This window comes from Ranitomeya variabilis, chromosome 2, assembly GCF_051348905.1.
Source record: "Ranitomeya variabilis isolate aRanVar5 chromosome 2, aRanVar5.hap1, whole genome shotgun sequence".
NCBI lineage: Eukaryota > Metazoa > Chordata > Amphibia > Anura > Dendrobatidae > Ranitomeya > Ranitomeya variabilis.
In genome coordinates this window covers 468,286,272-468,430,450 of record NC_135233.1, presented here as the reverse complement: position 1 = coordinate 468,430,450, position 144,179 = coordinate 468,286,272, and the positions used below count along the sequence as shown (strand labels likewise).

At 46.4% G+C, this 144,179-nt stretch overlaps 1 protein-coding gene across 1 annotated transcript; it reads left to right on the top strand.

Annotated features, from left to right (window-relative positions):
- Window positions 1-24,177: 24,177 nt before the first annotated feature.
- Window positions 24,178-137,815, top strand: LOC143806773 (phospholipase A and acyltransferase 3-like). The gene is made up of 5 exons (XM_077287671.1): window positions 24,178-24,240; window positions 54,673-54,727; window positions 55,598-55,697; window positions 79,187-79,440; window positions 137,500-137,815. Exons 2-5 carry the CDS (start codon window positions 54,716-54,718, stop codon window positions 137,590-137,592), a joined length of 459 nt encoding a protein of 152 aa, XP_077143786.1. The 5' UTR covers window positions 24,178-24,240; window positions 54,673-54,715; the 3' UTR covers window positions 137,593-137,815.
- The last annotated feature ends 6,364 nt before the right edge of the window (window positions 137,816-144,179 follow it).

Genomic DNA, 144,179 nt, shown 5'->3' with positions numbered 1-144,179 from the left:
TACTGAGGATTTTACAGGATAGGATTGACTCAAAATTTTCGTTGGTGTGAATTGATACATAGTTTAGCAAATTTTGTGTTGATGCATATTTAATACATTATTTAGTAATTATATAATTTTATAGTAATTTAGAAGATGTGTTTCTCCTTTAAAAAAAAAAAAATGATGATGTATAAATATGTATCAATTTACACCAATGAGATGGGTTCTTATAGAACGTTTTGAGTCAATCCTATCCTATGAAATCCTCAGTAGAAAAACAAAAATGATTGGATCTTTTTTTGTGGGAACCTGCACCCAAAAATAATGAAGTTAGGTATAAATAGTTTGTATGAAGCCATATGTCTTTAGGCACCTGACAAAGACATATATAGTTGAAACACGTAGCGCAAAGGTTTTTTTAACCAGTTCTATTTTAGTATGTTTATGTCCAGCCAGGACTCGTCTCTGCAGAAAATAACACAGTTATCTAGAGCACATTCCTCAATTTTTCCACAACCTCTATACTACACCAGATGAAGAAAAAAAGCCACCGTGTCACCCTGCACAGTAACAGAACCTCTCCTCCCCCACATTGAAAACAGTATCCACAAAAATAATATATTTTAATTACCCCCTACAGTAATAATATCCCACATTCTGGACCCCACGTGTCCTTATATTCTGGACCCCATGTGTCCTCCCATTCTGGAATCCACATGTCCTCCCATTCTTCCTCATGTCTCTCTATACTGTCCCCATGTCTCTCCATATTGCCCCCATAGTCATACATAATAGTATAATGCATCCCAAAGTCATATATAATAGTATAATGCACCCCATAGTAGTATAATGCACCCTTAGCCATATATAGTATAATGCACCCCATAGCACAGTATAATGCACTCCATAGCAGTATAATTAACCCCATAGTAGTATATTGCACCCCCATAGTCATATATAGCATAATGCACCCCTATAGAAGTATAATTAATCCCCATAGCAGTATAATATAACCCAATAGCAGTATAATGCAACCCATAGCAGTATAATGCACCCCCATAGTAGTATAATGCACCCCATAATCATATAGTATAATGCACCCCTATAGAAGTATAATTAAGCCCCATAGCAGTATAATACAGCCCAATAGCAGTATAATGCATCCCCATAGTAGTATAATGCACCCCCATAGTAGTATAACACAGCCCCATAGTGCGACTTTACAACAACAAAAAAAAGTTTCTCCTTACCTGGTTGAGATCCAGCGGTATCCTCTGCTAGGATTCATCTGAGGTGCGGACCATCGTCTCTGCGTATGAAAGTGACGTGATACGTCGGCGATGTGCACGCTGACGTCATCTGCTGACCTGTTATTGGCTGGTGGCCAACTGTTGCCGTACAGGAGGAATCTCCTGCACGCTACAGATTTTAACTGAATGTGCGTCTGCCTTACGTGGGGGAACCACATTACTTTAATAGTTCCTGACCACATAGATTGATTATATGCATTTTGAATATCTGGCTAAGAGTTCAATATAAACTTGTCATTGTCACCCACAAAACCCTCCACGCTTCAGCACCACCCTACATCTCCTCTCTTGTCTCAGTCTACCACCTTAACAACAGTTAACGACTACATGAATGGAATTAATGCAGATGGGAGAACCCTGTGAAAGGAGTTTGCAGGGCCTAATCATTGATAACCTATCCTCATAATAGCTGAGTAATATGAGATCAATGTGGATCCAACACTAAGCACACCCATCGATCAGCTGTCCGCCAAGTAATATATGGGGCTGCCTGATTCAGTTTATACAACGCTTAGTTTGGGCAGCTGGTAGAGCAGTTTTCAAATGATTGTGGGGTGGTCAGGCCCTCACCAATCTCATATTCATATGATTCATCAATTGTTAGGTGTCGGACCACCCACTTAATAATTTATTAGGCACGTTTCTCCAGAAGCACAGGCTGGGCACTATGTATTGGGTACTAAAATGGCAAGTTCCACAGTGCACTAATTTCTGGGAGACATCAGTGCGGTCAAAATAGTCACTAGAACATTTTCCTGAGTGTAATCAGAATTTTATTATAGCAACAGGGTCACAAAAGGGGACAGATCAAATAATATTGTTTGGGGGTCACTGTTACTATGGGAGGAACAAAAGGGATGTACTATTACTGTGCAGGGCACCAGGGTGGTACTATCGCATTTTTCTTCTTCATCTGGCACAAGGAAGAAGTGGAGGAAAAAAAGTGTAGAGGTTGCTGTATAAGCGATCAGTCATAGATACAGTATGTGTGTTACTTTCAGAAGAGAATAAATCAGAGCTGGAAGAAATCATAGCGGTCTGCACCGGATGAAGAAGGAAAGGAAAATTGAATAACTTTAATTGCAGATGTCAGCGGTAATACATTGGATTTCCCTGTACTATATAAACTTCTACAATTTACAGAGCTCCTGTGTATAAAGATACTGGTGGTAAAATTAGTGCTAGTACTCCATTTTGTCATAATGAACAGTATGGTGGTACTATTTGGTCATTATGTGGTGGTAATATGTGGTCCAGTCATGGTGTGACGGTATTTATCCCTTAAACTGTATGTGATATTATTGGTATACGGGTCTTTTATGGCAGATTTTGTTCAGTAAAAGGATGTTGGTTATATTCAGACTCTAAGTGGTGATAATATAAGGTCATGGTGAGGTGGTATTTATCCCCATTATATGGATTATTATTGGTATGTTAGCTTTGGTATAGCGGACTTGTTCAGTAATAATTTGGTGATACTTGTTATTTGGTAACTGTATGACTACTATTTAGAAGTATTACTTTGGCTAGTTTCACATTTGCGTTAGAATCCGCAGTGTTTAATCCGCATGCGCAAGTGCAGGAAAAAACGCATAGAAACACGTCCAAACATGGCGTTTTTTAGACGCATGCGGGAACGAAAGCGGTTAAAAAAATGACACGTTTGTACGCTTCTCAATGCGTTTTTTCCTGCGTTTGCATTTTTCGTGTGCATGGTGACAAATTTTACAGGCGGAAAATCTAGATAACCAGACACCGCCAAAGGGACTACAGAGGGCGTGTAATATTGGATATCTTTATATAGACCCTTGAACAGCTGAAATCTTCAGATTTTGCTCCTGTATCCTGTGTCATGATGGATCTTCGCATGGAGAGCTTTTATTTCAATCTGGATTTAAGCATCAAGCTGTTTCTTGCCTGTGCGTTTGCTTCGGAGCAAGAAAGAAATTGCGAAAGATGGAGAAGGAGACGTCGTAGGCGTTTTTGGAGACACCCCATTATTGAATTACGTGAGAGCCGTGGAGCCTATCACACGCAGTATGGCGAGCTTAATGACAACCCGGACAAATTCCCGGAATATACAAGGATGTCGCAAGACTCGTTCTGGGATTTGCTTGCTCGTGTCCAAGGAGCCATACATATGCAGCGCCCCAGAGTCCTGGTCGTTGCAGTAGCATGGTTCAGCCACTAAGGGGGGCCATGCTGCGTTCGATGGCACTGAAGGAGTTCTCTGAGCAGGTATCACAGTCACCAATACATTTCACAGCTGGGCCTCCGGGGGGAGCTAAGGGTGCTATTCATTAGGCCACTCCCCACCATAGTGGGTAAACTGGGGGTCAGGCAGGAAGTTAGTGAGAACGCTGATGGGATTGAACGGAGCAACACCCTGTGGCAGGGGGTGTTGTGAAGGGAGAGACTGTAGGGTCTCTGCCAGGGGTGGGATCCTGGCAGAGGCTTGGCATTGAAAGAACGTAACGGGTCCGCGCAGGCTCCTGGAAGCGGCGGGACTCAAGAAAGGACTAGAAGCGAGATAGATTGTGCTGAGTGAGAAACGAAATCAAGCGAAAGGAGATACCAGTGAGGGTTGTGCTGAAAGAGGCAGCACCTTACTGAGGCGCACTACCGGTGGCCGGAACGCCGAGGAGGTAAAGAGTTTCAAGCCATACCTCAGACCTACGGCAGGGCAGTTAGCTTTAGGCGGACTGTCTCACGCATCACCCAGGAAGGCAAAGGGGGGTACCAACAGGAGAGGGGCGCAGATAGAGTCCCGGAAGATCTCCGAGCCTCCCCGTCATACGGGTGCGTTCCTACCATAGTATCTGGAGGGACGAGGAAGATCATTGCGAATTAAGTTGTTGTGAGGGAACACGAGAAACAGACACAACAGTTGTGGGGTACTTTCCGTAAGCACAGCAGGGAAGGACTGCAACACATAGCGCTAGAAGGAAGGCACCGATTTCCACCTGCAAGGAGAGCTCTGGAAGTGCCATTGGACCGGCCGGACTTGCGCAGCCTGGTGAACCGTATTCTGGACTGAGGACCCAGAGAGCTTCAGTAAAGAGGTAAAGAGACTGCAACCTGGTGTCCTCGTTATTTACCACGACCTGCACCCCACAACTGCACCGCTACACCGTTACTACATCACTTATTGCACCGGACGTCCCCCACTGACAGACAGGGCCACGGACCGGGTCTAGCCACCGTGACAACCCCAGGACTGAGACCTAGAGGTCCGGCTCCGGGTACCCCTCGGCCCTGCGGCGGTGTGGGGGCGCTCCAAACTTGGCGTCACGAACAGGATCTACTTAAGCCTGAAGAATCAGGTCATGTGTGCCTAGAGACTGTGATTTACTGTGCTTGGACTGTACTTTATTGCAAGACTGTGTGCTGCGCCATTAGCCGCCAAAAGTTCCCGCCAAAAGGCGCCGCCATTGCTACACCCCAGGAGGAGGAGGGTGTGTTATGGGCGGAGACTCCCAGTGTGGCGCGAGAAATGGCTACCGCCCCCTGCACTTCTGGCTGCAAAGAGATGACCTGCCCCAAAACAGAAGAGAAACACCCCTTGAGATGCAACGGCGGGAAGCGGGTGATGGAGAAGCCCGACCTCAGAGAAATGGCGGAGTCAGGTGCATGCACTGCCACCGACTATCAGGCAGCGATGATGAACGGCGAGTGCCTGAGCGAGGAAGAAGTGGTTCAGGCCTGCCCTTCTTCACCGGAGATGGACCGGAAGCCTGCGGATCCGACAGCGGAGCTATGTCCACCAATCCCGACCTTGGAGTTAGAGGAGGAGGAACCACTGCAGGCGGAGCGGAATCCGAGCATCCCATTGGCGGGGCCCCGGTCCGGGCTGCAGCCGATTCCAGCGTCCTTGTTAACGGACCGGAGCGACACCGATGGAACCACATTAGACGCAGGTATGGCCGACGCCCCTGCTCCCCTTCACGAGCCCGCTTCCATGACCCACCTCTATCGCAGTAGGGAGCGACTTATCTCGGCAGGGCTAATGGTGCTATCCCCCGATGACCTGGGAAGGATGGTGCCACCGCTGTCGACTGGAGTGGGGGAGCCTGTGGATGTGAGCTTAGATGGAGTAGTTCTTCGGTGGGACACCCCCTGGTTTAGAGCAGATGGATCCCGGGAGAACGGGTCCACTCTTGCGGTGCTTACATGGGAACAATATAGACAGTGCTTGATTCTACAGTGGAAAGGCCGGAAAGAGGCCGAGTCGATGGGCCCATCGAAAGTACAACAACCCCCTCCGGCATGGGATGACAGAGATGTGACAAGGCGGGGCACTGTGTTGGCCTACCATGCAAGAAGAGGGTGGGGCCTCATACACGAGCCAGGATTGGATACTGACGTTTTTGTTGCGCATTGTAACGTGAGGGCTCCCTGCTGTGGCCGAAGTGGAGAACCATTGAAAAAGGGGGATTCGGTGACCTACAGCCGCCACCAGAACCCGCTCGGGTGGTATGCGCGGAATGTTCGGCGGTGTATGTCTGGAGCCGCGACCCTTACCGCCTTGGACCTGGTCCCAGGAGCACCCGATCTTGTCACCATCGCAACGGTGCGCCTGGTTGCGGCCACCGAGTTGGCCAGTCGAGTTCATCTTCACGTTCGAACCGCGGACGCTGGCACCACGGTGGCTGGGGGGCAGGAGCCCAAGCCACCAGAAAAAGAATAAACCTCGATACCATGGAAAATGTAAATAGTTACTGTTTGTCTTTTATTCCTTTAAGTTGCTGCTAAACCCGCCCAGGGTTAATGGATCCCTCTGTTCACCCGGGATCCTCTTTGTTTGTTTTCCTTTCCTAAAAGTTTTGCACAAGTTTAAAGAACTGCAGAAATCATGGACTGTGCATGATTCGAACTTCCCTTGTAAATAGTTTGCACCTTCTTAAAGGTGCTCCCTACTGGCTTTAGCTAAAGACACTTTGCGAAGATATTTGCCCTATTTGTTTGAAAGACACTTTGCGAAGATACCTTTCCTACCGGTTCTAGTTAAAGACACTTTGCGAAGATACCATGCCGGAACCTTTGCATGGGCTGGTAGGCTGAGAAGACGAGCTACCTCAGAGAGACTTGGTCCCCTCTTAAAGGGGATGTGACGAAGTAAATTTGAAAGAGATACTGTTACCGAACAGTAATGTGATAATGATGCCTTGAAAAAGAAAATGTAACTGTTTTACATGCCGAGTTATATGTGTTGAAGTTGTTGAAATGTGAAATCTGAATAATGTTTGGTAGAAAGGAAAGATGCAGAGAGCCCGTAGGGGTAGATGTAGAAGCCTGCATAGTTGAAAGTAAAAGAAGTAATAATGAAGGTGAGGATAGAAGGTAAACCCCGCGTCCCCATTGAAAAGTTACTTTGTTACTAAGGACAGAGAGTGAACCCGTAGGGGTTAGAGAGTGAGTCCTTAAAGGAGCCGAGTAGAGCGGGCTCAGAGTTCTTTAAATGAAAGGAATGTTATGTCTATACTGTGTATAGTAGCGAAAGGCAGTAGGCCCTGGCTGAACAGGGCGGTCCTGTAAAAGAAAGGAGAGGCAGTAGGTCTGGTGCCGTAGGGACAGGCGGTCCTGCAGGTTCACAAGAAGGAGAATGTAAAGTTGAAATGCCTTATAATGTGATTATAGGAAGGCCTTTGATAGACTAAGAGTGTGAGTTTCTTAAAGGCAATGTTAAGTTATTGTTCTAAAAATTGCACTAAGTAGAATACCCGGTTGGGTAACAGAAGTTATTTATGCTCTGTAATTTATAATGTTGATTATGTTTGTAACGTTAAAAGTGTCCTCACCTCCCATAAAGGGAAGCCTACTTAAGTATACTTATTGTTATTTGCACTAAACAAAACTGTATGTCTTTTTGCTAACCTGTATTGTTGTTTTTCTTCCCAGTCCCGGAGTACTGTGTTTAACCAGGGGGGAGTGCAGCGCCCCAGAGTCCTGGTCGTTGCAGTAGCATGGTTCAGCCACTAAGGGGGGCCATGCTGCGTTCGATGGCACTGAAGGAGTTCTCTGAGCAGGTATCACAGTCACCAATACATTTCACAGCTGGGCCTCCGGGGGGAGCTAAGGGTGCTATTCATTAGGCCACTCCCCACCATAGTGGGTAAACTGGGGGTCAGGCAGGAAGTTAGTGAGAACGCTGATGGGATTGAACGGAGCAACACCCTGTGGCAGGGGGTGTTGTGAAGGGAGAGACTGTAGGGTCTCTGCCAGGGGTGGGATCCTGGCAGAGGCTTGGCATTGAAAGAACGTAACGGGTCCGCGCAGGCTCCTGGAAGCGGCGGGACTCAAGAAAGGACTAGAAGCGAGATAGATTGTGCTGAGTGAGAAACGAAATCAAGCGAAAGGAGATACCAGTGAGGGTTGTGCTGAAAGAGGCAGCACCTTACTGAGGCGCACTACCGGTGGCCGGAACGCCGAGGAGGTAAAGAGTTTCAAGCCATACCTCAGACCTACGGCAGGGCAGTTAGCTTTAGGCGGACTGTCTCACGCATCACCCAGGAAGGCAAAGGGGGGTACCAACAGGAGAGGGGCGCAGATAGAGTCCCGGAAGATCTCCGAGCCTCCCCGTCATACGGGTGCGTTCCTACCATAGTATCTGGAGGGACGAGGAAGATCATTGCGAATTAAGTTGTTGTGAGGGAACACGAGAAACAGACACAACAGTTGTGGGGTACTTTCCGTAAGCACAGCAGGGAAGGACTGCAACACATAGCGCTAGAAGGAAGGCACCGATTTCCACCTGCAAGGAGAGCTCTGGAAGTGCCATTGGACCGGCCGGACTTGCGCAGCCTGGTGAACCGTATTCTGGACTGAGGACCCAGAGAGCTTCAGTAAAGAGGTAAAGAGACTGCAACCTGGTGTCCTCGTTATTTACCACGACCTGCACCCCACAACTGCACCGCTACACCGTTACTACATCACTTATTGCACCGGACGTCCCCCACTGACAGACAGGGCCACGGACCGGGTCTAGCCACCGTGACAACCCCAGGACTGAGACCTAGAGGTCCGGCTCCGGGTACCCCTCGGCCCTGCGGCGGTGTGGGGGCGCTCCACATAGACAGGACATCCAGCTCCGTAGAGCGATTCCACCAGAGGAACGTCTGCTGGTTACATTAAGGTACCTAACAAATCTAAACCAATGGCAGTGCTAATTTTTGCTGTTCTGACATGTTTTTTTTTTGGTATTTTCCTGTATGTCTTTAGCATAACAACACCATAAATAGAATTGATTGTAATTGGGTTTTTTTTCTTCCAGATTTCTGGCAACCGGAGAGAGTTTATCATCCCTCCACTTCCAATACCGGCTTGGAATTTCCACCCTGTCCGGAATAGTTGCGGACACCTGCCAGGCTTTGTGGAATGTACTCCGGGATGAGTTTATTCCCCTACCCACCTTGGACATGTGGATTGAAATTGTGGAAAAATTCTGGAGTGTGTGATTTCCCCAGCTGTTTGGGAGCGGTGGATGGAAAGCACATCCGCATTATCAAACCAGCCAGAACAGGATCGGAGTACTTAAATTACAAAAAATATTTTTCTGTTGTGCTCATGGCAATAGCCGATGCGGACTGTCGCTTCATCGCCATGGATATTGGAGCTTTTGGCCATGGCAACGATTCCCAGACTTTTAAGAACTCTGATATGGGCCGCCGTGTGTATGGCAAAAATTTTAATTTTCCACGGCCACGACCGCTCCCCAACACTCAAGGTCCACCAATGCCATTTGTTATGGTTGGTGATGAGGCCTTTCAGATGTGTGAAAACCTACTGAAGCCATATTCCAGTCGTGACTTGAACCACACTAAAAGGATTTTTAACTACACACTGACCAGGGCATGAAGAACAGTAGAGTGTACCTTTGGGATTCTGGTCTCAAAATGGCGCATTCTTGCATCAGCCATTAATCTAAAAATGGAGACAGTCGACGAGGTGGTCAAAACCTGTGTGGTTCTGCACAATTACATAATGGCTAAGGAGCGGCCCAACATTGAACTGGATGAACCAGTTGCACACCCACTGCCCGATTACCAACATCACCGGCTGCGGTCAAGAGCTGAAGTTGGCCACGTGCGGGACCAATTTGCTGCCTTTTTTGATTTGGATATTGGGCGTGTGTCATGGCAGGACAATGTTGTGTAAATGTCCTGTTGACATTTTATCTGTACCAGTTATTTTCTAAAATGTTACTAATATTTCTCGTTAATAAACATTATTTTTTGGTGTCTTGACCGTGTGTCCTATGTCCTCTACAAACCGAGACTGTCCTCACACTAGCTGTATTTGGTCTGTATTTCATATCAGTATTTTTAATCTAAAACCAGGAGTGGGTGATAATAGCTGAGGTGCTAGATATGTTATTATTATACTTTTCCTCTTAACATTTTCCTCTAATTGTTCCAATCATTGTTTTGACTAAAGGTACCTTCACACTAAGCGACGCTGCAGCGATATCGACAACGATGCCGATCGCTGCAGCGTCGCTGTTTGGTCGCTGGAGAGCTGTCACACAGACAGCTCTCCAGCGACCAACGATGCCGAAGTCCCCGGGTAACCAGGGTAAACATCGGGTTGCTAAGCGCAGGGCCACGCTTAGTAACCCGATGTTTACCCTGGTTACCAGTGTAAATGTAAAAAAACAAACACTACATACTTACATTCGCGTCCCCCGGCGTCCGCTTCCCTGCACTGTGTAAGCGCCGGCCCTAACAGCACAGCGGTGACGTCACCGCTGTGCTTTGCTTTCCGGCCGGCACTGACACACTCAGTGCAGGAAGCTCTGAGCAGCAGCGCGGACGCCGGGGGACGTGACAGACATCAGAGGGTGAGTATGTACTAAGCAGCCCTGCGCTTAGTAACCCGATATTTACTCTGGTTACCATTGTAAAACATCGCTGGCATCGTTGCTTTTGCTGTCAAACACGACGATACACGCCGATCTGACGACCAAATAAAGTTCTGAACTTTCAGCAACGACCAGCGATATCACAGCAGGATCCAGATCGCTGCTGCGTGTCAAACACAACGATATCGCTATCCAGGACGCTGCAACGTCACGGATCGCTATTGTTATCGTTGTAAAGTCGCCTAGTGTGAAGGTACCTTTACTGATATAAAATACTGACCACATACTGTTAATGTGACGACAGCCATATTGTTTTAAAGGTTGTTGATGTCATTGCGTCCGGATTCTGTTCTGCAGTATCCATTGGACACAGACTGAAGAGACAATGACTGTCATACAAAACAGATCCTCAAGTCAGGTGTCAGAAATAATGAATTAATGATGCACATAGCCTCATGAATTCACTATTTCTGACACATGTACAGGTGAGCATAGATATGCCGTGTATGACCGCCATCGTCCCTTCACTTTGTGTGAAATAGATTACGTACACAGAAGAAAAAATGGAGGTTATACAAGGCAGTTCTCTACTCACCAGGTCAGGTGTCCTAAAACTAATGAGTTTGTGGACACCTGACCTGTTGAGTATAGTTCTGCATTTCATTTCCGCCATTTTCTCTTCACTCTGCAACACTAGTCACAGACTAAGCAGAAGGAAGAGATTATGGAGATAATACAAGTATAAATATTTTGGCCCACCTCATATCTCTATACTAAAGACACACAAAGCTGCAGTCTTTTATTTGCTAACTACTGGAGCTATGATGTGGCCAAAAAATTAAGTGTTCGGCGCACGGTGTGTGTTGATGGCGGCAAAATACACAAGTAAACCACACATAATTGGGGGCAAAAAACAATATTATTTATTTTGTTACAGACAAAATTTTTATTTACTGCGCCTGCTTGGGGTAGAGTGATGAAAACGGGGTGTGTGAAGCAGTGAGGCCTGGCTAACCATGGATGACGCAGAGGTGGCAGGAGAAGGGGCAATGAAACTTGTGGGATCTGGTAGTTCGGGGACAGGGCTTGACACATGAGAGGCTTGAGACGCACTGGAAGGGTGAGACAAACCTGACATTACAGACACACTGGGAGGTGAAGGGGGAGGAATACTAAGAGTCCGCTGTTTTTTGTTTTTTTTTTCCTTTCTGGGATTGCTGGGTTCTGGTAAGCCTCGGTGGGCTCATATGTCGTCGCATGGTCGTGGTGGGTGACCTGTCAGGGTCCGGCTGCACTGTGTCAGAGTCCATAGTGCTCGTAGAGCGTGCAGCCATGCCAAGTCCATAGCGCTTGTAGAGCGGAAGGCCATGCCTGGGTCCTTCTGCATCGTGGTGGTGGCGGTACGGAAGGCCATGCCTGGGTCCTGCTGCATCGTGGTGGTGGCGGTACGGAAGGCCATAAGTGGGTCCTGCTGCATCGTGGTGGTGGCGGTACGGAAGGCCATGCCTGGGTCCTGCTGCATCGTGGTGGTGGCGGTACGGAAGGCCATGCCTGGGTCCTGCTGCATCGTGGTGGTGGCGGTACGGAAGGCCATGCCTGGGTCCTGCTGCATCGTGGTGTCAGTGGAGGAGGTCCAAGCAGGAGCAGCGGTTGTCATGGTGGTGGCGGTGGGCTGTCCAACAGCACTCGGCATGGTGGTGGTGCTGTACTGGTGTCCGGCAGTGCTAGGAATAGAGGTGGCCGTGCAGTGGTATGCAGCAGAGGTCAGTATTGAGGTTAATCGTGACAGTGAAGGCACAGGTGGATATGCCGCCACTGTCTGCTGAAAATACAGACTCTGCTGCATAGCCTGCACGTATGCAGCATTGCAGGCCTGCATGGTACTAAGCTGGAGATCAGGAGTAAGGTGTTCCAACATGCCCTGCTCAATTTGGTTAAAAAAAATGATGTGCTGGCCTCTGTAGGTCGGCTTTTACTTGGTCAAGGCTTTTGGTGACCTCCTGGATACGTGTATTCATGTGGCTAAGGGAAATATCCATTCGGTCACCCAAAGCCTTGAGTCCTTTGTGAAAAACCGAGCTCAAGTGCAAAAACTCGGGCATGAGGGACCTGTCCGATGCGCTGTGCCGCTGCCGTGAGGAGCCCAAAAAAAAGGGGCAGTGGCAGAGGACTGGGAAAGGGGAAGACCTGATGGACCAGCTTCCTGGTCTCCAGTTTGTGTGGCAGGCCCACTTGCTGCAGCGCTGCTGGATGGCTGGGACGGGCCCGTGGCTGTCGGATGAAGGACCGCTCCAGAACCTGGGCCAACAGTGCTGCTCCATGTGCTGTGAAAAAAGGAAGAAAAAATTAATACCAAAAATTAACCAGACGCCAATTCCTGTGGAATAGAAACATACAGATTATGGCAATACAACACAACCTAATGCACGGAAGAAACACTTACGCTCTCTGGGCAAGGACCGGTCTTAAAAATGCCAGAACGCGATCGTATTTGTACTTTCTGATCCTTGCTCCTGAACCACTGGGAACACGGCTCTCTTGACGCAGGTCCTTGTTGAAGCGGTCCTTCATCGAACACCAACGTGTTTTGACTCTGGCCACTGTTGAAAAAACAAAACATAATGGTCAGACAATGGACTTTTGGCCGTGCTCACACAACTGTGTGTGATGAGAGAAACTCCTGAGAGTTTCTCTCATCACACACAGTTGTGTGAGCACAGCCAAGGTGTCTGCAGCTTCACACTGCATTGAAATACTTACCAAATGCATTTCAGACCCGAGTCAGGGCGTTTTTCCAGCCATCCCACATCTCTTTGGCCACCTCATTCCATAGGCGTCGGATCGTCACATTGTCCGAGTGCTGTGGAACCCGGGTGTCCCACAACGGGACTCGCTCCTGGACCAGGGAGATGAGGAGGTCATTTTCTATGAGGTCTTCATCCCCTTCTGGAACCTAAAAATTAAATAAAGACATTAATGTTGGATACATTAACATAAGGAAAAGAAAGAAAACAGAGGCTGAGAAATGGCATGAATAAGGAAAGTTAAGATACAAAAGGATTCCAGAAGAAAAATGTAAAGAAATAGGAATGTAAAGAAAGGAAGATTCAAGAATACTACAGTGAGGATACAGTAAACAGTCAGCCTTGTATACGTACACGCTGCCGCCTTGCCACCCGACCGTGACTCCGCTGCTCCTGCCCAGTCTCTGCCGCAGTAGAAGTGCTCTAAAAAAATGAAAAACAAAAATTGTCATATGTGTAGATGTGACAGTGAATACTTACCAATCTGAGGAGGTGAGTACTCACTTCACTGACATGTTCTACTTCAGTAGGCCCAGGACGTTGCTCCTCATCAGAAGAAGAAGACATTCTGATGCATGCAGAAAGAAAGAAATGGCAGAAATTAGCACATGTAGAGACAGAAAATAGAAAATAGAGGCATTGGATAGGATATACTCACATTGTTCAGAGGCTTGTTTGCTCCCAGGTGCTGTGGTCTGTCTGCTCTGCTTGGCTGTCTGCTGAATAGTGACCTGCAAATGTCCACTCCCTCCCTTTATCACCTTGTATGTGGGGGGTGGCTTATCAGTGTCTAGACATATTTTTCTCTGGTGCAACGCATGCGTTCACGAACGCAAGTAAACGTATGTGCTGGTAAACGAATGCGTTCACATAGACAGCAATGCGTTTTTTTGGCGCATTCCTTACGCAATGGACCACATACGTTTCTAGGCGGCAAATTGACGCCTCTAAAAATTACTACATGTAGCATTTCCGCAACAAACCGCAGACGACGAAACGACGCATGCGTCATCAAACGCGGCAAAAAGCAACCGATCGCCGACGCATGCGACCCTAATGTTAAATATAGGAATACACAACGCATGCGGATATTTGCGGAAGAAACGCTGCGGACACAACCGCAAATGTGAAACCGGCCTTAGAAAATTATCTTATTACCGTGTTTTCTATGAGATTTATATATTTTCTGTAGAGATATTTTTTTTTAAATGGGTTGAGGAGCAAACACATACAGTATGTCTATAGGACAGTGATGGCGAACCTATGACACGCGTGTCAGTGCTGACACGCGTAGTCATTTTCAGTGACACGCCGGACGCGGCCCCATAGAAATTGCTTCTTTCCCAGGGTCTGAAGGAGAGGAAACTCTCCTTCAGGCCCTGGGAACCATATTAATGTGTAAAATAAAGAATTAAAATAAAAAATATAGCTATACTCACCTCTCCGACGCAGCCTGTACCTCCGCGAGGGAACCGGCAGCGTTGTTTGCTTAAAAATCGCGCTTTTCCTTCCTTACGTGAAGTCCCGGCTTGTGATTGGTCGCGTGCCGCCCATGTGGCCGCGACGCGACCAATCACAGCAAGCCGTGACGTAATTTTAGGTCCTTCAGGATTTTAAAATCACGTTCTGGCTTGTGATTGGTCGCGTCGCGGTCACATGGGCGACGCGACCAATCACAAGCCGGGACGTCACGGGAGGAAGGAAAAGCGCGATTTTTAAGCAAACAACGCTGCCGGTTCCCTCGCGGAGGTACAGGCTGCGTCGGAGAGGTGAGTATAGCAATATTTTTTATTTTAATTCTTTATTTTACACATTAATGTTGTTTCGATACCGATACCCGATACCACAAAAGTATCGGATCTCGGTATCGGAATTCCGATACAGCAAATATCGGCCGATACCCGATACTTGCGGTATCGGAATGCTAAACAATGGCATCCGATCCGATTTTTTATCGGATCGGATGCCATGCAGGAGGTCTGTGGGTCCAAACAACAGAGCTCCGGTGCAGAGCGTCTAGGCCTGGGACTTCCGGTAGGCCAGGCGCAGCTCCCGGAAGTCCCAGGCCTCTGCGTCGGATCTGTGTTGTTTGGGCGGCATTGCGCTGCTCCCTGCTCCCTGCTGCGCCGGCCAGAAGTCCCAGGCTGCACTTCTGAGGCCTGAGGAGATCGCTGTCTGGAGGCCCTGTGATTGCTGTCTGGAGGCCCTGTGATTGCTGTCTGCAGGCCCTGTGATTGCTGTCTGCAGGCCCTGTGATTGCTGTCTGCAGGCCCTGTGATTGCTGTCTGGAGGCCCTGTGATTGCTGTCTGGAGGCCCTGTGATTGCTGTCTGCAGGCCCTGTGATTGCTGTCTGCAGGCCCTGTGATTGCTGTCTGCAGGCCCTGTGATTGCTGTCTGCAGGCCCTGTGATAGCTGTCTGCAGGCCCTGTGATTGCTGTCTGGAGGCCCTGTGATTGCTGTCTGGAGGCCCTGTGACTACTACAGCAACCATCATCCAGTGAACTGTGGGGTGTCATTGGCCATTACTGAGATAAGTGAGAGGGAGGCAGTGATGGCGAACCTGTGGCAGTCCAGCTGTTGCAAAACTACAATTCCCATCATGGCTGGCCATTCAAAGCAAAGGCTTTGGCTGTGAAGACATGATGGGAATTGTAGTTTTGCAACAGCTGGAGTGCCACAGGTTCGCCATCACTGGAAGAATTCCCCCTCCCCCTCACTTATCTTAGTTCACGGCACCCCACACAAGTTAAATAATAGCAAGACCAACAAAATAAACCAACTGACAGATGAACAAAGAAGTCACTAAGCAGGTAAGTTAATTCTAATTATACATATTTGTTATTTAAACTATACATGTCGCAAAATTATGGTTTTTTATCAAGGTGACACACCACCCAAGTTATGCTCGGTTTTTTGGCGAATTTTGACACACCAAGCTCAAAAGGTTGCCCATCACTGCTATAGGATCAAGAACACTGTATTGGCCCATATATCTGACCAAAATGCTGGCAGTGATGCAGGTCCAAATTTTGCACCAGGACCCATCGGACTCTAGTAACACCACTGATCAATGAGGTAAGGTGATAAATATATGAGCGGTAACGGTTAGATGGTAATATTTCAGAATAACACCAACATCAGCAAATAGATGCAAAATGCAAGGAAATGAATCTCAGAGACATGACTTAGGCTGGTTTCACACTTGCGTTTTGATCTGCAGCGTTTTTTTAAAAAATGCAGGTGGTGAAAAAAGGCATGTAAACGCATGCAAACGCTGCGTTTTTTAGACGCATGCGTTTTTGCATGCAGAAAAAAAACGCAGCGTTTTGATGCGTTTACATGCGTTTTTTCCTGCGTTTGCGTTTTTGAAACGCATGCTGAGAAGTGTGTGACAGCTGCCAATCATCAAAATCAACTAGAAAACCCACAATTAATAGAATTAGCTAGGGTTAGGGTTAGGGTTAGGATCCCTAGGGTTAGGGTTAGGGGTAGCTTTTTATTAGAAGAATGTCCTGGTCACCAGGTCACTGATAAGCCACCCCCCACCATCAAGGTGATAAAGGGATCCAAACCCTAACCCTACCCCTAACCCTAACCATAACCCTAGGGATCCAAACCCTACCCCTAACCCTACCCCTAACCCTAACCATAACCCTTGTGATCCTAACCCTAACCCTAACCATAACCCTTGGGATCCTAACCCTAACCCTACCCCTAACCCTAACCATAACCCAAGGGATCCTAACCCTAACCCTAACCGTTACCCTAGGGATCCTAACCCTAACCCTAACCCTAAGGGTTAGGGTCCTAACCCTAAGGGTTAGGGTTAGGATCCCTAGGGTTAGGGTTAGGATCCCTAGGGTTACTAGGGATCCTAACCTTAGGGTTAGGGTTATGGTTAGGGTTAGGATCCCTAGTAACCCAAGGGTTAGGGTTAGAGTTTTCTTGGTTTTTTTTGTGTTTTCTTGTGTTTTTCTATAAAAACGCATGCGTTTTTAACGCAAGCAAACGCATGTGCTTAAAAACGCATGCGTTTACATAGACAGCAATACATTTTTTTGCCGCAAATAAACGCATGCGTTTTTTTGCGGCAAAAAAACGCCGCTAGAAATTACTACAAGTTGCATTTCTGCAACTAAACGCACGCGTCAAAAAACGCATGCGTTGCCGAAAACACGTCAAAACGCATGCTAAAAAACGCATGCGTTTTTTAATGTTAAGTATAGAAAAAAACGCATGCGTTTTTTAGCGCTAAAACGCTGCAGATCAAAGCGCAAGTGTGAATCCAGCCTTAGAGATGGAAAACTAAATGTATGTACGATTCAAAAAAGTGCACAACGTAGGTGGAGCAGAGAAAAAGCTCAAAGGTGGCCAATGCTGAAATTAATAGAGGTGGTATAGAGAATGAGTAGCTGCACAATATAAGTATAAAGGCTGAATATGCAAAGTATATGTATATACAGTATATGTATATGCGCTAAGTATTCTCAATTTTTCTAATTTTCTAGTGCAGTAATGCAGTACAAATTTCAGATATTTCATGTTTGTATGGTATAGTGCTACAGAGTGCTACTTTATTTGTTGGCTTGCAAAACGAATGTTTAGCAGTGATTCATGCACTGAAAATATGCTAATGAATTGACATGATTTTTTTTAACATTCATTATAAAACTTGACATGCACTTTTCATGCATTTTCTCATTTAGTATTTTGCGGGAAGAATTGAAGCATTTCTATGTGTGTAGCGCCCCCACCGCCGCAGGGCCGAGGGGTACCCGGTACCGGGCCTCTGAGTCTCTGCTCTGGGGTTGTCACGGCGGCTAGGCCCCGGTCCGTGACCCTGCCGTGGGGCACTCAGTGAATGGTAGATGTGGATGACGGTAGTGGGGGGGGGTGACACTGTAGTAGTCGTGATGTTGTAGTAGTGAGGCTGTGGTGGTGCGATGCAGTAAATAACGAGGACACCAGGTTGCAGTCTCTTTACCTCTTTACTGAAGATCTCTGGGTCCTCAGTCCAGAATACGGTTCACCAGGCTGCGCAAGTCCGGCCGGTCCGATGGCAGTACTCCGGGACTGGGAAGAAAACAACAATACAAGTTAGCAAAAAGACATACAGTTTCGTTGAGTGTAATAACAATAAGTATACTTGAACAGGCTTCCCTTTATGGGAGGTAAGAACACTTGAACGTTACAAATATGGTTAACATTATAAATTACAGGCTATAAATAACTCCTGTTACCCAACCGGGTATTCTACTAAGTGCAAAATTGTTGAACAATAATTTAACATTGCCTTTAAGGACTCACACTCTAAATCCACTAAAGACCTTCCTATAATCACATTATAAGGCACTTTAACTTTCTCATTCTCCTTCTTTAAATCTGCAGGACCGCCTGTCCTATCGGCACCAGACCTACTGCCTCTCCTTTCTGTTACAGGACCGCCCTGTTCAGCCAGGGCCTACTGCCTTTTCAACTACTATACACAGTATAGAACATAACATTACTTTCAGTTCAAGAGCACTAAGTCATCTCTACATGACTCCTAGGAGGACTCAGGGTTTACCTTCTATCCTAACTATCTATCAGCATTATCAAAACATTTTCTATCGAACATTAAGCCTTCTCATTATCTTTCTTCCTTTCATGCATGCTGGACACCACGTCTATCCCTACGGGTCCACTGCATCCTTCTTCTATCTTTCACCTTTTACTTCTCAGAGCACATCATCAGTATTTCTTCACATTTAACTAATTAAACACATATAACTTTTCTCATATAAACATTATCATCACTTTTCTCTCATCAACATTATTGCTACTTGTCTTAAGCAATATTACTATCGAAACGCGACAAATGAACATCCCCTTTAAGAGGGGACCAAGTCTCTGTGAGGTAGCGTGTCTGCTCAAGCTACCAGTCCATACTCAGCAAAGGTTCCAGTGCGGTATCTTCGCAAAGAGTCCTTCTTTAAGTAAAACCAGTAGGGAGCGCCTTTAATAAGGTGCAAACTATGTACAAGAAGTTCGGATCATGCACTGTTCATGATTTCAGCAGTTTTTTTAAATAACATAGAAAAATAGAAAATAACCAAAAACAATAGGGATCCCGGGTCAACAAAGGGATCCCTTTAAGAGTTTACCCTGAGCGGGTTCAGCAGCCAAACAGGAAACAGTAACTATTTACAGATTCATGGTATCGAGGTTTAACCTTCCAAGTCTGGGGGCGGCTTCCGCGAGTACCGGTCTCCCACCGCCACCACATAGAGGGCGTCCGCACCCTGGATAGGGGTCTGGGTACTCACGGTTCTCCTTGGAGTGATGGCCCGCAGGCATTTGGCGCACAGGGAGATCGGGGCAATAACCGCCGGCCTTGATGAATCATCAGAGGATGGTACGGTCACTTCCGGCTTGTATTTGCGTACGTGCAGGGCATACCACCCCTTATCCCCCCAGTGGCGGGTGTACCGAACTCGGTCTCCTGGGTAAAGATCCCGGCCTGGGTGTCCTTCAATGAGGTGCGCCTCTACATCCCGCCGGTTTACAAACACTTCCAAGGCAAGACCGGGCTCCTTAATGAAGCCCCAACCTCCCTGCAGCCGGAAGGTATTGATCACGCCATAGCGCTGCAGCCCCCAGTTCTCCTCAGCAACTTGCCTGACTTGGGCTTTATTCTGAAGGTCCTTCTCTCGCTCAGCCTGACGCCGGAGCTCCTTCTTGCGGGCCCACTCTTCCTCTTGCTGGCGCAGCTGTTGGCGGTACTCCCTCTGGCGGATGACTTCGATACTCTCCCCCTCCTCTTGGGCATCCCCTGGAAACCCCATCAGATTGGTAGTGGCCGCGCGGGTCCATTTGAAGGTTACCCATTCTCCCTGGAGCTGCGTGGGTTGTTTGATGGGCCGTAGGGGGCGATCGGCTGTCTGCAGAGTTTCCCAGGGCCTCTCACACTCGATGCGGCTACACACTCGCCCGGGTGGTCGTGGTGGGGGTGAGTCTACATCCACCAGCAGGGGCTCTTCAATCGCCACACCAGGATCGGCGCGGTTACCTGCCTCCGATGCATCTCCAGTGTCGGCCTCCTCCGTTGTCGGCTGCAGGACCGATACCTGGTGCGGGTGCGGCTCCTCGCCAGGGGTGGTTGCTCGCTGGCACAGACTCCGGAACTGCCGGCACAGCTCCTCCACTTCTGCCCCGAGGATTTCCTGATTAGCGCAACCTGGTAAGGACTCCGCCGGCTCCCATTGGTAGAACCTGGCACAGGTCTTCTCTCCCTCCCCGGGGTGACTTCCGCGCTCCATGCTGCCAATCGGATTCTGCCTCGTGGTCTCCAGAAGTTCTTGCCCCTCCCCGTCCGGAGGGCGGCCTTTCTCTCCTCCACCATCCCACACTAGGAGGCGGGCCCTTCTCCTTGATGGGCATATTCTCTGGACATAGTAATATCGGTGAGGGGCGGGCTCCATCTTCGCGCCACTCTTCCAAGCTACGCCCACGAGGACACGCCCCATGCTCCCTGCGCGCCACATAGTGTTATAATGGCGGCGGTTTTGGCGGGGAATGTCGGAACACAGTCTTTGCAACATAATACAGTCCTAGCACAGTAGACCACAGTTCCAAGGCACACATGACCTGATTCTTCAGGCTTAAGTAGATCCTGTTCGTGACGCCAAGTTGTAGCGCCCCCACCGCCGCAGGGCCGAGGGGTACCCGGTACCGGGCCTCTGAGTCTCTGCTCTGGGGTTGTCACGGCGGCTAGGCCCCGGTCCGTGACCCTGCCGTGGGGCACTCAGTGAATGGTAGATGTGGATGACGGTAGTGGGGGGGGGTGACACTGTAGTAGTCGTGATGTTGTAGTAGTGAGGCTGTGGTGGTGCGATGCAGTAAATAACAAGGACACCAGGTTGCAGTCTCTTTACCTCTTTACTGAAGATCTCTGGGTCCTCAGTCCAGAATACGGTTCACCAGGCTGCGCAAGTCCGGCCGGTCCGATGGCACCTCCAGAGCTCTCTTCACAGGTGGAAATCGGTGCCTTCCTTCTAGCGCTATGTGTTGCGGTCCTCCCCTGCTGTGCTTACGGAAAGTCCCCACAACCGTTGTGTCTGTTTCTTAAGTTCCCTCACAACTCGATTAAATGATGTTCTTCTAATCCTCCGTCCCTCCCTGCTGTTCTGGTTGGGACGGCACCCGTTTGACGGGTAGGCTCGGAGCTCTTCCGGGACCCTAGAGTCGCCCCTCTCCACAAGGTGCCCCCCAAGACTTCATAGGTGATTTGTGTGAGACAGCCTGCCTTAAACTGACTGTCCTGCCGCTGTTTAGAGTATTGCTTGAAGCTGATTGTTATAATACTCCCTCGGCGTTCCGGCCACCGGTATTGCGCCTCAGTAGGGTGTTGCTCCGGTCTTACAGCATGACCCCTACTGGTATTCTCCTATTGCTTGATCTCGTTTCTCACTCAGCACAATCTATCTCGCTTCTAGTCCTTTCTTGGGCCCCGCCGCTTCCCGGAGCTGGCGCAGACCCGTTACGTTCTTTCAAGTTGCCAAGCCTCTGTCAGGATCCCACCCCCGACAGAGACCCTACTGTCTCTTCCTCCACAACACCCTCTGCCACCAGGTGTTGCTTCGTCCAATCCAGTCAGCTTTCTGATCTAACTTCCTGCCTGACCCCCAGTTTACCCACTATGGTGGGGAGTGGCCTAATGAATAGAACCCTTAGCTCCCCCCAGAGGCCCAGCTGTGAAATGTATTGGTGTCTGTGATACCTGATCAGATGAACTCCTTCAGTGCCATCGGACGCACCGTAGCTCCCCATAGTGGCGGAGCCACAGTACTGCAACGACCAGGACTCTGGGGCGCTGCATGTGCATTTTGGCATGATATCTGCACAAAAAAAACACAAAAATCAAACCCTGGCAAAAAAGAATTGGAGTATTCAAAGTGTAATTGAAACTATTTTGGAGGAGGATTTTGGATCAACTCAAAAAACCTTGCATGAAGAGATTGGAGCTGGGGAAGAGAAAGGGTGAGTGAGGAAGAGAGAAGTCCTTAGGAAAAGCAATATTTGTCTTTTGTGGTGTAAGGAGGTGGAGTTGTAGTGCAAGTAGGTGGAAGTGTTGCCCATGTTCCCAACCAGGTGTATTGCTGTAATGCATTATGATGTTTGTGTGTGTATAACGATTTGCATTGTTATGTGATGAGGTTGTATTCTGCCCAGCAGCAGGGAGTTAATAGAGAGGGATAGGGTTAACATTTGGGACTAACCCAGAATGTGAGGGGCTAGGTGAGGAGACAGTGGAAATTTCCTGTTAGAACGTCAGACAGGGAAGAGCCTTCAGTGGTAGCAGACCTCAGTTCTCACTGAGCAGCAGAATCGCATAGACTGGGTGTCCCTATGGCAAGAAGGAGACAGAGAAGCCAGATAGTAAGACCCTATAGGAAAGAGACACCTGGAAGAAAAGTGAGCAGCAGTCTGGAGTCGGGACAGAAGTACTGAGGAAGGAAGAAGTATCAGGGCCTGAAGCAGGAAGCCTAGCGGGACGGGACAAACTTATCTCTCAGAAAGATAATGGAACACAAAGGAAAAGAGAAGCGAGATGAAGAGAAAATAACCCACATGGAAGTCCAGTGGAATCAATAGGAAATGAAGTTGAGTAGCCAAAATATTGGCACAAAATTTCTCCTATGGAAAAAAAGACATGGAACTGCGGGTTGGAGTATAGGATGTTTGCTTACTGGACTGGAGTGATGTTATTCAGAATGAGGGAAGATTCTGAAGTAGTGTTCTAGGCTGTGCAAAGAGTAGAGGAAGTAACCAAGAAAGATAGAGTGATTACAGGAAAGGAAGAAATGTGTGTGATGATGTCGCTCCTTGTTAAAATAACGTCCTTGAAGATAAATACCTACTATCTGCTGTCTATAGCTCACACCAAGTTATTCTTCAGTAAAAATATGCTTATTTATGAACTATGGTCTTCCACACTGAAGTATGTAACATCTGATCCTTTCCTGCTTATTACATTGTCAAAATGCTGTCTGCAAGGGCGTATCGACACTACAGCTAAGGTCTGTGCACCCAGCCGGGACCCCCGCCTCTATGTAATGTGCTGGGGCGTTAGAGACGAGTGCATCGCCCAAGCCAACTTCCTGCGCCACGTTACATTGGAAAATTCCTAAGGGCTGTCCCACACGTCCAGATAATTCCGGTACCGGAATAAATCGGTACCGGAGTTATCCGTGTCCGTGTGCCTGGGAACTCACGTAGGCCATACGTGCGGCACACGTGTGCCGCCCGTATGGCGAGTGGGTACCACACGGAGCGTGTGGTACCCACGCGTGTGGTACCCTGCATCGCGCTGAAGCCGCGATTCATATGTTCCCTGCAGCAGCGTTTGCTGCGGAGAAAATATGAATAATAGTGTTTAAAATAAAGATCTATGTGTCCGCAGGCCCCCCACCCCCTGTGCGCCCCCCCGCTGTTCAGAAAATACTTACCCGCCTCCCTCGCTGCTTCCTGGTCTGGCCGCGGCTTCTAGTGTATGCGGTCACGTGGGGCCGATCATTTACAGTCATGAATATGTGGCTCCACCTCCCATAGGGGCGGAGCCGACTATTCATGATTGTAAATGAGCGGCCCCACGTGACCGCATACAGTAGGAGGCGCGGGGCAGAGAGGAAGGAGTGACAGCCAACGAGGGACCGGGTGAGTATTTTCAGGACAGCGGGGGGGGGGCGCACAGGGGGTGGGGGGGCGGCGGACACATAGATCTTTATTTTAAACACTATTATTCATATTTTCTCTGCAGCAAACGCTGCTGCAGGGAACATATGAATGGCGGCTTCAGCACCATATGGGGGGGACAGCGCTTACTGTAGCGCTGTCTCCTGCACGCACACGGACCCCAGACGGAGAACGTCCGTGTGAGGGCCGTGTTTTACACGGACCCATTGACTCTATTGGGTCCGTGTAATCCGTGCGCTCCCACGAACACTGACATGTCTCCGTGTTTGGCACACGGAGACACGGTCCGCAAAAAATCAATGACATCTGCACAGATGCATTGATTTTTATGGGTCTACGTGTGTCAGTGTCTCTGGTACGTGAGGAAACTGTCACCTCACGTACCGGAGCCACTGACGTGTGAAACCGGCCTAACAATGTTTGCTCGAGATTAACAATGTATTTTCCTGCTGACGACAATTACAGGAATTGAAAGTGAAAGTGAATCAACTGGAGTATAAAAGAGTCCTGTGTGTTGTGTTACTTGTAGTGTTAGGAAGAACCAGCGGTCTAGTAAGTAGTGTATATTTTAATGCAATGGTCACAATGATAGTTTATTAGATTATCTTTCTGTGCTACTTTTTCTTCATTGCTTCTTTCCTCTTATTTCCATCTGACAGTCTCTTTATTCTGTAGGAAGATTTTTTTCACATTTGCAAGTTTAGCTAAAAGAAATTAGAAGGTGAATATCTGCATTTACAATAAGTTGAGCTATCTGATGGAGAACGCCATATAATGAAAACTCACATAAAGGCTGTGTGCCTATGGCATGAAATAACGACCCATCATAATTAATATAGCAGACAAGAGAAAAAATATTTAGGAGCAATACGCGCCACGCAACTCTATCCCTTTCAGACCCAACCTATAACAAATAGTGCAGCAAACTGCTGCAATGCATTGCTCTTCTCATTTGATTTTCATTTGTTGTACTACTCATAATAGATTGGAACTGAAATGCAAAAAATTAGAAAAAAACATTGTCTTAGGCCACGTTCACACTAGCAGTATTTGGTCAGTATTTTATATCAGTATTTGTAAGCCAATACCAGGAGTGGGTTATAAATACAGAAGTGGACGTGTTTCTATTCTTTTTTTCCTCTGATTTTTTCACTCCTGATTCTGGCTTACAAATACTGATGTATTCAAATTAAAGGTAAACACAAATCATTGCCCAATAAATAGTGCATGTGTCCAAAACACATTTGCCTTGAATCTTAAGCCTCTTTCACACTTCCGTCGTTTGCAATCCGCCGCAATCCGTCGTTTAGAGCAAAAACGGATCCTGCAAATGTGCTCCCAGGATGCGTTTTTTGCCCATAAACTAGTATTAGCAACGGATCGCGACGGATGGGCACACGTCACGTCCGTCGTGCGAAGGATCCGTCTTGTTTTGGCGGACCGTCGTTCAATGTAACTTTTTTTGTGCGTCACATCCGCCATTTTCGACCGCGCATGCATGGCTGAAACTCCGCCCCCTCCTCCCCGGACTGAAGAATAGGCAGCGGAGGCGTCGAAAAACTGCATCCGCTGCCCACTTCGTGCAAAGAATTCACAACCTCCGTCGGTACGTCGGCTCGACGCATTGCGACAGGCCCGTACCAACGGAAATGTGAAAGAGGCCTTAGCATATTTTTTTGTTGTGGTGGTTTTCTTTCTCCTTTTGGAATATTTTTTGTTATAATAAAATTTTGGATTTGCATTGTCACGCTGTGACAGTAGGAAAGTCGGGGAGGAGGGGCGCTATGTTGTCCCTTGTCCTTTAATCTAGGGAGGTCCTTGTCTATCATTAACCCAGGGTTCCCCAGAAGGTGGGGACGCCCAGGTCTCGTACCTCTCGTGCTCCTTTGATATGCTACGCAAATCCCATCCTCCCCCAGGAGGCAAAGGGGCAGGAGTAAAATGGAAACACCGGCTGGACAGACAGGGGGAAACCAAGGCACAATCAAATGACACACACACAGGATAAAATACAAAGGGAAAATGGGTGCACAGTAAAGAAGCAGAAAAGCAACACATAAGAACGCCAGAAGGGGAAGGTAGAGGTATTCACAACAAACTGAAAGCAGCAATCTCAAGATAACAACAGTGACTCTCCAGAACACTTTCTCCAAAAAGCAAGGAACAGAATGAAGATTCTATTGCTGTCATGGAGGGAAGCCATGACAGAAAAACGACTGGCACATCTAAACTAGTGTGAATAGGTGCATACCAGGAGCAGCTACCTCCATATACAATATGCAAAAAAAGGTTGCACTCTATCGTGCCAAAGCATGTCGAATATGAAATACTTGAAATATGAATAGCAGGTAGCTTCTCCTGGTATGCACCTATTCACACTAGTTTGGATATTCCAGTCCTTTTTCTGTCATTTTTATGTTAGCTTACTGACTGATCACTCCTCCCTTCACCATGTGGTTTTTAATTACATCTAATCACACTTGGTTCTGACCAACCCATATATGTAGGCTTTACTGAGAGGTGTCCACATTCACCCATGCATACAGACATTAGCCTTCGGTAAGTGTTCACATTTGGACAGGGAGGTCAGGGACCCATCACATTAATGAGGCCACCATGACGATGGTTGATGGGCTCACACTATTTGGTTATTTGGTCAAATTCTGTGCAAAATGTCTCATAAATATTTTTCCTAATGTTCAAAAAGCCATTTTGCTATTCATATTTCATGCATTTCATATTCAACATGCTTTGGCACAATAGATTGCAACTTTTTTTTGTATAAATGGAGGGAAGCCAGACACAGGTGTTCATAATGGAAGGGTGTGGTTCCAATAACCAGAACAGCCAATAGACCACTGGGAGATCTAAAACCTTTCCATGCCACAATAAACTTTTCAACTCATGAAGGGTCATGTAGATTTAAAGAGGACCTGTGCTCAGCTAATCTGATCTTCTAATCTCAGAAATACCACAGTTCCCAGCGGAATGTTGCACATTAATGACATTTATGGAACACCCTGATGCTGAAATTTTTTTGTAATATATTTATGGTGTTATGTCACCACCAAGTGTTCAAGCGCAGGCTGGAGCGAGCCGCCCAACCCCCCCCCCCCACGGGCGGCATACGTGGAAGCCATCATGACAGGGGGTTTGGAGCCAGGAATAGGTGAGGCGGGGGTTAATTCAATAAGGGGGAGGGTTTTCTATTTGGAGAAGGGAGCTATAGTGGTGGTGAGGGGGTGGAGCCTGTCACTTTCCCACTCAGGAGACAGCGAGCAGGAAGCCAACGCTACTCACCATGAGCTCTGTGGAACAGATTTTGTCCTGGCTCCGGGCAGCAGCAGTGAACAAGCCTTCCAGCTGGTTAAAGACCCAGGTTTCTTCCATCCTGAGCGACGGCAGTGGGGGTTCCATGGCGAGCGGTTCCGGTGAGCGGCCCTCCCGGCGCGTTAGGCCTCCGGAACAGCTGTCCCCCGACCTTCCTCAGACTTCTCAGTGACGGCGCAGGAGCCCCTCAAGGGACCCTTCAGATCGTGTGCCTGCTCATAAGCGCCCGAGCAGGCTGCGGTCCGGGAGGAATCTGCCAGCTGCGCTGGGGCCTGCAGCGGCGGTTAGGCCTTCTCCTCTTTCGCTCCGGGGGGTGGGGACTGCGCGCGCCAGAATCATCAATGCACGGTGGGATGTTGCTACACCTGTCACCAGGAGACGCGGGGGAGCTCTGATGCGGCGGCAGGCAGTGCTCCAGTTGTGGCGGCGAGGCTGGACCTGGCCTTGGAACCCGGACCCCACACTCCACCTTCAACCGGGACGGGACTGTATACCACGGTGGGATCGGATTGCGGCGGCATAGTCAGTGGGCACGGTATTGGGGCTCCCCCACACTGGGCTGCATTAGTGGCGGACGGCTCCATGGCAGCGCACTCTGCTGTCATTGGGATGGCGAGACCTTCTTCAGGAGGCGGACCTCATCTTCAGGAGGGTCCCAGGATGGCATCGGCATCTGGAGACGGCTGGACAACCACGTCATCTGCGGCTGGGGGGATCACAGCTCCCCCGCAGCCTGGTACGCATGAGTCTATGTCTTGTTTGTCACCGGCGTTTTCAACATCTCCGTCTGTTGTTGGTAGTCGGGTTGTGGGGTCCGTAGGTCAGAGTGATGGGGTTGGGGTGCGGTCTGATGCGGGTGGTGTCAGGGTGGGGGAGCTTTTGTTAAACGTTCGTGAGCTGTTATCGCGGTTGGGTGGCATTAGGCCTGGGCCGTCCCCTTTGTCGGCTTGGGTAGGACCTTCCAATATGGGTCAGGAGTTGTCGAGTAGCGGTACGGTGGTGCGGGACAGGTCGGCCAAGCCGGTATCTGTATCCGTACAGACCGAGAAGGAAAAGGAGGGTGGGATCCGTATGAATGATAAGGCGCGGGGTGAGGTGTATGTTTGTTTTGAGGGTCCGTTAGGGGCTCATTTGAAGAAGGAAGTGCGCGAAAAGATTTGGAAGGACGAGTACGTGGAGATTTTTTCGCTTTTGCCATTGGAGAAATTTAATTTAGATAAGAGCAAGAAGGAGCATAGTAAGAAGGAGGATGAGGAAAAACGGAGATGGCACCTCATTCCTCAGACTTTTGTGAATTGGCTCCAGGCGTTTGCGATTCTGGCAAGCGTCATTGGTGAAAAGGCTCCTGAGAATTGTTCTGCTTTATTTTGCTACATGGATTCCATAGGGGAGGCGCTTAGGGCTTATGGGGCCAAGCGTGGTTGTGCTATGACGAACAGTTTAGACAAAGGAAGGCGGTTAGTCCTGCGATTCGGTGGGATCAGAAGGACATAGGGTTGTGGCTGCGAGTTATGGCGCCAACGAAATTTGGCCATTCCTTTCAAAGTGGGGCCGGAACTTCCGGCCAGGCCGCTTCACAATGCTGTTCTTCAGGTGCCGGGGGTCAGTCTGTGCAGCCTGGAGGTCAAAACACGGCATGTGCTGGCAATTCAACGAGGGCCAGTGTAAGTTCGGAGCCACTTGTAAGTTCAAGCACTTGTGCTCGCACTGCAATGGGTCATCCCATGGAGCGGCCAGATGCTTTAAGAAAAAAGGGAAGCCAGATAGTAATTCCAAAGGGGGTGATCCCAGTGAGACTGGACGCGATGGTCCCCTATCTAGATAGGTTCCCTGATAGGAAAAGGGCGGAGTTGTTGCGGGCGGGGTTTTGTGATGGTTTTTGGATTCCCGCTCCTGCTTTTGTTATACCCCAGAGTTTGAAAAATCAGATCGGCCGAGTTGCATGCACCAGTTGTGTCAGAGAAATTGAGTAAAGAAGTTGCTTTAGGTAGGATGTCTGGACCGTTTCCCATTCCTCCTTTGGAAGACCTGGTCATGTTGCCTTTGGGTGTGGTTCCCAAAAAGGAGTCTAACAAGTTTAGGCTTATTCAGCACTTATCTTATCTGAAAGGGAGGTGGGGGAATGATGGGATCGACCCATAGCTTTGTTCCTGTAACAACTCTGCTGGCATCACGGCATGGCCTCACATCTCTCACACTATCTTACCCACTGCTCCAGGTCATGATGTGGTTTCTGTTTCTTGCCAGCTCCATGTTCTGTGTCTCTGCTCTCTGCATGCTTCATGGCTCTGTGTATAGAGGGGCGGCGCCTGAACTCTCTGGTTCTTATTGGAATCAGGTGCATCTGTCCAATCTGTTCCTGACCAATTGTCAAGAGGCCTCCAGTATTTAGTTCAGCTCCACCCAGTGTTCTGGGCCTGTGCAATGTGTTAGCTCAGTTAGTGTCTTGCTTCTGAGTTTGCCTGGCCTTGCTCTGAGTTACTCCCTCTCTGGAGGATTCTCTGTGTTATTTCCTTGGTCTTGTTGTCCGCCCACCAGGAGGCAGAATATCCTGGTCCCAGTGTCTTTGTCCTTGTGTCTTGTTCCATTGCCTTGTCTGCACTTAGTCTTACCTCGGTCTCCTAGTCTTTGGCTTCCTTCCCTGTTGTCTTTCCTTGTATTCTCAGTCTGCTTTCACTCCGCACTCTTGCAGCTCTGCCTGCTCTGGACCTTTGTGACTTTACCTCTGCTCCTCACTTCTGCGTTTCTGCTCCTTTCTTCTCAGCTTATCTTCTGCTGTTGCAGTTATCCCTTGCTGCAGCTTCTCTCCACATTCCTTGTGGCTCTGCTCAGCTTTGCTGCAGAGACCTCTCCCGCAGCTCCTCTCCGCTCCTTGCGGTTCTACCTGGCTCCGCTCCTTGCGGTTCTACCTGGCTCCGCTCCTTGCGGTTCTACCTGGCTCCGCTCCTTGCGGTTCTACCTGGCTCCGCTCCTTGCGGTTCTACCTGGCTCCGCTCCTTGCGGTTCTACCTGGCTCCGCTCCTTGCGGTTCTACCTGGCTCCGCTCCTTGCGGTTCTACCTGGCTCTGCTCCTTGCGGTTCTACCTGGCTCCGCTCCTTGCAGTTCTACTTCTCCTGCACTTGGCTCTGCCTCCAGCTCTTGGCTCCGCCTCCTGCCTGTCTGCACTTGGCTCTGCCTCCAGCTCTTGGCTCCGCCTCCTGCAGTTTTGCACTTGGCTCCGCCTCCAGCTCTTGGCTCCGCCTCCTGCGGTTTTGCACTTGGCTCCGCCTCCTGCTCTTGGCTCCGCCTCCTGCATTTCTGTTCTTGGCTCTAGCTCCTGTGCTTTCTCTCTGCATCCGCTCTTGCGGTCTTTATCTACTTATTCCTAGGTCCTCGTGTCTGAACAGGTTCTTACCCGTTCTACATACCTGCCTGCAGACCGGTCCCTACCGGTTCTTCCAGTGTACCAGTCTTGTCTACCAGTCCTGCCAGAGAGCCAGCCGTGCCCGCCTGTCTGACAGTGTTCCTGTTGTACCCGTCTGCCTGCCTATGTGCCAGCCGTGCCCGCTTGCTTGTCTATGTTCCGTTCCCCGGTGGGATCAGCAGCCACAACCAGACTCCACCCTGGAGTGGTACCTGGTAGCTTCCTATTGCACAAGTCTGACCTCACCATCAGAGGCTCCAGCGAACACCTAGGAAGCTACTTAGTTACGCCCCTTCCAGGGAGGTTTGGTCTGTGGTCCAGTGGGGCCACTCCCCCGCACGCCCGCGCCAACCAGTCTGGGCGCGAGCATGACAGTTTGCACAGGCCATGGCTCCGCTGTATCCCATGTCCTACCGCTCGCAGAGCATGATGAACTTTTTTCCTGCCCGTATGAGCAACCTGATAAATTTGTTCCACCAAGGGTGGTTCAGATTGAAGAGACCTCTGACCCAATTATTGTCTCTAATGCTCTGTTCAAGCAACTTCAGGCCTACGAGGAGGAGCACTACCCAGCTGACCCACCTAGGTTCTATGGGAATCCTGAAGAATGTCAGGGGTTCCTGAAACAGTGCTTACGCTACATCCTGCAGAATGCAGCATGTTTTCCCTCTGACTGGGTCAAGGTGGGTTACATCATGTCCTACCTGGCCGAAGATGCTCTAATTTGGATAACTCCCCTCTGGGAAGCAGGGGATCCTATCGTCATGAACCTAGGGGCCTTCCTGGTGGCCTTCCGTAGAGTCTTTGACAAGCCTCGTCCTGCCACTCCTGTGAAGTCTTCCCCATCTAGATCCGGGAGGCGCTCCAGACGAGCGAAACCCGTGAAGAAACCCCCACATCAAGCCATGACCGTCTGTGACCCTCCAGTTCCTCTACCCGTTAATGCAGCTACCCGTATGAAGCCTAAGAAGGTTGATGAGAGTGGGCTGGCAAAGCAGCAGCCTGAAATCAGCCATAAGAAGGGCATACAATGTCGCTGCTGTTGTGAGGAACACCTGGATGGCCTCTGTCCAGGGGATCTAAAGCTCAAAAACCTCGGGTCAGTAGGAGAGACTGCCCTTGGTGAGAATAACTCCCTGCCGCTAAAGTCTATGACTGTTTCTCTGCCTTCTGGGAGCTTTGGTGTTTCTAAGCCGCCTGTCATACGGAGTCGGTGTATGGTCTCCGTTCTACAGCTCCAGAACCCGGTGTGGGCGTTGCCTGATAATGGCCGAACCCTGCTAAAGAACAGTCTAGTCCTACAAGGACAACTACAGCTCCAAGTTGGAGCCTTATACACGAAGAAGTTTGTCTTCAACATGCTGTCTGTTATGCCCATGGGTCATTCTGAGCCAAGGACTCTACCACCCGCTCTGGTCAAGGGTTCCAGTAAAGTGCTTCGTTTGAACTTACCCAGTCTTGAGAACTGTCTGGTTCCCATGCGTCAAAGACACTCAGCAGTGTCATCTTCTTCAGCTGGTCTGCTAGTCGACGAGTCAAGGTGTGCTGCTGTCACCGAAGATGGGGAAACGGTGACGATGTCTCCACACATCTCCAGCGACTATACCAGTAAACACTTAGTCGTCGAGTCAAGGTGTGCTGACGTCACCGAAGATGGGGAAACGGTGACGATGTCTCCACACAACTCCAGCGACTATACCAGTAAACACTTAGTCGTCAAGTCAAGGTGTGCTAATGTCACCGAACATGGGGAGGCGGTGACTATCTCTCCACACATCTCCAACGACTATACCTGTAATCCGTTCCTAGGAACATCCCCGCCGCTTGGACGATTTCTTCTGGATAACGGGCAGAAGATGGTTCCTATGTTTATACCTTCAGCGTCCTTGTGGCCGGCTGGTGAAGACTTCAAAACAGAAGTTTGTTCACCTCAATTTTTCTCTGACCCGGTGGAGCTGATGCTCTCCACACTCATCTCTAATGACTTTTCCTGTGTTCAGTACTCTAGAACATCTCTGCTACCTGAAAGTTTGCCTCTGGATATTGGGCAGAAGGTGTATCCTGTGAGTATTCCTTCGGCTTCCATGTGGCCGGCTGGTGAAGATAACAAGTCGGTAGCTTCCAAGTCCCTGCTTCTTGTCTTCCCTGAGGAAATGGTCCAGTCCATTGAGAAAGCTAACCCCATTGGATACAATGAGACTTTGCTATCCAAGATTTCTGATGAAGCTAACCCTGCAGAGCACAAAGAGACTTTGTTTTCTGAGATTCCTGGTGGCTCTCCTGCCGCCTTCTACCCTGAAGATGTCATGTTGGCCTGGACTATGTGTGCTCCCATCCTTCTTCTACAAGTTATTCTGGCGGGCTTGAAGAAGAGGGGCCGTAAAGGGGGGGGGTACTGTAACAACTCTGCTGGCATCACGGCATGGCCTCACATCTCTCACACTATCTTACCCACTGCTCCAGGTCATGATGTGGTTTCTGTTTCTTGCCAGCTCCATGTTCTGTGTCTCTGCTCTCTGCATGCTTCATGGCTCTGTGTATAGAGGGGCGGCGCCTGAACTCTCTGGTTCTTATAGGAATCAGGTGCATCTGTCCAATCTGTTCCTGACCAATTGTCAAGAGGCCTCCAGTATTTAGTTCAGCTCCACCCAGTGTTCTGGGCCTGTGCAATGTGTTAGCTCAGTTAGTGTCTTGCTTCTGAGTTTGCCTGGCCTTGCTCTGAGTTACTCCCTCTCTGGAGGATTCTCTGTGTTATTTCCTTGGTCTTGTTGTCCGCCCACCAGGAGGCAGAATATCCTGGTCCCAGTGTCTTTGTCCTTGTGTCTTGTTCCATTGCCTTGTCTGCACTTAGTCTTACCTCGGTCTCCTAGTCTTTGGCTTCCTTCCCTGTTGTCTTTCCTTGTATTCTCAGTCTGCTTTCACTCCGCACTCTTGCAGCTCTGCCTGCTCTGGACCTTTGTGACTTTACCTCTGCTCCTCACTTCTGCGTTTCTGCTCCTTTCTTCTCAGCTTATCTTCTGCTGTTGCAGTTATCCCTTGCTGCAGCTTCTCTCCACATTCCTTGTGGCTCTGCTCAGCTTTGCTGCAGAGACCTCTCCCGCAGCTCCTCTCCGCTCCTTGCGGTTCTACCTGGCTCCGCTCCTTGCGGTTCTACCTGGCTCCGCTCCTTGCGGTTCTACCTGGCTCCGCTCCTTGCGGTTCTACCTGGCTCCGCTCCTTGCGGTTCTACCTGGCTCCGCTCCTTGCGGTTCTACCTGGCTCCGCTCCTTGCGGTTCTACCTGGCTCCGCTCCTTGCGGTTCTACCTGGCTCCGCTCCTTGCGGTTCTACCTGGCTCCGCTCCTTGCGGTTCTACCTGGCTCTGCTCCTTGCGGTTCTACCTGGCTCCGCTCCTTGCGGTTCTACTTCTCCTGCACTTGGCTCTGCCTCCAGCTCTTGGCTCCGCCTCCTGCCTGTCTGCACTTGGCTCCGCCTCCAGCTCTTGGCTCCGCCTCCTGCGGTTTTGCACTTGGCTCCGCCTCCAGCTCTTGGCTCCGCCTCCTGCGGTTTTGCACTTGGCTCCGCCTCCTGCTCTTGGCTCCGCCTCCTGCATTTCTGTTCTTGGCTCTAGCTCCTGTGCTTTCTCTCTGCATCCGCTCTTGCGGTCTTTATCTACTTATTCCTAGGTCCTCGTGTCTGAACAGGTTCTTACCCGTTCTACATACCTGCCTGCAGACCGGTCCCTACCGGTTCTTCCAGTGTACCAGTCTTGTCTACCAGTCCTGCCAGAGAGCCAGCCGTGCCCGCCTGTCTGACAGTGTTCCTGTTGTACCCGTCTGCCTGCCTATGTGCCAGCCGTGCCCGCTTGCTTGTCTATGTTCCGTTCCCCGGTGGGATCAGCAGCCACAACCAGACTCCACCCTGGAGTGGTACCTGGTAGCTTCCTATTGCACAAGTCTGACCTCACCATCAGAGGCTCCAGCGAACACCTAGGAAGCTACTTAGTTACGCCCCTTCCAGGGAGGTTTGGTCTGTGGTCCAGTGGGGCCACTCCCCCGCACGCCCGCGCCAACCAGTCTGGGCGCGAGCATGACAGTTCCGTTGTTTATACGTCATTTGAGGCTGCTAGGTGTGTGTGGAGTTGTGGCAGGGGGGTATTGTTAGCTAAGACCGACATTGAGTCCGCTTTCCGTTTGTTGCCAGTTCATCCTGATAGCGTGAGGTTGTTAGGCTGCTATTGGGGCGGCGGGTTTTATGTTGACAGATGCTTGCCGATGGGCTGCTCATTGTCGTGCGCTTATTTTGAGGCCTTTAGCTCCTTTGGAATGGGCAATACGGGATGTGTCCGGTTTGTATTCTGTGATTCATTATTTGGATGACTTCCTGTGCATAGGGCCGGATCAGTCTCAATGTTGTGAGGTCCTTTTGAGGACGGTTGTTTGGATAGCTGAGTGGTTCGGAGTTCCACCAGCGCCGGGAAAAACTGAGGGTCTGTGTACGAGTTTATCCTTCCTAGGCATTGTTATCGATTCAGTGAAATGGGAGTTTAGGTTGCCTGTTGACAAGGTGCTTGGTTTGAGGAGCGAGGTGGCCCAGGCCAGACTCTTGAAGAAATTGCCATTGCGTGAGGTGCAGTCGTTCCTTGGGAAACTAAATTTTGCGTGTAGGATTATCCCAATGGGGAGAGTTTTTTCACGCAGGTTGGCTAGTGCGACAGCTGGGGTTAGCGCCCCTCATCATTTTGTTTGTTTATCGGCGGAACACAAGGCCGATTTGGAGGTTTGGGACCGTTTTCTGGCTTGTTACAATGGGTGTTCTTTGTTAATGGAGGATGTAGTGGGGAATGCTGACTTGGATCTTTTTACCGACGCATCGGGTGGTATTGGTTTCGGGGCCTTTTTTAGAGGCCGATGGTGTGCTGCCAGATGGCCGGAAGAATGGTTTGCAAACGGATTTGTGAAGAACATTACTTTGCTGGAGATTTTCCCAATTTTGGTGGCGGTGCATTTATGGAGCAATGATTTCCGGAACAAAAGGGTCCGTTTTAATTGTGATAATATGGCAGTTGTTTGTGCTATTAACAGTTTGACTACATCCTCGCCCCCTGTGATTAGGGTTCTTCGCCAACTGATTCTGTCTTGTTTGTCTATGAATGCTTATGTTACGGCATCTCATGTTCCTGGTGTTCAAAATTGCATTGCCGACTCTTTGTCTTGTTTTCAGTGGGAGCGTTTCCGGTTGCTGGCTCCGGAGGCCGAGGAGACGGGGCTGGAATGCCCGGGGGAGCTTTGGAGTGTGGTGTCCGGGCTGCGGAACCTCTAATTCAGGCATCCTTGGCTCCCAGTACGTGGTCGGCTTATCGGTCGGTATGGAGTTCTTGGGAGGGTTGGTTGGCATAGTGCGGGGTTGCCAGTATGGGCCAGGATCAAGTTGGGGCTTTGCTTCTATGGTTGAGACATGGGGCGGATCAAGAATGGTCGGTGGCTAAGGTCGACAGGATAATTGCAGCCGTGGCGTTTGGTTTTCGGCTTAGGGGTTTTCACGATTTGACAAAGTCCTTTTTGGTGAAGCAAGCGGCGAACGGGCTGAGAAGAGCATGTACCCGAGGTGATCGTAGGCGCCCGATGTCGTTTGAGATGTTAGAGCAGTTGGGCGCACGGCTGGCTAATATCTGTGTTTCCAGTTTCGAGGCTGCCTTATTTCGTCTAGCTTTTTCCCTTGCCTTTTTTGGAGCTTTGAGAGTTGGGGAGCTTGTGTCACCTACTACGGTTCGGCAATGGGGGTTTTGGGCTGGGGACGTCTTGGTTACCGAGGGGTCTTTACAATTCTGGATTCGGAGGTCTAAGACAGATCAGGAGGAACGAGGTAAAAGGGTGGTATTGAGTGCCGTTCCGAAATGTGTCCTATTCATTGTTGGCAGGTTTTGGATAGTTTTCAACCGAGCAAAGACGGGCCTTTGTTGCGTCACGAGGACGGGTCTTTTCTTGCCAGATTTCAATTTGTGGCGGTTTTTCGGCAGGCATTGGTGGCCATCTGTTGTGAATTCCGCTCTTGGGCTCCCTCCGGTGGTTGTAAATGGCACTTTTGTGAGTTCTGCTCTTGGGCTCCCTCCGGTGGTTTTAGGTGGTACGGCTGCTCCTTGGATTTAGCAGTCAGCAGCTGCTTCCACTGATTGTCTATTCTGGCTCAGCTATTTAGCCTGGCTTTATCCTTCAGCCAGTGCCAGTTGTCAATGGTTCCTGGTTGGATTCACATCTCTCCTTGGATTTCCCTGATATTCTGACCAGTTCAGCAAAGGTAAGTCCTTGCTTTGTTCTTTTTCAGTCCACTTGTTGTGGACTTAATCGTTCAGCTCATTCTATGTTTTTTTCTAGTCCAGCTTGTCAGTATGGATTTATTCAGTTAAGCTGGAAGCTCTAGGAAGCAGATTTACCCTCCACACCTTTAGTCAGGTGTGGAGATTTTTGTAAACTCTGTGGTGGATTTTTCTAGTTTTTAATACTGACCGCACAGTATTCTGTCCTGTTCTATCTATCTAGCTAGAAGTGGCCTCCTTTGCTACATCTTGGTTTCATTCTGTGTATGTCATTTCCCTCTCCACTCACAGTCAATATTTGTGGGGGGCTGTCTATCCTTTGGGGATTTTCTCTGAAGCAAGATAGCTTTCCTGTTTCCATCTTTAGGGGTAGTTAGTCCTCCGGCTGTGACGAGGTGTCTAGAGAGTGACAGGAACATCCCACGGCTACTTCTAGTGTTGTGTTAAGCTAAGGAACTGCGGTCAGTACAGGTACCACCTCCTCCAGAGCACGTCCCATGTTGCTCCTAAACCACCAGATCATAACAGTACAACTGGCCAAAAATGTGTTAAATGCATCTCAAAAGAAGGGAAAAAAAAGTTCTGAGCCATTTTTTTTTCTGCAGTCTGTTTTGTCTTTTTTTTTCCTCTTCATCTCTGGGTGGTTCAGGATTTTGGCGCTGGCATGGATGTTCAGGGTTTGTTTTCTCGTGTGGATCAACTTGCTGCAAGAGTACAGAGTATCCAAGATTATGTTGCCCAGACTCCGGCTTTAGAGCCTAGAATTCCAACTCCTGATTTGTTTTTTGGGGACAGATCCAAGTTTTTGAACTTTAAAAATAACTGCAAATTGTTTTTTTGCTTTGAGACCCCGTTCCTCTGGTGACCCCATTCAGCAGGTTAAAATTGTCATCTCTCTGCTGCGTGGTGACCCTCAGGACTGGGCATTCTCCCTTGAGTCAGGGGATCCGGCATTGCTTAATGTAGACGCATTTTTTCAAGCGCTCGGATTATTGTATGACGAACCTAATTCTGTGGATCATGCAGAAAAAACCTTGTTGGTCCTGTGTCAGGGTCAGGAAGCGGCAGAATTATACTGCCAGAAATTTAGAAAATGGTCTGTGCTCACTAAATGGAATGAGGATGCTCTGGCAGCAATTTTCAGAAAGGGTCTTTCTGAAGCCCTTAAAGATGTTATGGTGGGGTTCCCCACGCCTGCTGGTTTGAGCGAATCTATGTCTCTAGCCATTCAGATTGATCTGCGCGAGCGCAAAGTTGTGCACCATATGGCAGTGTCCTCTGAGCAGAGTCCTGAGCCTATGCAATGTGATAGGATTTTGACTAGAGCAGAACGGCAGGGATTCAGACGTCAGAATGGGCTGTGTTTGTACTGTGGTGATTCTGCTCATGTTATTTCTGATTGCCCTAAGCGTACTAAGAGGGTCGCTAGGTCTGTTACCATCAGTACTGTACAGCCTAAATTTCTCTTTTATGTGACCCTGATTTGCTCATTATCGTCCTTTTCTATCATGGCATTTGTGGATTCAGGCGCTGCCCTGAACTTAATGGACTTGGAATTCGCCAGGCGCTGTGGTTTTTCCTTGCAGCCTTTGCAGAGCCCTATTCCTTTGAGGGGCATTGATGCTACACCGTTGGCGAAGGATAAACCTCAGTATTGGACTCAGCTGACCATGTGCATGGCTCCAGCTCATCAAGAACATTGCCGTTTTCTGGTGTTGCATAATTTGCATGATGTTGTTGTACTGGGTTTTCCATGGTTACAGGTACATAATCCGGTGCTGGATTGGAAATCTATGTCTTTGACTAGCTGGGGTTGTCAAGGGGTACATAGTGACGTTCCTTTGATGTCAATTTCCTCTTCCCCCTCTTCTGAAGTTCCTGAGTTTTTGTCGGATTTCCAGGATGTATTTAATGAGCCCAAGTCCAGTTCCCTTCCTCCACATAGGGACTGTGATTGTGCTATTAACTTGATTCCTGGCTGTAAGTTCCCTAAGGGCCGACTTTTCAATCTGTCTGTGCCAGAGCATGCCGCCATGCGGAGTTATGTTAAGGAGTCTTTGGAGAAGGGGCATATTCGGCCGTCTTCATCACCATTGGGAGCGGCATTCTTTTTTGTTGCCAAGAAGGATGGCTCCTTGAGACCCTGTATTGATTATCGCCTTCTTAATAAGATCACGGTCAAATTCCAACACCCTTTACCTTTGCTTTCTGATTTGTTTGCTCGGATTAAGGGGGTTAGTTGGTTTACTAAGATTGACCTTCGAGGGGCATATAATCTTGTTGGTATTAAACAGGGTGACGAATGGAAAACTGCATTTAATACGCCCGAAGGCCATTTTGAATACCTTGTGATGCCTTTCGGGCTTTCTAATGCTCCTTCTGTATTTCAGTCCTTCATGCATGATATTTTCCGCAATTATCTTGATAAATTCATGATTGTGTATTTGGATGATATTTTGATTTTTTCCGATGATTGGGAGTCTCATGTGAAGCAGGTCAGGATGGTATTCCAGATCCTTCGTGATAATGCTTTATTTGTGAAGGGGTCTAAGTGCCTATTTGGAGTTCAGAAGGTCTCTTTTTTGGGTTTTATTTTTTCTCCCTCGTCTATAGAAATGGATCCTGTTAAGGTCCAAGCCATTCATGACTGGATTCAACCCACATCTGTGAAGAGCCTTCAGAAATTTTTGGGCTTTGCTAATTTTTATCGCCGTTTCATTGCCAACTTTTCCAGTGTGGTTAAGCCCCTGACCGATTTGACGAAGAAAGGCGCTGATGTGACGAATTGGTCCTCTGCGGCTGTTGAGGCCTTTCAGGAGCTTAAACACCGATTTACTTCTGCCCCTGTGTTGCGTCAGCCGGATGTTTCTCTTCCTTTTCAGGCTGAGGTTGACGCTTCTGAGATTGGGGCAGGGGCCGTTTTGTCTCAGAGGAGTTCTGATGGTTCTTTGATAAAACCGTGTGCCTTTTTTTCCAGAAAGTTTTCGCCTGCGGAGCGCAATTATGACGTCGGCAATCGGGAGTTGTTGGCTATGAAGTGGGCATTTGAGGAGTGGCGACATTGGCTTGAGGGAGCCAAGCACCGCGTTGTGGTCTTGACCGATCATAAGAATCTGATTTACCTCGAGTCGGCCAAGCGGCTGAACCCTAGACAGGCTCGATGGTCCCTGTTTTTCTCCCATTTCGATTTTGTGGTCTCTTATCTTCCGGGATCTAAGAATGTTAAGGCTGATGTCCTCTCTAGGAGTTTTTTGCCTGATTCTCCTGGAGTCCTTGAGCCGGTTGGCATTCTTAAGGAAGGGGTGATTCTTTCTGCCATCTCCCCTGATTTACGGCGGGTGCTTCAGGAATTTCAGGCTGATAAACCTGACCGCTGTCCAGTGGGGAAGCTGTTTGTTTCTGATAGATGGACAAGTGAGGTAATTTCTGAGGTTCATTGTTCGGTGTTGGCTGGTCATCCTGGGATTTTTGGTACCAGAGATTTGGTTGCTAGGTCCTTTTGGTGGCCTTCCTTGTCGCGGGATGTGCGTTCTTTTGTGCAGTCCTGTGGGACTTGTGCCCGGGCCAAGCCTTGCTGTTCCCGCGCTAGTGGGTTTCTTTTGCCTTTGCCGATCCCTGAGAGGCCCTGGACGCATATTTCCATGGATTTTAGTTCGGATCTTCCTGTTTCCCAGAAGATGTCTGTTATCTGGGTGGTTTGTGACCGGTTTTCTAAAATGGTCCATTTGGTACCTTTGCCTAAATTGCCTTCCTCCTCTGATTTGGTTCCATTGTTTTTTCAGCATGTGGTTCGTTTGCATGGCATTCCGGAGAATATTGTGTCTGACAGAGGTTCCCAGTTTGTTTCTAGGTTTTGGCGGTCCTTTTGTGCTAGGATGGGCATTGATTTGTCTTTTTCTTCGGCGTTTCATCCTCAGACAAATGGCCAAACTGAGCGAACTAATCAGACCTTGGAAACCTATTTGAGATGCTTTGTGTCTGCTGACCAGGATGATTGGGTGGCTTTCTTGCCATTGGCCGAGTTTGCACTTAATACTCGGGCTAGTTCGGCTACTTTGGTTTCGCCTTTCTTTTGTAATTCTGGTTTTCATCCTCGTTTTTCTTCAGGGCAGGTTGAGCCTTCTGATTGTCCTGGTGTGGATTCTGTGATGGACAGGTTACAGCAGATTTGGACTCATGTGGTAGACAATTTGACGTTGTCTCAGGAAAAGGCTTAACGTTTTGCTAACCGCCGTCGGTGTGTTGGTCCCCGGCTTCGGGTGGGGGATTTAGTCTGGTTATCTTCTCGTCATGTTCCTATGAAGGTTTCTTCCCCTAAGTTCAAGCCTCGGTTTATTGGTCCTTATAAGATTTCTGAGATTATCAATCCGGTATCTTTTCGTTTGGCCCTTCCAGCCTCTTTTGCCATCCATAATGTTTTCCATAGATCTTTGTTGCGGAGATATGTGGTGCCCGTTGTTCCCTCTGTTGGTCCTCCTGCCCTGGTGTTGGTTGAGGGGGAGTTGGAATATGTGGTGGAGAAAATTTTGGATTCCCGTTTTTCGAGACGGAGGCTTCAGTATCTTGTCAAGTGGAAGGGTTATGGCCAGGAGGATAATTCTTGGGTTGTTGCCTCCGATGTCCATGCCGCCGATTTGGTTTGTGCTTTTCACTTGGCTCATCCTGATCGGCCTGGGGGCTCTGGTGAGGGTTCGGTGACCCCTCCTCAAGGGGGGGTACTGTTGTGAATTCCGCTCTTGGGCTCCCTCCGGTGGTTGTAAATGGCACTTTTGTGAGTTCTGCTCTTGGGCTCCTGTTATGACCCCAATGGCGAGGGTCTCAGAGGAACGTGGAAGTCTGCAGAATACAAAAATCCAGCTCATAGGGCAGTGGTAACTGGGTTGACCATATATCTACTCCTAACGCCAACACTAGAAGTAGCCGGGGATCATTCCTACGTTGATTCTAGATGACACGCGCCAGCCGGAGAATCTAGCTACCCCTAGTAGAGGAAAACAAAGACCTTTCTTGCCTCCAGAGAAGGGGACCCCAAAGCTGGATAGAAGCCCCCCACAAATAATGACGGTGAGGTAAGAGGAAATGACAAACACAGAAATGAACCAGGTTTAGCACAGAGAGGCCCGCTTACTGATAACAGAATAAAGAAAGGTAACTTATATGGTCAACAAAAACCCTATCAAAATCCACACTGGAAATTCAAGAACCCCCGAACCGTCTAACGGTCCGGGGGGAGAACACCAGCCCCCTAGAGCTTCCAGCAAAGGTCAGGATATAGATTTGGAACAAGCTGGACAAAAATACAAAACCAAAACAAATAGCAAAAAGCAAAAGGCAGACTTAGCTGATATAACTGGAACCAGGATCAGTAGACAAGAGCACAGCAGACTAGCTCTGATAACTACGTTGCCAGGCATTGAACTGAAGGTCCAGGGAGCTTATATAGCAACACCCCTAGCTAACGACCCAGGTGCGGATAAAAGGAATGACAGAAAAACCAGAGTCAAAAAACTAGTAACCACTAGAGGGAGCAAAAAGCAAATTCACAACAGTACCCCCCCCTTAGTGAGGGGTCACCGAACCCTCACCACGACCACCAGGGCGATCAGGATGAGCGGCATGAAAGGCACGAACTAAATCGGCCGCATGAACATCAGAGGCGACCACCCAGGAATTATCCTCCTGACCATAGCCCTTCCACTTGACCAGGTACTGAAGCCTCCGCCTGGAGAGGCGAGAATCCAAGATCTTCTCCACCACGTATTCCAACTCGCCCTCAACCAACACAGGAGCAGGAGGCTCAGCAGAAGGAACTACAGGCACAATGTACCGCCGCAACAAGGACCTATGAAATACATTGTGAATAGCAAACGACACAGGAAGATCCAGACGAAAAGATACAGGATTAAGGATTTCCAATATCTTGTAAGGCCCAATAAAACGAGGTTTAAATTTGGGAGAGGAGACCTTCATAGGAACAAAGCGGGAGAAAAACAATGACCAGCGGGCCTGTCTCGGATTAAGGCGTTTAGCAGACTCGAGATACATCAGATTTTTGTGATCAGTCAAGACCACCACACGATGCTTAGCACCCTCGAGCCAATGACGCCACTCCTCAAATGCCCATTTCATGGCCAACAACTCCCGATTGCCCACATCATAATTTCGCTCGGCAGGCGAAAACTTCCTAGAGAAAAAGGCACAAGGTTTCATAACAGAGCAACCAGGGCCTCTCTGCGACAAAACGGCCCCTGCCCCAATCTCCGAAGCATCCACCTCAACCTGAAAGGGAAGTGAGACGTCAGGCTGGCACAAAACAGGCGCCGAAGTAAACCGGCGTTTCAACTCCTGGAAAGCCTCCACGGCAGCAGGAGCCCAGTTAGCTACATCGGAGCCCTTCTTGGTCATATCCGTCAAAGGTTTCACAATGCTAGAAAAATTAGCGATAAAACGACGGTAGAAGTTAGCGAAGCCCAAGAACTTCTGAAGACTCTTAACTGACGAGGGCTGAGTCCAATCAAGAATAGCTCGGACCTTGACTGGGTCCATCTCCACAGCAGAAGGGGAAAAAATGAACCCCAAAAAGGGAACCTTCTGTACACCAAAGAGACACTTTGAGCCCTTGACAAACAAAGAATTTTCACGCAAAATTTTAAAGACCAACCTGACCTGCTCCACATGCGAATCCCAATTATCAGAAAAAACCAAAATATCATCCAGATAAACAATCAAAAATTTATCCAGATACTTCCGGAAAATGTCATGCATAAAGGACTGAAAAACTGAAGGCGCATTGGAGAGCCCAAAAGGCATCACCAAGTACTCAAAATGACCTTCGGGCGTATTGAATGCGGTTTTCCATTCATCACCTTGCTTAATGCGCACAAGGTTGTATGCACCACGAAGGTCTATCTTGGTGAACCACTTGGCACCCTTAATCCGGGCAAACAAGTCAGACAACAGCGGTAAAGGATACTGAAATTTGACAGTGATCTTATTTAAAAGCCGATAATCAATACAAGGTCTCAAAGATCCGTCCTTTTTTGCCACAAAAAAGAATCCCGCACCAAGAGGGGAAGAAGACGGACGAATATGTCCTTTCTCCAGAGACTCCTTGATATATGAACGCATAGCGGTATGTTCAGGTACCGACAGATTAAACAGTCTTCCCTTAGGAAATTTACTGCCTGGGATCAAATCTATAGCACAGTCACAGTCCCTATGAGGAGGCAGTGCACTGGACTCAGACTCACTGAAGACATCCTGATAATCAGACAAATACTCCGGAACTTCCGAAGGCGTAGAAGAAGCAATAGACACAGGCAGGGAATCCCCATGAATACCACGACAGCCCCAACTTGAGACTGACATAGCCTTCCAGTCCAGGACTGGATTATGGGTCTGTAACCATGGCAGCCCTAAAACAACCAAATCATGCATTTTATGTAAAACCAGGAAACGTATCACCTCGCGGTGTTCAGGAGTCATGCACATGGTAACCTGTGTCCAATACTGCGGTTTATTTGCTGCCAATGGTGTAGCATCAATACCCCTAAGAGGAATAGGATTTTCTAATGGTTCAAGAGTAAAACCACAGCGCTTAGCAAATGAGAGATCCATGAGACTCAGGGCAGCACCTGAATCTACAAACGCCATGACAGGATAAGATGACAGTGAGCAAATCAAAGTTACAGACAGAATAAATTTAGGTTGCAAATTACCAACGGTGACAGGACTAACAACCTTAGCTATACGTTTAGAGCATGCTGAGATAACATGTGTAGAATCACCACAGTAGTAGCACAAGCCATTCCGGCGTCTATGAATTTTTCGCTCATTTCTAGTCAGGATTCTATCACATTGCATTAAATCAGGTGTCTGTTCAGACAACACCATGAGGGAATTTGCGGTTTTTCTATCACATTGCACCGAATTAGGTGTCTGTTCAGACAACACCATGAGGGAATTTGCGGTTTTGCGCTCCAGCAACCGCCGGTCAATTTGAATAGCCAGTGCCATAGTGTCATTCAGACCTGTGGGAATGGGAAAACCCACCATAACATTCTTAATGGCTTCAGAAAGGCCATTTCTAAAATTAGCGGCCAGTGCACACTCGTTCCAATGTGTCAGCACGGACCATTTCCGAAATTTTTGGCAATACACTTCAGCCTCGTCCTGCCCCTGAGACATAGCCAGCAAGGCCTTTTCTGCCTGAATCTCAAGATTGGGTTCCTCATAAAGTAAACCGAGCGCCAGAAAAAACGCATCAAGATCAGCCAATGCCGGATCTCCTGGCGCCAGCGAAAAAGCCCAATCCTGAGGGTCGCCCCGTAAGAACGAAATCACAATTTTTACTTGCTGAGCAGAATCTCCAGATGAACAGGGTCTCAGGGACAAAAACAATTTACAATTATTCACGAAATTCCTAAACTTAAACCTGTCTCCGGAAAACAGTTCAGGAATCGGTATTTTAGGTTCTGACCTAGGATTTCTGATAACATAGTCTTGTATGCCCTGCACACGAGTAGCCAGCTGGTCCACACTTGTAATCAAGGTCTGGACATTCATGTCTGCAGCAAGCATAGCCACTCTGAGGTAAAGGGGAAGAAGAAAAAAAAAAAAAAAAAAACTCAGAATCTTCTTTCTTATAATCCCTCTTCTGCAATGCATTAAACATTTAATACTGGCCTGGCAAACTGTTATGACCCCAATGGCGAGGGTCTCAGAGGAACGTGGAAGTCTGCAGAATACAAAAATCCAGCTCATAGGGCAGTGGTAACTGGGTTGACCATATATCTACTCCTAACGCCAACACTAGAAGTAGCCGGGGATCATTCCTACGTTGATTCTAGATGACACGCGCCAGCCGGAGAATCTAGCTACCCCTAGTAGAGGAAAACAAAGACCTTTCTTGCCTCCAGAGAAGGGGACCCCAAAGCTGGATAGAAGCCCCCCACAAATAATGACGGTGAGGTAAGAGGGAATGACAAACACAGAAATGAACCAGGTTTAGCACAGAGAGGCCCGCTTACTGATAGCAGAATAAAGAAAGGTAACTTATATGGTCAACAAAAACCCTATCAAAATCCACACTGGAAATTCAAGAACCCCCGAACCGTCTAACGGTCCGGGGGGAGAACACCAGCCCCCTAGAGCTTCCAGCAAAGGTCAGGATATAGATTTGGAACAAGCTGGACAAAAATACAAAACCAAAACAAATAGCAAAAAGCAAAAGGCAGACTTAGCTGATATAACTGGAACCAGGATCAGTAGACAAGAGCACAGCAGACTAGCTCTGATAACTACGTTGCCAGGCATTGAACTGAAGGTCCAGGGAGCTTATATAGCAACACCCCTAGCTAACGACCCAGGTGCGGATAAAAGGAATGACAGAAAAAACAGAGTCAAAAAACTAGTAACCACTAGAGGGAGCAAAAAGCAAATTCACAACAGGCTCCCTCCGGTGATTTTAGGTGGTACGGTTGCTCCTTGGATTTATCAGTCAGCAGCTGCTTCCACTGATTGTCTATTCTGGCTCGGCTATTTAGCCTGGCTTTATCCTTCAGCCAGTGCCAGTTGTCAATGGTTCCTGATTGGATTCACATCTCTCCTTGGATTTCCCTGATATTCTGACCAGTTCAGCAAAGATAAGTCCTTGCTTTGTTCTTTTGCAGTCCACTTGTTGTGGACTTAATCGTTCAGCTCATTCTATGTTTTTTTCTAGTCCAGCTTGTCAGTATGGATTTATTCAGTTAAGCTGGAAGCTCTGGGAAGCAGATTTACCCTTCACACCTTTAGTCAGGTGTGGAGATTTTTGTAAACTCTGTGGTGGATTTTTCTAGTTTTTAATACTGACCGAACAGTATTCTGTGTTATGGACCTGGTGGTTAGGTGCACCCGGAATGACCTGATGGTTAAACACGGAATCGGGACGAGCTCTGGGGAAGTGGGAACTCTGCTGACCGCAAACCCTACTCCTATCACACACACTAGAAATAGCCGTGGAGCGTGCCTAACTCTGCCTAGATGCCTCTTCACAGCCTAAGAGCTAACCACCCCTAAAGATAGGAAACAAAGCCTCACCTTGCCTCAGAGAAATTCCCCAAAGGTAAAGGCAGCCCCCCACAAGTATTGACTGTGAGTAAAGAGGAATAGACAAACACAGGAATGAAATAGGTTTCAGCAAAGGAGGCCAGTCTAACTAAACAGATTGAGGATAGAAAGGGATCTTTGCGGTCAACACAAAAAAACTACAAATAACCACACAAAGTGTGCAAAAAGACCCCCGCACCGACTCACGGTGTGGTGGTGCCACTCTGCACCCCCAGAGCTTCCAGCTAGCAAGGAAATATCATGGTAGCAAGCTGGACTAGAACTTTAGCAAGAAAACAATGGGCAACAAATAAACTAGCATGAACTTAGCTTCTGCTGGAATGGACAGGTCCTCAGAAAGGTCCCAGAGAAATCAGAACCAATGCTAAGACATCGACAGCTGGCATGCACTAACGATCTGAGTGGAGTTAAATAGAGAAGCCAGTCTAACAATAAACGAGGAGCAGGTGAGGAAAGCACCTCAATGGCTAGTAGCTCCACTCACAGCCACCAGAGGGAGTTCACAGACAGAACTCGCCGAAGTACCATTCATGACCACAGGAGGGAGTTCGAGAACGGAACTCACAACAGTACCCCCCCCCTTGAGGAGGGGTCACCAAACCCTCACCAGAGCCCCCAGGCCGATCAGGACGAGCCAAATGAAAGGCACGAACTAAATCGGCAGCATGGACATCAGAGGCAACAACCCAGGAATTATCCTCCTGACCATAGCCCTTCCATTTGACCAAGTACTGAAGTTTCCGTCTCGAAATATGAGAATCCAAAATCTTCTCCACCACATACTCCAACTCCCCCTCGACCAACACCGGAGCAGGAGGATCAACGGAGGGAACCATAGGCGCCATATATCTCCACAGCAACGACCTATGGAACACATTATGGATGGCAAAAGAAGCAGGAAGGGCCAAACGAAATGACACAGGATTGAGAATTTCAGAAATCTTATAAGGACCAATGAAACGAGGCTTAAACTTAGGAGAAGAGACCTTCATAGGAACATGACGAGACGATAACCAAACCAAGTCCCCAACACGAAGTCGGGGACCAACCCGGCGACGGCGGTTAGCGACACGTTGAGCCTTCTCCTGGGACAAGGTCAAATTGTCCACCACATGAGTCCAAATTTGTTGCAACCTGTCCACCACAGAATCTACACCAGGACAGTCCGAAGGCTCAACCTGCCCTGAAGAAAAACGAGGATGAAAACCAGAATTACAAAAAAAAGGCGAAACCAAAGTAGCCGAACTGGCCCGATTATTGAGGGCGAACTCAGCCAATGGCAAGAAGGTCACCCAATCATCCTAATCCGCAGAAACAAAGCATCTCAGATATGTTTCCAAAGTCTGATTGGTTCGTTCGGTTTGGCCATTTGTCTGAGGATGGAAAGCCGAAGAAAAAGACAAATCAATGCCCATCTTAGCACAAAAGGACCGCCAAAACCTTGAAACAAACTGGGAACCTCTGTCTGACACGATGTTCTCCAGAATGCCATGCAAACGAACCACATGCTGGAAAAATAATGGAACCAAATCAGAGGAGGAAGGCAACTTAGGCAAGGGTACCAAATGGACCATTTTAGAGAAACGATCACAAACCACCCAGCTGACCGACATCCTTTGAGAAACAGGGAGATCTGAAATAAAATCCATGGAAACATGCGTCCAGGGCCTTTTCGGGACCGGCAAGGGCAAAAGTAACCCACTGGCACGAGAACAGCAGGGCTTAGCCCGAGCACAAGTCCCACAAGACTGCACAAAAGAACGCACATCCCGCGACAAGGAAGGCCACCAAAAGGACCTAGCCACCAAATCTCTGGTACCAAAAATCCCAGGATGACCAGCCAACACCGAACAATGAACCTCAGAGATAACTCTACTAGTCCATTTATCAGGGACAAACAGTTTCTCCGCTGGACAACGGTCAGGTCTATCAGCCTGGAACTCCTGCAGCACTCGCCGCAAATCAGGGGAGATGGCAGACAGAACTACCCCCTCTCTAAGAATACCAGCCGGCTCAGGAACTCCAGGAGAATCAGGCACAAAACTCCTTGAAAGGGCATCAGCCTTCACATTCTTAGAACCCGGAAGGTACGAAACCACAAAATCGAAACGGGAGAAAAACAGCGACCAACGAGCCTGTCTAGGATTCAACCGCTTGGCAGAGTCGAGATAAGTCAGATTCTTGTGATCCGTCAAGACCACCACGCGATGCTTGGCTCCTTCCAGCCAATGTCGCCACTCCTCGAATGCCCACTTCATAGCCAACAACTCCCGATTGCCAACATCATAATTACGCTCAGCAGGCAAAAACTTTCTAGAAAAGAAAGCACATGGCTTCATTACAGAGCCATCCGAACTTCTCTGAGACAGAACAGCCCCTGCTCCAATCTCAGAAGCATCAACCTCGACCTGAAAAGGGAGCGAAACATCTGGCTGACACAACACAGGAGCCGAAGAGAAATGACGCTTCAACTCCTGAAAAGCTTCAACGGCCGCAGAGGACCAATTCACCACATCAGCACCCTTCTTGGTCAAATCAGTCAACGGTTTAACAACACTAGAAAAATTAGCGATGAAGCGACGGTAAAAATTAGCAAAGCCCAGGAATTTCTGAAGGCTCTTCACAACTGTAGGCTGAGTCCAATCAAAAATGGCCTGGACTTTAACAGGGTCCATCTCGATAGTAGAAGGGGAAAAAATGAAGCCCAAAAAGGAAACCTTCTGAACTCCGAAGAGACATTTAGATCCCTTCACGAACAAGGCATTAGCACGAAGGACCTGGAACACCATTCTGACCTGCTTCACATGAGACTCCCAATCATCCGAAAAGACCAAAATATCATCCAAATATACAATCATGAATCTATCCAGATACTTTCAGAAGATGTCATGCATAAAGGACTGAAACACAGAGGGGGCATTAGAAAGCCCGAATGGCATTACCAAGTACTCAAAATGGCCCTCGGGCGTATTAAATGCTGTTTTCCATTCATCGCCCTGTTTAATACGCACCAGATTATACGCCCCTCGAAGATCTATCTTGGTGAACCAACTAGCCCCCTTAATCCGAGCAAACAAATCAGACAGTAGAGGCAAAGGGTACTGAAATTTGACCGTGATTTTATTGAGAAGGCGGTAATCTATACAAGGTCTCAGAGAACCATCCTTCTTGGCCACAAAAAAAGAACCCTGCTCCCAATGGTGATGACGATGGGCGAATATGCCCTTTCTCCAAGGACTCCTTTATATAACTCCGCATAGCGGCGTGTTCTGGCACAGACAAATTGAAAAGTCGTCCCTTAGGGAACTTGCTACCAGGAATCAAATTAATAGCACAATCACAATCCCTATGAGGAGGTAGGGCACTGGATTTGGGCTCATCAAACACATCCCGGTAATCCGACAAGAACTCAGGGACTTCAGAAGGAGTGGAGGAAGAAATTGACAATAATGGAACATCCCCATGTACCCCTTGACAACCCCAACTGGACACAGACATTGATTTCCAATCCAATACTGGATTATGGACCTGTAGCCATGGCAAACCCAACATGACCACATCATGCAGATTATGCAACACCAAAAAGCGAATATCCTCCTGATGTGCAGGAGCCATGCACATGGTCAACTGGGTCCAGTACTGAGGCTTATTCCTGGCCAAAGACGTAGCAGCAATTCCCCTCAAAGGAATAGGATGCTGCAATGGCTCCAAGGAAAAACCACAGCGCCTGGCAAACTCCAAGTCCATCAAATTCAGGGCAGCGCCTGAATCCACAAATGCCATAACAGAGTAGGACGACAAAGAGCAAATCAGAGTAGCGGACAAAAGAAATTTAGGCTGTACAGTACCAATGGTGCGCTTAGGACAATCAGAGATAGCATGAGTGGAGTCACCACAGTAAAAACACAGCCCATTCTGACGTCTGTGTTCTTGCCGTTCAGCTCTGGTCAAAGTCCTATCACATTGCATAGGCTCAGGCCTCTGCTCAGAGGATACCGCCAAATGGTGCACAGTTTTGTGCTCACGTAAGCGCCGATCGATCTGTATGGCCAAGGACATTGATTCATTCAGACCAGCAGGCGTGGGGAACCCCACCATAACATCCTTAAGGGCTTCAGAAAGACCCTTTCTGAAAATTGCTGCCAGGGCACACTCATTCCAATGAGTAAGCACAGACCACTTTCTGAACTTCTGGCAATAAACCTCCGCTTCATCCTGACCCTGACACAAAGCCAGCAAAATTTTATCTGCCTGGTCCACAGAATTTGGTTCATCATAAAGTAATCCCAGCGCCAGAAAAAACGCATCTACATTACACAATGCAGGATCTCCTGGCGCCAGGGAAAATGCCCAGTCTTGAGGGTCGCCACGTAACAAAGAAATAATGATCTTTACTTGCTGAATGGGGTCACCAGAAGAGCGGGGTTTCAGAGCAAGAAACAGTTTACAATTATTCTTGAAATTCAGAAACTTAGATCTATCCCCAGAAAACAAATCAGGAATTGGTATTCTAGGCTCTAACACAGGATTCTGAACTACATAATTTTGAATACTTTGTACCCTTGCAGTGAGTTGATCCACACTAGAGAACAGACCCTGAATGTCCATATCTGCACCTGAGTTCTGAACCACCCAGAGGTTAAGGGGAAAAGAAAGACAAAACACACTGCAGAGAAAAAAAAATGGTCTCAGAACTTCTCTTTTCCGTCTATTGAGATGCATTAACACTTTGTGGGCCAGCTGTACTGTACTGTTATGGACCTGGTGGTTAGGTGCACCCGGAATGACCTGATGGTTAAACACGGAATCGGGACGAGCTCTGGGGAAGTGGGAACTCTGCTGACCGCAAACCCTACTCCTATCACACACACTAGAAATAGCCGTGGAGCGTGCCTAACTCTGCCTAGATGCCTCTTCACAGCCTAAGAGCTAACCACCCCTAAAGATAGGAAACAAAGCCTCACCTTGCCTCAGAGAAATTCCCCAAAGGTAAAGGCAGCCCCCCACAAGTATTGACTGTGAGTAAAGAGGAATACAGAAACACAGGAATGAAATAGGTTTCAGCAAAGGAGGCCAGTCTAACTAAACAGATTGAGGATAGAAAGGGATCTTTGCGGTCAACACAAAAAAACTACAAATAACCACACAGAGTGTGCAAAAAGACCCCCGCACCGACTCACGGTGCGGTGGTGCCACTCTGCACCCCCAGAGCTTCCAGCTAGCAAGGAAATATCATGGTAGCAAGCTGGACTAGAACTTTAGCAAGAAAACAATGGGCAACAAATAAACTAGCATGAACTTAGCTTCTGCTGGAATGGACAGGTCCTCAGAAAGGTCCCAGAGAAATCAGAACCAATGCTAAGACATCGACAGCTGGCATGCACTAACGTCCTCAGGTCCTAAATGCCTAATTCTAGGCATTCAGGACCCGAAAATTACGTCACGGCTTGTGATTGGTCGCGTCGCGGTCACATGGGCGGCACGCGACCAATCAGAAGCCGTGACGTCACGGAAGGCATTAAACGCGCGCATTTTAAGCAAAGAAGGCTGCCGGTTCCCTCGGTAAGATGCAGGCTGCGTCGGAGAGGTGAGTATATCAATATTTTTTATTTTAATTCTTTATTTTACACATTAATATGGATCCCAGGGCCTGAAGGAGAGTTTCCTCTCCTTCAGACCCTGGGAACCATCAGGGATACCGTCCGATACTTGAGTCCCATTGACTTGTATTGGTATCGGGTATCGGTATCGGATTAGATCCGATACTTTGCCGGTATCGGCCGATACTTTCCTATACCGATACTTTCAAGTATCGGACGGTATAGCTCAACACTAGTGGTTAGGTTTTCGGGGCTTGGGCTGGAACAGGGTTATGCAGGAGGTGCATAACAGAGTTTGTTTGGAAAGGCCACCTGATATCTTGGTGTTGCATGTTAGGGGAAACGACTTGGGAGTTCGCCCTTGTCGCGAGTTGATTAGAAACATCAAGCATGATTTACTTAGATTATGGGTTTCTTTTCGGGAGATGTCTATAGTGTGGTCGGAGATTGTTCCGCGGAAATCTTGGAAGCATGCTAGGTTGGTGGACAAGGTTAATAAGGCCCGCATTAAAGTGAATCGGGCTGTGTCTGGTTTTGTGGTTCGGAATGGGGGCCTGGCAGTTCGTCATTTTGAGTTGGAACGTGGAGGCGACGAATTTCTTCTGGGCGGTGGTGTCCATCTGAACACCATGGGCAGTGATTTGTGGGCCCTGGGGCTGCAGGCCGGGATTGAAAGAGCCATAGTGGTTAAGGGTGGTGAGGTCTCGGGTACTTGAGGGGGGTCAAGTACTCTCGTTGTGGTGGTGGGAGGGGTCCTTGGGGTTGGTGCTAAAGTGGCCTGGGGGATCCGTCGGGATATGGATTCTTCAATTGTGGTAAGTTTTGGTTTCGGGTCTGGTGATTTGGGGGAGTCTTGGCATCAGTGGGCCAGATTCCTAAGTTGGAAGTGGACAATGGTAACCCTTTGGGGTGTCTTTGGTGCTCTCAAGCTAGTGGGGTAATGGCTGAGAGTAAACTATGGTTGGTTTTCTGTCCACTAGTTTATCCTATGGTTAACACCAGATTTTTAGCTTCAATGACCCCTTCCCAGCTTATTTTACTGTTATATGTTTGTTTGTTTATAATAAAGGCCGCTGTGGCCAATTATATCCAATTTTGGAGTCATGTCGTTATTTTGGGTTGGGGAGAGGGTCAGAGACCCCATGGGAGGATGCTCATTACCTGGGTATCAACAATACCAATGTCATGTGTTGAACTGATCAGCTAAGTTCCACCTTTTTTCACGCTTTTGCCACATATTCTTCTTATGTTTTACATATAATGATCTTTTTTACATGTTGCATAGTCGCAATCTTATTCTTGATAATTCATTTTTCACTTGCATATATTTTTTTCAATGCACTTTCGTGGCAAAAGCTCCTGCAGGTATCTATTGGTTGTCAGGCAAAAGGATAATTTTGAGCGGTGGATGACATATTTTTAGGTGGAATTTTTATCCATCCCTTTTTCAAACTGTAGTCTAGCTTTTTTATGTCTCTGTCATCAGTGGGGTCCTCCTGGGTCTCCTGTCATAGCGTTTCATTTTATTAAAATATAGAGGGATAGTTTGCGCTGACACTGATGCACCCCGAGCCTGCAGGACAACTTGAATTTCTTTGTAACTTGATTGAGGCTGCTTGTCCACCATCCGGACTATCCTGCATTTCAACCTTTCATCAATTTTTCTCTTTTCTTCCACATCTAGGGAGATTAGCTATGGTACCATGGGTTGTAATTTATAAACTTCTTAAATATGTTGCGCACCCTGGAAAAAGAAACATCAAGATCTCTGGAGATGGACTTGTAACCTTGAGATTGTTGATATCTTTCAACAATTTTGGTTCTCAAGTCCTCAGAGTGGCACACACAGACACACAATGCAAAGATTGAGTTAACTTCTTTAACTTTTTTTTATCTGACTTAATGTGTGATTTTCATATTTCCACACCTGTTACTTGCCACAGGTGAGTTTGAATGAGCATCGAATGCTTGAAACAAAGTTGCTTACCCACAATTTTTGAAAGGCGCCAACATTTTTTCCAGCCCATGTTTGAAGGTTTGTATGAAATTATGTCCACTTTGACTTCTTTCTCTTTTTTGTGTTGCTGCAATGCACACACAGGAAATAAACTTGTGTATAAGAAAACATGAGTAATTGCAATCATTATCATAGAGAAATACCTCATTTCAGTTTTTTGGGGTGCCAACACTTATGCCATGAACGTTTACTTGCTATTTAAACTTATAACTATTTCCATATTCCACAGGCACATTTATAGAAGTGAAAGGAAACCATAGAAAACAGGAGCCATGCCATGTAAGGTAAGTGTAGATGGCAGGTCTACAGGTCGACTCTACAATACTAGAGTAATCATGAATAAAATGTTTGAAGAACAAATGTCAATTGCAAAACTTGTCATCCTTCACTTTTACATACTAGTTGGAACATCCAACATACAATACATCTATGTGTGTATGTGGCTTCCCAATTGTCCCTATAGAAATACTGGCCAAAGTATCTCTATAACTGCCATACACAGTTCATAACTTGTAATGTTGGAAATAACCTTTAAATAATGTTTGACTTTAATTTAAAAAATTACATGAATACAGAATAAATATATCACAAGTTATGAAAAACACTTAATTTGCTTGGCATTGATAAAATCCAGGTCCTTATTCAAATTACATGCAGAGAGCCAAATTTATTATCACATCTGCACCTGCTTTTAACAAGTTATTGGTGTTTTGGTCCATTTTTTTTAATTTGCACCAAATTTCCCTTTCCACTTTTCAAAAACTCGCAGTTTGTTGCAAATGTACTACAGTCCTATCCTGAAGTGATTGTATTTTCACCAGGAATTTTTTCAGAATTTTAATCTGCAAAACGTATGACTTTTTGCACTGAAAAAAGTCGTAAATTTAGTTAGAGAAATAAAAAACAGCATTTTTGACTCTGTACAAAATTCTTGACTATGTGCATCAGTTTAATAAATACAGCTCCACCCCCTAAAAAAAAATCCAAGAAAATGCCATAATACATTTTAAGAAAAGCAAGTTAAAATAGATGCAAATGATGTGCCGGGCTCAAAAATTCTTTAATATAAAGTACAACTTCAACTACCTAAGGAGGAAGAGCAAAATTACATCTAGTAATGGATACGCTTTAAACTTATATTGTTTTTCTCAAAGGGACCTTTACCACAACCAGGCGATTTGATTGAATTTGACCATTGTTATTATCGTCATTGGGGAGTATGTGTTGGAGACGGTAAGGTTGTTCATTTAACAGGTAAGGCCTCCTTCATACATCCTGGGGATTCCTGTACAGGAAAAACAGTATTGGTGAGATCTGTTGTCTGTATGCCATCCATATGTATGCATGTGACATCCATGTGACATCCGTGTATCCGTTTGCTGTCTGTGTGGAACATCAGTGTGCCATAAGTGTGTCCGTGTGACACGTACTGACTCCTGGGAAAAGCAGTACAGTTTGCACTGATTCCAATTGCCAGTGCTGAAAGCAGCTCACATCATTGTCTCCTGTTAGCACTGATACCCAATATAAACCCTGAGCCGCCCCACCAATAAAATGCGACAAATCTAGATCGAGCACTTAGCTTTGTTCTTCCCACTTGATCTGTGACAAGGGCAAGTGGGGTAATAGGGTTGGGGTTGATGTCAGCCTTGTATTGTCAGCTGACATCAAGCCCAGGGGTTAGTAATGGAGAGGAATCTATAAGACGACCACTATTACTAATCCCAAAATAAGTTTGGAAATAAACACATAGCATGATTAAAATCCTTTATTCGAAATAAAAATCAACAACTTATTTTATACATTTATTTAAAAGTAAGTTATACTCACCTCATGCCTATTCCATTGAAGCCCATGTCCCCTGTAAAAGATATATAAGATAATAACCCTAATACTCACCTTAGGTCTAATCCATTGAAGCCATTGTACCCTGTAAAAAACAAAAATAACCAACCATATCCCTCACCTGTAAGAAGTGAAAATTATCAATACTGTCCCATGCCGTAATCCATCTCTGTGATATCTGGTTTACAACATAAACAGTGGCATGATGCAACTGTCCAGGCTGAAAATCATGAGAGAATGATGCTCTGTGAGCGTAGTTTCAGTGACGAGCGGTAACGTCATAGAGGTTACTGCAGGCCCCTGAAGGTGCATTCCTAGGCTCACTTCACTGTGAGAGGCCTGATAAACTGTGGTGACCTCAATGAGAAAATTCTCATGCTGCTCGCAGTGATCTCCTTGAGGTCACTACAGTTCAGGTCACCACAACATCATGCCACCGTTCAGGTGGTAAACCAGATATTGCAGAGATGGATTACGGCATGGGAAAGCATTGCTAATCTTCACTTTGGGATATGGTTGTTTATTTATTTATTTTTTTTACAGGGCACAAGGGCTCCAATGTATTAGGTGTAAGGTGAGTATTATGGTTGTTTATTATTTTCTGTCTTTTACAGGGGACATGGGCTTCAATGGAATAGGCGTAATGTTAGTAGAACTTTTGTTTTGCGTATATTGCTTCCTCAGGGTGCGTAGTTATAGTTTTTCCTAAAGCATCTTAAAATAAATAAATAAATTGCACCAGTCCGATCACATGATTGTTACGGAGCCTATAGAGAACTGGGAGTTGGAAGTTTTGCCCCCAGCAGTTCGCCCCCAGCAGTTCGCCCCCAGCAGTTCGCCCCCGAACATTTCGCATCCAGCATTTCACCCCCAGGTTGTTTTGCCCCCGCACATTTCACCCCTGCACATTTCGCCCCCAGCAGTTCGCCCCCGGATGTTTCAACCCCAGCAGTTCGCCCCCGGATGTTTCGCCCCCAGCAGTTCGCCCCCGGATGTTTCTCCCCCAGCAGTTCGCCCCCGGATGTTTCTCCCCCAGCAGTTCGCCCCCGGATGTTTCGCCCCCAGCAGTTCGCCCCCGGATGTTTCGCCCCCAGCAGTTCGCCCCTGGATGTTTTGCGCCCAGCAGTTCGCCCCCGGATGTTTCGCCCCCAGCAGTTCGCCCCCGGATGTTTCGCCCCCAGCAGTTCGCCCCCGGATGTTTCGCCCCCAGCAGTTCGCCCCCGGATGTTTTACGCCCAGCAGTTCACCCCCGGATGTTTCGCCCCCAGATGTTTCGCCCACAGCAGTTCACCCCCGGATGTTTCACCCCCGGATGTTTCGCTCCCAGCAGTTCGCCCCTGGATGTTTCGCACCCAGCAGTTTGCCCCCAGATGTTTTGCTCCCAGCAGTTCGCCCCCGGATGTTTCGCCCCCGGATGTTTCGCCCCCAGCAGTTCGCCCCCGGATGTTTCGCCCCCAGCAGTTCGCCCGCGCATGTTTCGCGCCCAGCAGTTTGCCCCCAGATGTTTTGCTCCCAGCAGTTCGCCCCCGGATGTTTCGCCCCTGGATGTTTCGCCCCCAGCAGTTCGCCCCCGGATGTTTCACCCCCGGATGTTTCGCTCCCAGCAGTTCGCCCCTGGATGTTTCGCACCCAGCAGTTTGCCCCCAGATGTTTTGCTCCCAGCAGTTCGCCCCCGGATGTTTCGCCCCCGGATGTTTCGCCCCCAGCAGTTCGCCCCCGGATGTTTCGGCCCCAGCAGTTCGCCCGCGCATGTTTCGCGCCCAGCAGTTTGCCCCCAGATGTTTTGCTCCCAGCAGTTCGCCCCCGGATGTTTCGCCCCTGGATGTTTCGCCCCCAGCAGTTCGCCCCCGGATGTTTCGCCCCCAGCAGTTTGCCCGCGGATGTTTCGCGCCCAGCAGTTCGCCCCCAGATGTTTCGCGCCCAGCAGTTCGCCCCCGGATGTTTCGCGCCCAGCAGTTCGCCCCTGGATGTTTCACCCCCAGATGTTTCGCCCCCAGCAGTTCGCCTCGGATGTTTCGCCCCCAGCAGTTTGCCCCCGGATGTTTTACCCCCGGATGTTTCGCCCCCAGCAGTTCACCCCCGGATGTTTCGCCCCCGGATGTTTCGCCCCCAGCAGTTCACCCCCGGATGTTTCACCCCCAGATGTTTCGCTCCCAGCAGTTCGCCCCCGAATGTTTCACACCCAGCAGTTCGCCCCCAGATGTTTTGCCCCCGGATGTTTTGCCCCCAGAAGTTCGCCCTTGGATTTTTTGCCCCCAGCAGTTCGCCCCCGGATGTTTTGCACCCAGCAGTTCGCCCCCGGATGTTTCGCACCCAGCAGTTCACCCCCGGATGTTTCGCCCCCAGATGTTTCGCCCACAGCAGTTCACCCCCGGATGTTTCACCCCCGGATGTTTCGCTCCCAGCAGTTCGCCCCTGGATGTTTTGCACCCAGCAGTTTGCCCCCAGATGTTTTGCACCCAGCAGTTCGCCCCCAGATGTTTCGCCCCCAGCAGTTCGCCCCCGGATGTTTCGCCCCCAGCAGTTCGCCCCTGGATGTTTCACCCCCAGCAGTTCGCCCCCGGATGTTTCGCGCCCAGCAGTTCGCCCCCGGATGTTTCGCGCCCAGCAGTTCGCCCCCAGATGTTTCGCGCCCAGCAGTTCGCCCCCGGATGTTTCGCACCCAGCAGTTCGCCCCTGGATGTTTCACCCCCGGATGTTTCGCGCCCAGCAGTTTGCCCCCAGATGTTTCGCGCCCAGCAGTTCGCCCCCGGATGTTTCGCACCCAGCAGTTCGCCCCTGGATGTTTCACCCCCGGATGTTTCGCCCCCAGCAGTTCGCCCCCGGATGTTTCGCACCCAGCAGTTCGCCCCCAGGTGTTTTACCCCCGGATGTTTCGCCCCCAGCAGTTCACCCCCGGATGTTTCGTCCCCGGATGTTTCGCCCACAGCAGTTCACCCCCGGATGTTTCACCCCCAGATGTTTCCCTCCCAGCAGTTCGCCCCCGGATGTTTCACACCCAGCAGTTTGCCCCCAGATGTTTTGCTCCCAGCAGTTCGCCCCCGGATGTTTCACCCCCAGCAGTTCGCCCCCGGATGTTTCGCCCCCAGCAGTTTGCCCCCGGATGTTTCGCCCCCAGCAGTTCGCCCCCAGCAGTTCGCCCCCGGATGTTTCGCCCCCGGATGTTTCGCCCCCAGATGTTTCGCCCCAGCAGTTCACTCCAGGATGTTTCGCCCCCGGATGTTTTGCCCCCAGCAGTTCACCCCCGGATGTTTCGCTTCCAGCAGTTTGCCCCCGGATGTTTCGCACCCAGCAGTTTGCCCCCAGATGTTTTGCTCCCAGCAGTTCGCCCCCAGATGTTTCGCCCCCAGCAGTTCGCCTCCGGATGTTTCGCCCCCAGCTTTTTTCCCCACATGTTTCTGCCCCAAATTAGGCAGGGAATTTCGGCCTTGTGTTTTAGCCCTAAGACCTCTTTCACAGTAGCCACTTTCCCAAGTGCTAAGCACTGGAAAATCGCTAAGAAGATTGCCAATTTTGAATATACTAGATGGTGGTCCGATTCTAACTTATCGGGTATTCTAGAAGGCGCAGCCACGTGGTATGTTGCACAGGTTATGTAGTATATTGGACAGTCCACGTAGTACATTGCACAGGCCACGTAGTATATTGGACAGCCGACATAGTATTTTGGACAGCGCACATAGTAAATTGCACAGTCCACGTAGCAAATTGCACAGCGCACATAGTAAATTGCACAGTCCACGTAGTAAATTGCACAGCGCACATAGTATATTGGCCAGCCGACGTAGTATATTGCACTGGTCACGTAGTATGCTGCACTGCCCACGTAGTCTAGGAATGTGGGCACTATATTCGTGTCAAAAAAAATAATAAAGTTATACTCACCTTAGCCACGGGCCCTGAAGTACTAGCGCCTCTCTGCAGTGCTGGCGGTGGCTTCCGGTCTGAGCGTAGGACCTGCGATGACATCGCGGTCACATGACCATGACGTCATCGCAGGTCCTGGACGCATAGCATCGGCGTGCACCGGAGAGAGGCGGAGGACAGCACGACGTCGGAGGGGGTGAGAATAACTTTTTCTTTTTATTATTATTTTTAACATCACATCTTTTCACCATCAATAGTGAAAAGTTGGTCACACAGGGTTAATAGCAGCATTAACGGAGTGCGGTACACCGCGATCCGTTAACGCTGGCATTAACCCTGTGTGAGCGGTCAGCGGTGAGTGCAGGGCATTGAAGCAGCAGCCATTTTTCTGGCAGACTGTGACCGTCGCTGATTGGTCATGGCAATAGTCATGGGCGTTTTGCCACAACCAATCAGCGACTTGGATTTACATGACAGACAGACGCCGCGACCAATGAATATACGAATAAAACGTTACAGACAGAAAGACGAAAGTGACCCTTAGACAATTATATAGTAGATAAGTCAATGGCTGGAAAAGCGAGGTGTTGTTTCGGCCAGCTCTTTTTATTTTATTACAGGAGCTATTTTTGAGCACTTAGCGTTCATCAATAGCCTGTATCTTATGGGTCATTACCGAGAGTGCTCACAAAAGCGCTCTGAAAAATGGCAGTAAAGCACGTGCTTTGGAGTTCTAAAACAGTGGCAGCATAAGGGTGCTTTCACACTTCCGCTACATATGCACTACAGGCCGCCCTTTCGCTTCTGTAATGCCGCATTCCGCTAACCTGCAGCAGAATGAAAAGAAGAAAATGCTCTTCTTTTTGTTCTGACACTGATAGCGGAATGCGGCATTACGAAAGCGAACGGGCGGCTGCAGATCGCATAACCCAGCCGTTCACTTCTATGGGCAATGCAAGCGGAATGCCAGCATTCCGCCAGCATTGCCCCGGGGTCAGCTGGATGTCAGATCCAGAGCGGATCGACCTCTGGCGGCCACAAACACAAGTGTGAAACCACTCTAAAATTACAGTGTGCAAGAGGCCTAAAATCTAAACAATTTTGAACTTTTACCTGACCCAGCACTGACCTGCTTTGTTGCAAGTTTTGTTGCAGATGTAACAAGTAGTAGGTCACATGTCCTGCAAGTTACATTAGGCCATGTTCACACTTTGCGGGTTTTACCGCGGACCCGCAGCGTTTCTGCAGCTGCGGGTCCGCAGCAGTTTCCATTGCGTCTACATTAACATGTAAACCCTATGGAAACCGCAATCCGCAGTGCACATGCTGCGGGAAAAACCGCGCAGAAACGCAGCGGTTTACAACCCGCAGCATGTCATTTCTTTGTGCAGAATCGCTGCGATTCTGCACCCATAGGAATGCATTGATCCGCTAACTTCCCGCATTGGGCTGTGCCCACGATGCGGGAAGTAAGCGGATAATGTGCAGATGGTACCCGGGGTGGAGGAGAGGAGACTCTCCTCCAGGCCCTGGGAACCATATTCGTGTAAAAAATAAAGAATTAAAATAAAAAATAATGATATACTCACCTCTCAGCGCCGCACGCGGCTGTCCGGTCTCAGGGTTGCTGTGAGAGCAGGACCTGCAATGACGTCGCGGTCACATGACCATGATGACGCCGCGGTCACATGACCGTGACGTCACGAAGGTCCTTCACGCAAAGCATCTTTGGAACCGGACCGGCAGCGCCGAGGAGATCAGGACGTCAGAGGGTGAGTATAACCATTTTTTATTATTTTTAACATTACTATTGATGCTGCATATTGCTGCATATGCAGCATCAATAGTATAGGAACAACAACGAAAAAAGGAGTATAAAAATCCAAAATACCATATTTAAAAACCAAATCACAAATTTTTATTAAGTAAACTGCACAATAACAATATGTACAAAGCAATGTTATGTATACATACGGTAAACAATATATACCGACACAGAGGTATCTAAGAGGAGACCTAACGGTAATCCGGGTCAAGTGTAAGCCACACAGTACATCCCTGAAACGAGTATTATGTTGTGAATTTGCTTTTTGCTCCCTCTAGTGGTTACTAGTTTTTTGACTCTGGTTTTTCTGTCATTCCTTTTATCCGCACCTGGGTCGTTAGTTAGGGGTGTTGCTATATAAGCTCCCTGGACCTTCAGTTCTATGCCTGGCAACGTAGTTATCAGAGCTAGTCTGCTGTGCTCTTGTCTACTGATCCTGGTTCCAGTTATATCAGCTAAGTCTGCCTTTTGCTTTTTGCTATTTGTTTTGGTTTTGTATTTTTGTCCAGCTTGTTCCTAATCTATATCCTGACCTTTGCTGGAAGCTCTAGGGGGCTGGTGTTCTCCCCCCGGACCGTTAGACGGTTCGGGGGTTCTTGAATTTCCAGTGTGGATTTTGATAGGGTTTTTGTTGACCATATAAGTTACCTTTCTTTATTCTGCTATCAGTAAGCGGGCCTCTCTGTGCTAAACCTGGTTCATTTCTGTGTTTGTCATTTCCTCTTACCTCACCGTCATTATTTGTGGGGGGCTTCTATCCAGCTTTGGGGTCCCCTTCTCTGGAGGCAAGAAAGGTCTTTGTTTTCCTCTACTAGGGGTAGCTAGATTCTCCGGCTGGCGCGTGTCATCTAGAATCAACGTAGGAATGATCCCCGGCTACTTCTAGTGTTGGCGTTAGGAGTAGATATATGGTCAACCCAGTTACCACTGCCCTATGAGCTGGATTTTTGTATTCTGCAGACTTCCACGTTCCTCTGAGACCCTCGCCATTGGGGTCATAACAGTTTGCCAGGCCAGTATTAAATGTTTAATGCATTGCAGAAGAGGGATTATAAGAAAGAAGATTCTGAGTTTTTTTTTTTTTTTCTCCTTCCCCTTTACCTCAGAGTGGCTATGCTTGCTGCAGACATGAATGTCCAGACCTTGATTACAAGTGTGGACCAGCTGGCTACTCGTGTGCAGGGCATACAAGACTATGTTATCAGAAATCCTAGGTCAGAACCTAAAATACCGATTCCTGAACTGTTTTCCGGAGACAGGTTTAAGTTTAGGAATTTCGTGAATAATTGTAAATTGTTTTTGTCCCTGAGACCCTGTTCATCAGGAGATTCTGCTCAGCAAGTAAAAATTGTTATTTCGTTCTTACGGGGCGACCCTCAGGATTGGGCTTTTTCGCTGGCGCCAGGAGATCCGGCATTGGCTGATCTTGATGCGTTTTTTCTGGCGCTCGGTTTACTTTATGAGGAACCCAATCTTGAGATTCAGGCAGAAAAGGCCTTGCTGTCTATGTCTCAGGGGCAGGACGAGGCTGAAGTGTATTGCCAAAAATTTCGGAAATGGTCCGTGCTGACACATTGGAACGAGTGTGCACTGGCCGCTAATTTTAGAAATGGCCTTTCTGAAGCCATTAAGAATGTTATGGTGGGTTTTCCCATTCCCACAGGTCTGAATGATACTATGGCACTGGCTATTCAAATTGACCGGCGGTTGCGGGAGCGCAAAACCGCAAATTCCCTCATGGTGTTGTCTGAACAGACACCTAATTTAATGCAATGTGATAGAATCCTGACTAGAAATGAGCGGAAAATTCATAGACGCCGGAATGGCTTGTGCTACTACTGTGGTGATTCTACACATGTTATCTCAGCATGCTCTAAACGTATAGCTAAGGTTGTTAGTCCTGTCACCGTTGGTAATTTGCAACCTAAATTTATTCTGTCTGTAACTTTGATTTGCTCACTGTCATCTTATCCTGTCATGGCGTTTGTAGATTCAGGTGCTGCCCTGAGTCTCATGGATCTCTCATTTGCTAAGCGCTGTGGATTTACTCTTGAACCATTAGAAAATCCTATTCCTCTTAGGGGTATTGATGCTACACCATTGGCAGCAAATAAACCGCAGTATTGGACACAGGTTACCATGTGCATGACTCCTGAACACCGCGAGGTGATACGTTTCCTGGTTTTACATAAAATGCATGATTTGGTTGTTTTAGGGCTGCCATGGTTACAGACCCATAATCCAGTCCTGGACTGGAAGGCTATGTCAGTCTCAAGTTGGGGCTGTCGTGGTATTCATGAGGATTCCCTGCCTGTGTCTATTGCTTCTTCTACGCCTTCGGAAGTTCCGGAGTATTTGTCTGATTATCAGGATGTCTTCAGTGAGTCTGAGTCCAGTGCACTGCCTCCTCATAGGGACTGTGACTGTGCTATAGATTTGATCCCAGGCAGTAAATTTCCTAAGGGAAGACTGTTTAATCTGTCGGTACCTGAACATACCGCTATGCGTTCATATATCAAGGAGTCTCTGGAAAAAGGACATATTCGTCCGTCTTCTTCCCCTCTTGGTGCGGGATTCTTTTTTGTGGCAAAAAAGGACGGATCTTTGAGACCTTGTATTGATTATCGGCTTTTAAATAAGATCACTGTCAAATTTCAGTATCCTTTACCGCTGTTGTCTGACTTGTTTGCCCGGATTAAGGGTGCCAAGTGGTTCACCAAGATAGACCTTCGTGGTGCGTACAACCTTGTGCGCATTAAGCAAGGTGATGAATGGAAAACCGCATTCAATACGCCCGAAGGTCATTTTGAGTACTTGGTGATGCCTTTTGGGCTCTCCAATGCGCCTTCAGTTTTTCAGTCCTTTATGCATGACATTTTCCGGAAGTATCTGGATAAATTTTTGATTGTTTATCTGGATGATATTTTGGTTTTTTCTGATAATTGGGATTCGCATGTGGAGCAGGTCAGGTTGGTCTTTAAAATTTTGCGTGAAAATTCTTTGTTTGTCAAGGGCTCAAAGTGTCTCTTTGGTGTACAGAAGGTTCCCTTTTTGGGGTTCATTTTTTCCCCTTCTGCTGTGGAGATGGACCCAGTCAAGGTCCGAGCTATTCTTGATTGGACTCAGCCCTCGTCAGTTAAGAGTCTTCAGAAGTTCTTGGGCTTCGCTAACTTCTACCGTCGTTTTATCGCTAATTTTTCTAGCATTGTGAAACCTTTGACGGATATGACCAAGAAGGGCTCCGATGTAGCTAACTGGGCTCCTGCTGCCGTGGAGGCTTTCCAGGAGTTGAAACGCCGGTTTACTTCGGCGCCTGTTTTGTGCCAGCCTGACGTCTCACTTCCCTTTCAGGTTGAGGTGGATGCTTCGGAGATTGGGGCAGGGGCCGTTTTGTCGCAGAGAGGCTCTGGTTGCTCTGTTATGAAACCTTGTGCCTTTTTCTCTAGGAAGTTTTCACCTGCCGAGCGAAATTATGATGTGGGCAATCGGGAGTTGTTGGCCATGAAATGGGCATTTGAGGAGTGGCGTCATTGGCTCGAGGGTGCTAAGCATCGTGTGGTGGTCTTGACTGATCACAAAAATCTGATGTATCTCGAGTCTGCTAAACGCCTTAATCCGAGACAGGCCCGCTGGTCATTGTTTTTCTCCCGCTTTGATTTTGTTGTCTCGTATTTACCAGGTTCAAAGAATGTGAAGGCCGATGCTCTTTCTAGGAGCTTTGTGCCTGATGCTCCTGGAGTCGCTGATCCTGTTGGTATTCTTAAAGATGGAGTTATCTTGTCAGCTATTTCTCCGGATCTGCGACGTGTGTTGCAGAGATTTCAGGCTGATAGGCCTGAGTCTTGTCCACCTGACAGACTGTTTGTCCCGGATAAGTGGACCAGCAGAGTCATTTCCGAGGTTCATTCCTCGGTGTTGGCAGGTCACCCGGGAATTTTTGGCACCAGAGATCTGGTGGCCAGGTCCTTTTGGTGGCCTTCCTTGTCAAGGGATGTGCGGTCATTTGTGCAGTCCTGTGGGACTTGTGCTCGAGCTAAGCCTTGCTGTTCTCGTGCCAGCGGTTTGCTCTTGCCCTTGCCTGTCCCGAAGAGACCTTGGACACATATCTCCATGGATTTCATTTCTGATCTTCCGCTATCTCAGGGCATGTCCGTTATCTGGGTGATATGTGATCGCTTCTCCAAGATGGTCCATTTGGTTCCTTTGCCTAAGCTGCCTTCCTCTTCCGATCTGGTTCCTGTGTTTTTCCAGAACGTGGTTCGTTTGCACGGCATCCCTGAGAATATTGTGTCAGACAGAGGATCCCGGTTCGTTTCCAGGTTCTGGCGATCCTTTTGTAGTAGGATGGGCATTGATTTGTCGTTTTCGTCTGCTTTCCATCCTCAGACTAATGGACAGACGGAGCGAACCAATCAGACTTTGGAGGCTTATTTGAGGTGTTTTGTCTCTGCTGATCAGGACGATTGGGTGACATTCTTGCCGTTGGCTGAGTTTGCCCTTAATAATCGGGCTAGTTCCGCCACCTTGGTTTCGCCTTTTTTCTGCAACTCTGGTTTCCATCCTCGCTTTTCTTCGGGTCATGTGGAGCCTTCTGACTGTCCTGGGGTGGATTCTGTGGTGGATAGGTTGCAGCAGATCTGGAATCATGTGGTGGACAACTTGAAGTTGTCACAGGAGAAGGCTCAGCGCTTTGCCAACCGCCGCCGCGGTGTGGGTCCCCGACTACGCGTTGGGGATTTGGTGTGGCTTTCTTCCCGCTTTGTTCCTATGAAGGTCTCCTCTCCCAAATTTAAACCTCGTTTTATTGGGCCTTACAAGATATTGGAAATCCTTAATCCTGTATCTTTTCGTCTGGATTTTCCTGTGTCGTTTGCTATTCACAATGTATTTCATAGGTCCTTGTTGCGGCGGTACATTGTGCCTGTAGTTCCTTCTGCTGAGCCTCCTGCTCCGGTGTTGGTTGAGGGCGAGTTGGAGTACGTGGTGGAGAAGATCTTGGATTCTCGCCTCTCCAGGCGGAGGCTTCAGTACCTGGTCAAGTGGAAGGGCTATGGTCAGGAGGATAATTCCTGGGTGGTCGCCTCTGATGTTCATGCGGCCGATTTAGTTCGTGCCTTTCATGCCGCTCATCCTGATCGCCCTGGTGGTCGTGGTGAGGGTTCGGTGACCCCTCACTAAGGGGGGGGTACTGTTGTGAATTTGCTTTTTGCTCCCTCTAGTGGTTACTAGTTTTTTGACTCTGGTTTTTCTGTCATTCCTTTTATCCGCACCTGGGTCGTTAGTTAGGGGTGTTGCTATATAAGCTCCCTGGACCTTCAGTTCTATGCCTGGCAACGTAGTTATCAGAGCTAGTCTGCTGTGCTCTTGTCTACTGATCCTGGTTCCAGTTATATCAGCTAAGTCTGCCTTTTGCTTTTTGCTATTTGTTTTGGTTTTGTATTTTTGTCCAGCTTGTTCCTAATCTATATCCTGACCTTTGCTGGAAGCTCTAGGGGGCTGGTGTTCTCCCCCCGGACCGTTAGACGGTTCGGGGGTTCTTGAATTTCCAGTGTGGATTTTGATAGGGTTTTTGTTGACCATATAAGTTACCTTTCTTTATTCTGCTATCAGTAAGCGGGCCTCTCTGTGCTAAACCTGGTTCATTTCTGTGTTTGTCATTTCCTCTTACCTCACCGTCATTATTTGTGGGGGGTGTTGTGAATTTGCTTTTTGCTCCCTCTAGTGGTTACTAGTTTTTTGACTCTGGTTTTTCTGTCATTCCTTTTATCCGCACCTGGGTCGTTAGTTAGGGGTGTTGCTATATAAGCTCCCTGGACCTTCAGTTCAATGCCTGGCAACGTAGTTATCAGAGCTAGTCTGCTGTGCTCTTGTCTACTGATCCTGTTTCCAGTTATATCAGCTAAGTCTGCCTTTTGCTTTTTGCTATTTGTTTTGGTTTTGTATTTTTGTCCAGCTTGTTCCAAATCTATATCCTGACCTTTGCTGGAAGCTCTAGGGGGGCTGGTGTTCTCCCCCCGGACCGTTAGACGGTTCGGGGGTTCTTGAATTTCCAGTGTGGATTTTGATAGGGTTTTTGTTGACCATATAAGTTACCTTTCTTTATTCTGCTATCAGTAAGCGGGCCTCTCTGTGCTAAACCTGATTCATTTCTGTGTTTGTCATTTCCTCTTACCTCACCGTCATTATTTGTGGGGGGCTTCTATCCAGCTTTGGGGTCCCCTTCTCTGGAGGCAAGAAAGGTCTTTGTTTTCCTCTACTAGGGGTAGCTAGATTCTCCGGCTGGCGCGTGTCATCTAGAATCAACGTAGGAATGATCCCCGGCTACTTCTAGTGTTGGCGTTAGGAGTAGATATATGGTCAACCCAGTTACCACTGCCCTATGAGCTGGATTTTTGTATTCTGCAGACTTCCATGTTCCTCTGAGACCCTCGCCATTGGGGTCATAACAGGGGGGCTTCTATCCAGCTTTGGGGTCCCCTTCTCTGGAGGCAAGAAAGGTCTTTGTTTTCCTCTACTAGGGGTAGCTAGATTCTCCGGCTGGCGCGTGTCATCTAGAATCAACGTAGGAATGATCCCCGGCTACTTCTAGTGTTGGCGTTAGGAGTAGATATATGGTCAACCCAGTTACCACTGCCCTATGAGCTGGATTTTTGTATTCTGCAGACTTCCACGTTCCTCTGAGACCCTCGCCATTGGGGTCATAACATATTATGTGCAAGGGTAAGAAAATGGCGGTATCTAGGGTTGTATAGTAAATCAAGGCAAATTATATGCCGTCCCTATATAGAGCAACAGATCCTAATCCCACCATTAGATCAATATAATTGCGCACTTACCCATATTTAGTATACAGGGGAGTAGCCTGCACTTCACCCGGCGGCCCCGGACGCGCGTTTCGCGGCATCGCTTTATCAAGAGGGTACCCTGTTTTGGCACCCCTATTAATCTTAAGCTTAATGTTTTATAAAAATGGTTTTTTTTGCAACAGCTATTTCAGTTTCATATATCTAATAACTGTTGGACACAGTAATGTTTCTGCCTTGAAATGAGGTTTATTGTACCAACAGAAAATGTGCAATCTGCATTCAATCAATTTTTGACAGGTGTATAAGTATGGGCACCCTTGTCATTTTCTTGTTTTAAATACTCCTACCTACTTTTTACTGACTTTCTAAAGCACGTTTTTTGGTTTTGTAACCTCATTGAGCATTGAACTTCATAGCCAGGTGTATGCAATCATGAGAAAAGCTACTTAAAGTGGCCACTTGCAAGTTGTTCTCCTGTTTGAATCTCCTCTGAAGAGTGGCATCATGGGCTCCTCAAAACAACTGTCAAATGATCTGAAAACAAAGATTATTCAACATAGTTGTTCAGGGGAAGGATACAAAAAGCTGTCTAAGAGATTTAACCTGTCAATTTCCACTGTGAGGAACATAGTAAGGAAATGGAAGAAAACAGGTACAGTTCTTGTTAAGGCCAGAAGTGGCAGGCCAAGAGAAACATCAGAAAGGCAGAGAAGAAGAATGGTGTGATCAGTCAAGGACAATCCTCAGACCACCTCCAGAGAGCTGCAGCATCAACTTGCTGCAGATGGTGTCATTGTGCATCGGTCAACTATGCCACGCACTTTGCACAAGGAGAAGCTGTATGGGAGAGTGATGCGAAAGAAGCCATTTCTGCAAGCATGCTACATGCAGAGTCGGCTGAGGTATGCAAAGCACATTTGGAGAAGCCAATTTCTTTTTGGAAGAAGGTCTTGTGGACTGATGAAACCAAGATTGAGTTGTTTTGTCATACAAAAAGGTGTTATGCATGGCGGCAAAAAAACACAGCATTCCAAGAAAAACACTTGCTACCCACAGTAAAATTTGGTGGAGGTTCCATCATGCTTTGGGGCTGTGTGGCCAATGCCGGCACCGGGAATCTTGTTAAAGTTGAGGGACTCATGGATTGCTCTCAGTATCAGCAGATTCTTCACAATAATGTTCATGAATCAGTGACAAAGTTGAAGTTACGCAGGGGATGGATCTTTCAGCAAGACAATGATCCAAAACACGGCTCCAAATCTACTCAGGCATTCATGCAGAGGAACAATTACACTGTTCTGGAATGGCGGCCATCCCAGTCCCCAGACCTGAATATCATTGAACATTTGAACATCTGTGGAATCATTTGAAGAGGGCTGTCCATGCTCGTCGACCATCAAACTTAACTGAACTGGAATTGTTTTGTAAAGAGGAATGGTCAAAAATACCTTCAACCAGGATCCAGGAACTCATTAAAAGCTACAGGAAGCGACTAGAGGCTGTTATTTTTGCAAAAGGAGGATCTACTAAATATTAATGTCACTTTTCTGGTGATGTGCCCATACTTATGCACCTGTCAAATTTTGTTTGAATGCAGATTGCACATTTTCTGTTATTACAATAAACCTCATTTCAAGGCAGAAACATTACTGTGTCCAACAGTTATTAGATATATGAAACTGAAATAGCTGTTGCAAAAAAAAAACAATTTTTATAAAGCATTAAGCTTAAGATTAATAGGGGTGCCCAAACTTTTTCATATAACTGTATGTGGGTGGGTGATGGTGGTCTGGCACTTTTGGAACTTTGTAATGCAATAAAGGATTTGTATAGGACTTCAGCAGCGCGGAGGTCTTTCTTAATGGATGCATGTTAAGTACGGGCGGAAGCCAACCCCTGCTCTAGCAGCACACTGAGTCCTCAGCAACAATCTCAGTTGAGCCACTCTTCTTCCAGCTTTCTTGCATATATATAATGGCCCCAAGCTGCGCTGTTAAAAAATAAACAAACCCAGTTATTCAACTCTCTCTCCGATGTCCAGCGCTGTCTCCGGCGGTGCATGGAATTCCGAAATCCCAACGCTATGCATTCTGGGTTGTGCATCACCACTTCTGCATATGTGCCAGGCTGTTCTGTGACGTGATGTGGTGCTTTCCCAGGACCGTCTAGTAAGCGATCCTGGGATCACTCTCCATTGTAGTTATAGTACGGCAGGCACAGAGGTGGCGATGCGCCGCCCGGATTTCGGGATTCCCTGCACTGCTGGGCTAGGAGCCGGAGCCAGTACTGGACACTGGAGAAAGAGGTGAGTAACTGGGTTTGTTTATTTTTTAACAGCGCAGCCTGGAGCCATTTACTAAAGCTAAATATGCACACAGCTGTACACCCGTACAGTGTGTGTGTGTGTGTGTGTGTGTGTGTGTATATATACGCACACTGTTCGGACGTGTATGCCCGGACAGTGTTTTCAGATTACGGAGGATTCCGATTTCTAATTCAGATCATCATCATGATCTGGCTACAAATCGGATCGAAATTTTAAATAACGATCAGCCTGAAAATCATAATAAATTACGATCTTCAGTGATCGGATCGGCCAACCCTAATTCCAAATATGCAGCATTGTACTGGCCATACCTGTCCTGGATGCTGCCCCGGAGTTCAGCCTCACCTGTCTGCGGCATGCGGCTGAACTGCCATCGCCGGCTGATTCCTCGGCTCTCGTAGTTCAGTCCTGCAGATCCGTGGACAGGTCGGGCTGGACTCCGGAGCTCAGGTGAGATACGCCAGGATTTGCAGAGGCGTTTTGCCTGCTGCTTGCAAGCACTTTTTAAGCACTTTGCAAGCGCTTTGGCAAAACGCTTCTGCAAATAGGGGACGTGGCCAAGCTCTGCTATGGGCTTGGCCATGCCCTGCTATGGCCTAAACCAAGCGAATTTCCTGTGGTCTGCAGGCATTTTTCGGGATGTTTCTCTCTTGCCCATTCCCTTGAATGGGCGAGTTAAGCACGGGATCCGCCGGAAAATAGCTTTGAAGCTATTTTCCGGTGGGGCATTTTCCGGCCCCAGCCGGAATCCACCTGTAACCCGCACCATAGACATGAAAGGGCGTGTTTCAGGCAGGAAACACAGCACGGAATACGCCTGTAAATCCAGCTTGTCTGGATAAAGCCTGAGGCCTCGTGCCCACTGACGGAAGGGGATTGCGGAGCGGCATCTCCGCAGCGGCTGTAATTGCGGTAGCAATTGCAGATCCCACAGGAATCTATTTGTGCCTGCAATTGTGGCCACTATTGTGGTACCCTAATTCTGTATCAAACTCTTCACTTAAATCTATGGATTTAGGTACAGGTTTTAGTGCAGGATTTCAGCCCCTTGTCTGAATGGCTGGAATTTTCTTTGTATAATGGCAGCATACATTGACATGCTGCACTGCATGTTTTTTTTTTGTAAAAAAAATTTTTTCATCAGCATGTGGATGGGATTTACACATTAATGCTGCATATGACCCCAGCCTAATGGAACATTCAGTTATGCCTTAGGCCAAAAGCACACTGGTGATTTTACTGGTGTTTTTTGCGTCCTGCACAATCCTCTCAATGAGACAGCATAGGCAGCCCATGGGGCGTTCCATTCAGGCGGGCGGCCCGCCCAGTCGTTCATTCAGACGTCCAGCCGCACGCCGCGCCTGGATGCGGCTGTCAACTAGACTGCCGTTCAGCATGGCGGCGATCGGCCGTGCTGAACGGCCATCTAGTTCAAGGGTCTAAAGGTACCCTAAAAATGTGACCTATTTCAAGTTTGGAAGTAATTTTAATTTTAAACAAAAATATATCATTTTCCACTGGGACAATATATGTTGTAAAAACTATTGCTTGGCCCCTACACACTAGATTTTGCTTCAGTTTTTTTATTATGAAATCAGAAAATCTGGAGCAAAATGTGAGTTTTTAATGTGAGATATGAACAGAGGCTTCTGATTAGGATATTTTTTTTTGGTGAATTTATCCCAAAATTCTCTGTCTGCTGCTTGTTACACTTTTCCTGTTATTTCCTCTACTAATACTTTCATTTTAAATTAGAAAATGGACACAGCCGTATGTTGATATTTGGAACAAGAGACAATCTCCATCTACTGGCACAAAGTAAAGAGTGGTTTGCTGATGGCATGTTTTTCACTACACCAGCCTTGTTTAAGCAACTTTACACAATCCATGTAGTCCACAGCGGCCTTGATGTTCCGCTAGTGTACACCTTGCTGACAGACAAAAGCCGTTCTACATACCAGAGGTTGCTGCAAGAGCTGAAGAACTTGCAGCCTGGATTGCAGCCAGACAACCTGATGTTGGATTTTGAACTAGCTGCAATACAGGCATTTGAAAGTGAATTCCCCAACCTTGTGAAGACTGGTTGCTTTTTCCACCTATCACAGTCGGTTTGGCGTAAAGTTCAAAATGAAGGACTCAAGATGCAATACCAAGGTGACCATGAATTTGACCGTTGGATACGCATGATACCTGCCCTGGCCTTTCTACCACCACAGAATGTTGTGCAATCATTTGAAGAATTGGTGGAAGATCCTGACTTTCCACAAGAAGCAATACCTATTACCAACTATTTTGAAGACAGCTATATTGGTCAAATGAATCGCAGAGGACGTCAAGCACCTTTGTTTCCAGGTCAATTCTGGAATGTGTATGAACGAACATTGAATGATCAACAGCGAACAAATAATGATGTCGAAGGATGGCACCGTAGCTTTCAAGAAACATGTGGTACTCTTTTCCAAAATATATACCGGTTTATTAACTGTCTGAAACATCAGCAAGAGCTCCATAGTTTTGAAATTATTCAGGTAATAGCAGGAAATCCCATCGCTGCAAGAAACAAAAAGTATGCTGCAGTTTCAGCAAGGGTTAAACGTATCATACAAGATTTCAATAATAGAAGCTTGATGGATTATCTGAGAGGCATTGCCTACAGCTTTGAATTTTAGTTCATGGTCACATATTGTATGTTTTGAGAGCAGTGTTTTTAGCTGTAAAATAATTCAAGCATTATAACCTGTAATTTGTATTTTCTCTTTTTCTCTAATCCTTCCCCTCTATACCTTTTTATGTTTCTTGTTAAAACAGTTTTGATATATACAGTTAAAGCATAACTCTACAAAAAACATGTTATGTTATAGTACCTGTGCCCATGATATTCATTTCCAAAGGAGACCTTCCAGCAGCTTCACGTCTGTGTAAAAAGTCTCATCCAAGTTAAAGCTCCATGTGCTGCAGGATTTCAGTGGTTGCTAAGGAGGTTGTTTCTCCTTAGTAGCAGTACTTGTGGATGGATTCTAGAGGGCATGGCTGCACAGGAGCATGCAACTAACAATATATTCCCTATGATGTATAAAGGGCTGCTGGTTTACAGCCCTCTGCAAAGCCCCCCCATGTGTTCCGTCTTGTAACAGCTTTACACAGGCAGGGGGGGAGCCCTCCTCTTGTCCAGGACAGAGCACATGAGCGGAGGGTGAAAGGGAGCTTTGCAGGGGGCTGTGAACAAGCAGTCCTGAATGTATCATAGGGAGCCAGGATCCGTTCTGCTACCAAGGGGGCACGACCTCCTTAGTAACCAATGAAATCCTACCATTTTCCTGTCTGTTTGTAAAATTACTCATCTAGAAAACAAAGTTTTAGAATAAAAAAAATAATTTGATCAGAATTCTATATCTTAGACTCATATGGTGTATTATTAGTGATAAGCGAACCTGCCAATGTTCCGTTCAGGCAGGTCGTTCCCAGATGCAAAAGATCCAGGAGCAAATTGCTGGAGGCAAAACATCCAGGGATGAACTGCTGGGGGCGAAACATCCGGGGGCGAACTGCTGGGTGCGAAACATCCGGGGGCGAACTGCTGGGGGTGAAACATCCAGGGGCGAAACATCCGGGGGTGAACTGCTGGGGGCGAAACATCCGGGGGCAAACTGCTGGGTGCGAAACATCCGGGGGCGAACTGCTGGGGGCGAAACATCCGGGGGCGAACTGCTGGGGGCGAAACATCCGGGGGCAAACTGCTGGGGGCGAAACATCCGGGGGCGAACTGCTGGGGGTGAAACATCCGGGGGCGAACTGCTGGGGGCAAAACATCCAGGGGCGAACTGCTGGGGGCGAAATGTGCGGGGGCGAAACAACCTGGGGGCGAAATGCTGGGGGCGAAATGTTTGGGGGCGAAGTGTACCTGGGGGCGTACTGCAGGGGGCGAACTGCTGGGGGCAAAACTTCCTAAAACCTAGAGAACTATAGTGCTGATAGTATCATGTGAATGCTTGGCCTCTTCAACCAGATCAATGTTCCCGTTAGTCAAGCTGGACTGAACATGTCCAGGACAAGGACATGAAATAGCAAATATCAGGTATGCAAGTCCGGCATCATGAAAACAGCAGGGCAGGGGAGAGCAAAACAACAAACACACCAGCTGCTAGGATACTCTAAAGTGAACATTATTAGGGCAGGTGAAAAGACTGTATATTCTCTCATCTGGGAGAATTGGGCCGATTCCATAAATTACACTCTGATCAAACTCTGATCATCGTTTGATCAGAGTATTATCATAGTGCGATCTGATTCTCTTGGATGAGGAAAAGATGGAGAAAATTGTATTTATCCATCTTAATAATAATAATAATAATAATAATAATTTTATTTCTATAGCGCTGACATACTCCACAGCACTTTACATTTTAGAGGGGACTTGTACATACAATAGACATTACAGCATAACAATAAACACATAGATCAAAACAGGTACCAAGAGGAATGAGAGCCCTGCTCACAAGCATGCAATCTATGAGGAAAAGGGGAGACACGAGAGGTGGATGGTAACAATTGCTTTCATTGTTCGGACCAGCCATAGTGTAAGAATCAGGTGTTCATGTAAAGCTGCATGAACCAGTTATCAGCCTAAGTATGTAACAATACAGACACAGACAGCTATTAAATGCATGAAGCATGTGAGAACATGATGTGAGGAACCCGGTTATGGTAAAAAAAAAAATTGAATGGGGAACACAGGGATAGTTAGGTTAATGCGTTTGAGATGGTAGGCCAGTCTGAACAAATGCGTTTTTAGGGCACGCTTAAAACTGTGGGGATTGGGGATTAATTGTATTAACCTGGGTAGTGCATTTCAAAGAATTGGTGCAGCACATGAAAAGACTTGGAGACAGGAGTGGTAGGTTCTGATCATTGAGGATGTTAACCTCAGGTCATTAGCAGAACGGAGAGCACAGGTAGGGCGGTAGACTGAGGTGAGGGAGGAGATGTAGGGTGGTGCTGAGCCATGGAGTGCTTTGTGGATGAGGGTAAAAAGTTTGTACTGGATTCTGGAGTGGATGGGTAACCAGTGTAATGACTGGCACAAGGTAGAGGCATTGGTGTAACGATTGGTGAGGAATATGATCCTGGCTGCAGCATTCAAGACAGATTGGAGAGGGGAGAGTTTAGTAAGAGGGAGACCGAATAGTATAGAGTTACAATAGTCCAGACAAGAATGAATAAGAGAAACTGAGTTTTTGCAGAGTCAAAAGCAAGAAAGGGTCGAGTTCTAGAAATGTTTTAGAGGTGCAGATAACAAGAGCGAGCCAGTGAGCGGATGTGGGGGATGAATGAAAGCTCGGAATCAAGGATGACCCCAAGGCAGCGGGCATGTTGCTTTGGAGTAATGGTGGAAACACACACGGAGATGGCAATGTCAGGCAAAGGTAGGTTAGTAGAGGGAGTAAACACGAGAAGTTCAGTTTTTGACAGGTCCAGTTTCAGATAGAAGGATGACATGATGTTACAGACAGCGGTAAGACAATCACTGGTGTTTTCTAAAAAGGCAGGCGAGATATCAGGAGAAGAAGTGTATAATTGAGTGTCATCAGCATAGAGATGGTACTGGAAACCAAATCTACTGATTGTTTGTCCAATAGGGTCGGTATACAAAGAGAAGAGAAGGGGGCCTAGAACCGATCCTTGAGGAACCCCAACAGTAAGGGGAAGATGAGAGGAGGAGGAACCAACAAAAGATACAGTATAGGATCGGTCAGAGAGATAGGAGGAGAATCAGGAGAGAACGGTGTCCTTGAGGCCGATAGAGCGGAGCATAGTGAGAAGGAGCTGGTGATCCACAGTGTTGAATGCTGCGGAGAGATCCAAGAGAATTAACATGGAGTAGTGACCATTAGATTTAGCTGTTAGTAGGTCATTAGAGACTTTTGTGAGGGCAGTTTCAGTAGAGTGTAAAGAGCGGAAACCAGATTGAAGAGGGTCGAGAAGAGAGTTGTCTGAGAGATAGCGGATAAGATGGGAGTGGTCCACGCGTTCCAGGAGTTTAGTAATGAAGGGAAGATTAGAGACAGGTCTATAGTTAGTGGCACAGTTTTGGTCGAGGGATTTTTTTTAAAGTAATGGATGTATGATGGCATGCTTAAATGAGGAGGGAAAGATACCAGAAGAGAGAGAGAGGTTGAATATTTTTGTTAGGTGAGAGGTGACAGCAGGAGAAAGGGACTGGAGGAGATGTGACTGAATGGGGTCACTGGTGCAAGTGGTCGGGCGAGAAGATGCAAGGAGCCTGATTACTTCTTCTTCTGTGGCTGGTTCAAAGTTAGAGAGTGAGCTAGATGCAGTGGGGGAGGGAGGACAGTGCATGGTATGAGGGGATTGGGAGATAATTTCCTGTTGGATATGGTCAATTTTTTCTTCATTCTGTGAAACTGTAGAAATTGGACTGCACTCAGATGTCATTAGAGTGCAGTCTTATTTTTTCCATGCAGTCCTTGACTTGCATGGCTGAATGCAATCTTAATATACAATCAAACTCAGGCATGTAGTGATATTTTTCCTCAGATAGTGTCTGTCTGAGGAAGAAAATCAGACATGTGCACGGTCCCATTAACATTGGTCCAAGTGCGTTCTGATGTCTTGTTATGTCACACTCAGACCAAAATTATACTCCTGTGCAAATGCCCTAACAGTATATCAGGATATATGAAAGAAACAGAAAAAGATTATGAATGCGGGAGTGATAGTTGTAAAAATATACATGATTAAGTGGGAAAAAGAGAATTAAACACTAGTGATGAGTGAATATACTCATTACTCGAGATTTCTCGAGCATGCTCGGGGGTCCTCCGAGTATTTTTTAGTGCTCGGAGTTTTAGTTTTTCTTGCTGTAGCTGAATGATTTACATCTGTTAGCCAGCATAAGTACATGTGAGGGTTGCCTGGTTGCTAGGGAATCCACACATGTACTTATGCTGGCTAACAGATGTAAATCATTCAGCTGCTGCAAGAAAAACTAAAACTCTGAGCACTAAAAAATACTCGGAGGACCCCCGAGCATGCTCGAGAAATCTCGAGTAACGAATATATTCGCTCATCACTAGTAAACACAAAAAGCATGATTCATGAGACAGTATTACATATAATAAAGTAGACACAGAGACCAATGTAGTACTACTATAAACCAACAGAAAAGAAAAATACATGAGAGTATTAGCAAGAATATATACAACATAAAAAGTGCAAATGCTAAAAAAATACAATAACCCCCTCTTTTTTTTCCCCCTGTTTTCTCTCTTCTCTCCTTCCCATCTTTTTCTTTTATTTTCATCCATAAGATAAATGTCAGAAGGCCCAGATAATTATCCATAAAATGCTGGTTGTATGTGATGATTATAATATTCATAAGATGAACTGCATAAATCGCAGCGCCTGGAACAGCGGTCACGTGTCCGCAAGTATGCGATATGCAAACTCCTGGTCAGAACCTGATTAGACAGTGGGAAATGTTATTTATGAACTATTTTTGAGACATAATTCTCTGAGTTAAGGACACAAAAATTAAAAGTTTGAAAACTGAAACATTTTCTAAACTTTTGCCAAATTTAGTTTGTTTGTTTTTTTCATAAATAAACGCAAGTCATATTGAAGAAATTGCACCACTATCATGAAGTACAATATGTCAGGAAAAAACAGTCTCAGAATCAGTGGGATCCGTTGAAGCGTTCCAGAGTTATTACCTCATAAAGTGACACTGGTCAGAATTGTAAAAATTGGCCCGGTCATGAAGGTCAAAATTGGCGTGGTCACTAAGGGGTTAAAGGAAAAAAGCAAAACTAAAACACAGAAAGAATACTGATAACTGAAAGTGTGCTTCTTATTGAATGCTCCCCAATGAAGATTGTTCACGCTGGTCTTGATGAACAGGGGCTGCTTAGTGGGAATACACTTGTAAGGCACTGTATTTATTTATTTATTTATTTCTTTGTCATGTGTAATGGATTTAGCATTATATGTTAGATTTAGGATTAAATTGTTTTGCTAAATGCATTATAATACGTCAATGTTTGTGTTTTGTACTCAGAACCAAAAGGTTTGGGCAGTTTTTCCATATCATTGGGAGCCGAAGCTGTTGTGAAAGAAGAGCCTTTAAAGTTTTCTCCCTATGACTATAAAGTGAATAACAAATATGACAAGAAAACAAAACCTTATCCACCAGGAAAAATTGTAAAAGCAGCAAAAATGGAAGTGGGGAAGACAAGGAACTTCGATCTTCTCAAAGCCAACTGTGAACATTTTGTCACTGCACTACGATATGGTACCCCCTTCTGTGAGCAGGTAATTTATTAGCAATTTACTTCAGTATAAAGACATAAGGCCCATTTCACCAGTGAGCTGTTTTTTTTTTTAAAACCACTTTTCCTTTTTGTTCCCTTGTACTTGTTGACATTTTTTTTGTATCAAAATTTTTTCAAATAGATACATATGGTTCATTAATTTTCTTCAAAATCCAAAATGCTTGTCACTTTTGTCTTTCACCTTTTATGCTAAATTTTAGTTTAAAAGTCGCAAGTTCTTCTAAAATGATGCAAAATTTGTGAGCAAAATTAAAACGGACATTATTCCAGGGGGAGATTGGATTACATTTGTGCAAAAGTTTTGCAACTTTTAACTGGATCGCCCCCACGTGCAGGGCAATGGGGTACTCGGTACCGGGTCCCTCTGTCTCGGTTCTGGGACTGTCACAGTGGCCCGACCCGGTCCAGGGCCCTTCTTAGGGGCGTCCTGTGGTACTCGGTCAGGATGACCGACGCTGCTAGGGGTCCGCTGGGGTGATGGAATGGCAGCTAGATGGTATACCTTCCCACAGGTGAAGTATGTCCCCAGGGCTTCCCAAGATGTGTAGGTAGTAATGGTGGACGATGTAAGGCGCGGTGAATAACGAGGACACAAAGGTTGCAGTCTCTTTACCTTTTACTGAAGACTTCAGCATCCACAGTCCAGAGTACCGTTCACAGGGCAGGCTGAGTCCGGCCGGTCCGAAGGCACATGCAGAGTTCCCTGTTGTGAATTCTGCTCTTGGGCTCTCTCCAGTGGTTATAAGTGGTACTGTTGTGAGTTCTGCTCTTGGGCTCCCTCCGGTGGTTATAAGTGGTACTGCTGCTCCTTTGGATTTCAGTAGTCATCAGATGCTTCCACTTATTACCAATTCTGACTGGGCTATTTAGTCTGGCTAGATCAGTGCCAGTTGTCCATTGTTTCTTGGTGGATTCACATCTCTGCATGGATTCTCCTGCTATTCTGTCCAAATCATCAAAGATAATTCCTGGCTTTGTTTTTGCAGTCCAGATGCTGTGGACTTTATAGTTCAGTGCATTTCTATGTTTTTTCTTGTCCAGCTTTGTCTGTGTAAGGATTTATTCAGCCAAGCTGGAAGCTCTGGAGAAGCAGATTTACCCTCCATACCTTTAGTTAGGTGTGGAGATTTTGTATTCTCTGTGGTGGATATTTTCTAGTGTTTTAATACTGACCGCACAGTACTCTGTCCTGTCCTTTCTATTTAGCTAGAGTGGCCTCCTTTGCTAAATCCTGGTTTCAGTCTGTGTATGTTTTTTCCCTCTCCTCTCACAGTCAATATTTGTGGGGGGCTGTCTATCATTTGGGCATTTTCTCTGAGGCAAGATAGTTTTCCTGTTTCTATCTTTAGGGGTATCCAGTCCTCCGGCTGTGTCGAGGTGTCTAGGCCGTGTTAGGTACATCCCACGGCTACTTCTAGTTGTTGTGTTAAGTTCAGGGTCTGCGGTCAGTACAGGTACCACCTCCTCCAGAGCACGTTTCATGCTGCTCCTAAGCCATCAGATCATAACAGTACAACTGGCCAACAATGAGTTAAATGCATCTCAAAAGAAGGGAAGAAAAGTGCTGAGCCATTTTTTTTTCTGTGGTCTACTTTGTCTTCTCTTCCCTCTTAATCTCTGGGTGGTTCAGGAGTTTGGCGTTGGCATGGATGTTCAGAGTTTGGCTTCTCGTGTGGACCAACTTGCTGCAAGAGTACAGGGTATTTTTGATTATGTTGTCCAGACTCCGGTTTTAGAGCCTAGAATTCCAACTCCTGATTTGTTTTTTGGGGACAGGTCCAAGTTTTTGAGCTTTAAAAATAACTGCAAACTGTTTTTTGCTCTGAAACCCCGTTCCTCTGGTGATCCCATTCAGCAAGTTAAAATTGTCATCTCTCTGCTGCGTGGTGATCCTCAGGATTGGGCATTCTCCCTGGAATCGGGGAATCCGGCCTTGCTTAATGTAGACACCTCATACTGAGGACTAAGGGCACATTTGCTGCCCGAAACGCGTCCAGTCAGGTGCTGGTAGCTCTCCGCTAATTTCTATGCTGGTCATGTTCTAGCAGCGTTTTTAAATGTTGAAATAAAAATTTTTTTGCATTTTATCCTGGAGCTGGATTCACACCGTTTTCTTCTACATGCTAATCAGTGTTGTGGCAGCAACACTTTGTCTCCGTGCTCAAACTGACTTCTACCATCTCGTTTGAATTAAGGGTGAGCTGAAATACTGTTTTTTCTTCTTTGACCATCGGTACTTTACAGCCTAAATTTCTCTTATCTGTGACCTTGATCTGCTCATTGTCGTCATTTTCTGTCATGGCGTTTGTGGATTCAGGCGCCGCTTTGAACCTGATGGACTTAGAATTTGCCAAGCGTTGTGGTTTCCCCTTGCAGCCTTTGCAGAACCCTATTCCTTTAAGGGGCATTGATGCTACACCTTTGGCTAAAAATAAACCTCAGTTTTGGACACAGCTGACCATGTGCATGGCGCCAGCACATCAGGAAGATTGTCGTTTTCTGGTGTTGCATAATTTGCATGATGTTATTGTACTGGGTTTTCCATGTTTACAGGTACATAATCCGGTGCTGGATTGGAAATCTATGTCTGTGACTAGTTAGGGTTGTCAAGGAGTTCATAATGACGTTCCTTTGATGTCAATTTCCTCTTCCCCCTCTTCTGAAATTCCTGAGTTTTTGTCAGATTTCCAGGATGTATTTGATGAGCCCAAGTCCAGTTCCCTTCCTCCGCATAGGGACTGTGATTGTGCTATTGACTTGATTCCAGGCTGTAAGTTTCCTAAAAGCCGACTCTTCAACCTGTCGGTGCCAGAACATACCGCCATGCGGAGTTATGTTAAGGAGTCCTTGGAGAAAGGGCATATTCGGCCATCTTCGTCACCATTGGGAGCGGGTTTTTTTTTGTTGCCAAGAAGGATGGCTCCTTGAGACCCTGTATTGATTATCGCCTCTTGAATAAGATCACGGTCAAATTTCAATACCCTTTGCCTTTGCTTTCTGATTTGTTTGCTAGGATTAAGGGGGCTAGTTTGTTTACTAAGATTGACCTTCGAGGGGCATATAATCTTGTTCGTATTAAACAGGGTGACGAATGGAAAACTGCGTTTAATACGCCCGAAGGCCATTTTGAATACCTTGTGATGCCTTTCGGGCTTTCTAATGCTCCATCTGTGTTTCAGTCCTTCATGCATGATATTTTCCTCAATTATCTTGATAAATTCATGATTGTATATTTGGATGATATTTTGATTTTTTCCGATGATTGGGAGTCTCATGTGAAATAGGTCAGACTCAGGATGGTATTTCAGATCCTTCGTGATAATGCTTTATTTGTGAAGGGGTCTAAGTGCCTCTTTGGAGTTCAGAAGGTTTCTTTTTTGGGTTTAATTTTTTCTCCCTCGTCTATAGAAATGGATCCTGTTAAGGTTCAGGCCATTCATGATTGGATTCCAGCCACATCTGTGAAGAGCCTTCAGAAATTTTTGGGCTTTGCTAATTTTTATCGCCGTTTCATTGCCAACTTCTCCAGTGTGGTTGAACCCCTGATCGATTTGACGAAGAAAGGCGCTGATGTGACGAATTGGTCCTCTGCGGCTGTTGCTGCCTTTCAGGAGCTTAAACACCGATTTACTTCTGCCCCTGTGTTGCGTCAGCCGGATGTTTCTCTTCCTTTTCAGGTTGAGGGTGACGCTTCTGAGATTGGGGCAGGGGCCGTTTTCTCTCAGAGGAATTCTGATGGTTCCTTGATGAAACCGTGTGCCTTCTTTTCCCGAAAGTTTTCGCCTGCGGAACGCAATTATGATGTTGGCAATCGGGAGTTGTTGGCTATGAAGTGGGCATTTGAGGAGTGGCGACATTGGCTTGAGGGGGCCAAGCACCGTGTTGTGGTCTTGACCGATCATAAGAATCTGATTTACCTCGAGTCTGCCAAGCAGCTGAATCCTAGACAGGCTCGATGGTCCCTGTTTTTCTCCCGTTTTGATTTTGTGGTCTCGTATCTTCTGGGTTCTAAGAATGTTAAGGTTGGTGCCCTCTCTAGGAGCTTTTTGCCTGATTCTCCTGTAGTCCTTGAGCCGGTTGGCATTCTCAAGGAAGGGGTGATTCTTTCTGCTATCTCCCCTGATTTATGACGGGTGCTTCAGGAATTTCAGGCTGATAAACCTGATCACTGTCCAGTGGGGAAACTGTTTGTTCCTGAGAGATGGACTAGTAGAATGATTTCTGAGGTTCATTGTTCTGTGTTGGCTGGCCATCCTGGGATTTTTGGTACCAGAGATTTGGTTGGTAGGTCCTTTTGGTGGCCTTCTTTGTCACGGGATGTGCGTTCTTTTGTGCAGTCCTGTGGGACTTGTGCACGGGCCAAGCCTTGCTGTTCCCGCGCTAGTGGGTTGCTTTTGCCTTTGCCGGTCCCTGAGAGGCCTTGGACGCATATTTCTATGGATTTTATTTCAGATCTTCCTGTTTTCCAGAAGATGTCTGTCATCTGGGTGGTTTGTGATCGGTTTTCTAAGATGGTTCATTTGGTACCCTTGTCTAAGTTGCCTTCCTCTTCTGATTTGGTTCAGTTGTTTTTTCAGCATGTGGTTCGTTTACATAGCATTCCTGAGAATATTGTGTCTGACAGAGGTTCCCAGTTTGTTTCTAGGTTTTGGCGGGCCTTTTGTGCTAGGATGGGCATTGATTTGTCTTTTTCTTCAGCATTTCATCCTCAGACAAATGGCCAAACCGAGCGAACTAATCAAACTTTGGAAACTTATTTGAGATGCTTTGTGTCTGCTGATCAGGATGATTGGGTAGCTTTCTTGCCATTGGCCGAGTTTGCCCTTAATAATTGGGCTAGTTCGGCTACTTTGGTTTCGCCCTTCTTTTGTAATTTTGGTTTTCATCCTCGTTTTTCTTCGGGGCAGGTTGAACTTTCTGATTGTCCTGATGTGGATTCTGTGGTGGACAGGTTACAGCAGATTTGGACTCATGTGGTAGACAATTTGACGTTGTCTCAGGAGAAGGCTCAACGTTTTGCTAACCGTCGTCGGTGTGTTGGTCCCCGGCTTCGGGTTGGGGATTTAGTCTGGTTGTCTTCCCGTCATGTTCCTATGAAGGTTTCTTCCCCTAAGTTCAAGCCTTGGTTTATTGGTCCTTATAAGATTTCTGAGATTATCAATCCTGTGTCTTTTCGTTTGGCCCTTCCAGCCTCTTTTGCCATCCATAATGTTTTCCATAGATCTTTACTGCGGAGATATGTGGTGCCCGTTATTCCCTCTGTTGATCCTCCTGCCCCGGTGTTGGTTGATGGGGAGCTGGAGTATGTGGTTGAGAAGATTTTGGATTCTTGTTTTTCGAGACGGAGGCTTCAGTATCTTGTCAAATGGAAGGGTTATGGCCAGGAGGATAATTCTTGGGTTGTTGCCTCCGATGTTCATGCTGCCGATTTGGTTCGTGCTTTTCATTTGGCACGTCCTGATCGGCCTGGGGGCTCTGATGAGGGTTCGGTGACCCCTCCTCAAGGGGGGGGTACTGTTGTGAATTCTGCTCTTGGGCTCTCTCCGGTGGTTATAAGTGGTACTGCTGCTCCTTTGTATTTCAGTAGTCATCAGGTGCTTCCACTTATTACCAATTCTGACTGGGCTATTTAGTCTGGCTAGATCCTTTAGTGCCAGTTGTCCATTGTTTCTTGGTGGATTCACATCTCTGCATGGATTCTCCTGCTATTCTGTCCAAATCATCAAAGATAAGTCCTGGCTTTGTTTTTGCAGTCCACATGCTGTGGACTTTATAGTTCAGTGCATTTCTATGTTTTTTCTTGTCCAGCTTTGTCTGTCTAAGGATTTATTCAGCCAAGCTGGAAGCTCTGGAGAAGCAGATTTACCCTCCATACCTTTAGTTAGGTGTGGAGATTTTGTATTCTCTGTGGTGGATATTTTCTAGTGTTTTAATACTGACCGCACAGTACTCTGTCCTGTCCTTTCTATTTAGCTAGAGTGGCCTCCTTTTCTAAATCCTGGTTTCAGTCTGTGTATGTTTTTCCCTCTCCTCTCACAGTCAATATTTGTGGGGGGCTGTCTATCCTTTGGGGATTTTCTCTGAGGCAAGATAGTTTTCCTGTTTCTATCTTTAGGGGTATCTAGTCCTCCGGCTGTGTCGAGGTGTCTAGGCCGTGTTAGGTACATCCCACGGCTACTTCTAGTTGTTGTTGTGTTAAGTTCAGGGTCTGCGGTCAGTACAGGTACCACCTCCTCCAGAGCACGTTTCATGCTGCTCCTAAGCCATCAGATCATAACAATTCCCTTAACCAGGTGGAAATCAGTAGCCTTCCTACTAGCGCCTGTGTGTTGTAGTACCTCCCTGCTGAGCACCACGGGAAAGTCCTCACAACCTTTGTAGATGTTTCTGATGTTCTCTCTCTCTCTATCCCCTAGATGGTATGGATAGGACAACCCGTATGACGGGGTAGGCCTGGAGTTAATTTATAGGGACCCTAGAGACGGGGCTCTCCCACAGTTTGCCTCCGTGTCTTCTTAGGTATTTAGGTTGGGCAGCCAACTTGGAATTAACTGTCCTGCCGGTCTCTGAAGTAATGCGTAGAGTCAGTACTCCCTCGGTGTTCCGACCACCGGCTACGCGCCTCGGAAAGAGGCTGCCGATCTCGGGGCAGAACTCCTCCCGGTACTATCTCCTTGTGCTGTGACTTCGTTTCTCACTCTCCACAATACACTTTGCTTTGTGTCCTTTCTTAGGATGCTGCCGCATGGGGTGCAGGCGCAGCTCCGTAACGTTCTATCTCTTGCTAGGTATCTGCCAAGATCCCACCCCTGACAGATCCTCTCTGGGTCAAACCCAGGCAGCTTCTGACTTGATGTTACCTGGGCAGAGCCCTGTCTGCTTCTGACTAACTTCCTATCCGACCCATCAGTTTTACCCGTGTGTGAGGAGTGCCCTAATAGATAGAAGCAAAGCTCCCCCTGGTGGCCTGGAGTGTGAAGTGTAGTGTGTGACTGTGATAACTGGCAAGGTGAACTCCTTTAGTACCATCAGACGTAACATCACTCCCCCTGGTGGGAGAGCGACATTACTGCAACGACCAGGACTCTGGGGCACTGCATTAACCCCTTCATGACCCCAGCTTTTTCCGGTTCTGCGTTTTTCGCTCCCCTCCTTCCCAGAGCCATAACTTTTTATTTTTCCGCCAATATGGCCATGTGAGGGCTTATTTTTTTATTTTTGCGGGACAAGTTGTACTTTTGAACAAAATCATTGCTTTTAGCATGCTGTGTACTAGAAAAACGGGAAAAAAATTCCAAGTGCAGTGAAATTGCAAAAATTGCAATCCCACACTTGTTTTTTGTTTGGATTTTTTGATAGGTTCACTAAATGTCAAAACTGACATAATGATTCTCCAGGTCATTACGAGTTCATAGACACCAAACATGTCTAGGTTATTTTTTATCTAAGTGGTAAAAAGAATTCCAAACTTTGCTAAAAAAAAATAAATTGCGCAATTTTCCGATACCTGTAGCATCTCCATTTTTCGTGATCAGGGATTGGATGATGGATTATTTTTTTGCGTGCCGAGCAGACGTTTTTAATCATACCATTTTGGTGCAGATACATCCTTTTGATCGCCTGTTATTGCATTTTAATGCAGTGTCGCGGTGACCAAAAAAAGTAATTCTGGCATTTTTAAATTTTTTCTCGCTACGCCGTTTAGCGATTAGGTTAATCCTTCTTTTTTTTTTTTGATAGATCAGGCAATACTGAATGCGGCGATAACAAATATGTGTATGTTTAATTTTGTTTTATTGTTCTATTTTGAATGGGGCGAAAGGGGGGTGATTTAACCCCTTAAGCCCCAAGGGTGGTTTGCACGTTGATGACCGAGCCAATTTTTACAATTCTGACCACTGTCCCTTTATGAGGTTATAACTCTGGAACGCTTCTAAGGATCTTGGCGATTCTGACATTTTTTTTCTTGTGACATATTGTACTTCATGACAGTAGTAAAATTTCTTCGATATAACTTGCGTTTATTTGTGAAAAAAAACCCAGAAATTTGGCGAAAATTTTGAAAATTTTGCAATTTTCCAACTTTTAATTTTTATGCCCTTAAATCACAAAGATATTTCACACAAAATAATTAATAAGTAACATTTCCCACATGTCTACTTTACATCAGCACAATTTTGGGACCAACATTTTTTTTGTTAGGGAGTTATAAGGCTTAAAAGTTGACCAGCAATTTCTCATTTTTACAACACCAATATTTGTTAGGGACCACATCACATTTGAAGTCATTTTGAGAGGTCTATATGATAGAAAATAACCAAGTGTGACACCATTCTAAAAACTGCACCCTTCAAGGTGCTCAAAACCACATTCAAGAAGTTTATTAACTCTTCAGGTGTTTTACAGGAATTTTTGGAATGTTTAAAAAAAATGAACATTTAACTTTTTTTCACAAAAATTTCTTTCAGCTCCAATTTGTTTTATTTTACCAAGGGTAACAGGAGAAAATGGACCCCAAAAGTTGTTGTACAATTTGTCCTGAGTACGCTGATACCCCATATGTGGGGGTAAACCACTGTTTGGGTGCATGGCAGAGCTCGGAAGGGAAGGAGCGCCGTTTGACTTTTCAATGCAAAATTGACTGGAATTGAGATGGGATGCCATGTTGCGTTTGGAGAGCCCCTGATGTGCCTAAACATTGAAACCCCCCACAAGTGACACCATTTTTGAAAGTAGACCCCCTAAGGAACTTATCTAGATGTGCGGTGAGCACTTTGACCCACCAAGTGCTTCACAAAAGTTTATAATGCAGAGCCATCAAAATAAAAAATCATATTTTTTCACAAATATGATCTTTTCACCCCCAATTTTTTATTTTCCCAAGGGTAAGAGAAGAAATTGGACACAAAAAGTTGTTGTGCCATTTGACCTGAGTACGCCGATTCCCCATATGTGGGGGTAAACCACTGTTTGGACGCATGGCAGAGCTCGGAAGGGAAGGAGCGCTATTTGACTTTTCAATGCAAAATTGACTGGAATTGAGATGGGACACCGTGTCACATTTGGAGAGCCCCTGATGTGCCTAAACATTGAAACCCCCCACAAGTGACACCATTTTGGAAAGTAGACCCCCTAAGGCAGTGATTTTCAACCAGTGTTCCGCGGCACACTAGTGTGCCGCGACACATGGTCGGGTGTGCCGCGGGGAAAGTTCCCCAAACTATGGTGCCCCCTTTGTTTTGTTCCCCGGCAATGCGCAGCGATGCGCAGTCACGGAATAACACATGCGCGAGCTTTGAACGCTCGCGCGACTTAATGACATCACCGAGGCCGGCGCGTCATCCTGAGAGCGGAGAGACTCTCGCATTTGCCCGCCGCCAAGGTAATGCCCGCCAATAATGCTGTGTATAATCATTAAGTCAGCAACAGCTCATTAACAGTTAATCAGCTGTTGCTGACTATATGAGCTTTTGCCTGAGTATATGAACTGTTGGCAGAATACTCAGCATATGAGCTGGTACTTTTAGTACCTGGCAGAGGTCCTTTAAGTGTGGCAGATCATGTAATACTCTTCTATTTTAGTGTGTGGCTGTGCACACTATCTCAGCAGTGATGGAGAAGTATTTGAGAATGGAAAAGGCAAATGCCGAACAGGACCCTGGACACAATTCTAACCCAGATGAAGGCCCTAGTATGAGAGGTCGACAAAAGAAAAAAGACAAGACGGTGAGCTCAAGGCAATACAGTGAAAGCTATCTTTCATTTGGATTTACTTTCACTGGGGATGCGACAGCACGAACACCACTGTGCTTGGTGTGTGGTGAGAATCTATCCAATAGCGCCATGGTGCCAAGCAAGCTTAAACGCCATCTCCAAACGAAATACCCTTCCGTTCAAAACAAGCCGATGGAGTATTTTGTACGCTTACGTACAAACAATGAGAAAGGGGCAACTTTTTTGAGAAAAAGCACAAAGGTAAATGAGAGAGCCCTCAAATCTAGCTACATTGTTGCTGAACTCATAGCTAAATCAAAAAAGTCACACACTGTGGCAGAAACATTAATACTGCCAGCTTGTAAAGCTATTGTAAATTAGATGCTTGGCCCTGATGCAGCCAAAGAGATAGCTAAAGTGCCTCTCTCTGATAACACAATTGCCAGACGGATTGATGACATGTCTGCGGACATTGAAACAGTTGTTTTGGAAAAGGTGCGCATCAGTAAGAAATTTGCCTTGCAACTTGATGAGTCGACGGATATCAGTGGACATTGTCAGCTGTTGGCCAATGTGCGTTTTGTGGATGGAGACGCCATTAGAGAAAACTTCCTATTTTACAAGGCACTGCCAGAAAAATCAACAGGAGAGGTAATATTCCAGGTCACATCGGAATATCTTGATAAAAGTGGGCTTACATGGGAAAACTGCACAGGTGTCTGCACTGATAGAGCCGCAGCCATCGTCGGGCGCATCAAAGGCTTTGTAAGTAGGGTTAAAGAAAGAAACCCAGATGTTCTTGTTACCCACTGTTTCTTGCACCGTGAGGCCCTCGTTGCAAAGACCTTACCAGCAGATCTAGCTCCCGTGTTGGATGATGTTGTGCGCATAGTGAACTTTGTGAAGACGCGACCTTTGAGATGTCGCTTATTTGCGTCTTTGTGTACAGAAATGGGAGCGGAACATAAAATCTTATTGCTCCACACGGAGGTCAGGTGGCTGTCATGCGGCAAAGTGCTGGCCCGTGTGTATGAGTTGCGAGAGGAACTTAAAATATTTCTGACAAACGAGAGGTCCGATTATTCAAAGCTGCTTGCAAGTGATGAGTGGTGTGCAAAGCTGGCATACCTGGCTGATATATTTCAATATCTGAATTAACTAAACACACGGATGCAAGGCCGAAATGAAAACCTGCTTACAAGCACTGATAAAATGAACGGATTCCGTTTAAAGTTGCAGCTCTGGCAGCAACATGTGCAGGGTGGCAACCTTCAGATGTTCCTGCTCACCGAGAAACTGCATGATGACAACACTGCTGCAATGTGCGAGGTGATTGGCAGACATTTGAAAACTCTTGAGGAGATGTTATCGTTTTATTTCTCTTCAACCTTCACAGAATGCCTTGACTGGGTTAGGGACCCATACAGCTCATTAGCCGTTGCTGGAAAGGACATGACTTTAAAGGAACAAGAGGAACTCATTGAACTGAAGCAAGATCGCGGTTTAAAGCTAAAGTTTGCTGATCTTCCTTTGGACACTTTTTGGTTATCTGTTGCCAAGGAGTTCTGTTGTGAATTCCGTTCTTGGGCTCCCTCCGGTGGTTGTAAATGGCACTTTTGTGAATTCTGCACTTGGGCTCCCTCCGGTGGTTTTAAGTGGAACTGCTGCTCCTTGGATTTAGCTGTAGCAGCTGCTTCCACTGATCGTCTCTCCTGGCTCTGCTATTTAGCCTGGGTCTAATCTTCAGCCAGTGCCAGCTGTCAATGTTTCTAGGTTGGATTCATATCTCTCCTTGGATTTCCCTGATAGTCTGTCCAGTTCAGCAAATATAAGTCCTTGCTTGTTCATTTGTTGTCCACTTGTTGTGGACTTAATCTTTCAGCTCATTTTATGTTTTCTCTAGTCCAGCTTGTCAGTATTATATATTCAGTTAAGCTGGAAGCTCTGGGGAAGCAGATTTGCCCTCCACACCGTTAGTCAGGTGTGGAGATTTTTTGTAAACTCTGTGATGGATTTTTCTAGCCTTTAATACTGACCGCACAGTATTCTTTTCTGTTCTGTCTATCTAGTTAGAAGTGGCCTCCTTTGCTAAATCCTGGTTTCATTCTGTGTATGTCATTTCCCTCTCCACTCACAGTCAATATTGGTGGGGGGCTGCCTATCCTTTGGGAATTTTCTCTGGGGCAAGATAGCTTTCCTGTTTCCATCTTTAGGGGTAGTTAGTTCTGCGGCTGTGACGAGATGTCTAGGGAGTGACAGGAACATTCCACGGCTACTTCTAGTGTTGTGTTAGGTTCAGGAACTGTGGTCAGTACAGATACCATCTCCTCCAGAGCTCGTCCCATGTTGCTCCTTAACCACCAGGTCATAACAGAGTTCCCCATTCTGGCCAACAAAGCTATTTTGACATTGCTCCCATTTTCGACCACATATCTATGTGAGCTGGGCTTCTCAAGCTTGACTGCGATAAAAACTAAAAACAGGGAGAGACTGAGAACTGTTGAGGAAGAGCTTCGTGTGTGTCTTTCCACCATTCCTGCCAGGATATCCCTTTTGTGTTTATCGAAACAGGCCCAGGTTTCACACTGAGTGAGTATAAATACATTTAGAATCTATATTATTAACTATATGTAGAATATGAACTGTTTTAGTGTCATTTTGTGCCATTTTGGTTTATGGTGTGCCCCGGGATTTTTTAAGTATACAAAGTGTGCCGCGGCTCAAAAAAGGTTGAAAATCACTGCCCTAAGGAACTTATCTAGATGTGTTTTGATAGCTTTGAACCCACAAGTGTTTCACTACAGTTTATAACGCAGAGCTGTGAAAATAAAAAAAAAAAATTTTTCACAAAAATTATTTTTTAGCCCCCAGTTTTGTATTTTCCCAAGGGTAACAGGAGAAATTCGACCACAAAAGTTGTTATTCATTTTGTCCTGAGTACGCTGATACCCCATATGTGAGGGTGAAGGGAAAGAGCGCCATTTGGAATGCAGGCTTAGATGGATTGGTCTGCAGGCATCACGTTGCATTTGTAGAGCCCCTGATGCACCTAAACAGTAGAAATCCCCCACAAGTGACCCCATATTGGAAACTAGACATCCCAAGGAACTTATCTAGATGTGTTGTGAGAACTTTGAACCCCCAAGTGTTTCACTACAGTTTATAACGCAGAGTCGTGAAAATAAAAAAAAAAAACATTTTCCCACAAAAATGTTTTTTAGCCCCTGAAATTTTTATTTTCCCAAGGGTAACAAGAGAAATTGGACCCCAATAGTTTACCCCATATTTTGGGGTAAACCCCTGTTTCGGCGCACGGGAGAGCTCGGAAGGGAAGGAGCACTGTTTTACTTTTTCAATGCAGAATTGGCTGGAATTGACATCGGACGCCATGTCGTGTTTGGAGAGCCCTGATGTGCCTAAACAGTGGAAACCCCCAATTCTAACTGAAACCCTATCCTAAACACACCCCTAACCCTAATCCCAACCATAACCCTAACCACACCCCTAACCCTGACACACCCCTAACCCTAATACCAACCATAAATGTAATCCAAACCCTAACCCTAGCTTTAGCCCCAACCCTAACTTTAGCCCCACCCTAAGGCCATGTGCACACGCTGCGGATTCCATTGCGGAATTTTCCACAGCGGATTTGACAAATCCGCAGTGCAAAACCGCTGCGGTTTTTACTGTGGATTTATCGCGGTTTCTATTGCGGTTTTCACCTGCAGATTTCTATTGGAGCAGGTGTAAACCCGCAGCGGAATCCGCACAAAGAATTGACATGCTGCGGAAAATAAACCGCTGCGTTTCCGCACGTTTTTTTCTGCAGCATGTGCACTGCGGATTTCATTTCCCATAGCTTAACATGGTACTGTAAATACATGGGAAACCGCTGCGGATCCGCAGCTGTGGAAACACTGCGGATCCGCAGCAAAATCTGCAGCATGTGCACATACCCTAACCCTAACTTTAGCCCCAACCCTAACCCTAACTTTAGCCCAACCCTAACCCTAACTTTAGCCCCAACCCTAACTCAAACTTTAGCCCCAACCCTAACTTTAGCCCTAACCCTAACTTTAGCCCCAGCCCTAACTGTAGCCCTAACGCTAACTGTAGCCCTAACCCTAGCCCCACCCCTAGCCCTAACCCTAGCCCCACCACTAGCCTCACCACTAGCCCCTAACCCTAGCCCCTAACCCTAGCCCTAGCCCTAACCCTAACTAAAATATTTTTTGCGTTACCACATTTTGAGAGCTATAATTTTTCCATATTTTGGTCCACAGAGTCATGTGAGGTCTTGTTTTTTGCGGGACGAGTTGATGTTTTTATTGGTTCCATTTTTGGGCACGTGACATTTTTGATCGCTTTTTATTCCGATTTCTGTGAGGCAGAATGACCAAAATCCAGCTATTAATTAATTAATTTTTTTTTTTTTGGGGGGGGGGGCGTTTATACCGTTCCACGTTTGGTAAACTGGATAAAGCAGTTTTACTCTTTGGGTCAGTACGATTACAGCGATACCTCATTTACATAATTTTTTTATGTTTTGGCGCTTTTATACGATAAAAACTATTTTATAGAAAAAATAATTATTTTTGCATCGCTTTATTCTGAGGACTATAACTTTTTTATTTTTTTGCTGATGCTGTATGGTGGCTCGTTTTTTGCGGGACAAAATGACGTTTTCAGCTATACCATGGTTATTTTTTTATGGTGTTCACTGAAGGGGTTAACTATTGGGACAGTTTTATAGGTCTGGTCGTTACGGACGTGTCGATACTAAATGTGTACTTTTACTTTATTATTATTTAGATAAAGAAATGTATTTATGGGAACAATATATATATATTTTTTCTTTATTCAGGACATTTTTTTTAATTTTTTTTTTACACATTTACATTTTTTTTTTTTTACTTTGTCCCAGGGAAGACATCACTGTGTAGTGACAGATCACTGACCTGACACTTTGCAGAGCACTGTGTCAGATCAGCGATCTGGCTTGCCCTGCTCCTGGCTTGCCAGCGCCTGCTCTGAGCAGGCACTTGGTAAGCCACCTCCCTGCAGGAACTGGAAGTAGCCCCGAGGCCATTTTGGATCCGGGGCTTGCAGGGAGTAGACGCTTGGTACAAGGTGAGCACATCGCCTTGTACTGAGGGTCTCAGGGAAGCACACAGGGAGCCCCCTCCCTGCGCGATGCTTCACTGTACCGCCGGAACAATGTGATCATGTTTGATCGCAGTGTGCCGGGGGTTAATGTGCCGGGAGCAGTCCGTGACCGCTCCTGGCACATAGTGCCGGATGTCAGCTGCGATAGTCAGCTGACACCCAGCCGCGATCGGCTGCGCTCCCCCCATGAGCGCGGCCGATCGCACATGACATACTATCCCATCACTGGGAAATAAGTCCCAGGTCACCTTGATGGGATAGTATGTCATATGGGATTAAGGGGTTAAACTTTTATATTGTGTTTATTTTTTCATATATTTTAAAACATTTTTTTTAACTTTTGCCATGCTTCATGAGCCTCCATGGGAGGCTAGAAGCTGGCACAACTCGATCGGCTCTGCTACATAGGAGCGATGCTTAGATCGCTCCTATGTAGTGGAATTACAGCATTGCTATGAGCGCCGACCACAGGGTGGTGCTCACAGCAACCCGGCATCAACAACCATAGAGGTATTCAATAGACCTCTAGTTGTCATGCCGACGCATCGCTGACCCCCGATCATGTGACGGGGGTCAGTGATGCGCGCATTTCCGGCCCGATGGCCGGAAGCGCTAGTTAAATGCCGCTGTCAGCGTTTGACAGTGGCATTTAAATAGTTAGCGATTCCACCTGCCGCTATTGCGGGCACATGTCAGCTATACAAAACAGTTGACATGTCCCGGCTTTGACACGGGCTCACCGCTGGAGCCTGCATCAAAGCGGGGGTTCTGACCTCGGACCTACTATCCCGTCCGAGGTCAGAAAGGGGTTAGAAAAGCCACAATTCATGAATCGGCCAAAAAGATATCGAAACACAAAAAGGTTCTCACAATGATGAACATAAAAAACAGGCGATCACATATAAAATAAACTGTAAAAAAAAAAAAGGCTCAAACTAGAAGGTCAAAAATGAAAAAATATGTGAAAAACATCAAAAAACTACCCAAAAAAATACACAAATACAATAATGAATAAAGCAAGCCCTAAAGCTGGGTTGCCAAATGTAAATTCATAGACATTCCCCCAAAATATTGGTGTTGTTTTTCTGCTGTTCATAATGTTCGGCAGAAAAATACATTGACGGTGAGTTTTCTTTTTTTTAAATTGCACATTCGCTAAAACTTTACACATGTAACAAGGTGGCATGGGGTGGTAGTCATGGGCGAGTCCACTAGGTCACAGTCAGTCAGCACCGCAACTCCTTGCGCATGAAAAGGCAGATAAAATCCCCGTCCTGCAGCACAGTCAGTTATCTCTAGCACACAGTTGCTCCCAACACTGGAACGACGTCCTTCAGATACACCATACGGCACGTTTCAATTCCAACGTTAACAAACTTTTTAATAGGGATGGGGTAGATGAGGTAAATGAGGTAAAACTTCCTGTTCTTTCCCTATCAATCTCTATCAGAGCATCAGCTCCCATCCGGTTCCTGGGAACTGACAGTCCTTCGGTGGGCACGTCCACAGTCCTGGTGCTCGTTTTCACTGGCCGGCAGTCCTCGGCAGTGACTTACCCCCTCCAGGGGTATATCGTCCTCCAGTCAGTGGAGCACATCTTGCCACGGGCAAGCCTGGCCGGGCTCTGCAGTGCTCCAGAAGCCGACACTTCCGGCTTCTTTGAGACTGCTAACCCAGCCCCCTTTTGTTAACCTTTTCTAACCCTGAACTAACTACATATTGTATAATACAGTACACTCACATTAGTAAACAATAGTACAATCTCAGACATACAGACACATTAATAAAACAGCAATACACAATTTTTATGGATAGCCCCGTCTAGGGCTAGGGGTACTCGGTACCGGGTCCTTCGGTTCTCAAGGGGGATGTCCCGGTGGCTGACCCGGTCCGTGGCCCTAGGGACGTCCATGTAAAAGGGAAAGGTCTTTAAAGGGGAATGTTCGTGACGCCACCTGTGGTATTCGGTCAGAGTGACCGATGCTGCTTTAAGGGGTCCGCTGGGGTGATGTTATGGCAGCTGGATGGTATACCTTCCCACAGGTGAAATGTATCCCCAGGGCTTCCCGGTGTGTAGATGGTGGATGGTGAGAGGCGCAGTGAAGAATGAGGACACAAGGTTGCAGACTCTTTACCTTTTTACTGAAGGCTTCAGCATCCGCAGTCCAGAGCACCAGATCACAGGGCAGGCAGAGTCCGGCCAGTCTGGAGGCAAATCCAGAGTCCCCTTATCCAGGTGGAAATCAGTAGCCTTCCCCTAGCGCCTTGGTGTTGTAGTACCTTACTGCTAAGCATCTCATAAGGTCCTCACAGATGTTGTAGATGTTGTTGGTGTTATATCTCTCTCTCTGTCCCCAGGTTGGATAGGACAACCCATATGACCGGTGGCTTGAGGCTTTTTACAGGGACTTTATCATGCCCCGGCCTCTCGTGGGTGCCTGTTATGATCCTTAGTGGCTGAGGATCACGAATAGACCAGCAAGTGAATAAACTAAGGACAAGCTCTAGGGAGATGGTAACTGGACTGATCGCAAATCTGAACCTATCCAACACAACTAGAGGTAGCCAGTGAACGTGCCTAAAAAATTCCTAGACGTCTGGAGCCAGCCTGAGGAACTAGCTACCCCTAAAGAGAAAGAAAGACCTCGCTTGCCTCCAGAGAAATAATCCCCAAAGATATAGAAGCCCCCAACAAATATTAACAGTGAAGTAAGAAGAAGGCACATACGTAGGGATGAAATAAGATTCAGCAAAAGAGGCCCACTAGTACTAGAAAGCAGAAAATAGAGCAGGGGTCTATGCGATCAATAAAAAACCCTTACAAAATATCCATCCTGAGATTTCAAGAACCCACGCACCAACTAATGGTGTGTGGGGAGAAACTCAGTCCACTAGAGCATCCAGCAAGCGAGGGAATCACATTTTAGCAAGCTGGACAAGAAAACATGATAAACACTGCTGATCAAAAAAAGAGCAAACAAAACTTAGCTTGTCCTGGATGGACTGGGAGCAAGGTAGTCAGAAGGAATCTGAGTAGCACTGATTACATCGACAGCCGGCAACAAGTGGAAGTAAAACAGAGCTATATAGGAACCTCCCAGAGGATAACGAACCAGCTGATAGCCAGAGACCAGCAGGATAACAAACAAAGCCACCAGGGGGAGCCCAAAGCAAAAGTCACACCATACCACCAGTGACCACAAGAGGGAGCCTGAAAACAAAGTTCACAACAGTACCCCCCCCCCTTAAGGAGGGGTCACCGAACCCTCATGAAAACCCCCAGGGCGATCAGGATGAGCCACATGGAAGGCACGAACCAAATCGGCCGCATGAACATCAGAGGCGACAACCCAAGAATTATCCTCCTGACCATAGCCCTTCCACTTGACCAAATACTGGAGCCTCCGTCTAGAAACACGAGAATCCAAGATCTTCTCCACCACGTATTCCAATTCTCCCTCAACCAGCAGCGGGGCAGGAGGCTCAACCGGAGGAACCACAGGTACCACATACCTCCGCAACAACGAGCGATGGAACACATTATGAATAGCAAATGATGCCGGGAGGTCCAGACGGAATGACACAGGGCCAAGGACTCTCAGAATCTTATAAGGACCGATAAACCGAGGCTTGAACTTAGGAGAGGAGACCTTCATAGGAACGAAGCGAGAAGACAACCACACCAAGTCCCCAACGCGAAGTCGGGGACCCACACAGCGACGGCGGTTGGCAAAGAGCTGAGCCTTCTCTTGTGACAACTTCAAATTGTCCACCACATGATTCCAAATCTGATGCAACCTATCCACCACAACATCCACTCCAGGACAGTCAGAAGGCTCCACCTGACCCGAGGAAAAACGAGGATGAAACCCCGAATTACAAAAAAAAGGAGAAACCAAAGTGGCAGAACTAGCCCGATTATTAAGGGCAAACTCGGCCAACGGCAAAAAGTAACCCAGTCGTCCTGGTCAGCAGAAACAAAACATCTTAAATAAGTCTCCAAGGTCTGATTAGTTCGCTCGGTTTGGCCATTCGTCTGAGGATGGAAGGCCGACGAAAAAGACAATTCAATGCCCAACTTAGCACTAAAGGTCCGCCAAAATCTAGACACAAACTGGGATCCTCTGTCAGAAACAATGTTCTCAGGAATCCCGTGCAAACGAACCACATTTTGAAAAAACAGTGGAACCAACTCGGAGGAGGAAGGCAACTTAGGCAAGGGCACCAAATGGACCATCTTAGAAAAACGATCACACACCACCCAGATGACAGACATTCTCTGAGAGACAGGGAGATCTGAAATAAAATCCATGGAAATGTGCGTCCAAGGCCTCTTCGGGACAGGCAAAGGTAACAGCAAACCACTGGCACGAGAACAGCAAGGCTTCGCCCGAGCACAAATTCTACAAGACTGCACAAAGGAACGCACATCCCGCGACAAGGAAGGCCACCAACAAAAAGACCTGGCCACCAAGTCTCTGGTACCAAATATTCCAGGATGGCCCGCCAACACCGAAGAATGAACCTCGGAGATGACTCTGTTGGTCCATCTATCCGGGACAAACAGTCTCTCCGGTGGACAGCGGTCAGGTCTATCCGCCTGAAACTCTTGCAGCACACGTCGCAAATCTGGGGAGATGGCAGACAAAATCACCCCTTCTCTAAGGATACCAGCCGGCTCTGAATCTCCAGGAGAGTCAGGCACAAAACTCCTAGAAAGAGCATCAGCCTTCACATTCTTCGAACCCGGCAGGTACGAGACCATGAAATCAAAACGAGAGAAAAACAATGACCAACGAGCCTGTCTGGGATTCAGCCGCTTGGCCGACTCGAGATAAATCAAATTCTTGTGATCAGTCAAGACCACCACACGATGTTTAGCTCCCTCGAGCCAATGTCGCCACTCCTCAAATGCCCACTTCATAGCCAACAGCTCCCGATTACCGACATCATAATTCCGCTCGGCAGGCGAAAACTTTCTTGAAAAGAAAGCACATGGCTTCATCACAGAGCCATCGGGGCTTCTCTGCGACAAAACAGCCCCCGCTCCAATCTCGGAAGCATCAACCTCCACCTGGAAGGGAAGTGAGACATCTGGCTGACATAAGACCGGAGCCGAAGAAAACAGACGCTTCAGCTCCCAAAAGGCCTCCACAGCCGCAGAAGACCAATTAGTCACATCAGAACCCTTCTTGGTCAAATCCGTCAAAGGCTTAACAACGCCAGAAAAATTAGCTATGAAGCGACGGTAAAAATTAGCAAAACCCAAGAACTTCTGAAGACTCTTAACAGATGTAGGCTGCGTCCAGTCATGAATATTTATAACAAAAACCGAACTTGTGGATGTAATTAAGAATACCACACTCCCTTCTATCTGGAGTGCCCATAGCACCCTATCAGGGGAGAACCACTCGGGAGTACCAAAAACTCCCAAGTATATACTTGTTGACAACAACCAAAGAACATATGTGCAAAAAAACTACATAGTGGTAATTTTATCACAAAATGTAAACTTTATTTAAATACAACATAAGAACACAAAAAGTAATAGGATGGGAATGAGGTGAAGGACTATACTGGAAAATGACTGCATATGAGCACACTGATATGTGTATCATGGGGGGTACATAGCCTAATAGCAATATAAAAGGTCAAATGTCTCAATGCCTGGCACTACATATAAAGGCTAGTAAAAAAAAGGGGGGGGGGGCAGGAGTAGTCCCCGGAACTCAGTGACCAGATGACCCTTAAGGTACACCCAGTCCTGACCCCACATAAAGATAATCCATATTGCACATACATCCATAAAGTGCTTCAGTGATTATAAATGTGCCAGAAATAGCGTGCCACAATTACAGCTTAAGGCTTACCCATGTGTGTGCAGGTCTGCGGTCAGATTCCAGTGAGAAGCCCCGACGCGCGTTTCGCGTGATGTGCTTCCTCGGGGGGCTGTGTGGGTACTGGATATACAAGGTTTATATAGGGCCATGATGTAAAAAACATGAATTCCTATTGGCGGTGATTGCGGCGCACGAGGAACGGTGAACCGCCATTGCCGCCCTCCTTCCGGCCATCTCAGCAGCGTCCAGTGAGGGGGAAATCCCCCATGACGTCAGATGAACTGGACGTCGCTGTGTGAAGATGCCTTGGGAGGCGCGGCTTGTGCCGGGACCCATTGCGCGTGCGCACCACCGCGGTGGCCATTTTGGAAAAGGGAAAAACTGCTGGCATGATGAAAGTGAGTATAATGCAACCAAAGGGGAACGTGTTACTGCCGCGCAACATACAGAGGACAAACAGAGTGCGTATACATATTTTTACAAACTTAATAGAGAAAGGAGCGCATTCAGAAACACTGGCAGTCAGGGCAGCCAATTCTGTGCTTTAAGTTGTAACAATCAAGCAAAGCGTCCATTCGCTGCCACAGATGTCTTCACTGCTGCTCCGCTTGTAAAATTGCGCACTCTTTAGGTGGCCATGGGGGCACCAAGTCCAAACGCCAATAAAGAATAATACATATAAACACAAATTGTAAATGCACGAGACCACTATAAAGACAAAAAGGAAAAAACAAACAATATGAATAAAAATAAGAAATTAAAACCAGTTAAAAACATGAATAAACTAGAGAGACGGGTTATAGGAATGGAACGAAGGACAACTTTTCATTAAGGCCATTCGGGGCCATAGTCCCTAGCCTAACTATCCACTGACATTCAATTTTGGCTAGTAATTTTTTAAGGTCACCACCCCGAGTGCCAGCATGGACCCTATCAATGCCTCGTACTTTTAAGGTATCTGGGTTGCAGTTATGTCTTGCCTTAAAGTGTCTCGGGATGGTCTTGAGTTCCGAGTCATCTATAACTTCCTTTGCGGACACAATGTCCCTGACATGTTCACGGACCCTGACACGGAGTTCGCGGGAGGTGAGGCCTACATAAATTAGATTACACGTACAGGTGGCATAGTAGACCACAAACGTGGTACTACAAGAAATATAACTCATAATACGGTATTCCCTACCCCCACCTGCCGCCGAGAATGTAGTGGCCCGTATAATATTTCTGCATGCTTTGCAGGAGCCGCATGGAAAACAACCCCACCTTGGGGGTCCTGAGCCAAAGATTCGGGGAGAAGGCATGCTGTAATGGCTCCGCACCAGTTGGTCTCTAATACTTCTGCCTCTCCTTGCCGTAAGAAGAGGCCGGTCAGGTAAGATTCCGTTGAGTGTTGGTTCAGTTTTTAACACAGACCAGTGTCTCTGTAGGACTTCTCTGATATCATCCCATTTGTTGTTAAAAGTGGAGATGAATCTAAGTGGCTGCTCTTTTTTAAGAGCCACCACTGGGGTCCCACAGAGAAGTCGATCTCTAGGGGTGCTTTTAGCACGGAAATAACCCCTTTTAATAGATCTACCACTGTACCCCCGATCCCGGAAGCGATCAAAAAGGTCACGGGCCTGGCCCTCAAAGACTCCATCCGTGGAGCAAATCCGTTTCATTCTAAGAAATTGGCCCACAGGTATAGCACGTATTGTGGAGCTTGTATGTGCAGAGGTGGAATGCAATAATGCATTCACAGATGTCTCTTTTCTAAACACATCAGTTTGAATTACCCCGTCCTCACATCTACAGATCTTAATATCCAGAAAGTCTATGCTTTCTGCAACAATTCTATGTGTAAGGCGGATATTCCGATCATTCTGATTTAGTCCACGGATGAAGTCACGAAGGCCAGGCTCGGGACCCTGCCAAATTAACAAAACGTCATCAATATAACGATACCAGCACTGCACATGGGAAGCGGCACATGCGCCTTCACCGAAAATCTCCCTCTCCCAAAATCCGAGAAAGAGATTAGCGTACGAAGGCGCACATGCCGCGCCCATGGCAGTGCCGCGGTTCTGTAAAAAATACCGGTCCTTAAACATAAAAAAAATGTGTGTTAAAACAAAATGGAGGAGCTCTAGGATCAGGGTGCACAGTGGAAGACCTAAATTGCTCATATTCAAAAAGAACTCAACGGCCTCCAACCCGTCCGTGTGCCTTATACAAGTGTATAAGGATTCAACATCAACTGTTGCAAAGACCATATCTGACTCCAAGGTAAGACCATCAATTTTCCTCAGGACGTCCGTAGTGTCTCTGACATAGGAGGGGAGTGACTCAACTAAGGGGTGCAGATAGTATTCAATGAATTTGCATATGGGATCGCACAATCCTCCTATGCCAGAGACAATGGGATGCCCCGGGGGTTCCAACGGATCTTTATGGACCTTCGGCAGCAGGTAGAAGGTAGGGACAACCGGATGTTCCACCATAAGACCTTTAAACACCTTTTTTGTTATAATCCCCCGTGTCAGGGCCCGATCCAAAATTTCGTACAAGGCACTAGAAAAACTCGGCAGTGGATTACTAGCAAGGGATATGTATGAATCCCGGTCCTTCAATTGTCGGAAAGCCTCCCTCTCATACTTAACTGTTGGCCAGACTACCACGTTCCCCTCTTTATCTGCTGGTTTTATCACAACATCCCGCATAGACCCCAGTTCTTTAAGGGCCCTGCGTTGTTTTACAGTAAGGTTATCACCCCTCTTATCGTTAGAGATTTTCTTAAGATCCTCCAGTACTAATTTATTAAAAATATCAATCTGGGGGCAAAGCGAAAAAGAGGGGAACGTGGTACATCTCGGTGCAACAGAAGGAGGGAAGGTACCTGTGACAGGTGTCTCACTTTCTGCTGCCAACTCTTCCAGTGCCACCAGTGCCTCCTGTTCCAAGGTTGTGTCAGGATTAAAGGTGTCGCCTGGTTTAGCATGCAATTTCCGCAGGATGACCTTCCTCAAAAAGAGTTGCGTGTCTTTAATGACTGTAAAATAATCAAAACTGTTAGTTGGAACGAAATTCAACCCTAAACTCAGAACCTGAACCTGGTCAGTGGACAGCACGTGCTCCGATAGGTTGATTACCTCAAGGTTATTAGTGGGTTTCGATTTTTTCTCACGAGACTGTGGTGGAGTAAATCGGCGTTTGTTCTTCCCCCTCTGGTTACCAGATTTAGCCTCACCAAGTCTTTCATTCAAGATATTACTGGAGTGGCTCGTACCCGCATGTTCCTCATCCATCGAAGATGCCGATGAAAAGGAATTACGGTGGACTGGGGGTTTCTGTTGAAATGCCTGCTTCTTTTTCTATTTGTATACATGGTTGTTTTTATAGTCCAACACATCTTTGATATTTTTTAGTCTTAGATGCCACAATGTCTTTTTCCCACTTTTGAAATTCCCCCTCAAGCTCCTCATTCAGTTTTGTTTTAGCTGTCACTGACAGTGAACCCAATAACGTCTCCTGTAGCGCTCCGATCTCACTCTCTACTGACTGTAGAGAAGTTGCATTGGATTTGACCAATAATTCCATATACCCTCTGGAGCAATTTGAGGACAACTCCTCCCATTGTTCTTTTAGGAGTTCGTCGTCTATAGAAAATGAAGGGAACACTTGAATCCTCAAGCCTCTCGGTATCAGGCCCTTATCGATATACCTTTCTAAGAAGGCTTTGTTCCACCACAACCGTGTTTTTTTATTTAATAAATACTTCAATTTAGTAACTTCTCTACAGTCAGTAGAGAGTGAGATCGGAGCGCTACAGGAGACGTTATTGGGTTCACTGTCAGTGACAGCTAAAACAAAACTGAATGAAGAGCTTGAGGGGGAATTTCAAAAGTGGGAAAAAGACATTGTGGCATCTAAGACTAAAAAATATCAAAGAGATGTGTTGGACTATAAAAACAACCATGTATACAAATGGAAAAAGAAGCAGGCATTTCAACAGAAACCCCCAGTCCACCGTAATTCCTTTTCATCGGCATCTTCGATGGATGAGGAACATGCGGGTACGAGCCACTCCAGTAATATCTTGAATGAAAGACTTGGTGAGGCTAAATCTGGTAACCAGAGGGGGAAGAACAAACGCCGATTTACTCCACCACAGTCTCGTGAGAAAAAATCGAAACCCACTAATAACCTTGAGGTAATCAACCTATCGGAGCACGTGCTGTCCACTGACCAGGTTCAGGTTCTGAGTTTAGGGTTGAATTTCGTTCCAACTAACAGTTTTGATTATTTTACAGTCATTAAAGACACGCAACTCTTTTTGAGGAAGGTCATCCTGCGGAAATTGCATGCTAAACCAGGCGACACCTTTAATCCTGACACAACCTTGGAACAGGAGGCACTGGTGGCACTGGAAGAGTTGGCAGCAGAAAGTGAGACACCTGTCACAGGTACCTTCCCTCCTTCTGTTGCGCCGAGATGTACCACGTTCCCCTCTTTTTCGCTTTGCCCCCAGATTGATATTTTTAATAAATTAGTACTGGAGGATCTTAAGAAAATCTCTAACGATAAGAGGGGTGATAACCTTACTGTAAAACAACGCAGGGCCCTTAAAGAACTGGGGTCTATGCGGGATGTTGTGATAAAACCAGCAGATAAAGGGGGGAACGTGGTAGTCTGGCCAACAGTTAAGTATGAGAGGGAGGCTTTCCGACAATTGAAGGACCGGGATTCATACATATCCCTTGCTAGTAATCCACTGCCGAGTTTTTCTAGTGCCTTGTACGAAATTTTGGATCGGGCCCTGACACGGGGGATTATAACAAAAAAGGTGTTTAAAGGTCTTATGGTGGAACATCCGGTTGTCCCTACCTTCTACCTGCTGCCGAAGGTCCATAAAGATCCGTTGGAACCCCCGGGGCGTCCCATTGTCTCTGGCATAGGAGGATTGTGCGATCCCATATGCAAATTCATTGAATACTATCTGCACCCCTTAGTTGAGTCACTCCCCTCCTATGTCAGAGACACTACGGACGTCCTGAGGAAAATTGATGGTCTTACCTTGGAGTCAGATATGGTCTTTGCAACAGTTGATGTTGAATCCTTATACACTTGTATAAGGCACACGGACGGGTTGGAGGCCGTTGAGTTCTTTTTGAATATGAGCAATTTAGGTCTTCCACTGTGCACCCTGATCCTAGAGCTCCTCCATTTTGTTTTAACACACAATTTTTTTACGTTTAAGGACCGGTATTTTTTACAGAACCGCGGCACTGCCATGGGCGCGGCATGTGCGCCTTCGTACGCTAATCTCTTTCTCGGATTTTGGGAGAGGGAGATTTTCGGTGAAGGCGCATGTGCCGCTTCCCATGTGCAGTGCTGGTATCGTTATATTGATGACGTTTTGTTAATTTGGCAGGGTCCCGAGCCTGGCCTTCGTGACTTCATCCGTGGACTAAATCAGAATGATCGGAATATCCGCCTTACACATAGAATTGCTGCAGAAAGCATAGACTTTCTGGATATTAAGATCTGTAGATGTGAGGACGGGGTAATTCAAACTGATGTGTTTAGAAAAGAGACATCTGTGAATGCATTATTGCATTCCACCTCTGCACATACTAGCTCCACAATACGTGCTATACCTGTGGGCCAATTTCTTAGAATGAAACGGATTTGCTCCACGGATGGAGTCTTTGAGGGCCAGGCCCGTGACCTTTTTGATCGCTTCCGGGATCGGGGGTACAGTGGTAGATCTATTAAAAGGGGTTATTTCCGTGCTAAAAGCACCCCTAGAGATCGACTTCTCTGTGGGACCCCAGTGGCGGCTCTTAAAAAAGAGCAGCCACTAAGATTCATCTCCACTTTTAACAACAAATGGGATGATATCAGAGAAGTCCTACAGAGACACTGGTCTGTGTTAAAAACTGAACCAACACTCAACGGAATCTTACCTGACCGGCCTCTTCTTACGGCAAGGAGAGGCAGAAGTATTAGAGACCAACTGGTGCGGAGCCATTACAGCATGCCTTCTCCCCGAATCTTTGGCTCAGGATCCCCAAGGTGGGGTTGTTTTCCATGCGGCTCCTGCAAAGCATGCAGAAATATTATACGGGCCACTACATTCTCGGCGGCAGGTGGGGTAGGGAATACCGTATTATGAGTTATATTTCTTGTAGTACCACGTTTGTGGTCTACTATGCCACCTGTACATGTAATCTAATTTATGTAGGCCTCACCTCCCGCGAACTCCGTGTCAGGGTCCGTGAACATGTCAGGGACATTGTGTCCGCAAAGGAAGTTATAGATGACTCAGAACTCAAGACCATCCCGAGACACTTTAAGGCAAGACATAACTGCAACCCAGATACCTTAAAAGTACGAGGCATTGATAGGGTCCATGCTGGCACTCGGGGTGGTGACCTTAAAAAATTACTAGCCAAAATTGAATGTCAGTGGATAGTTAGGCTAGGGACTATGGCCCCGAATGGCCTTAATGAAAAGTTGTCCTTCGTTCCATTCCTATAACCCGTCTCTCTAGTTTATTCATGTTTTTAACTGGTTTTAATTTCTTATTTTTATTCATATTGTTTGTTTTTTCCTTTTTGTCTTTATAGTGGTCTCGTGCATTTACAATTTGTGTTTATATGTATTATTCTTTATTGGCGTTTGGACTTGGTGCCCCCATGGCCACCTAAAGAGTGCGCAATTTTACAAGCGGAGCAGCAGTGAAGACATCTGTGGCAGCGAATGGACGCTTTGCTTGATTGTTACAACTTAAAGCACAGAATTGGCTGCCCTGACTGCCAGTGTTTCTGAATGCACTCCTTTCTCTATTAAGTTTGTAAAAATATGTATACGCACTCTGTTTGTCCTCTGTATGTTGCGCGGCAGTAACACGTTCCCTGTTGTGAAATTGGATTCTGGGCTCCCCCGGTGGCCACTTGTGGAATTGTACTTGTGTGCATCATCCCCTCTGTTCACCTGCTCCTATCAGGATGTGGGAGTCGCTATATAACCTTGCTCCTCTGTCAGTTTCATGCCGGTCAACAATGTAATCAGAAGCCTTTCTGTGCATGTTCCTGCTACTAGACAACTCCCAGCTAAGTTGGACTTTTGTCCTTGTGTGTTTTTGCATTTTGTTCCTGTTCACAGCTGCTGTTTCGTTACTGTGTCTGGAAAGCTCTTGTGAGCGGAAATTGCCACTCTGGTGTTATGAGTTAATGCTAGAGTCTTAAAGTAATTTCTGGATGGTGTTTTGATAGGGTTTTCTGCTGACCATGAAAGTGCCCTTTCTGTCTTCTTGCTATCTAGTAAGCGGACCTCGATTTTTGCTAAACCTATTTTCATACTACGTTTGTCATTTCATCTAAAATCACCGCCAATATATGTGGGGGCCTCTGTCTGCCTTTTGGGAAAATTTCTCTAGAGGTGAGCCAGGACTGTCTTTTCCTCTGCTAGGATTAGGTAGTTCTCCGGCTGGCGCTGGGCATCTAGGGATAAAAAAACGTAGGCATGCTACCCGGCCACTTCTAGTTGTGCGGCAGGTTTAGTTCATGGTCAGTATAGTTTCCATCTTCCAAGAGCTAGTTCTCATATATGCTGGGCTATGTTCTCTCGCCATTGAGAATCATGACAGTTTGACCGGCCCAAAAAAAAGGGTTAAATTACTGGCTGAGAAAGGAGAGAAAAAAGAAGTCTGCTACAATTTTTTTTTTTTTCCTCTAGTTCTGAGTGTGCTCTTAATTGAATCACTTGCTAGTCTGCCTATACTGCAGCCTTCCTCTCTTTCTCTCCTTCTTATCCTTGAATGGCTCTGTGTTCACCTGTTTCAAATGGATCTTCAGAGTGTAGCTACAGGTTTGAATAATCTCGCCACAAAGGTACAAAATTTGCAAGATTTTGTTGTTCATGCACCTATGTCTGAGCCTAGAATTCCTTTGCCTGAATTCTTCTCGGGGAATAGATCTCACTTTCAAAATTTTAAAAATAATTGCAAATTGTTTTTGTCCCTGAAGTCTCGCTCTGCCGGAGACCCTGCACAGCAGGTCAGGATTGTAATTTCCTTGCTCCGGGGCGACCCTCAAGACTGGGCTTTTGCATTGGCACCAGGGGATCCTGCGTTGCTCAATGTGGATGCGTTTTTTCTGGCCTTGGGGTTGCTTTATGAGGAACCTCATTTAGAGCTTCAGGCGGAAAAGGCCTTGATGTCCTTGTCTCAGGGGCAAGATGAAGCTGAAATATACTGCCAAAAATTCCGCAAATGGTCTGTGCTTACTCAGTGGAATGAGTGCGCCCTGGCGGCGATTTTCAGAGAGGGTCTCTCTGATGCCATTAAGGATGTTATGGTGGGGTTCCCTGTGCCTGCGAGTCTGAATGAGTCCATGACGATGGCTATTCAGATCGATAGGCGTCTGCGGGAGCGCAAACCTGTGCACCATTTGGCGGTGTCTACTGAGAAAACGCCAGAAAATATGCAATGTGATAGAATTCTGTCCAGAAGCGAGCGGCAGAATTTTAGACGAAAAAATGGGTTGTGCTTCTATTGTGGTGATTCAACTCATGTTATATCAGCATGCTTTAAGCGTACTAAGAAGCCTGACAAGTCTGTTTCAATTAGCACTTTACAGTCTAAGTTTATTCTATCTGTGACCCTGATTTGTTCTTTGTCATCTATTACCGCGGACGCCTATGTCGACTCTGGCGCTGCTTTGAGTCTTATGGATTGGTCCTTTGCCAAACGCTGTGGGTATGATTTGGAGCCATTGGAGGCTCCGATACCTCTGAAAGGGATTGACTCCACCCCATTGGCTAGTAATAAACCACAATACTGGACACAAGTGACTATGCGTGTTAATCCGGATCACCAGGAGGTTATTCGCTTTCTGGTGCTGTATAATCTACATGATGTTTTGGTGCTGGGATTGCCATGGCTGCAATCTCATAACCCAGTCCTCGACTGGAGAGCTGTGTCTGTGTTAAGCTGGGGATGTAAAGGAACTCATGGGGACGTACCTTTGGTTTCCATTTCATCATCTATTCCCTCTGAGATTCCTGAATTCTTGTCTGACTTTCGTGACGTTTTTGAAGAACCCAAGGTTGGTTCACTACCTCCGCACCGGGAGTGCGATTGTGCCATAGACTTGATCCCGGGTAGTAAATACCCTAAGGGTCGTTTATTTAATCTGTCTGTGCCTGAACACGCGGCTATGCGAGAATATATAAAGGAGTCCTTGGAAAAGGGACATATTCGTCCTTCGTCATCTCCCTTAGGAGCCGGTTTTTTCTTTGTGTCTAAGAAAGACGGCTCTTTGAGGCCGTGTATTGATTATCGACTTTTGAATAAAATCACGGTTAAATATCAATATCCGTTACCACTGCTTACTGATTTGTTTGCTCGTATAAAGGGGGCCAAGTGGTTCTCTAAGATTGATCTCCGTGGGGCGTATAATTTGGTGCGAATCAAGCAGGGGGATGAGTGGAAAACCGCATTTAATACGCCCGAGGGCCATTTTGAGTATTTGGTGATGCCTTTTGGTCTTTCAAATGCCCCTTCAGTCTTCCAGTCCTTTATGCATGACATTTTCCGCGATTATTTGGACAAATTTATGATTGTGTATCTGGATGATATTCTGATTTTTTCGGATGACTGGGACTCTCATGTCCAGCAGGTCAGGAGGGTTTTTCAGGTTTTGCGGTCTAATTCCTTGTGTGTGAAGGGTTCTAAGTGTGTTTTTGGGGTTCAAAAGATTTCCTTCTTGGGATACATTTTTTCCCCCTCTTCCATCGAGATGGATCCTGTCAAGGTTCAGGCTATTGGTGATTGGACGCAACCCTCTTCTCTTAAGAGTCTTCAGAAATTTTTGGGCTTTGCTAACTTTTATCGTCGATTTATTGCTGGTTTTTCTGATGTTGTAAAACCATTGACTGATTTGACTAAGAAGGGTGCTGATGTTGCTGATTGGTCCCCTGATGCTGTGGAGGCCTTTCGGGAGCTCAAGCGCCGCTTTTCTTCCGCCCCAGTGTTGCGTCAGCCTGATGTTGCTCTTCCTTTTCAGGTTGAGGTCGACGCTTCTGAAATCGGAGCTGGGGCGGTGTTGTCGCAGAGAAGTTCCGACTGCTCCGTGATGAGACCTTGTGCTTTTTTTTCCCGTAAATTTTCGCCCGCCGAGCGGAATTATGATATTGGGAATCGGGAGCTTTTGGCCATGAAGTGGGCTTTTGAGGAGTGGCGTCACTGGCTTGAGGGGGCCAGACATCAGGTGGTGGTATTGACTGACCACAAAAATTTAATTTACCTTGAGTCTGCCAGGCGCCTGAATCCTAGACAGGCGCGCTGGTCGTTGTTTTTCTCTCGGTTTAATTTTGTGGTGTCTTACCTACCGGGTTCTAAGAATGTTAAGGCGGATGCCCTTTCTAGGAGTTTTGAGCCTGACTCCCCTGGTAATTCTGAGCCCACAGGTATCCTTAAAGATGGAGTGATATTGTCTGCCGTTTCTCCAGACCTGCGGCGGGCCTTGCAGGAGTTTCAGGCGGATAGACCTGATCGTTGCCCACCTGGTAGACTGTTTGTTCCTGATGATTGGACCAGTAGAGTCATCTCTGAGGTTCATTCTTCTGCGTTGGCAGGTCATCCTGGAATCTTTGGTACCAGGGATTTGGTGGCAAGGTCCTTCTGGTGGCCTTCCCTGTCACGAGATGTGCGAGGCTTTGTGCAGTCTTGTGACGTTTGTGCTCGGGCCAAGCCTTGTTGTTCTCGGGCTAGTGGATTGTTGTTACCCTTGCCTATCCCGAAGAGGCCTTGGACGCACATCTCGATGGATTTTATTTCGGATCTGCCTGTTTCTCATAAGATGTCTGTCATCTGGGTGGTGTGTGACTGTTTCTCTAAGATGGTCCATCTGGTTCCCTTGCCTAAGTTGCCTTCTTCTTCCGAGTTGGTTCCTCTGTTTTTTCAAAATGTTGTTCGTTTGCATGGTATTCCGGAGAATATCGTTTCTGACAGAGGGACCCAATTCGTGTCTAGATTTTGGCGGGCATTCTGTGCTAGGATGGGCATAGATTTGTCTTTTTCGTCTGCTTTCCATCCTCAGACTAATGGCCAGACCGAGCGGACTAATCAGACCTTGGAGACATATTTGAGGTGTTTTGTGTCTGCGGATCAGGATGATTGGGTTGCTTTTTTGCCTTTGGCGGAGTTCGCCCTCAATAATCGGGCCAGCTCTGCCACCTTGGTGTCCCCGTTTTTCTGTAATTCGGGGTTTCATCCTCGATTTTCCTCCGGTCAAGTGGAATCTTCGGATTGTCCTGGAGTGGATGCTGTGGTGGAGAGGTTGCATCAGATTTGGGGGCAGGTGGTGGACAATTTGAAGTTGTCCCAGGAGAAGACTCAGCTTTTTGCCAACCGCCGTCGTCGTGTTGGTCCTCGGCTTTGTGTTGGGGACTTGGTGTGGTTGTCTTCTCGTTTTGTCCCTATGAGGGTTTCTTCTCCTAAGTTTAAGCCTCGGTTCATCGGCCCGTACAAGATATTGGAGATTCTTAACCCTGTGTCCTTCCGTTTGGACCTCCCTGCATCCTTTTCGATTCATAATGTTTTTCATCGGTCATTGTTGCGCAGGTATGAGGTACCGGCTGTGCCTTCCGTTGAGCCTCCTGCTCCGGTGTTGGTTGAGGGTGAGTTGGAGTACGTTGTGGAAAAGATCTTGGACTCTCGTGTTTCCAGACGGAAACTCCAGTATCTGGTCAAATGGAAGGGATACGGTCAGGAGGATAATTCTTGGGTCACTGCCTCTGATGTTCATGCCTCCGATCTTGTCCGTGCCTTTCATAGGGCTCATCCTGATCGCCCTGGTGGTTCTGGTGAGGGTTCGGTGCCCCCTCCTTGAGGGGGGGTACTGTTGTGAAATTGGATTCTGGGCTCCCCCGGTGGCCACTTGTGGAATTGTACTTGTGTGCATCATCCCCTCTGTTCACCTGCTCCTATCAGGATGTGGGAGTCGCTATATAACCTTGCTCCTCTGTCAGTTTCATGCCGGTCAACAATGTAATCAGAAGCCTTTCTGTGCATGTTCCTGCTACTAGACAACTCCCAGCTAAGTTGGACTTTTGTCCTTGTGTGTTTTTGCATTTTGTTCCTGTTCACAGCTGCTGTTTCGTTACTGTGTCTGGAAAGCTCTTGTGAGCGGAAATTGCCACTCTGGTGTTATGAGTTAATGCTAGAGTCTTAAAGTAATTTCTGGATGGTGTTTTGATAGGGTTTTCTGCTGACCATGAAAGTGCCCTTTCTGTCTTCTTGCTATCTAGTAAGCGGACCTCGATTTTTGCTAAACCTATTTTCATACTACGTTTGTCATTTCATCTAAAATCACCGCCAATATATGTGGGGGCCTCTGTCTGCCTTTTGGGAAAATTTCTCTAGAGGTGAGCCAGGACTGTCTTTTCCTCTGCTAGGATTAGGTAGTTCTCCGGCTGGCGCTGGGCATCTAGGGATAAAAAAACGTAGGCATGCTACCCGGCCACTTCTAGTTGTGCGGCAGGTTTAGTTCATGGTCAGTATAGTTTCCATCTTCCAAGAGCTAGTTCTCATATATGCTGGGCTATGTTCTCTCGCCATTGAGAATCATGACAGTTCCCCTTTGGTTGCATTATACTCACTTTCATCATGCCAGCAGTTTTTCCCTTTTCCAAAATGGCCACCGCGGTGGTGCGCACGCGCAATGGGTCCCGGCACAAGCCGCGCCTCCCAAGGCATCTTCACACAGCGACGTCCAGTTCATCTGACGTCATGGGGGATTTCCCCCTCACTGGACGCTGCTGAGATGGCCGGAAGGAGGGCGGCAATGGCGGTTCACCGTTCCTCGTGCGCCGCAATCACCGCCAATAGGAATTAATGTTTTTTACATCATGGCCCTATATAAACCTTGTATATCCAGTACCCACACAGCCCCCCGAGGAAGCACATCACGCGAAACGCGCGTCGGGGCTTCTCACTGGAATCTGACCGCAGACCTGCACACACATGGGTAAGCCTTAAGCTGTAATTGTGGCACGCTATTTCTGGCACATTTATAATCACTGAAGCACTTTATGGATGTATGTGCAATATGGATTATCTTTATGTGGGGTCAGGACTGGGTGTACCTTAAGGGTCATCTGGTCACTGAGTTCCGGGGACTACTCCTGCCCCCCCCCCCCTTTTTTTACTAGCCTTTATACGTAGTGCCAGGCATTGAGACATTTGACCTTTTATATTGCTATTAGGCTATGTACCCCCCATGATACACATATCAGTGTGCTCATATGCAGTCATTTTCCAGTATAGTCCTTCACCTCATTCCCATCCTATTACTTTTTGTGTTCTTATGTTGTATTTAAATAAAGTTTACATTTTGTGATAAAATTACCACTATGTAGTTTTTTTGCACATATGTTCTTTGGTTGTTGTCCAGTCATGAATAGCCTGAACCTTGACTGGGTCCATCTCAATAGTAGAAGGAGAAAAAATGAAACCCAAAAAAGAAATCTTCTGGACTCCAAAAAGACATTTTGAGCCCTTCACAAATAAAGCATTGTCACGCAGGACCTGAAAGACCATCCTGACCTGCTTAACATGAGACTCCCAATCATCCGAAAAAAACAGAATATCATCCAGATACACAATCATAAACTTATCCAGATATTCACGGAAGATGTCATGCATAAAGGACTGAAAGACTGAAGGAGCATTAGAAAGTCCAAAAGGCATCACCAAGTACTCAAAATGGCCTTCAGGCGTATTAAATGCAGTTTTCCATTCATCACCCTGTTTTATACGCACAAGGTTAAACGCACCACGAAGATCTATCTTGGTGAACCAACTAGACCCCCTAATGCGAGCAAACAAATCAGTTAACAATGGCAAAGGATACTGAAATTTGACCGTGATTTTATTCAAAAGGCGATAATCAATACAGGGTCTCAGGGAACCATCCTTTTTAGCCACAAAAAAGAATCCTGCACCAAGAGGGGATGAGGACGGGCGAATATGTCCCTTCTCTAAAGACTCCTTTATATAACTCCGCATGGCAGCATGCTCCGGCACAGATAAATTGAAAAGTCGTCCCTTAGGAAACTTACTACCAGGAATCAAATTTATAGCACAATCACAGTCCCTATGAGGAGGTAGAGAATTGAGTTTGGGCTCCTCAAATACATCCTGGTAGTCTGACAAAAACGTAGGGACTTCAGAAGGAGTGGACGAAGCAATTGACACCACAGGAGCGTCACCATGAATTCCCTGACAACCCCAACTTGACACCGACATAGCTTTCCAATCCAGGACTGGATTATGAGTCTGCAACCATGGTAGACCCAACACGACGACATCATGCAAATTATGCAGTACAAGAAAGCGAATCACCTCCTGATGAACAGGAGTCATGCACATGGTCACTTGTGTCCAGTACTGAGGTCTATTCGTAGCCAATGGTGTAGAATCAATTCCCCTTAGTGGAATAGGGAATTTTAAAGGCTCCAAATCAAAACAACAGCGCCTGGCAAATGACCAATCCATCAGACTCAGGGCGGCACCTGAATCTACAAAAGCATTAACCGGGTAAGATGACAGGGAACAAATCAGGGTAACAGACAAAATGAACTTAGGCTGTAAAGTACCAATGGTGACAGATTTATCAACCTTTTTTTTCGCTTAGAGCATGCTGAGATAACATGAGCTGAGTCACCACAGTAAAAGCACAACCCATTTTGCCGTCTATAACTTTGCCGTTCACTTCTGGTCAGAATTCTGTCACATTGCATAGATTCAGGTGTCTGTTCAGAAGACACCGCCAAATGGTGCACAGGTTTGCGCTCCCGCAAATGCCGATCAATCTGAATGGCCAGAGTCATTGACTCATTCAGACCTGCAGGCGTAGGGAACCCCACCATGACATTCTTAATGGCTTCAGAAAGACCTTCTCTGAAATTTGCAGCCAGTGCACACTCATTCCACTGAGTAAGCACCGACCATTTCCGAAATTTCTGGCAGTACACCTCTGCTTCATCTTGCCCCTGCGAGAGGGCCAATAACGTTTTTTCAGCCTGGTTCTCAAGATTAGGTTCCTCATAGAGCAATCCAAGGGCTAGATAAAATGCATCTACACTAAGCAATGCAGGATCCCCTGGCGCCAATGCGAAGGCCCAATCTTGAGGGTCACCACGCAAAAAGGAAATGATAATCTTAACTTGCTGAACGGCATCACCAGAGGAACGAGGTTTCAAAGAAAGAAACAACTTACAATTGTTCCTAAAATTCAGGAACCTAGATCTATCTCCAGAAAACAACTCCGGAATAGGTATTCTAGGCTCTGACATAGGACTGTGAACAACAAAATCCTGAATACTTTGAACCCTAGCAGCAAGATGATCCAGACTGGAAGCCAAGCTCTGGACATCCATGTCAGCAGCTGAACTCAGAGCCACACCAAGATTAAGAGGAGGAGAGAAGCTAGCCACAGCAGCTAGACACACGGCAACAACAACAAAAAAAAAATTCTCAAGGCTTCTTTTCTCCTGCTTCTGCCATGCAATTAACACTTTATGGGCCGGCTGTACTGTTATGATCCTTAGTGGCTGAGGATCACGAATAGACCAGCAAGTGAATAAACTAAGGACAAGCTCTAGGGAGATGGTAACTGGACTGATCGCAAATCTGAACCTATCCAACACAACTAGAGGTAGCCAGTGAACGTGCCTAAAAAATTCCTAGACGTCTGGAGCCAGCCTGAGGAACTAGCTACCCCTAAAGAGAAAGAAAGACCTCGCTTGCCTCCAGAGAAATAATCCCCAAAGATATAGAAGCCCCCAACAAATATTAACGGTGAAGTAAGAAGAAGGCACATACGTAGGGATGAAATAAGATTCAGCAAAAGAGGCCCACTAGTACTAGAAAGCAGAAAATAGAGATGGGGTCTATGCGATCAATAAAAAACCCTTACAAAATATCCATCCTGAGATTTCAAGAACCCACGCACCAACTAATGGTGTGTGGGGAGAAACTCAGTCCACTAGAGCATCCAGAAAGCGAGGGAATCACATTTAGCAAGCTGGACAAGAAAACATGATAAACACTGCTGATCAAAAAAAGAGCAAACAAAACTTTGCTTGTCCTGGATGGACTGGGAGCAAGGTAGTCAGAAGGAATCTGAGTAGCACTGATTACATTGACAGCCGGCAACAAGTGGAAGTAAAACAGAGCTATATAGGAACTTCCCAGAGGATAACGAACCAGCTGATAGCCAGAGACCAGCAGGATAACAAACAAAGCCACCAGGGGGAGCCCAAAGCAAAAGTCACACCATACCACCAGTGACCACAAGAGGGAGCCTGAAAACAAAGTTCACAACAGGTGCCACCTTGCCTCCTGGGTATGGGGCGGATCAGTAACATGAAATTAGCTGTCCTGCCCGTCTCTGCAGCAAGGCATAAAGGACTGTTGCTCCCTTGGTATTCTGGCTACCGGGATCCTGCGCCTCAGAAGGAGGCAGCCTGTGCAGGGCAGCTTCTTGTATCCACTCCTTTGCTATGACTTCTTTTCACCCTCTCTACAATACAGTTCTCCTTGGTGTCCGTTCTTAGGAACTGCCGTACTTAGGGCAGGCGCAGCTCCGTGACCTTCCGTCTAGGCCTCTGACAGGCTCCCACCCCTGCCAGGGACCAACTACCAGAGCAAAGCTCAGCCAGCAACTGCCTAACTTCCTCTCCAGGCCACCAGTTTTACCTAAGTGTGAAGAGTGCCCTAATAAATAGGAGCATAGCTCCCCCTGGTGGACTGGAGTATGAAATGTGTTGTATGTTTGTGATACCTGGTAAAGAGATCTCCTTCATTGCCTCCAAACGTAACATCACTCCCCCCAGAGGAGAATTATGTTACTGCAACGACCAGGACCCTGGGGCGCTGCACTCCCCCCCCCAAGTTAAGTCCAGTACTCCGGGACTGGGAAAAGAAAACAACAATACATTAGTAAAAGACATGCAATTTTTAAAATGCTGTAAAACAAATTGATATAACTGTGCTTCCCTTTATGGGAGGTGAGAACACTTGAACGTTGCATAATAAAACATATTTACATTTTGCGTGCGACTTGAATACAAGTAGAAAGCAGTTACTAACTAACTAACTATGAGACACAATTACCCGTACAGGTATACTGTCTATTAAGTGCAAGTACCCTCTAAGGGTATACTAACGTAGAACTTCAAAGTGCAAATCAACATTTGGTTACTGTTATTCTGTTTCACATGCAGGACTGTCTATCAACCCCCACGGGCTCACTGCATTTTTCCTTCTCTTTATTTTATTCAAAGTACATCATATTAACCATTTCCTATCATTTATCTCAACCTCAATTTTACTATCATTCTCTATATTTCTAGCTACATACTCTTGACTATGTAAACCACAATTCTATCTATCACATTAATTCTAATCTGGCAAAGTGCAACAATTCACATCCCCTTTAGGCCTGTTTCACACGTCAGTGGCTCCGGTACATGTGGTGACAGTTTCCTCACATACCAGAGACACAGACACATTAAAATCAATGTGTCTCTGCAGATATCAGTGATTTTTCTCGGACCGTGTGTCCGTGTGCAAAACACGGAGACATGTCCACGTTTCTCCGGCAGCACTGTCCACAAAACGTCCCGCACACGTGCACACGGAGAAAGGTGTGCACTCTCCTCCGTGTGCACGTACCGCCGCAGGAGAAACAGCGCTAGAGTTAAGCGCTGTCCCCTGCTTTTGGTGCTGAAGGTGGCATTCATTCCTTCTCCCCAGCAGCGTTCGCTGGAGAGAAGGAATGAAAAATCAAGGTTTTTTTATTTTTTTTGTTAAGAATAAAGTTTGGTGTCACCTCCCGCCTCCCATTCCCTGTGCGTCCGCCCGTTTGCATTAAAATACTCACCCAGCTCCCACGATGTCTTCTCTCAGTGCCGGCAGCTTGTCCTGTGTGAGCGGTCATGTGGTACCGCTCATTACAGGGATGAATATGCAGCTCCACCTCCCAAAACAAGCTGCCAGCGCTGAGTGGAGACATCTCGGGAGCTGGGTGAGTATTTTAATGCAAACGGGCGAGCGCACAGGGGGTGGGAGGCGGGAGGTGACACCGAACTTTATTCTTAACAAAAAAAAATAAAAAAACCTTGATTTTTCATTCCTTCTCTCCAGCGAACGCAGCTGGGGAGAAGGAATGAATGCCGGCTTCAGTACCAAAAGCAGGGGACAGCGCTTAACTCTATCATTGTCTCCTGCACGGTGTGTGGTCGTCAGTCGGCACACGGACGGCACACGGCTGCCGCACGTGTGCCACACTGATGTGCCACGTGAGCACACGGACACGGATAACTCCGGTACCGATTTCTCTGGTACCGGAATTATCTGGACGTGTGAGACTGGCCTTAAGGATTCAATTAACTCACTGAGGTAGTGCAAAACAAAACATTCAAATCAGTTATTAACTCTATAACAGCAAGAGCTCTCACAATGTCATCAGGAACAGTCTGTTTCAAACAGCTCTTCTTGTAAAACCAGTAGGGGGCACCTTTAAGAAAGTGCAAACTATCTACAAACAGTTCAGGAATAATTCACCGTCCATGATTCTGCAGTTCTTTAAGGCAACAGGCAACGATGAACTTGTGCAAAAACAAAACACAGGATCCCTTTAAGAGGGGACCTGTTATGATCCGGTGACCCTGGAGCCGCATGAGACTATCTCTGGAGTAAGTGGTACCTGTACTGACCGCAACCCTAAACTGACACCGCAACTAGAAGTAGCCGTGGGGTGTACCTAACACGGCCTAGACAACTCGACACAGCCGGAGGACTAAATACCCCTAAAGTTGGAAATGGGAATTCTATCTTGCCTCAGCAGAACCCCAAAGGATAGACAGCCCCCCACAAATATTGACTGTGAGTTTAAGAGGAAAGACGTAGGCAGGCAGAAAAACAGGATTTAGCAAAAGAGGCACTTCTAGCTAAATAGAAAAGAATAGGACAGAATTCTAAGCGGTCAGTATTAAAACCCTAAAAATATCCACAGCAGATAATACTAATATTCTACATCTAACTAAAGACATAGAATGTATATCTGCATCTCCAGAGAATCCAGCATGACAGGAAAATCCAAACAAAGTCTAAGCTGGACAAAAACACAATAAATTGCACTGAACAGTAAAGCACACTGCAAGTATGCTGCAGGGACAAAAAACCAGACACTTATCTTAGCTGAATTGACAGCAGGGCATGAGGAGCCAGACAGAGGTGCAATCCCTCCAAGAACAATTGACAACTGGCAGGGACTCCTGGATCCTACACACCTAAATACCTAATAGAGCTGCAATCAGCAGAAACACCTGCCCAGGATAACAACCCAGAGACAACTGCACTACCACTAACAACCACCGGAGGAAGCCCAAGAGCAGAATTCACAACAGAGACCCCTTTAAGAAATAACCCTGGACGGGTTTAAACTTGAAAAACACAGCAAAAGTAAAGTTTAAGAACTATTTACAGTCTTTTTAGATTTCGGTTATTCTCTTACAGTAGGTTGCAAGGCATCAGTCGGTAACGAACATTTCCTGACCAAGGAAGGTCTGTTTACGAGTTCTCATCTGATGCTGTATCAACGTCAGTGGTTTGTCTCTCAGGTGTGGCCAAGTCATTAGCTGCCTGAGTATGGATGTCAGCTTTAGCATTTGCCACAGCAGCAGTTTCAGTAGTGGTAATTATGCACACAGTAGTAGTAGTGTTGGTTTGAGGAGCTGCTGGTTCAGAGACTAGAGGGGTAGTGCTGATAGTCTCAGTTGTGGCAGCAGGTGGCGCTACTGCAGGTGCACATCGTTTAACGTTCTTGGCGTACCAGCCTTGCTCACTCCAGTGGCGGGTATAGGTCACATTATCCCCTCTGCACAAGTTTCGGTTAGGGTGGCCGTCCCGGAAATGAGCTTCCACGTTATAGCTGGTAACAAAGACTTCTGTTTGCAGTCTCGGCTCCTGAATGAAGCTCCAACCCCTTTTCGGGTGAAAGGCTATTACTGTCCCCCCGCATTGCTGGACGCGGTTTACGGCAATTGGTCTTGTAGGTCGGCGTTTTACATGGAGCGCCCTGCTCCTTCCGGTCCTTCCAGTGCGAGAGCAGGCATTGCTTATACTCCTCCCAGGTAAGGACTGCAATATAGGACCCGTTCAACCCATCTCTCGGGGCATCCCATCAAAAGATCACCCCCTCAGGGCTCACGTCCAGCGGTATGCCCTCGGTCGCTAGGCGCGGTAATGGTGTCTCGTAAGTGGTGCGGGGAGTCGCTGGAACTGGAGCGACGGCTGGTGTTCGGTCACAGTCTGGGCGAGGAGCAGTCACTGAAGCGGAATCAGCAGCTAGGGAGAGAGCGGTCGCTAGAGCAGGATCGGTCGGTGGGGCAGGGGCGTTTCTGTACCTGCGTCTGATGTGGTTCCACCCTTGCCGGTCTGCTCCGCTGATGAGGACGCTGGAGTCTGCTGCTGCCCGGACCGCGATTCTTCTAGTGCGATCTTCCTGCAGAGGTCCGACTTCCGTCTCTTCACTGCTGTCTGCTCTACGTCCGGGAGTTGGTGGCTCGGATCCTCCACCTGCGGTTCCAAGAAGTTTGAACCCTCCTGTTGCGACGAGTCTGGGTTCGCCTCCGGTCGCCTGGGAAGGTCCTGAGTCACTTCGTCATTGTTCAGGTACCAGCTGGTCGCCACCCTTGCTTCTGGATCTGCCGCCGCACATGCACGCTGCTCCTCCATTTTCTGGGGGCGGGGCTCCTTCTCCTTGTTCCCGCCATTGCAAATAAGGGGGCGGACCCCCTTGGCTGCTGGGCACGTCTTCATCTCATAGCAGCAGTCAGAGTGGGCGGTCGTCACTTTTGGCTTCTCCTCCCATGTTGGCAAGCCCTTCTTCTTCTCCTGCGCTCCTCGTGGCGCTGTAATGGCGGCGGTTTTGGCTGGAATTTTGGCGGTCTTTTGCAATACACAGTGCTTTAGTAAATCACAGTTCAAGCACAATTCTGGCATAGTCTCTAGGCGCACATGACCCGATTTTCAGGCTTAAGTAGATCCTGTTCGTGACGCCAAATTGGATCGCCCCGTCTAGGGCTAGGGGTACTCGGTACTGGGTCCTTTGGTTCTCAAGGGGGATGGCACGGTGGCTGACCCGGTCCATGGCCCTAGGGACGTCCGTGTAAAAGGGAAAGATCTTTAAAGGGGAATGTTTGTGACGCCACTTGTGGTAACTTTTTAATATGGATGGGGTAGATGAGGTAAATGAGGTAAAACTTCCTGTTCTTTCCCTATCAAGCTCTGTCATATCATCAGAGCATCAGCTCCCATCCAGTTTCTGGGAACTGACAGTCCTTCGGTGGGCACTTCCACAGTCCTGGTGCTCGTTTTCACTGGCCGGCAGTCCTCGGCAGTGACTTACCCCCTCCAGGGGTATATCGTCCTCCAGTCAGTGGAGCACATCTTGCCACGGGCAAGCCTGCTCGGGCTCTGCAGTGCTCCAGAAGCCGACACTTCCGGCTTCTTTGAGACTGCTAACCCAGCCCCCTTTTGTTAACCTTTTCTAACCCTGAACTAACTACATACATATTGTATAATACAGTACACTCACATTAGTAAACAATAGTACAATCTCAGACATACAGACACATTAATAAAACAGCAATACACAATGTTTATGGATAGCCCCGTCTAGGGCTAGGGGTACTCGGTACCGGGTCCTTCGGTTCTCAAGGGGGATGTCACGGTGGCTGATCCGGTCCGTGGCCCTAGGGACGTCCATGTAAAAGAGAAAGGTCTTTAAAGGGGAATGTTCGTGACGCTACCTGTGGTATTCGGTCAGGGTGACCGACGCTGCTTTAAGGGGTCCGCTAGGGTGATGTTATGGCAGCTGGATGTTATACCTTCCCACAGGTGAAATGTATCCCCAGGGCTTCCCGGTGTGTAGATGGTGGATGGTGAGCGGCGCAGTGAAGAATGAGGACACAAGGTTGCAGTCTCTTTACCTTTTTACTGAAGGCTTCAGCATCCGCAGTCCAGAGCACCAGATCACAGGGCAGGCAGAGTCCGGCCGGTCTGGAGGCAAATCCAGAGTCCCCTTATCCAGGTGGAAATCAGTAGCCTTCCTCTAGCGCCTTGGTGTTGTAGTACCTTACTGCTAAGCGTCTCATAAGGTCCTCACAGATGTTGTAGATGTTGTTGGTGTTATATCTCTCTCTCTGTCCCCCAGATGGATAGGACAACCCGTATGACCGATGGCTTGAGGCTTTTTTACAGGGATTCTATCATGCCCCGGCCTCTTGTGGGTGCCACCTTGCTTCCTGGGTATGGGACGGATCAGCAATGTGAAACTAGCTGTCCTGCCGGTCTCTAGAGCAAGGCATAAAGGACTGTTGCTCCCTCGGTGTTCCGTCTATCGGGATCCTGCGCCTCAGAAGGAGGCAGCCTGTGCAGGGCAGAACTCCTTCTTGCATCCACTCCTTTGCTATGACTTCTTCTCACCCTCTCTACAATACAGTTCTCCTTGGTGTCCGTTCTTAGGAACTGCCGCACTTAGGGCAGGCGCAGCTCCGTGACCTTCCGTCTAGGCCTCTGACAGGCTCCCACCCCTGCCAGGGACAAACTACCAGAGCAAAGCTCAGCCAGCAACTGCCTAACTTCCTCTCCAGGCCACCAGTTTTACCTAAGTGTGAAGGAGTGCCCTAATAAATAGGAGCATAGCTCCCCCTGGTGGACTGGAGTATGAAATGTGTTGTATGTTTGTGATATCTGGTAAAGAGATCTCCTTCATTGCCTCCAAACGTAACATCCCTCCCCCCTAGAGGAGAATGATATTACTGCAACGACCAGGACCCTGGGGCGCTGCATTTACATATTGACTTATAGCCAAACCGGCAGGGCACCGCATGGTAACACATGCCCGGCATATAGGAGAGAGGAGGCAACTGAGGGTCTCCGCCACCTCCTTACACATGCACAGTTCAAACGAGAACTGCAGAGAAGCGCTGCAAAACTTGAACTACAATTATGTAGCATAGGAAGTGCTATGGCACATTTGTGTACAATTAGTGTGGTTAAATGGGAGAATCCTGTAAAAGAACGATTTTCAAGAGGGTTGCTGGAGGCTGAAGCTTTTCGAAAACTCTGGTCCCTGAACACAGTTTGTTTATACTTACTGTTCCCAGGTCCACTAGGGAGTCTCCACACCACTCCAGATATTGGCTGCAGCACTGACAATATCTCAACAGCATGTCAGGCAATAAGTGAATAAGTTAGCTCAGTGGCTCTGCTTTAGGGCTCTTTCACCGGTCCTGATATTTTGGTACTGGAAAAGGTGTTGTTTTTTATTTTGGTGTGTTTACAGGGGACAGTGGCTTCAAGGGATTAGGTGTTAGGCCGGGATCACACATACGCAAGATACGGCCGTGTCTCGCAGGTGAAAACCCAGCTATGGCGCCGGCACTCCGGAGCGGAGCATGCAGCTGCACAGCAATACATGGAGCTGCACGCTCCCCTCCGGAGTGCCAGCGTCAGAGCTGGGTTTTCACCTGCAAGACTCAGCCGTATCTCCCGTATGTGTGATCCCAGCCTTAGGCTGCTTTCAGACATCAAGTTTTTGCACTCAGGCTCAATCTGGCGAATTAAAAAAAAAAAAAAAAAACGGATCCGTCACAAATTGTGAAAAACTGATGCGATGAATCCGTTTTTTCCCCGGATCCGACTAGCTGATCCGGGGAGAAAATTCAACTAGCTGATCCGGGAAGGAAGGAGAGAGAGAGAGAGAGACCAGAATGGAAAATGCAAAAATAAAAGCATGCTCAGTTCAAAAAAAAAAAAGGAATCCGTCGCCGGATTCCATCATATGACGGATTCGGCGCCATAAGCTTCCATTCTAGCCGGATCTGTCGCTGTCCGTTTTTTCGATGGAAACAAAAAACTTTACTATGTCCATTTTCTCCGGCCGCCGTAAAATTAATTTTTTATGGATCCGGTGAAAAATGGAGGAAACGTGAGGTCATCCGTCACAATCCATCACTAATACAAGTCTATAAGAAAAAAACGGATCGGGCGGCAACTTTTTCCGGATCGTTTTTTTCAAAATTCGACAGATTGTGCCTGACGGCAAAAACCTGATGTGTGAAAGCAGCCTTAAGGTGAGAATAATGTGATTTTTTATTTTATTCTTAATTTTACACTTGAATACAACTCTCAACATTGACTCCTGCTCCCGCTGCTTGCAGGCAGTTCTTCTAGTTGATTTATTGGAAGAGATGGGCGGTCAACCTTTATACTTAGATGACATGGGACTGGAGGAGATTGAGGACTTGATTTAAAGGGCTAGCTAAGTGGCAGGCTCTGTGAGCCATGACAATAGAGGCCCACGGTCATAGCAGTGGTAACAGCACTCAGGGCCAGAGCAGATCTTGAAGCTGGAATCAAGAGATGGAGGGCAAGGATCTCAGAGAATTTTCCACACAAAGCCAGCTGTCAGTCAAGTCAAGGTTGACAATGATGGTGATTCTGAGACTGAGTAACTGTAAGCAAACACCGCTATCTGCTAGACCAAAGTGAAAGTAAAGGAAGAAAGAATTGTTTTAGCGGGAACCAAATTGTGCTGGGAGATTTGCAGGGGGGGTGAATTTGCCTGCTGAACCTGACGAGGTGACACACAGGTAGGACTTCCTTAATATAAAAGGCCTGACCAGTCTGAGAAGAGCAGTTGGCATCAGAACCTGCACCAGGACAGGTTGTATGCCTGCAAGGTGGGCATGTAGCCACCATTGCCACAGAAGAGTCTGAGCAATGTCAGATGCCAGAGAAGGCCTGAGTTGTGATGAAGATCCATGCCCCGACCCAGTGGAAGGCTGTGACCAGAGCCAAGCTAGGCACATGGGATGCCATGGCTGTGACTTGGTTGGAGAGTGAGACAAGCGGTACATCTGTTACAAATTCTGGCACCAACTGCTCTTTTCAGCCTGGCCAGGCCTTTTATATTCAGGAAGTCCTTCATGTGTGTCACCTGATCAGGTTCAGCAGGCAAATTTACTCCACCTGCAAATCTACCAGCACAAGTTGACTCCTGCTAACACAATTATTTTTTTACTTTCACTTTCAGTTTGGTCCAGCAGATGGCGGTGTTTGCTTACAGTTACTCAGTCTCTCTTGTCCATCTCTCTACATATCCAACCCTGAATGTATTAAGGAAACAGGTAACTGCTCCCAGTAGCCCATTAGTGTGCCAACTAAACTCACACTTGGTCAAGTTACAGGGGACAGTAAAATACACCAGTTTCAGTAATCCTCCTTCATCTGCTGCTCGTGTTTACTTCCATCTGTATTTGCTGGACATGTAACCTGTTTGCTGCTCTGCAAGAGCCTGAGACTATTACCCAGGCCTCTGGGCCTCTGAGCTAAGATATTATTTGAACTGCCTTATAAGCATATCTATCTGTGTTTTGAACTAAGCAAGGACTTATTCGTGTCAAGTATCCTCAAGAATAACTGTGCTTCATAGACTCTCTGCTTGATTGCATTTTCCTCTGAAGTTTCCTATAGACTGCTAAGCTGCGTTTAATATTTGCACCAAGTGTTGTGGACTTGAGTTTCTCTCTGCACCTGTTTGAATCACCGTGTTATAATATAGACTTTACCACTTATAAAACTGTGTCCTGTGGTTGTCTGTTCCACGCAAAGAGTCTCCTGAGTTATCCCATATAATTATTACAGACCTGCTGCAGCTTGCAGTGTGTATGTAGATGGACCTGCTGCAGCTTGCAGTGTGTATGTAGATGGACCTGCTGCAGCTTGCAGTGTGTATGTAGATGGACCTGCTGCAGCTTGCAGTGTGTATGTAGATGGACCTGCTGCAGCTTGCAGTGTGTATATAGATGGACCTGCTGCAGCTTGCAGTGTGTATATAGATGGACCTGCTGCAGCTTGCAGTGTGTATATAGATGGACCTGCTGCAGCTTGCAGTGTGTATGTAGATGGACCTGCTGCAGCTTGCAGTGTGTATATAGATGGACCTGCTGCAGCTTTTTGGAGGAGATGCATCCCTGCTTTGGGGGTCTGTGATGCTCTGGGGGGGTCTGTGATACTCTGGAGGTCTGTGATGCTCTGGGGGGTCTGTGATGCTCTGGGGGGTCTGTGATGCCCTGGGGGGTCTGTGATGCTCTGGGGTAGGTCTCTGATGCCCAGGGTGTAGCCCAGACTGCTGGCTGATGTAGTTGAGCATGGCAGATAAGAAGTGACGCTTATTGCTTGATATGTTGGTAATTGGAGATAATAGGTCTGCTGCCACACCAGGGTAATTATGGTAATGCAGGAGCCGAGGCTGCAGAGTGTGTGAGCCCAGGCAGACTGGCACACGGACACTGCCATCTGTGATGGAGTGCAGACAGTGCACTTAACTTTCCAGCAGCAGCAGTGTATGCTGAGTGCATGAGCCTACCCTCTCTCCTCCCTTGTAACTTACCCTCCTCATCCTCCCTCCCCTTCTCTGCCATCCGGGGAATATATCAGAAAGGAAGCAAAGAGAGGGAGACTGGAGCGGAGATCTCTTCCCAAAGTGTCACTGATGGCGGCTGATCAGCCCTGGCTGCCAAAGTAGCTGTTCTCAGCCTCTGCACGGTCACTGCTTGGAGTTTATTCTTCGCTGCTTCCATCCCATCCCTGCCTAATACAAGGGGGCATGTCGGCTGCTTCTCCTGCTGGCTGTGCGGGAGATGTGGAGTCCCGTGCAGGACTGCGGGGCACAGCCTCAAAATTGGGACTGTCCCGCAGTATGAAGGACCGTTGGGAGCTATGGCAAATGACATGCCTGCCTTCATCTAGTTACGCTTAAATTACATTACTTTTGAGGCACAAAATATTATTAATTTGATGGGCGCTCTTTGTCATGCCCATTTCACCCCAGTTCCACCCACTTTGACGAATTTAGCTGGGACTTGGCAAAACCTCACATTTTTTACACAAGCTTTGGTGCTGCAGTTTTGCTACATTTCAGAGTTTTTACTTTATTGGAGCCAAAGTCTTTATCTGCATAAAAATAACAAATCCAAGATTACCTACTTCCAATCTGTGAAGAATATTGGACACATAATTCCATGTCAATCATCTGTATACTATTGGGCATGTGATTATAAAAAATCCAGCAGCATGTGCTGTGGTTGTTGGCATATGCAACAGATTAGGACTTATTATAAGTGAAAGGAGGACTTTATACTAACCAGACAGCAGATGGCGATAGTGTGTAAATTTATATACTTGCTGTAATGTGGGGAGGGAAGCTCTCAATTGTTGGTTGTTTTCTTACTTCCTGTTTTTCTTCTTCTTTTTGAATGTGTTATGTCTTCAGTGCACGGACTGTGTGACACTGAATTGTATCTCATGTTTATCCAGTATGAAGTAAATACTGTTTACTCAAGATATCTTGCTGATTGAAGCTCTCATAAGTACAGCGGTGACTGCAAGAAGACGCACTCTGCAACAGGTTATGGGCCCAGACACTACAGGTCTGCACTACAAGCCCAGGCAGCAGGATCCTGGTTTATAACCCCAGATAATGGAGCACACAGATAAGCTCTGTAAACAGAAGGAAATAAATCCAGATACAGAGTGACAGAGGAATTCATGATCCCAGGAGCTAGATATAATTACAGAGAATTCACAGGACATACAAGAGAATATCTTCAGTACAACTCTCTAAACAAGTAAGACTATATAAAGATGATGAGTAACACAGAACTGAAATTTACAGTAGCTAAACTGAATAGTGAAAATTATCAGTTATGGAAATTCAAAGTAGAGATGTTGTTATCTAAGGATGATCTATGGGAAGTAATTGTTACAGCAAGACCAGATCAAGATAATCAGACATGGGATAAGAAGAATAGACAAGCTAAAGCCACCATTAGCTTATTAGTGGATGATGCTCAATTAATACATATAAGAAATGAAGAAACAGCTAAGGGAATGTGGGAAGCATTAAGAAAACTGTATTAAAGACCTAGCTTGAATCACAAGTTATTTTTATTAAGAAAGTTTTACAGTATGAGATTGAGTGCAAATGACGATATGCAGAAGCACATATTCTCAATGATGGAAGTGATATCACAGCTAAGATCTATTGGTGAAGATGTTAAAGAAAGTCATGTAGCAGCTATATTGTTGTGCAGTTTACCAGATTTGTATACAGCCTTGATAAATGCCCTTAAGACTAGACCAGAAACTGACATTACATTAGATTTTGTGAAAACAAGACTAATAGATGAATATCAGAGAAGAAAAGAACAAAGAAATGATTCTTCTACTGAAAAGGACAGTGAAAACGCTCTTAAAGCTACAGAATTAAAAAAACCCTATAATAAAGAGACAAGAGAATGCTTCAGATGTAAGAAAGAAGGTCATTTAAAGAAAGACTGTACCATATGGAAAGCAGAACAAAAATTACAACATAAAAAGCATACACAGAAAGTAAAAAACACAATTTCCGATTCATGTGAGAATAATTGGAATGGCACATTTAAAGTAACAGACAAGAAATCATCACTTGTTTGGTTTATTGATTCAGGAGCACCGAGTCATATGACAAGTGACAAGAATTTCTTTACTGATCTTGATTTAGATAAGAAAGAAGCCATTTATCTGGCAGATGGAAGCAAAATAACCCGCAGAAGGTATGGGACAAGGTATGCTAAATTGTTCAAACAAGTTCGGGCAAGATTCAAAGATACTTGTACAGGATGTGTTGTATGTTCCAAAATTGGAAGGCGGATTATTATCTGTGAAACGTTTATCAGCAAAAGGACTTAAGGTACCGTCACACTAAGCGACGCTGCAGCGATAGCGACAGCGATGCCGATCGCTGCAGCGTCGCTGTTTGGTCGCTGGAGAGCTGTCACACAGACCGCTCTCCAGCGACCAACTATGCCGAGGCCCCCGGGTAACCAGGGTAAACATCGGGTTGCTAAGCGCAGGGCCGCGCTTAGTAACCCGATGTTTACCCTGGTTACCAGCGTAAAAGTTAAAAAAACAAACAGTACATACTCACCAGCGCGTCCCCCAGCCTCTGCTTCCTGACACTGACTGAGCTCCGGCCCTAACAGCACAGCGGTGACGTCACCGCTGTGCTTTCACTTTCAGTTTAGGGCCGGCGATCAGTAAGAGTCAGGAAGCAGAGGCTGGGGGACGCGCAGGTGAGCATGTACTGTTTGTTTTTTTACATTTTACGCTGGTAACCAGGGTAAACATCGGGTTACTAAGCGCGGCCCTGCGCTTAGTAACCCGATGTTTACCCTGGTTACCAGTGTAAAATATCGCTGGTATGGTTGCTTTTGCTTGTCAAACACAGCGATACACGGCGACCTAGCGACCAAATAATGTGCAGACCTTCTAGCAGCGACCAGCAATTTCACAGCGGGATTCTGATCGCTGCTGCGTGTCAAATACAGCGATATCGCTCCCTAGGACGCTGCAACGTCACAGATCGCTGGCGACGTTGCTTAGTGTGACGGTACCTTTACAGTGAAATTCAAAGACAATGAGTGTGCAATTATTGCAGGAAACAAGGTGATAACCAAAGTCAAGGCATATGAACAATTATATCATTTTGACACACCAAAGGAACAGATGAAGGTATGTACACATGATCACAAAAACTGTATTCACATGTGGCATAGACATCTAGGACATAGACACCCTGACAGTATAAGGGAACTACAAAGAAAAGAATTGACAAAAGATTTAAAGATATCAGATTGCTCAATTACCATAAGATGTGAATGTTGTATAAAATCCAAAGCCACAAGGATATCTAATCCAAAAGAAAGTGAGATGAAAAGCGAAAGACCACTTGATTTGGTGCATACTGACGTATGTGGACCCATGAAAGTGTCCACATCAGGAGGCAATAGATACATGTTGACTTTTATAGACGATTACTCAAGATACACAGTCACATACTTAATTAAAAACAAAAGTGAAGTTTTTGATAAACTTGTAGACTATGTAACAAGATCAAGTAACAAATTTCAAAGGAAGCCAATTGTCATCAGAAGTGATAATGGAGGTGAATTTACAGGTCACAGAATAGAAGACTACTTAAGACAAAATGGAATAGAACACAAGAAAACGGTTCCATACACATCTGAACAAAATGGAGTAGCAGAAAGAAAAAACAGAACTCTAACAGAAATGATAATATGTATGCTGATGGATTCCAAACTACCAGAGAAATATTGGGGTGAGGCAGCAATGACAGCTACATATCTACAGAACCGACTTTTTCCAGAAAACTGATGAAAACTCCATATAAACTGTGGCAAGGTATGAAACCAAGTGTCAATCATTTAAAAGGTTTTGGATGTAAAGTTTTTATATTCATTCCAACATAAAAATGTTCCAAACTTCAAAACAGATCCATGGAAGGAATATTTGTTGGATATAGTGAAAATTGCAAAGGATACAGAATCCTAGATCCCAAAACAGAGTTACGGTGAGTAACAGTGTGACATTCATTGAAGATTTAAATGAAGACATTATGATTTCAGTTGAAACAAAAAATGAGAAAACCAATAGTGACACAACTGAAGAAATATCTGATGAGAAAGAAGCAGAAATTAATGAAGAACAAAATACTGAAAGTGAAGAATCACAACTACAAACAGACACAGAACCAAGACGTTCAATGAGAGAGAACAAAGGAAAACCACCAAAATGTCTCTCATACAAGACAAGCACAAGAAAAATCTATGAGCCTACCTCTTGGGAAGACATATCTAAACTTCCTGTAGAAGAAGCTAATAAATGGATAGAAGCAACAGAAACAGAAATTAAATCCATGCATGATTCAAATACATGGACACTAACAGATTTACCAGAAGGAAGAAAAACCATAGGATGTAAATGGATTTTTAAAGCTAAATACCAAACAGATGGCACATCTGAAAGATACCGAGCAAGACTCGTAGCTAAAGGGTATTCTCAAAAATATGGAGAAGACTATGATGAGACATTTGCTCCAGTTGTCAAACACACCACAATAAGAACTTTACTTACAGTTGCAGCAATGAAACAGATGCAACTGAGACATCTGGATGTAAAGACAGCTTTTCTGAATGGAGATTTAACAGAAGACATTTACATGGAACAACCTCCAGGATTCAAAGATGAAAGAAATCCAAACAAAGTTTGTAAACTACAGAAAAGCATATATGGTTTAAAGCAAGCAGCTAAAGCGTGGAATGACAAAATCACTGAAGTACTTACAAATCAAAAATTTCAAAGAAGCAAAGCTGATCCATGCTTATACACAAAAAGGCTGATTAATAGATGGATTTATATACTCATATATGTAGACGACATTTTGATTTGTTTTGAACAAGAAAGGGATAACGAAAACATTCTAAAAATCTTGAAGCAACATTTCGAAATCAAAGACTTGGGAAATGTAAAACAATATCTAGGAATACAGGTAGAAAGAGAAGAAGACGGAAGTTTCCTATTGAATCAAAATCACATGATTCAAGACATAACAGAAAAATTTGGATTAAAGGATGCAAAAACAGTAAAGTCTCCAATAGAAACTAATTTTTTCAAAGAGATGAACAGTGAAAAAAATATGCAACCAAATAATGAAGAATACAGAACAGCAATAGGAAAACTACTGTATCTAGCGACCGTTACAAGACCAGACATCGCAGCAGCAGTAGGAATCCTGAGTAGAAAGGTATCAAAAACAAATAAAGCTGATTGGAATGCCGTGAAGAGAGTAATGCTTTATTTGAAAGGAACTAGCAATGTTAAGCTGAAATTACCCACAAGTGATGATTGCATTTTAACAGGATATGTTGATGCAGATTGGGCTGGAGATCCAACTGACAGAAGATCTACCAGTGGACATATTTTTTTCCTCTCAGGTGGACCAATAAGTTGGACAAGTAAGAAACAGTCAATTGTGACACTATCTTCAACAGAAGCAGAATATGTTGCCGCAGCACATGCGAGTCAAGAAGTATTGTGGTTAAGACAATTGTTGACAGAATTGGGACAACCACAGTTGGCACCAACAAAACTGAAAGATGACAATCAAGGATGTCTTGTTCTTGCTCAGATGGAAAGAGTCAATCCAAGAACCAAGCATATTGATGTGAAATATCATTTCTTGAGAGATCATCAGGAACAAGGAGTCTTGAAGTTAGAGTACTGTCCTACTGAAGAAATGACAGCAGACATCTTCACGAAGGCGTTGAATGCTGATAAACATCAGAGACTAATAAAAAAGTTGGGTTTGATTGAATAAGTCCTTACTGTTGAGAAAGGGTGTTGGCATATGCAACAGATTAGGACTTATTATAAGTGAAAGGAGGACTTTATACTAACCAGACAGCAGATGGCGATAGTGTGTAAATTTATATACTTGCTGTAATGTGGGGAGGGAAGCTCTCAATTGTTGGTTGTTTTCTTACTTCCTGTTTTTCTTCTTCTTTTTGAATGTGTTATGTCTTCAGTGTACGGACTGTGTGACACTGAATTGTATCTCATGTTTATCCAGTATGAAGTAAATACTGTTTACTCAAGATATCTTGCTGATTGAAGCTCTCATAAGTACAGCGGTGACTGCAAGAAGACGCACTCTGCAACAGTAGTAACATGACACCTGGCCAGCTTCAAACAAAGGGATTCAAACCCCCTCCCTCCAACTAGCTGGCAGGTATGCAACTTTCTACAAGAAGACCCCCTGTTGATCCAAGCCATGTGCCTGAGTACTTTGTTCAGCCAGCTAGGATTTCATAAACGAGTTATGGAAATATTATATACCTTAGCTGTACATTGTATATATTTCTGAGATCCCCAGAACAGGGCAACTGCCTGCCTGGTTCTCGAGTCATTCTAACATGCACAGGAAGGGAGATACATAGAACAGCCACTAGCAGCTAGGTAGCAAAATTGTGTTTGGTCTCTATGGGTAGCATAGGTTTTGGGAGATTTACCTCCAAACCTCCAGGGGAGGGGATTTTGGGTCACTCACCTCCTGCCCTCTGGGATGAACATGAGGGTTAAATGCTTGTGTGAAGCATATCCTATTGCTTTTACTCTGGGAGGTCCCGAGGATACATTGTGTGAGGAGAAGTCACACACAAAGGGGACCACAAACATCCCATGTGGCAGCCACCAACCCCGCAAGCCAGGCTTTCATCTAACTGGTAACTAACCATATGTTCTGCTTATAACATTTGTCTTACCACTATTGCATTTGCATATCTGACCATTATATATGTATAACCATTGTGTTTAGTGGCAGATCGGCTCACTTGTCTGCATACGGAGGTAATCAATGGAACACTGCACCTTTAAAGGTGCACTTGGTTTATTTAGTAGAGCGTAAACCAAGGTTTTAAGCACACAAACAGCCCTCTGGGCAAAACAGTAGAACAAAACAGTAGGACTTTGTGCAGTCCTTGCACTAGTGGAGCTCAGCCCACCCAGGGTTAACAATGTCCTTGCACAAGCACTATGTGCATAAACACTCTCCTGTAGTCTTCCTCTCCAGGCCCTCAACAGCCCAGACTAACTTTGGAGTTCAGCTATTTAAGGCCAGACCATGTGACTCTCCATCTTCTGACTGTTCACCTGATCTTCACATTACACAGGTCCTGTCAGGACTCTGCATGTGGACCCCCTCCCACCCACTCTATGGAGGTCCACTAAAACCAGCCCATAACATAACTCTTATTTCATACTCTCAACACGTAGTATACTGGAAGAAACTACTCTGGTTTTACACCACTAACACTATCATGCGCAGTGACATGTGTCTCCCCTTCATTACTTCACCAGGGACACTGTCACAGTATATATAGTGTATTGTCTAGTGTGCACTTAAGGCAATTAAATATATAATTTAACCTTTGGCTGCTCTATTATCTCTATCCATAAATCCACACGTCCATTTCTTGGCCTAATCACACGTTACTGGGGCTGGTTTCTGGCCCAATATAACCTTGTTAAAGGACCAGGCATATATCAAACGAGGAATTGGCAGTCCTACCGGGCTGATAAGGTTCTTTTTCACTGATGACAGTGAAAGGGGCCTCTCAGCTTGTCAGGGTTGTGGGCAAGTGTGGTGCCACATCAGTGACTGCGTGGGCCACCTCTCACTCCCCGCACCTCCCGGGGTCCGTGTAGACAAGGGGTTCTGTGTAGAACTGTGCCCAGTTGACCTTATGTGTCCATAGGGGGTGCAAAACATCATGTTTGGTACAAGAGGGGAGATCGTACCATGTGATTCCGCTGATGTAATATTAACGTGGTATGTATCCTTCATGTTTTGTCACTTATTCCTACATCACATCTCCTTTACCCCCAGTCTTTGTTGACATGGCTACACCAGTGATGTTGTGTAGACAGAACAACACTGCTGATATTGATCATGAGGATCAGTGGTTTTGCGCTGTTTTCCTGCACAGACTGAATCCCGCAATTCCAGATGTGTGTTGGCATCGTGGCCTGGATGTGGGTTCCCTGTACCATATTTTCTGAATGTGCCCTAGGATTCAGAGTTTCTAGAGGGAGGTGGGTTCATTAATTTCCAAGGTGCTTGTGGCCGAAGTGGGTTTAGATCCGACTACATATCTGCTAAACCTTACCCCTAAAGGTCTGGGGAAAAGATCAGCTAAACTGTTATTACACATTCTTACTGCTGTAAGATGTCTGATCGCCCTTAACCTGGAGGCAGGTATCTCCACCGCTCTTTCTCCATCTACTCCACAGAATTAACGATATTCGTAGGATGGAATACATGACTGCGATCTTGAATGCAAATGTAGAGAACCTTGATTTGGTCTGGGCTCCTTGGGATTTCTTCTGGGCACAGAGACCGGACTAGATCAATACTCGAACTTTGGTCCTTCCGTCCTTCCTCCCCCTGGTCCTTGCTCTCTTCCCTTCCCTTCCCTTTCCCTCCCAATGGTGTGTGTCTTGTCTCTTTGTTGGCTCATATCAAGGTTACATGCTTGACAAATCGTTATAGGTCTATCCACCTGTTACGTTGGAAGTAATATTGATACTTCCCCAATTTTCTTTGTTTTGTATTGTAAAATTTACTTCTGACTTTTCTATAATTATCAATAATTGATAATACATTAATAAAAATTTACAGTTAAAAAAAGGCTATTCCAAGACTACAGCCTGCTGCAGCACTCTAAGTTTTGGGACCCCACACTTATGTACATATTTAGGACAATGGCCTTGGCTAGAACTATCCCTAGGATCCGCGCAGCAGCTTCAGCTAGAGGGAGTACCACACTGTACATATGGGGTTGCATCAACAGGACTACAGCAGATATTAAATGTAATGGTTAAATATGACTTGGCAACAGAAATGGTAGGAGGAGATATAGATTGCACACATCAGATTTTGTACTGCATGTTGCGTTATTCTTCAAGAGATAAGCCATCAGCCAAAGTCTTAGCCTGGTACTATCTCAAAGAGAACTCAAGAGTGCTTAGCCAAACGAGCGCTCCTGTGTATAGTAAAGTGTGGTGAGATGGCTGTCGACCAAGTGATTGGCTGAAACATCGTTTGGGCGCCAACTATCTAACGTGTATGAAATCTAAAATAGAGGTCATTGCCCTGAAACAGGATTTCATCAGTGACTTTTGTTTAGTGGGCTGGTCTTTTCTCCCTGCTTGCCATGTTCTCGCCTTTGTGCTGTCCTCTCCTTTGTCCAAGGACATTGTGCTCTCTTGCCAGCTCACCACTTCTCTTTAGAAACCTTAACAGAGTGCAATGTCAATGAACAGTCAAAAGAATTTAGCACAGTGAGCAGGGAGTGCATACTGAGCATGAGTCAGAATTCAAAACCAGCACATGCTCAGTAGAGCAGGGACTATTCCAGTCTCACAAATCCACCCCTCAATGTGTCTAGGATGCAGTCACTGACAGATCAGCTGTCCAATCTGGTACAGGGACATGCTGAGCTGTCAGTGTTTTGATCGACAGCTCGACCAGCCAATCTGAAACTGGGAGGTTCTTTGCAGCTCTTCCCTGTCCCAGGTGATTGCCCAGCTACGATAAGTGACTCAGCGTCACATCCAGCCCATGAAACAGACGTCTCTGATGACACTTTGTTTAAGGGTGGTGACAGCAGTACCAACCTCCCAGATGACTTAATCTTTAAGAATCCCAGTACATGCTTGAATTTTCAAACAAAACATCATAAGTTAAAAAAAAGAGACAGGAAGTTAGAGATGGAATGGTAGGGATGTTTAAATGAAGAACATTACAAAAGTGATTAATAATAACGTTCATTTAATTTAATAATGTAAATTCACCTTAGGTTTCAGACGACTCCTTTTAGATTGGTTTTATGATTTCATTCTACTAACAATCTGACAGCACACGTTAGAGAAGACCTATCACTTGTCATAAATATGTATGTGCAGTAACACTCCTTTTAGGCTACGTTCACATTAGCGTCGGGCGCCGCAGCGTCGCCGCATGGGTCATGCGCCCCTATATTTAACATGGGGGCGCATGGACATGCGTTGCACTTGCGTTTTGTGACGCATGCGTCACTGTGGTGCATGCGTCAGGGCGCAGAGGACGCAGCAAGTTCCATTTTTTTCTGCGCCCAAAACCATGCAAAAGTGGACGCATGCGTCACAAAACGCTGCGTTGTGCATGCGTTTACATTTGTGTTGTGCGTTGCGTCGCCAACGCTGCGGCACACAACGCAAATGTGAACGTAGCCTAAGACATTCTCTGTAAGCAAGATGTCTGATAGTTGTCACCTCACTATAGCAGAGCACCTGCTCCGAAATATGGCTGGGACCTGTATAGAATATAGAAGGATTTTCGTCTTTTGCCAGGTGTTGACGCAGGAATCCCTTGCCTATGCTCCATTCTCTCTCACAAGAAATGAGATTAAAACAACTTAAAAGGGGTTTTCGACTGTCAAGAAAGTGGATGCCAAACACCCTAAAATATCTAAATAGCAAATACAGCTGTTACTCACCCTCCCTGGATCCAGCAACGGCCAATCACTGAGCTCTGTGGCTCATGCCATCTACCTCGGAAAACTACTGTTCTTTTTTTCTTGTTTTCTTGGAAGCCCACAGCAGCCTTCTTCCCATTTCTGAGACCCAGAGTAATCTATTCTTTGTTTTTTCTTCTACTATACAGAATTATGGTGTAAACGTGCATTATGATCACTATGAACATGTGATATATAAAAAACAAATTTGTTTAAACATTGTCATTGTTATCTTATAGGTGGAAGATGCGATAATTGGATCAACAGTTGGAGCAGGATTTTTTGCAGCAATAGTTGGGGTGGCTATAGTTATTGGAAAACTGTTTCGTTAAAATTTGTGAAGTGCCTGGACGTCAGAGAGACTCAACTTCAGAACATTCCAAACCTTTTAATTCAATGTCCTGTATCAATACATGGCAGAAACAATGGTTGTTCTACAAAGCTAAACAAAAATAAATGAACTCCAATATATTTGTTTTCACTGACATAACTGTAAAATTGTAATTACCAGTGGAAGAAAGAGTCAGAATGCTTCTATAAACCTTGTGACATAGACTTTGAGTCCTATCAAGTTCGTCATTACTCAGAATAGAGATCACAGAAAATGCAAATGAAGCTATGAGCCCAGAGGTGTATCTTGGTTTTCTGGCACCCGGGGCAAGAATTCAATTTGGTGCTCTCCACCCCCTCCAAGCACATACAGTTGTGTGAAAAAGTGTTTGCCCCCTTCCTGATTTCCTATTCTTTTGCATGTTTGTCACACTTAAATGTTTCAGATCCCCAAACAAATTTAAATATTAGCCAGAGAGAACACACATAAAGAGAAAATGCAGTTTATAAATGAAGGTCTTTATTATTAACCCCTTAAGCCCGTATGACGTACTATACCGTCGAGGTGGGGTGGGCCTTAATTCCCGGTGACGGGATAGTATGTCATACGCGATCGGCCGCGCTCACGGGGGGAGCGCGGCCGATCGCGGCCGGGTGTCAGCTGCCTATCGCAGCTGACATCCGGCACTATGTGCCAGGAGCGGTCACGGACCGCCCCCGGCACATTAACCCCCGGCACACCGCGATCAAACATGATCGCGGTGTACCGGCGGTACAGGGAAGCATCGCGCAGGGAGGGGGCTCCCTGCGTGCTTCCCTGAGACGATCGGTACAAGGTGATGTACTCACCTCGTACCGAACGTCTTCTCCCTGCAGGCCCCGGATCCAAAATGGCCGAGGGGCTGTATCCGGGTCCTGCAGGGAGCACTTCCGGGTCGGAGCAGGCTGCAGATGAAAGCTGCAGCCTGCTCCGATGAAAGTATGATCGCGGATCTGATAGAGTGCTGTGCACACTATCAGATCTGCGATCTGTGATGTCCCCCCCTGGGACAAAGTAAAAAAGTAAAAAAAAAAATTTCCACATGTGTAAAAAAAAAAATATTATTCCCATAAATACATTTCTTTATCTAAAAAAACAAACAAAAACAATAAAAGTACACATATTTAGTATCGCCGCGTCCGTAACGACCCAACCTATAAAACTGGCCCACTAGTTAACCCCTTCAGTAAACACCGTAAGAAAAAAAAAAAAAAACGAGGCAAAAAACAACGCTTTATTACCATACCGCCGAACAAAAAGTGGAATAACACGCGATCAAAAAGACGGATATAAATAACCATGTTACCGCTGAAAACGTCATCTTGTCCCGCAAAAAACGAGCCGCCATACAGCATCATCAGCAAAAAAATAAAAAAGTTATAGTCCTCAGAATAAAGCGATGCCAAAATAATTATTTTTTCTATAAAATAGTTTTTATCGTATAAAAGCGTCAAAACATAAAAAAATGATATAAATGAGGTATCGCTGTAATCGTACTGACCCGACGAATAAAACTGCTTTATCAATTTTACCAAGCGCAGAACGGTATAAACGCCTCTCCCAAAAGAAATTCATGAATAGCTGGTTTTTGGTTATTCTGCCTCACAAAAATCGGAATAAAAAGTGATAAAAAATGGTCACGTGTCCGAAAATGTTACCAATAAAAACGTCAACTCGTCCCGCAAAAAACAAGACCTCACATGACTCTGTGGACCAAAATGTGGAAAAATTATAGGTCTCAAAATGTGGAGACGCAAAAACTTTTTTGCTATAAAAAGCGTCTTTTAGTCTGGTTTCACACTTGCGTTTTTATCTGCATGCGTTTTTTAAAAAAACCGCATGTGTGAAAAAATGCATGTAAACGCGGTAAAACGCATGCGTTTTTATAGAAAAACACAAGAAAACAAGAAAAAAACAAAAAACCCTAACCCTACCCCTAACCTGAAATACGTGGCACTGAAATACGTGGCACTGAAATATACGTTTATATACGTATATAAGTGCCACGATATTTCAGTGGCCACGATATTTCAGTGGCCACGTATTTAAGTGCCACGTATTTAAGTGCCACGTATTTAAGTGCCACGTATTTACGTGCCACGTATTTTTCAGTGCCTGAAATACGTGGCACTGAAATACGTGGCACTGAAATATCGTGGCACTGAAATATCGTGGCACTGAAATATCGTGGCACTGAAGTATTTACGTGCCACGTATTTTTCAGTGCCTGAAATACGTGGCACTGAAATACGTGGCACTGAAATACGTGGCACTGAAATACGTGGCACTTAAATATGTGGCACTTAAATACGTGGCACTTAAATACGTGGCACTTATATACGTGGCACTTATATACGTGGCACTTATATACGTGGCACTTATGACTGTCAGAAAATGTTCAGTAAACGGTTAGGGGTGAGGTTAGGGTTACCGTTGGGATTAGGGTTAGGGGTGTGTTTGGGTTAGGGTTTCAGGTAGAACTGGGGAGTTTCCACTGTTCAGGCACATCAGGGGCTCTCCAAACGCGACATGGCGTCCAATCTCAATTCCAGCCAATTCTGCGTTGAAAAAGTAAAACAGTGCTCCTTCCCTTCCGAGCTCTCCCGTGCGTCCAAAAAGGGGTTTACCCCAACATATGTGTTATCAGCGTACTAGGGACAAATTGAACAACAACTTCTGGGGTCCAAGTTCTCTTGTTATCCTTGGGAAAATAAAAATTTGGGGGGCTAAAAATCATTTTTGTGGGAAAAAAAATATGTTTTATTTTCACGGCTCTGCGTTGTAAACTGTAGTGAAACACTTGGGGGTTCAAAGTTCTCACAACACATCTAGATAAGTTCCTTGGGAGGTCTAGTTTCCAATATGGGGTCACTTGTGGGGGGTTTGTACTGTTTGGGTACATCAGGGGCTCTGCAAATGCAACGTGACGCCTGCAGACCAATCCATTTAAGTCTGCATTCCAAATGGCGCTCCTTCCCTTCCGAGCTCTGTCATGCGCCCAAACAGTGGTTCCCCCCCACATAGGGGGTATCAGCGTACTCAGGACAAATTGGACAACAACTTTTAGGGTCCAATTTATCCTGATACCCTTGTGAAAATACAAAACTGGGGGCTAAATTTCATTTTTGTGAAAAAAAAAAATAATTTTTATTTTCACGGCTCTGCGTTATAAACTGTAGTGAAACACTTGGGGGTTCAAAGCTCTCAAAACACATCTAGATAAGTTCCTTAGGGGGTCTACTTTCCAAAATGGTGTCACTTGTGGGGGGGTTTAATGTTTAGGCACATCAGGGGCTCTCCAAACGCAACATGGCATCCCATCTTAATTCCAGTCAATTTTGCATTGAAAAGTAAAATAGCGCTTCTTCCCTTCTGAGCTCTGCTATGCGCCCAAACAATGGTTTACACCCACATATGGGGTATCGTCGTACTCAGGACAAATTGCACAACAACTTTTGTGGTCTAATTTCTTCTCTTACCCTTGGGGAAATAAAAAAATGGGGGTGAAAAGATCATTTTTGTGAAAAAATATGATTTTTTATTTTTACGGCTCTGCATTATAAACTTCTGTAAAGCACTTGTTGGGTCAAAGTGCTCACCACACATCTAGATAAGTTCCTTAGGGGGTCTACTTTCCAAAATGGTGTCACTTGTTAGGGGTTTCATTGTTTAGGCACATCAGGGGCTCTCTAAATGCAACATGGCGTCCCATCTCAATTCCAGTCAATTTTGCATTGAAAAGTCAAATGGCGCTCCTTCCCTTCCGAGCTCTGCCCTGCGCCCAAACAATGGTTTACACCCACATATGGGGTATCAGCGTACTCAGGACAAATTGCACAACAATTTTTGGGGTCCAATTTCTTCTCTCACCCTTGGGAAAATAAAAAATTGGGGGTGAAAAGATCATTTTTGTGAAAAAATATGATTTTATTTTTACGGCTCTGCATTATAAACTTCTGTAAAGCACTTGTTGGGTCAAAGTGCTCACCACACATCTAGATAAGTTCCTTAGGGGGTCTACTTTCCAAAATGGTGTCACTTGTAGGGGGTTTCAATGTTTAGGCACATCAAGGGCTCTCCAAATGCAACATGGCGTCCCATCTCAATTCCAGTCAATTTTGCATTGAAAAGTCAAATGGCGCTCCTTTGCTTCCAAGCTCTGCCATGCGCCCAAACTGTGGTTTACCCCCACATATGGGGTATCAGCGTACTCAGGACAAATTGTACAACAACTTTTGGGGTCTATTTTCTCCTGTTACCCTTGGTAAAATAAAACAAATTGGAGCTGAAATAAATTTTGTGTGAAAAAAAGTTAAATGTTCATTTTTATTTAAACATTCCAAAAATTCCTGTGAAACACCTGAAGGGTTAATAAACTTCTTGAAAGTGGTTTTGAGTACCTTGAGGGGTGCAGTTTTTAGAATGGTGTCACACTTGGGTATTTTCTATCATATAGACCCGTCAAAATGACTTCAAATGAGATGTGGTCCCTAAAAAAAAATGGTGTTGTAAAAATGAGAAATTGCTGGTCAACTTTTAACCCTTATAACTCCGTCACAAAAAAAAATTTTGGTTCCAAAATTGTGCTGATGTAAAGTAGACATGTGGGAAATGTTATTTATTAAGTATTTTGTGTGACATATGTCTGTGATTTAAGGGCATAAAAATTCAAAGTTGGAAAATTGCAAAATTTTCCAAATTTTCGCCAAATATTCGTTTTTTTCACAAATAAACGCAAGTTATATCGAAGAAATTTTACCACTAACATGAAGTACAATATGTCACGAGAAAACAATGTCAGAATCGCCAAGATCCGTTGAAGCGTTCCAGAGTTATAACCTCATAAAGGGACAGTGGTCAGAATTGTAAAAATTGGCCTGGTCATTAACGTGCAAACCACCCTCGGGGCTTAAGGGGTTAAGGTAAAAAGAAATCGAAACCTACAGGTTCCTGTGTGAAAAAGTGATTGCCCCTAAACCTAATAACTGGTTGGACCACCCTTAGCAGCAATAACTACAATCAAGCATTTGCGATAACTGGCAATGAGTCTTTTACAACGCTCTGGAGGAATTTAGACCCTCTCATCCTTGCAGGATTGTTGTAATTCAGCAATATTGGAGGGTTTCTGAGCCTGAACTGCTTTTTTAAGGTCCTGCCACAGCATCTCAATCGGATTAAAGTCAGGACTTTGACTAGGCCATTCTAAAGTCTTAATTTTATTTTTCTTAAGCCATTCAGAGGTGGACTTGCTGGTGTGTTTTGAATCATTGTCCTGCTGTATAACCCAAGTGCGCTTCAGCTTGAGGTCATGAACAATGACCGGATATTTTCCTTCAGGATTTTTTGGTAGACAGCAAAATTCATGGTTCCATTTCCCATGGCAAGTCTTTCAGATCTTAAAGCAGCAAAACAGCCCCAGACCATCACACTACCACCACCATATTATACTGTTGGTATGATGCTCCTTTTCTGAAATGCTGTGTTACTTTCTACGCCAGATGTAATGGTAAATACACTTTAAAAAACTTCAACTTTTGTCTTGTCAGTCCACAGAATATTCTCCCAAAAGTCTTGAGGGTGATCAAGATGTTTTCTGGCAAAACTGAGATGAGCCTTTTTGTTCTTATTGCTCAGGAGTGGTTTTCATCTTGGAACTCTGCTATACAGGCCATTTTTCCCAGTCTCTTTCTTATGGTGGAATCATGAACACTGATCTTAACTGATGAAAATGAAGCCTGCAGTTCTTTGGATGTTGTTTTGGGACCTTTTGGGTGAGTCGCTGCTGCGCTCTTGGTGTAATTTTGGTCGGCCAGTCACTCCTGGGAAGGTTCACCACTAGTGTTGAGCATTCCGATACTGCAAGTATCGGGTATCGGCCGATACTTGCTGTATCGGAATTCCGATACCGAGATCCGATATTTTTGTGATATCGGGTATCGGTATCGAAACAACATTAATGTAAAAATGTGTAAAAGAGAGAATTAAAATAAAAAATATTGCTATACTCACCTCTCCGACGCAGCCTGCACCTTACTGAGGGAAGCGGCAGCGTTCTTTGTTTAAAATTCGCGCTTTTCTTTCCTTTACGTGAGTCCCGGCTTGTGATTGGTTGCGTGCCACCCATGTGACCGGGACGCAACCAATCACAGCAAGCCGTGACGTAATTTCAGGTCCTTTAGGATTTTAAAATTACGTTCCGGCGTTGTGATTGGTTGCGTCGCAGTCACATGGGCGACGCAACCAATCACAGCAAGCCGTGACGTAATTTCAGGTCCTTAAGGATTTTAAAATTACGTCCCGGCTTTGTGATTGGTTGCGTCGCAGTCACATGGGAGACGCAACCAATCACAAGCCGTGACGTCACGGGAGGCTGGACACGCGCGCATTTTAAAATGGGCGCGTGTCCAGCCTCCCGTGACGTCCCGGCTTGTGATTGGTTGCGCCGCGATCAACCAATCACAAGCCGGGAGGCTGGACACGCGCCCATTTTAAAATTTTAAAATGCGCGCGTGTCCAGCCTCCCGGCTTGTGATTGGTTGACCGCGGCGC

What these genes read in the sequence shown, in the direction of transcription:
- LOC143806773 (XM_077287671.1), top strand. An exon ending in TAAGGTTGTTCATTTAACAG is followed by an intron (nt 55,698 to 79,186) that starts GTAAGGCCTCCT and finishes TTTTGTACTCAG; the next exon opens with AACCAAAAGGTTTGGGCAGT. An exon ending in GTACCCCCTTCTGTGAGCAG is followed by an intron (nt 79,441 to 137,499) that starts GTAATTTATTAG and finishes GTTATCTTATAG; the next exon opens with GTGGAAGATGCGATAATTGG.